This window comes from Triturus cristatus, chromosome 10 (assembly GCF_964204655.1).
Source record: "Triturus cristatus chromosome 10, aTriCri1.1, whole genome shotgun sequence".
NCBI classification, from domain to species: Eukaryota; Metazoa; Chordata; class Amphibia; order Caudata; family Salamandridae; genus Triturus; species Triturus cristatus.
In genome coordinates, this window is record NC_140593.1 from 78,690,881 (window position 1) to 78,835,059 (window position 144,179).

Here is a 144,179-nt window from a genome sequence, read left to right on the forward strand (position 1 = left end):
GACGGTTGGGCACACATGTCTACTCTTCCTCCCTGTGCCCCTTCTTCACCCCTTGGGCTACCTGGCGCACTTTGCCTTGTTGTGCGTGGGGGACTCTGTTGCCCCTCTGCTCCACCTCCTTGTCTATGCCCTACTTGCTCCGCCAGGGCCTTCGGCTGTCCGTCTGCTTTTGTCGAACAGGGGCACAGGCCTCAGCGCAACCCTGTCGCTGTCTTGGCCTCCTGTTTTACTTTATTTGGGCTTTGTCCTTCTAGCGCTGTGGCTCTGTCCGTTATCCCTAGCTTGGGCTGAGGGTGTGTGTCCACTGTACTTCCGCCCTGGTCAGTGCGTTAGCTGTTGTATACTTTGTTCCTTGTGCACTGTGCTTTGTGCCTTTTGTATTCCTGCCTTCCCCTCTGCCGCGCTCTCCTTACTGTATGTGCCTGCTTGGTGGTTAGTGCTTCTTCGGTTACTGGTTTGCTGCCCACGTGGGTACTTGTTTCGGCCTGGTAGTCGATCTGTGCTCCAGGTCCCAGTCTCGTCGCCAGTTGTAATGTACTTAATCCCCACCAGGGGTAATGACTCCAGCACAGGCGATTGCGTATATATACTGTATTTATTTACTTATATTAAAATACATTGAGGAGAGCGCCGGGAGACGTCCGATCCGCACCGCGGCTCCGCGCTCTCTGCCGGAATCTAAGATGGCCGCCGCGTCCTACGTCATCGCGCACACGCGAAGACTAGAACGCTACACTACAATACCCCTCCGTGGGATTTTCCGTTTTTATCAAGCATATTTCAAAAAGGGACCCATTTCATTGTCTGTTTTAAATTACAACAGGTTCTGAGACCAGGAGGGTCCCCATCCGCTTAAAGCCCTGAAGACAACTAATTTTCTTCTTGCACTGGTATTATTAACATCAAAGGAAGGGCAGGAATGTTCAATTCAGCGATATCATTTGATGTACTAAGGTGAACTGTTCCAATTGTTAAAGAAAAATGTAATACACCTTATTATATTCTAATTTGTTCTAGGATTTAAATGCCAAATATTTTCAAGTCTCAGCTCCGAGCCCTTGGCGCAGCTCTCCCTGTTAATAAGTTGACTCGCCCGCTTCTACGGTCGACGGATTTTCCTCACCCAACATGGCGTCACGTCAACACAATGCGAAACGAGCGGTCTAGTGACTAAGGCCGCTGTAAGCTCCCGCGGGATGGGCAAGACTGGTAGGGGAGGTGACGTGGCGCGCGCCGGGCGGAAGCGGTCGCGCCGGACCGGAAGTGGCTGTGTTTGTTGTTTTTCGGGGAGGGGGGCAGGAGGAGGAGGAAGTTGTCCGTGTTTCCCGGGTACTGTGCAGGGCCGAAAAAGAGAAGGCCCGACCCGGAGAGCCGAGCAGGTTGAAATCCTGTCAATCAGAGCGGGAGATACCACAAGGAGCACTGAGGTAGGAGGCTGAAGGAATCCGCGAGGGTACGTGAAGGGACTGGTGTAGGAGGATAGACAACAGATGAACACAGCTGTACCTGACAGGGAGAAGGGGGCCTTGTATACTTGCCAAGAACGCATCAGCACGGGTATCTAACGGTGGTAACGGTTGGGCGTACGGGCCAAGCTGTCTTCTGACAGGTGGGGGTCTGGCATCTGAGCAGAGAGGAATGTGGCTTGTTGCCGGACAGACGGAAGCTGTTGTTACCTGAGAGCTAATGGGTATTGAGTCGCACGAAGGGTAAGCGGGTGACATAACGATGGCTGGTGGAGCAAGGCAAGCTGCCGACAGTCAAATTCATGACTACTGACTGACGTATGTGACTTGTCGGACATTAAAAATATGGACGACAGGTGTCCTGAAGGGATATGCGAACAGGTACACAAGAGGGTCGGGTACATGATAGCCGCATCCAGGGGCGGGGGCATTGGCGCATTGGACAAGCACACAAATATCTTGCAGATGAGTTGGGGCTCAGGAAGGTAACCGGCAGGCCGGTTTAGGTGAGGGCGGAGGTACATGACTGGGATGGGGTCTGGTATTATAAATTCAAGGCAGGTAGGTGCACATTCCTACGTGTGGGACATATGAGGTGCCCGACGTAGGCGAGGGGTGTGAGGTATCTGAACGGTTGCTCGAAAGGACAGACGAGGAGCCTGTAATGGGGAAGCACTATTGTGTATGACAGAACAGGGCGTCCCGTACTGCAGGGAAATTCCTGCCAGCACTGAGAGACATATGGCACCTGTCCAGACAGGAAAGGGTTGTGGATGGTTGCAGGCGGCGTGGTGGAGAAGGGAAACTGTCCTTGGCAATGGATGGAAATTGTACTGTAACGCAATTGGTCTACCACACGTTTCAAGCCACAGACTTCATGTGATTGGTGTAAGAAATTCAGTTATTATTTGCTATTGGTGAAATAATCACAGCCCTTGTCACAGTGAACCCCAAAGTCACAAAATTAGCTGAGCTCAATCCGCTGTAGGTATGGCATAGAGCAGACAGGCTTATTAATTTAGGGCAATGTGTCAGGAAATTATGCAGTACCAAAACAGTAAGGGAGTCAAAATGCAAAACAGTAAAAAGAAATCCTGAACTAATTTAAGAAAAGGGAGTTAAATGTAAAAAAAAATTGCACCAGAATTATAACAATCCAGTAAGGGGAACTGTTGCAAGTGCAGATGATGATCAGTGTTTGCACTAAACCAGGACCTAGGCACAATTTTATGCTGACCACAATGCAGCACGAGTCGAGTATACCAAAACCAGGTTCTTCTGGTCAAAGATTTTACCTGCTGACTTTGAAACCCACTGACAGTCAGTCAGAGGCCAACAGCCGAGTCCAGTCCAGGTGCCACCGGTCAGCTGAGTACTTTCATGAAAAGGCCACTTGCAGCTTATTATTGCCCTGTAGCTTACACAGAAGGTCAGCCAACTGAACTTTAAAGTCTACTTCTGTCTCCTGAGTGCAATGGGCAATTGGTCCAGTTCTTCAGTGCTCCTCTCGGGTCACAGGCGGCAGGGCCAAACCTCTTCTATCCTTCTGCAGACTCTGAAAGTGTTCTGACTGGGGATGCCACATTTATGCCTGACACAAGCTAGTGGGTGGGGTGACTCCTGACCCCTCCGTAACCAATAAGGTAAAAGTTCTCGGGGCTAACCCTACCCCTTTTTAGGTCTCGCCTGACCCAGCGCATGCGCTGGTCTAGCGAGACTTATTGAGAGGGCTCCAAAAAGTGCTACCAGGCCAGCCTAGAGCCACAGTGCATGTGTGCGGGGGCGCGCGCCGCGCTGTACCGCGATTACTTTTACGGCCGCTTTGATGTTTGATCGTGATTACGATCACTTTCACGGCCGCTTTGCATAGCCAATAGGTCTCGCTTTTGGGACCTTATAAGTATTTAGTTATGCAACTGTTGCATGGCTAAACACTTATAAGGTCCCAAAGGCGAGACCTATTGGCTATGCCAATGCTTGTTTTCATTAGTTTCTATTTGCCTTACTGCAAGTAGGCTTTGAACGGAATGTGGCAGGGCATTTTCAGGATGGGAAGATTCTTTGGTCAAACTAAACTTGGACTGCGTGTGTCGTGTACTATTGCAATCCTAGTTACCTCCCTCCTCTATCACTAAAATCCAGTTGCCCACAACAAACCCAAAGAGAGACGTCTGGTTGGGCAACATCAGAGTCCTTCAGCTACAAGGGAATAGATGCACAAGAATTGTTGTTATATTCCGTTCTCTCCCCTTTAAAGCATGCCATTGTGTAAGACCTATCTCACCAGAATTGGAAATGTGGAGTAGGCTTTCTTCAGCGCAAGCTTAGCCTCTCTGGACTCTGACTCCGTGCCTTCCTCCATCTAGTAGCATCTGGGTTTCAATACACCGCCACAAGCTACCTGATCTGTGTCTTCTTGATGAGGTTTCCCTCTGCTGTATCATCTCCATTCCACTCTGTGGACTGTCTTCCCATCTGGAATTTTTCCAACTGTTAATTTTTAAGGCTAGCACTTATTGCTTTGGCACATTCTGTTCGTATTTCCATGTGTTGTGCGAAAGTAAGGGAACAGAGTTTGTGTCATTCGTCTGAAAATGTGTGGGATGCTTACACTGCTGTGCACATGCTATGCATTTTTTACTCTCTGTGGACGTATGGTCTTTTGCTACTTTTGTTGCACCTGCTTTGTGTGTGGGGGAGCAATACTGCTGCCATCATCACCTGCTCTACACTTTCTTTGTTGGCGAAACATGCACTATTGCTGCCCACCGTACCTTTTTGTTATTTTACCAGTTATTTATAAAAATGCGCTAGTGACGCTTTGTAGAAATGATTTCACTACGTGGAAAGCAAGCGTTTGGCATTGTCAAGGCTCCTAGGCTCCTTTATTTTCCATGGCTTGGAAACCCTACCGGGTGATAAGCCACACTATACAAATCCTCATAGTATGGTTTATTCTTTGGCAGCTTACCTGTTATGTGAATCATGGAATGTAGTTAATCCATTCCACCAGTATGCTAGGGGACACAGATCCAGTTCTTCTCCTTCCATGCATACTTTCCCTTCATTTTGGAGTAGTTGCTCCATGGTGCTGAGATGTACTATGCCTGGGTTTGATTGGATAGTGATTATGTTCATGTAGCACAAGTATTATTTGAAAACGTATGTCATTGGTACTGTCTTTTTTGCCAGCAGGATGAGTCAACAAATTAAATGATCATTGAAGGCAATGCACAATTCAGGTCACACCTACCTTAACAGTCTTATGTCTTTCCTCTAACCACCCAGATACCCCTGCTCCATAGGACTCCTACTCTTGCACACATCCCACGCATACACAGAACCAGATCAGGAGGATGGGCGTTCTCTTGCATTACTACTGAAGCGTGGAACATCTTCCCACTCTCTTCTTGAGTTCTACAAGAAGCTGAATACTTGACTTTTCAATTAACCAACCTACCATACGCAGGTCTAGGAACTCACCAGCTCAGCACCAGGATACCCTCGTGGGAGATAGTAGGCTTTTGAAATACACATAACATAGCCTTTAAGGGTAGTGTTTTGCAGGCCTCGAGTTCCCATCCGGTTATGGTTGACTCAGCCTTCCACCCTTTGACGGTCAGCAAATTGAGTAATACTAACTCTTGTTATTTACAGTACCTAAAAACAGCACAAATACTTATGTAGTGGCGTATAAAAAACATTATTTCTTAATTGTCTAGTTGTGTGATACAGTTAATTAATTCCACACACATGTGGCCAGTGTGAAAAAGAACTGGGCACTAGAAATTGTCTTTCTTACCCACAATAATGGATATACTGTGCTAGGACAACCAGTGGAATGATTGCAGGACAGATGTGACATGCTCATATTCTCATTAGCATGCAGACTGCATAACACTGCAAGTCTCTAATCATGGAATTCGATGCAAAGGCAGGCCAGGTAAAACATGAAACATCATTGTCTGATTGATCCCAAAGGTAGGGTTCTGTTCTATATAGAAGAAAGGGAAAGAGGGTAACAATAAAGGTAACCAGTGGCTGTCTATAAGCCCAGGTAACCTCACGGTAAGCCCACAACAGGTCTTTTTTAACTAGACTGCTATACTATCTGGTAAGTATGAACATGTTGTAGTCAGCTGCCATTGAATTAAAAGTTTGACTCCCAGTTTTGGGCTACTTATCCCATAATCTTCTTAGTGAAGGACTCAAACGGCAGGCATGCTTTAATGTTGGTTAGTCAACATCCTGTAATCAATTTGTCATAGTATTGGATTCTCTCAGTTTGGCTTGTTTGTTTCACTTTTTATTATGAGTGTTATTGCTCTGTACTACCCTACTCATTTATTTATTTATTTGGGGTTTTGTCTTCAGACATCTTTTAGCTGTCTGTCGAAAGATCTCTTGGGGTACCTCGTCAAAAATTACAATGATCAGTGTGCCAGCCCATTGCTTGCAGTTGGTTGGCTTTTTTGTCACTCATAGGTGCTTGCTTCTTATTCAATAGCTTCCTTTTCCCTTCTCATGTTTGTTCTTTCCCTGAAGCATAGCTTCTTTACAATCTTTTTGATTGGTTGATTTATGTCCTTCTGTGACTCACATCAGTCAGCTACTTTTATTTTATTTTTCTTGAACACTCTATGGAAACACGTTTCTTGTTCCCTTCTCCTGTTCTCTTTGCACTCCACCTATAAAGTAAAAAGCGGAAGAACCAGGTTGAATGTTCTGACACTACATTGTGGTTTCCCTAGTGGCACACAAGCATGATCTTACATTAGTTAGATTGCGGTTCGCGTGTGATTTAAGGTATTGGGGCATATAATATACTGTACTTGCGTGGGGTAATTCTTGACCTCCTCTGATTCTATCCTAGATTGATGGAAGGACATATCAACGACTTGGTTGTGAATCTATGATTAGTGTGATTGCCTCCACCCTCCAGGTTGTGCAGTTTAGAAATTACTACTTGGCTGTGGATTGTGCTTGAACTTGGTTTCTTCTGCTCTTTACTTTATAGGTGTGGTAGTTGGATGACTGTACTGAGTAGACCTCTCAAAGAGATTGTGGTAGAAACAGCGACAAAACCCCTGATTAGTTGACACCTGCAATGAACAGAGAGGGCTTGCTAACTCTATTCCCTAGATTTTTGAGAACTCAAGTGTATACAACCATTATGGAATATACATTGTTTTTGTGATGTAATTGTTGTCCATTTAAATTCCTTTGCGAGCAGTGTGTTGCCTGCACTGCTGATTTACTTTTCCATACTATACCTAATATTTGTTTATATATGTATGAATATAATACGTGTATGACAGAAATTCTGTTTGTCCAGCACATTTATTGATTATCCATGATCAAAATTGATTATTCAATATATCTAGGCTTCATTACAGTTCCCCTATTTAATTAAGTTTGCACTGAATGAGATTAAATAGAATACAGAGTCTTCATACCTCTACGTGAATACTCTGGATTTGAATAAGTACAGTTGACCTCTTTGTTTTACAGCTGACAGTCCTGCGCTTTGTTTTGCCTGATAGCCATTGATTCTAGTGCACACCAGTTTTAACACCCCTCATCCAGATGCCTTTTTCTACGGCCTCTGATGCCTGGCACTCTAAGTACTTAGCCTATGGTAATGGGCATCTGCTCTTCCCTTGGCTTACCCTAGAGATGTCTGCCATTTCCAGTTTTTATGGCTTCGTTAGTCTTGACTAAGAAACAAATAGCCCACTGTGAACTCTGCCTCCCATGTCTTACCTTCTTACTTGGGAATGCATGTACAGGAGCAAGTTAAAGTTATCATTTTGACCTTGGATGTTAGGAGTTTAGAAGCTAATTTGTCGGTTTTCTCGACAGCTAGCTACTTATCCACTTTTCAATTTTAATTCTTGCTCACTTTCCTTAAATTTTAAATTAAAATACAATGAATGTGCTTTAAAACATTTAATTCCCTGAGTTCCCAGTCAAATAAATACTTTTGTTTAATAAGGTTTGTCATACGTGTTGCTTGATGTACTGAAGTACTTCTCAAATAGAGTTTGTGAATGGTCTCTATTGCAGAAAGACTAGCTGGCCTTTTGTTCTCATTACTTTGCACATTTCATTTCTTCATGGTGAAAGTCACTTGTCTGCATTCTGCACTTTATTTAATTGGGGACGATGAGGTTAAATAATATGAGAACTAGATCTGAACTAGCTTTTTAGATGCAGCTCTCGTAGGAATAAATGCAAGACATAAAAGGAGATTTTATTAGGAGCAGTGTCAGTCTCAATTCACCATAACAATCCTTAGTTTGCATTGCATGTTTCATGACAAATTATTTGGTATTGAGTTTTTACACCTACAGGTCTTGATTCATAGCACAAGCAGAAAATGCAGAATGTAATTTACCGTAAGGAAGACTGCATCACGGAAGCAACATGACCATCTAGCCATGCATCCAATCAGTGCATATTTTATTTCAGTGAACTGGAGATAGAAGAACCAAGGAGAACGATAGTGGTTAAACGTGATCTTGCCATTACACTAAATATTTGTGATCAAGTGACCATAGCTCTATTTTACTTCCACTGTAGACCACTTCTAACCAGTTGTTCTTGGGAAACCTATTGTTCGTCTACTTTCTAATTCCCTGCTAATATGAACTGTAGGGAACCACCAAAGATTCTCTTTGGACACTCGCATGACCTGTAACAAAATAGGCATGGTTAATTACTTAGGGTTGCTCACTCAGCCCCCACACTCTTCAACATCTACATGGCCCCTCTCACAGCCACCATCAGCAAACACGGACTCAGCATAGTATCCTACGCCGACGACACCCAGCTCATCCTCTCCCTCACCAAGGAGCCCAACATCACCAGACACAGCTTCCAGGAAGGAATGAAGGACGTTGCACCCTGGATGAGTTGTCTGAAGCTCAACTCTGAGAAGACAGAAGTCCTCGTCCTCGGAACCACCCTCTCCATGTGGGACAACACCTGGTGGCCCCGCGCCCACGGCAACCCTTCCACACCCGCAACCTCGGCATCATAATCTACTCCTCCCTCACCATGAAACGAAAATCAACGCTGCATCTTCCACATGCTTCAACACCCTGCACATACTCTGCAAGACCTTCAAGTGGATCCTCTCTGACGCCAGGAAGACTGTCACCCACGCTCTCATAACAAGCAGACTAGACTACGGGAATGCCCTCTATGCCAGAATCAACAATTCTGTACTCCACAAACTCCAAACCGTCCAGAACGCCACAGCCAGACTCGTCCTCTGCATTCTACGGCAAGATCACATCACCCAGCACCTTTAAGCTGCTCACTCATGCCTACAAATCCCTCCACAACACTGGACACCAATACTTCAATGAAAGAATCGCCTTCCACGCCCCCAAGAGAAACCTCTGCTCCGCCGACCTCGCCCTTGCCTAAATCCCTCGCACCCGGAGAGACAGAACAGGAGGAAGAGCCTTTTCCTACACCAAGGCGAAGACCTGGACCAAACTACCCCTCAGCATCAGATGAACCCAACACTGCAAGCATTTAGGAAGAACCTCAAAACCCGGCTCTTAGGGTGACTCTGAGCTGCCCGATATCCCCCACGCCTTGAGACCCTCACGGGTGAGTAATGCGCTTCACAAATCCCTGTTTGAATTAGCAACATCTGGGTTTTTAATTTTGTACCGGTGCTGTCTTTGTCCTGTAAACAAGACCGAAAACAGTCAAGTAGATCGTGCAACTGTTACTAAGCTCTATCACAACCATTTTCACCAATTCTTTTAGATCCGCTGAAGATTTGTGAGTGCTAGATAAATTGTAAATTCCAGGGAATCCAATCTATGCCGTGTTGAGAATCTTGGTCAGTATGTTACTGAAAACAGACGTTAGTGTGTGCAGTGGGAATCTAGCCCTTCAAATTGAGTGTTCGTGTTCACTGTTGACACCCGTGTGTCGCACACCGTCGAAGCAATCTTTTCTCTCTCTGGTTGTTAAAACAAATACCACGTTTGGCTGTGTAATAATAGTTGTATATGAAAATATCACATGTAAAGCGCTTTTTGTTTAAAACAATTTTATTAATTTTCATTTACTTTAAAAACACTGTTACAATGCCGCAGGTAAACATTATTATATTTTTGTGATCAATCTAGCTCAATTAGTATCATGTTACAAGGCGACTGGTACATATTACCAGGTTTACATAAATAAATTTGTGGCAGGTTGCCACCTGCTTCCACTGCATCATCTAAAATGTAATACTTCTCTGTCCACAATGTACATTTTTCAGCCACTTTATCACCAGGGCATACTCTTTTCATGCATAGTTCTTCGCTGCTAGCCATTCATGCAAAATCTTTATCCAGACCCTGAATGATGGCCACTTGTCTTTTAGCTAATGAATCTCAATACTACTCTTTGCAAGCAGTAGAAATGATGCCATTATTTTATCTCTCACTTTACTCTTCTTGGGCCTTAGGTGGAGATACAGTGTTTCAATGTAGGCACAGTCAATTTTCCACGAGAGTCACACTGTCTTGTCACTACTATACTCCGCAAAATTTGCGCTGAGCTATTTTTGACTACATCTAGGGCAATTATCCTGTTATTTTGAACAGATCTCGCTGAGTATAACAGCCATAGTGTGTGTTATGTTTTGTGTTAGGTGGCATCTAGCTTTATTTGTTACTGCCTTTCCTTACAAGAGTGACATTTTACTTTTCCCCATTCTTGTCTGATATTCAACCTCAAGCTAGGCTGGTCCTGCAAACTGCTCCAGATATTACTTGGACTGCTCTGCTACCACTCTGACGCAAAAAGATCTCCTCATCCACTGAAGTTTCAGGTTATCGAATAGGAAACTCCTCCCAAGTTCCTCTGACAGCCCCAGCCAATTGTGCATAAATCAGAAATTGGAATAGGCTGACCCCGACCGAGACAAAATCACCTTGTATGTTAAATATGTAACATCCTTTTTATTGATGCTCCATCCTATTGCAACTATTCTCTTTCTACTTCGCAGTGCATTTCAACTCACTCAGGACCGTAAACAGCTTGAGACCCCAAATCTTTACCATCAGAGGCACCTGGTACTAATATTCTAGCAGACATGGGTTTTCAGCATTTGCCCAGATTAGTGACCGATTACATTTGCCTACAGAGCGTATGCAAAAGCAGTGAGCCAAAAAGCAGTTCTTCCTGTTTGGCTATAAATCCAGCTATCTAGATGAATGTTGCAACTGTGAACCAGATAATAACCCTCCAAATCCGCGAGCATCCTCTCCTCCCAAATCATATGGAAGTTTAAATAGAGCCTTGTGAGAAACCTGGTTTAGTTGAATATTTTAGAGCACTAGGCTGCCTTTCCATGCCAATGTTGTTGAGGTCTCTTTTGTCCACGACCACCTGCTCTCTCAGAGGAAAGAGGCAACACTTAGACTAGACAGTACTCCATCCCAATATGTTGGCTAACAAAGCCAGTATTTACAACAACTTCGGGGCAGACCTTTTGGTCCAGGTCAAGCACATCAATGTGTCACCTGAATAGAGAGACTGAGTGTTTCATCTTCAGTAGCAATGTCACACTCGAACACATCCTTCCTAAGCACACAGTCAGATCACGCAAGAGGGTAACAACGGACACGCCTCTTAAGGGCCAGAGCAGAGTTCCCATCTCTCAGAGATAATTATATTTGTCTTAACCACTGCCCTTTCATTAAATGAGGACTGAGATTAGATCTCTTAAGTGCATCAACAAGGAAATCTCAAACTATCGAGTCAAATGACTGATGTCTAGTAAAGTGAAGGTCAATGACCCTCATCTTGTTCTAAAGAACGTATGACTTCCTACAACCTACTCATCTTGGCAGTTGTGCTGTAGCCCGACACAAAACCCGAATGGTCTTTGGCCACCTTCATGAGTCTTCCCGCTATTGTTTTGCTAACTATCTTAATATCCGAGTTGGTCTTTGACAGCAGCCTGTATAGCCTGTATAGCCTGTAGTCCGTTGTATCTTTACCCAATTTATGCATAATTACTATTAAAAGCTCCTTCAGGGGAGCCTGACGTTAGTTAGGCCAAGCCTCTGGCCTGTTTCCAGGCCTCTAGTAATCTGTCCATTTAATAGGTCCAGTGCACATTGGTAAAACTGAACTGGCAATCATTATGTCCAACCCCAGTGTTTTTTCCATGTTGCAAAGATTCCAGTGCCATTCATAACTTTGCCTTAGTGAGCGGCTCATCATATGCAGGTGGAGTCTCTGGTACCCGTGTCAACAGTCCTGCCCAACTTAAGTATGTTGTGTAGTGCTCAGAATATACTGTTTATCTACGTACATAAATCGTCTGTTGGTATCTACTAAGACTCTATTAATGGCCAATTTCATCCGTCACATTTAATATCTGTTGTCTGGGAGTTTCACTGCAGAGCAATCAGTGAGCATTGTATCAGACTTGTATGCTCCCTGTGAAGCCTGTTCCCATAAAATGCTTATCTAGTCTTTTAGAGAGTGCCCCCAAGGCTTGTTTCTTGTCTATCAAATCTAGAGAGGTGTCAAATGAGGACCTCAGTTGGGTCTGTAGTCAATCAAGATTGCTATAAAAAAAAATCTTTTTGCATGATCATTCCAAAGGTTTTTCTCATGCAAAGCTTTCTCAACCCAATTTTAATATTTTCCCACGGGTATGCCATAGTAGTTGTTGAATTCCAATAACATTGAACTTTAAATGTATCTACTCATATATACACACATGGAACTCCTCATCCTGTAAAATTTCCACTTGTAGTCCCCATGTCAGCACAAAGCGTCAATTCCTCGTTTGCAGATACATCTTGCAGATCGGAAAATGATCTGAGAATATTCACCCCTCGCACAGCACATGACTAAAAAAGAAATGATCACGCTTACTGTCGGAGCCATTGGGGGTGGGGGGTAGAAGGAATAAGCCCTTTCAGTGCAATGCAGTTCTCTCCAGTCATCCACCATATCTACGCTATCCATTAAATCAGCCAACTGCATTGAAAGTCTGTGCTCTGTCCCTGTTCATTGAGGTTGTCCATCTCACTCGGCATGACAGTTACCATTGCCTGTCCGTATCATAGGGCTCTTGCTTATGAGACATCTATCAGATAGTGATCTTCCTGGTCCATATTTATCACTATTAGACCAAACAGATGGCCACCCCTCTATTGAAGGTAGAAGACACCGAATAATATCACTGTCCAGCCCATTTCTCTGCTAGCTTGGAATACTCCAGTGCATTTTAATGTGTTTCCTGCAGGAACTCGATTCCTACCCTGTTCTGTTTAAGGAAAGCAAAACAAGTGATGGGTCGACTTCATGAAATAATGTCAGCCACCAGTAATTGCCCGGGGTCTCAATCACTCCCATTTTATTTTTTTGCACACCAGGCCACCTTATATAGCAACCAGCAATAAGCACATCAGCCTTGCTCCTGCTACAAGACTGGCAGTCAGTCCTGACTGCCGGGCCAAGTCCCCTCAGAACAGGAACACAAGCAACCCCAGACTGGTTTTGGCCTCGTCATTATGATGCAGCTTGAATCCTGTGATACAGTGACCATATCGCCCACATCTGGGCTTACCCATCGCAATTGGGGCGTCACACTCAGGAAAATAAGTGATGGGTTGATTTCTTGTATTAATCTTAGCCACTGGTAATTACTGTGGGCTGGAATCGAGTACATGCTGTTTTTTGCTCACCATTCCATCTCAGGAACCAGCCATAAGAAAATTGGCCTGGGTCTTGCTCCATTAGGAACATTCCAGCCAGAACTACCAGGTCATGTCCCATCTGAACAGAAACTTGCATATTCCCCTGACCAGTTGCAGCCTATTTGGTGCTCATCTGCAGGGTGCAGCTTAAGCTCTGGTACTTTGGGCTGGACTATTCCTAGCGGAGCAGGATCAAGGCTTATTTGCACATGGCTGGTTCCTCTTGCAGAGGATATCTCTACTTTTCTCTACACATACATTCCTATTTGTGTCATTTGCGCTGTTGGCTAACAGGGTAGGCATTAAAACGTATGCCAGGCTGTTGTTTCAATGCAAACTCTTTTAAGCTGCATAACTTATATATTTCCTGAATTGTTTAGTAGAGCTGTGATTTTGAAGGGTATAGAAATCGCGTCTGTATTGGACCCCAACTATAACTTTCAGTGTATAGTTGTTAGGCTTTAGAATTTCTCAGTAATCCTTCTTCAGTAAAGTCCAACTAAATGACTTGATGGCAAGGAGATGCTAGGATAATGATCTGAATGTGTCCCTTCAAATGGCTGCCATCAGCCTCTTGGTGTGGAATTAATTGGCGTCGTAAACCGGTATGCCACCCCTCCTATTAGGCCACTTTAGAGGTCTGGCTCTTTATTTATCACGTTTGATTGTGCAGACAAGTCCGAAGTTGGCTTTTAATAGATGTTTTGATGAATATGTTGTTCAGGCTTTTGTGCGTTGAAAACAAAACGAGTTGCGTTTGACAAATGATCTTTAAGATCACAACTCTGGCGTTTGAATACATAGTTTCTCCCTTGGACAGTGAAATATACTGTCCCCCAAGAAAGTACGACATTGCCGTGCCAATTAACAACAGCAATAGCACGTCTTGTTACAGTAGCCTACGATGTTTATGTCCTTAGTGTTAAAAGCAGCCTGGCTGCTACAGCAGCTCACAGATGTTGTGGACACACTGGATAAGGGTATCATTCAGTTACAGTGGTTCGCTGGAATCATACAATGCAGCTTTATTTGAGATTGTGCCAATCTGTAGGGACTTGTGCGAGGCACATGTACATAGTCCACCACAGCATTGTGAGCTCTTGACCTTCTAAGTATTTAAACCTATTTAGGAGGTCCAACAAGAGCTCTTTAGGCAAAGGCACTTGATACGCTCTTTGGTCGTTGCTTGCATGGAGGAGCCCACCTAACCGGGAAATAGTGTTGTCCGTAAGGCACAATGTTTGTCATTGTAAATTGTTTGGACTTTTTCTTTTTTTCCAGGAGTTTGTAGACGTCTTTGGCTGATGATGAATTACAGCACTTCAGAGAAAGCTTATATTACAAAAGAAGCGCTTCTGATGGGAATTATGGGAATGTCTGAATGAAAAGCAGGGCTTTGTTTTTTCAGAGCTTTACTGTTTTTGGTGACTACAAATGAAGTATGCGTAGATCTAGGTTGATGTAAAATCATCGTCAACCCTAATCTAGCACGCTGAACCTGAACAGACAAAATGTAAGACCCCGCTTTTCACCCCCATGTTTTTTTTTTTCTTTTCTAATCTATTTTTTTTCCATTCCGTGTTAGTCAGTGAATGTCTTTGTTGGAAAACCACACTCCCACTCTGAAAGGGTGGTGGTGGTCTTCCGGACACACTGTGGTAGCTTGGCTCGAGTGGTCAGGAATCAGGCTCCGTGCTAAGCATACGACATACCCATACAATAACCATGCGTGCATCCGTTCCAAAAACGACTCTACACCGTAAAAATTATGAAAATATCTTTCTTTATCTTCTTTTTCTCTTAGTTGCTGATTGGAGAAAATAAATAACAATCACAATATACAAACTTTTAGAAAGTGCAGGTCAAATAAATACTGGCTTAATGATTCAATAAATAGGGGTGATCATAAATAATGAAGACATAAATATAAGTGCAATACATACAGGCAAATAAATATTCTGAGGCAATAAATACTGTAAACCAATAAATATTGTGCATCAATAAATACTGTGGACCAATAAATACAGTGAAACAATAAATAGGTTAAATACAATAAATACAGTGCCCCTAATAAATACTTAAAAGCTGACAGTGACACTCATGGAATCAGATCACTTTTGAATTCCTAAGGGCTGATTTGGCCCAGGCACAGCTTGTGGGGATGTGGAAGGCTTGAGGGGGTCTACTCCCTGGCTTTGACAAGGCTGAGGCCTAAACTGAGGTAGATAAAGGGGGGGAAATACCAGAGACCTGGCTCTCTCCCTCCACACAACTTCTCTAGATTAGTCCCAGCTCACCCCTGGCACAGTCAGGTTGGTTCCAGCACCTCCCTAGCCCCTTAGAGCAGTCTCTCAGGTCTCCACAGGGCCTTAGGCGCCCTCTACTCCACTTACTGCCCTTTTTCTGATGCTCCGACGCCGCTGGAGTCGTGTCGATGCCGTGAGGCGGTTCCGGTTCGACGTCGGCGGCCTCGGCACAATGTCAGTTCTTGACGACGCCGATAGGCGGCTCCGGTTCGGTGTCGGCGGCCTCGGCTCGATCTCGACTTCCGATTCGATGGCGTCGGGCAGTCTCTACTCGGTGTCGACTTCGGGCGGCTCCGGTCCGATGGCTACCTCGGATTCGATGACGTCGGCCGGCCTTGCCTCGATGTCGATTTCCGGCGGCTCCGGAGTGCGATCCTCACTCCCGACCTCCGGTGCTCCTCTCCTTAGGTTTCCGGCGACTCCGGAGTGCGACCTCCACTCCCGACCTCCGGCACGATTCTCACAGGTTCCGGCGACTCCGGAGTGCGATCCTCACTCCCGACCTCCGTTACACTTCACCTCGGTCTCCGACGACTCCGGAGGGCGGACTTCACTCCTCCGATGACACCGCTCACTCGACCTCGGGTGACTTCCTCCTCGACCTCTGGTATTCCTCACGACCTCTGACGGCGCCCTCTCTCGACCTCTGGCGGCTCCGGGTACGACGTCTGCTTTCCAGTCGGCGCCGCTTCTCCACCTCGGGCTCCGGGTCTCAGGCTACTCGACGTCGGACTCCAGGGAAACCAGTTTCCAGGTCAGGATCTTGCTGTTCTCTTGTTTCCAAGGCCTGTTCCTGCTGTCCAGGTCCTTAGGATGGTTTTTCTGACTTCTTCCCACACAGGGCTCCAGGCTGGGCTCAGTCAGTAGGGACTAGTATCAAGGGTGGGTTTATGGACCCCACTCCAGGCACAAGTTTCCACCCCTGCTGCTTCACTCCTTCCTCCTTCAGGTTTTTGCTGCTCACTCTTCACCAGTCAGGTGCCAACTGCCAGCTCCAACTGCCAACTCTCTCTCTTAGCTTCCCAACATTCTAAACCGCCTCCAACTGTCACAGGGTTCTGGAATGTTCTGGAATGTGCTAGCAGGTTCCAGTGGATGCTGGTGATGTCACAGGTGGCCACCATTTTGTGCTCCAGGCCCTCAGACAGAAGTTTCAGGGGCAGCTAAAATGGCTCCCTGAATCTGCAGCAACACGAAAAAGTCTGGTGGTTCCCAAAAAGGAAAAATTCAAACAGGGTTTGAGGCAAAAGTGGGACAAAATAAATAATGATGAGGAGGGACCACCCAAAGGGCTGACAGGTCTAACACGCGTCCCCCCCAGCTGAAAGTGGGGAGAGCTACCCAACCCCTTGGGAGTTCTCATCACTAAGGCGGAAATACCTTGAGAGACCGTCTGCATTGGCGTGGTCCACTCCAGGCCGATGTTCCACCTGAAAGTCCATTCCCTGTAGGGAAATAGACCCCCTCAACAACTTGGGATTTTCCCCCTTCATTTGCATCAGCCAACGAAGGGGTCTGTGGTCGGTCTGAACCAGGAAGTGCGAGCCAAACAGGTATGGCCGCAACTTCTTCAGAGCCCATACCACTGCAAAGGCTTCACGCTCTATTGCACTCCACTTCTGTTCCCTGGGAAGTAGTCTCCGGGATAGGAAGACCACGGGTTGATCCAGACCCTCTTCGTTGAGTTGCGATAACACTGCCCCAATGCCATGTTCTGATGCATCTGTCTGGACAATGAACTCCTTGGAAAAGTCTGGGGCCCTTAAGACCGGGGCCTCGCACATGGCTTTCTTCAATCTCTCAAAGGCTTGCTGACAAGCCTCGGTCCAGACTACCCGTCGAGGTTGTTTCTTGGACGTGAGCTCCGTGAGGGGGGCTACGATGGTACCGTACCCCTTCACGAAGCGGCGGTAGTATCCCGTGAGGCCCAAAAATGCTCGGACCTCAGTCTGTGTCTTGGGGGGGGTTCCCAGGCCATGATGGCCTCGATCTTCGCCTGGAGGGGTTGCACCGCTCCCCTACCCACCAAGTGTCCAAGGTACACTACCGACCCCTGCCCGATCTGGCACTTGCTGGCCTTGATCGTCAATCCAGCTTGTCTCAGGGCCTGGAGAACAGCTTGCAGGTGACGCAAGTGATCCTCCCAGCTGTTACTGAAGACGGCTATGTCATCCAGATAAGCAGCAGAGAAACTCTCCATTCCGGTGAGGATCTGGTTTACCAGGCGCTGAAACGTGGCAGGTGCGTTCTTGAGCCCAAAGGGCATCACACAGAACTGGTAGTGGCCATTGGGCGTGGAGAAGGCTGACCTTTCCCTTGCTCCATCAGTCAAAGAGATCTGCCAGTACCCAGAAGTAAGGTCAAAGGTACTTAGATATTGGGCAGCTCCCAGCCGGTCAATCAATTCATCCGCCCTAGGGATCGGATGAGCATCAGTTTAGGACACTGAATTCAGTCCCCGATAGTCCACACAGAACCTCAGTTCTGGTTGGGCACCCGGTGGTGCAGCTTTTGGTACTAACACCACCGGACTGGACCAGGGGCTGCTAGAAGGTTCGATCACTCCTAGCTCCAGCATCTTAGTGACTTCACTATGAATGCTGGCCTTCACCTTGTCTGACATCCGGTAGATCTTGGACTTCACAGGTGGGCTGTCTCCTGTGTCCACGTCATGGACGCACAGGTGAGTCCTACCCGGGACAAGGGAGAACAACGAGGAGTACTGCCCCAGGACCTGGCGACAGTCCTCCTGCTGTTCAGGAGTTAGAGATGGGGAGAGAATCACTCCCTCCACCGACCCATCCTTCTCTTGAGACGCCAACAGATCAGGGAGAGGCTCGCTTTCCACGTCCTCTCCTCCGTCAGTCACCATCATCAAGATGACTTCGGGCCTCTCGTGGTGGGGTTTGAGGCGGTTGGCATGCAGCACCCGCAGGGGTTGACGAGGGGTCTTCAGGTCCACCAAGTAGGTAGCCTTACCCTTCTTCTCCAACACCTCAAAGGGTCCTGACCAGCGATCCTGGAGGGCACTAAGCTCTCCCGGTTCGATCACCCACACCTTCTGGCCAGGCTCCAACTCCACCGGGTGAGCGTTGTGGTCATACCACGCCTTCATCACTGCTTGGCTGGCTTCCAAGTTGTCAGAAGCTTGCTTCCACAACTTAGCCATTTGGCTCCGGAAGGCCAGCATGTAGCTCACCACATCCTGGGGAAGCTTTCTGGGAGTTCTTTCCCATCCGTCTCTCACCAGGTTGAGAGGTCCACGTACAGGGTGCCCATACAGAAGCTCGAAGGGGCTGAAGCCCACTCCCTTCTGTGGCACTTCCCTGTAGGAAAAAAGTAAACAGGGTAGGAGGACGTCCCATTTCCTCCGCAGGCTTTCAGGCAGACTTCGGATCATGCCCTTCAAGGTTTTGTTAAACCTCTCCACCAGACCATTGGTCTGGGGGTGGTAAGGAGTGGTGAACCGGTATGTCACTCCACACTCCTTCCACATCGCCCGCATATACGCTGACATGAAGTTGGTCCCCCTGTCGGACACAACTTCCTTGGGAAAACCCACTCGGGTAAAGATTCCCATCAGGGCCCTAGCCACAACAGGTGCTGTTATGGTCCTCAGAGGTATTGCCTCTGGGTACCGTGTGGCATGATCCACCAGAACCAGGATAAACCTGTGACCAGCTGTAGTTGGCGGATCTAATGGACCCACAATGTCGATGCCCACCCTTTCAAAGGGGGTGCTAACGACAGGAAGTGGTTCCAGGGGAGCTTTCAGCTTCACCCCTGTTTTCCCACTGGCTTGGCAAGACACACATGTCCGGCAGTAGGTATCGGACGACACTTTCATCTGAGGCCAATAAAAGTGTGGGACAAGACGGGCGAAGGTCTTGTCTTGCCCCAGGTGTCCTGCCAATGGTATCTCGTGAGCCAACTCCAGAAGGAAGGCTCGATAACGTTGAGGGACTACCAAGGCTCGTGACGATCCATGTAGGGGTGCCTTGGGTTCACTGTAGAGGAGGCCATCCTCCCAGTAAACACTGTAGTTCCCTTCAACGTTCCCTGCTGCCTGGGCTTCGGCCTGTCGCCTCAGCCCCTCAAGGGTAGGGCACTCCCTCTGGCCCTGGCAGAATTCCTCCCTGGACGGGCCTCCCTCCACGTGCCACTCGGCCGGGATGGGTAGGTCCTCCAGGTTGGTAACGTCCCCCACCGCAGACTCCTGGTCCACCACCTCCGGTGGCCTATCCGTCCTACGGGGTGGGGACGCCGAGGCAGGCTCCTCCTGTCCTCGGTTCTTCCCTTGACTGGCAGCTGACTGGGCCTTTGTTCCAGGCTCCAGCCGAAATGAACTCCCTCTTCGGGTAGTCGCGGACCTTGTGCTAACACAGGCCCAATCAGGTGTACCCAGCATCTCGGTGTGAGTCCGGTATTCCACCTCCTTCCAAGCGTTGTGCTCCATGTCATTCCCCAGCAGACAATCGACTGGCACGGCAGGGCTTACGGCAACTCGAAGTGAACCTGCAACCCCCCCCCATTCAAAGGGAACCTCGGCCACTGGATAGTGGCCTGTTCTGCCGTCAGCCATCGCGGCTGGGTGGAGTACATCGGGAATTACCTGCTCTGGAGACACCAGTTGACTACGTACCATAGTCATACTGGCTCCTGTGTCTCTCAGAGCCTCCCCTCTTTGGCCGTTGATGGTGACCCACTGCCCATACTTTGCGGTATTTGCGGGCACCTGGATCTTAGGAACCATCTCCCGTTCTCCCAGGGACACTAAAGTGACACCCGCCCACTCCCTTCCCTTAGTTAAGGGCATCTCCTCCCCGAGCACTACACCTGCTACTCCGGGGGTCTTTCCTCCAGTGGGAGGGGGTGGTCGTTTCAAGCACTTCGGATCTCCTTTATAGTGTCCAACGCCACCGCACTCATAGCAATGGACAACCCTTGGCTGCTGACTCTGGCCAGGATTAGGGTTTCTGGGTGGGTTAGCCCTAGGGGTGAATCCTGTTCCCTTCCCTTGGAAGTTATTTTGGGGGCCTTTGGAGAACTCCTTTTTCTTTTCCCCTCCCTCTTTCTTCTGGGGGGCGCCCTGTCCGGCCTTTTGAGTATCCCCTCCAGTCCCCCTTGTGGACACCCGGGTACTAGCCCAAATGTCCGCCTCCTCAGCAAGCTTCCGGGGACTGGTCAGCTTGCTATCCACCAGGTGTTGCCGCAGTTCAGGGAAACATTTCTCGAGCAGGTGTTCCTTCAGTACTAGGTCAAACAACCCCTCGTAGTTCCTCACTTCACTGCCCTGAATCCAACCTTCCAGTGCCTTCTTTGCATAGTCCAGGAAGTCCACCCAATTCTGTGTGCCCAGTTTGTGACTACCCCTGAACTTCTGTCTGTACTTTTCGGGTGTTAGTCCAAACTTTCTGATGAGCGCCAGTTTCATGGTGGGGTAGTGGGTCTGCTCATCCTCCTCGAGGGCCAATAATGCATCCCTACCAGCTGGAGGCATGTACTTGTACAATCCCCCTCCCCAGTACTTCTCTGGAACCCCATGGGCCCTCAACGAGACCTCATAGGCCGCTAGCCACTTGGCGATATCGTCGCCCACTCCATAGCTAGCTACTATGTCCTTTGGCAGGTATGGTTTAGGTTCCCTGGTGATCTCTTGGGTTTGGCTGCCACCATTAGGAACAGGTTGTGCCCCGATTCTCAAGATCTGAAGATCTATTTCTTTCAGTCGTAATTCATAGGCCATCCTCTGCTCCTCCTTCTCCTTTTCCAGCCTTGCTAAGTCCCATGTGAGCTGTCTTTTCTCCCTCCGGTCTGTTAGCTCCACTTCAGACAAGCCACCGCTAGAGGCACTGCTGCCCTTCCTAGAAATGGTTCTGGGCCCCGCTGACAGGTTCCCCACCTCAGGTTGGTACATCTCAGCCCCCTCGGTGTCAGGCTCTCTATCCCTGTCCTCCTCCTCAGCCTTGCTTTCTCGGCGTGCCTCCCCCCAAGCCCTTAAGCTGGTTTGGAGTGCACCCTTCTTTGCTCCTGGGGGACAGTACACCCCCTCCCGCTGGCAAAACTCCCTGAGTTGGGCCACAGTGTACGTTTCTAGATTTTCTAGTACAAATTCCATCTCGCCCACTCAGATTAGAGGACAGGTTTTGTGCAGTAACTATGCAGGGGGGTACCTTTAATAATACCTCCTCCCACCACCAGAGTAAATTTGGGAAAAAAACAAAAACCCACAATTAGGAAGGCCGCTTTGAGAAAACTCCCGGTGTAGGCCTATGGACTACCCACAGTTATTGTTGAGTATACGTAGGCACAGCTCAATCCCACCACTGAACACCAAGTTATGTTGGAAAACCACACTCCCACTCTGAAAGGGTGGTGGTGGTCTTCCGGACACACTGTGGTAGCTTGGCTCGAGTGGTCAGGAATCAGGCTCCGTGCTAAGCATACGACATACCCATACAATAACCATGCGTGCATCCGTTCCAAAAACGACTCTACACCGTAAAAATTATGAAAATATCTTTCTTTATCTTCTTTTTCTCTTAGTTGCTGATTGAAGAAAATAAATAACAATCACAATATACAAACTTTTAGAAAGTGCAGGTCAAATAAATACTGGCTTAATGATTCAATAAATAGGGGTGATCATAAATAATGAAGACATAAATATAAGTGCAATACATACAGGCAAATAAATATTCTGAGGCAATAAATACTGTAAACCAATAAATATTGTGCATCAATAAATACTGTGGACCAATAAATACAGTGAAACAATAAATAGGTTAAATACAATAAATACAGTGCCCCTAATAAATACTTAAAAGCTGACAGTGACACTCATGGAATCAGATCACTTTTGAATTCCTAAGGGCTGATTTGGCCCAGGCACAGCTTGTGGGGATGTGGAAGGCTTGAGGGGGTCTACTCCCTGGCTTTGACAAGGCTGAGGCCTAAACTGAGGTGGATAAAGGGGGGGAAATACCAGAGACCTGGCTCTCTCCCTCCACACAACTTCTCTAGATTAGTCCCAGCTCACCCCTGGCACAGTCAGGTTGGTTCCAGCACCTCCCTAGCCCCTTAGAGCAGTCTCTCAGGTCTCCACAGGGCCTTAGGTGCCCTCTACTCCACTTACTGCCCTTTTTCTGATGCTCCGACGCCGCTGGAGTCGTGTCGATGCCGTGAGGCGGTTCCGGTTCGACGTCGGCGGCCTCGGCACAATGTCAGTTCTTGACCACGCCGATAGGTGGCTCCGGTTCGGTGTCGGCGGCCTCGGCTCGATCTCGACTTCCGATTCGATGGCGTCGGGCAGTCTCTACTCGGTGTCGACTTCGGGCGGCTCCGGTCCGATGGCGACCTCGGATTCGATGACGTCGGCCGGCCTTGCCTCGATGTCGATTTCCGGCGGCTCCGGAGTGCGACCTCCACTCCCGACCTCCGGCACGATTCTCACAGGTTCCGGCGACTCCGGAGTGCGATCCTCACTCCCGACCTCCGTTACACTTCACCTCGGTCTCCGACGACTCCGGAGGGCGGACTTCACTCCTCCGATGACGCCGCTCACTCGACCTCGGGTGACTTCCTCCTCGACCTCTGGTATTCCTCACGACCTCTGACGGCGCCCTCTCTCGACCTCTGGCGGCTCCGGGTACGACGTCTGCTTTCCAGTCGGCGCCGCTTCTCCACCTCGGGCTCCGGGTCTCAGGCTACTCGACGTCGGACTCCAGGGAAACCAGTTTCCAGGTCAGGATCTTGCTGTTCTCTTGTTTCCAAGGCCTGTTCCTGCTGTCCAGGTCCTTAGGATGGTTTTTCTGACTTCTTCCCACACAGGGCTCCAGGCTGGGCTCAGTCAGTAGGGACTAGTATCAAGGGTGGGTTTATGGACCCCACTCCAGGCACAAGTTTCCACCCCTGCTGCTTCACTCCTTCCTCCTTCAGGTTTTTGCTGCTCACTCTTCACCAGTCAGGTGCCAACTGCCAGCTCCAACTGCCAACTCTCTCTCTTAGCTTCCCAACATTCTAAACCGCCTCCAACTGTCACAGGGTTCTGGAATGTTCTGGAAGGTGCTAGCAGGTTCCAGTGGATGCTGGTGATGTCACAGGTGGCCACCATTTTGTGCTCCAGGCCCTCAGACAGAAGTTTCAGGGGCAGCTAAAATGGCTCCCTGAATCTGCAGCAACACGAAAAAGTCTGGTGGTTCCCAAAAAGGAAAAATTCAAACAGGGTTTGAGGCAAAAGTGGGACAAAATAAATAATGATGAGGAGGGACCACCCAAAGGGCTGACAGGTCTAACAGTCTTGAATTGGAGAAAGCAGAACTTTTAACAGGAAAATAGTAGTCGTGAAAAATCAGAGGAGTGCTAAAGTGCCACATGCCAAGATGGCTGTTTCTATGGAATCTCTACGGCGCTATCATAAATGATTGGCCATCCTGCTCGAAAATGCTTTTTACTGGGCACCTGAAGTGCCCAGTTATCTGCTGATGCTGTTCTCTTCCATGGATGCGCCTCAGCTTCTCCGTTTTAAACTGTGGTGGCAAGAGACCACCACTGAAGTACTCTGGCTAGCATTGATCCTGCCACCACAGAGCCTGCTGGTCATCTTATGCTGGAAGGCTGGGCACCTTTGTCCTAGTCTCTACAGAAAGGTGACCAACTTCACGGACTGGTGTGGAGATGCATAAGCGAGCATGCCTGGACGGATGAGACTTTCTGCTTTGTTTCACTGTGTATAATTGTTCTGTCTGGAATCACTATACTTCTGAAGCTGGTCGTCTGCAGGTGGGGAGATGCCTAGGATCTGCCTCGGTGACATTGTCTCTCACCTGCAATCTGTGCTCAGCTGTGGAGTATCTGGGCTATAGATTGGTGAGCCTGGGAATCTGCATTGTGGGAGCTCTGCAATGCAGAGGCACCTAAGGATTCAGCCAACACGCGGCTCTGAAAGCAGGCATGGCCAACTTTAAGTTTTGTGAGTCTTAAAGGGACAGAGGTGTGAGACTGGCTGCCAGGCTGCATCCTGTAGATAAAACTGTTTAATGTAAGTGCAGCACTTCAAACTATGATGCACATTTTACAGGAGATCATCGCAGTGCACACGTATAGAACTGTACATACATGACCCAATCTGAGTGTGAATTGTATGTACAGTTCTTGATAGAAATGGGAAATGTGGAGAAGCAGAAATTGAAGTAGTACTTCCGTGGTTGGAAAGATACAAATAAGGTAACAAAACCCTCTATCCATAATGTAATTGAGACTGCTAGATGCGTTCTGGCTAGAAAACAGAGATGAGTACCAAATTTAGCAAAAAAAAGAAAATCAGATTGGCGTTAACACCAAGCTGAATTTGCTATTCAGAAAGGTGGAACATATCTAAATGAGGTAAGATAAAGTCAGCAAAAGAATAGACCAAACTGAACTAACAATTCCGTACTTGGAAGGCACTGATACAGCAACATTAGTAATTGTTCTCAAACTACTGAAGCAGACATTGGAAGCTTAGGCCAAGCTGGAAGATCTGAAGTGCCAGGAGGAACACTATCTGCTTCTGTGAACGGAAGAGAACAAACAAATCACCAGCATGTATGGTTTTGTTTCAGTCCCTCTGCAATTACTTTTCCGGGTTCAAGGTATTTTGAGGTCATGCACAGATCATTACCTGAGTGCCCTACTTCTGTCAGGCCACCAAGGTCCATCGTAGTGCATGTGCCAAATTATCATATTGGGGATAAAGTGATTTTTCTTTCTGGATGGAAAAGGAAATCTAAGCCACCAGGGTTCTAAAGTAATCGTATTCTTCTGCTTCACCACTGTTGCGCAGTCAGTGATCAAATCCTTTCTGAAAATAAAGGTTCTGGGTGTGCATTGTGTTAAATGTGAGCAAACCTGCATGCAGAACTAGCAGGCAAGACACTTGTCTTAGTGCGGGTTAATATGCTGGTGCCATTGTTGATTGTAACCTGGTTTCTTGAGATAGTCAGACATTGTGAGTGATGAAAAAAATTGATGATGGATCCAAAGAGGGCATGTAAACGTACAGGAGGATATTGTGCCGGGCAAGGCCTTACTGTTGAGATACTCTCTATCAACCTTTATCACTCTACCAGGATGCACGGCATGGAATAATGGTGGACAGGAAGGGGATGTAGTAGCCTACAGTAGTTCATTGTGGAACACTGGATGGTAAGGCGGTGGGGTCGATGACCAGGGCAGTTTTTAGGCGTGTAAATATGCCAGAACGTGAGAGCTCTGTAAGCCTTGATGTAACGGCTGTTGTGGACGATTAACTGTAAATCCACAATGTAATCATGGTATTCTTGGTTGCATGACATACTGTGCAGTACCTGAGTCTTAAACATGGGCGGGTCTGTTGTGTACACACGGTATGCGCTAACAGTGGGTGAGTTAACAGTGTGGGTGAGTTAATAGTAGGAGCGGAAACCTGAGGCTAATATTGCAACGCCTTGCCTCACTACATACTGCACTTTATCATTTATTTGGAACAATAGAGGAGGGGGTTCCCAATGCTATTTATATATTCTTTTTAAAGAATAAAGCTTGCTGTTTCCACCTTGTTAATGGGATTCATGGGCATGCATCTACCAAAACCCCTTTTCTCAGCATGTTTCCCAATATCACAGAAATAAAACGTTACTGTGTGCGTGTTTACACATTTTTTGAAAATGGGGCACTTAACCCCTTTTATGCTAGCCCCCCTCCCCCTCCCCGTGCTAAGCTTTTATTTGGCGATTTGAGGTAGTTCGCTCATGGGCCCCTGTAACTTTTTGACCACATATGGTACCCACACCAAATTTGTGTCCTATTCTTCCAACATCATGGGGATTCTAAAGGTACCCAGGGGTAGTGGATTCTGCTGGAGGGGACCCAGAAATTAGCCAAAATACAGCTACATTTTTTATTTTATTTTTTAAATGGGGGGAAAAAGTGCTGTAAATGAAAGCGTCTGTGTTTTTTTCCTGCAAATGGTATCCACAAAGAGTTTGTTGGGCTCAAATCACTATTTTCCCAGCTTTCAGGAACTCGCCGACTTTTGTCAGAAAACCAACATTTTTTACACAGTTTTGGCATTTTACTGGGACATAGCCTATTTTTGCTGCTTTCATCCTTCTTCCAGTTAATTGTAGAAATGGGTATGAAAGGAACAATGGATCTAACTACATTTTAGAAAAGTAGACAAAATTCTGCAATACAGCAAGGGGTCATTTATGTAAATCCTTCAAGGATTCTTTATAGAAACAGTTGAAAATAGGAAAAATTGAAAATGAGTTGAATAAAACAGCCTTTTGTGCCGACGTTTTCACCTGTGATGTCTTCTAATTATGACAGATGTTTGAAAGCAATATACCTTTACATCCGCTGGACCTTTCTGGTTGTGGGGATATATAGGACTTGTAGGTTCACCAAGAACCCGACGAACACAGAGCCAATAACTGATCAGCGTCTTGCAATGGTTCTTTATTATGTACCGGGTATATATCAATTAATTTGGGAATATATATATCTATCTATATATATATATATATATATATATATATATATATATATATATATATATATATATATATATATATATAGTATGTATATAGTGAAACATTAAGATGAAAGACACCTATGTATTTCTGAAATTGGAACAAAATATAGAGTTTAGAAACAGTAGCTATTTGCAGATTTCCAAAATTGTGAGTACCCATACAAGCATGAGAATTATAGGACATTTTTCAAAGTGACTTCTTCTTTTACACATTGTCTTTCATTTGGCAGGCAGAAATGCATCGAAAGTCAATAGGTAATAACAGTTTCTCTACAATTCTGTGTTACCCTAGGTCTCCCGATACAAATGGTACCTCACTTGTGTGGGTAGGCCTAGTGCCCTCGACAGGAAACGGCTCAGAACGCAACGTGGACACGCTTCATTTTTTACAGTGAAAACTGACCTTTTTTTTTTTTTAACCCTAGCTCTGCTGGCACCTAGGGAAACCTAGCAAAGCTATACATATTTTGATAACTAGACACCCAGGGGACTCCTGATGGGGTGACCTGTCTGGCTCTCACCAGGTTCTGTTACCCAGAATCCCTTGCAAACTTCAAAGTTAGTAAAAAATTAAAAAAACATTTTCCACACATTGCTGTGATGGAAAGTTCTGGAATCTGCGTGGATCCAGTCGCATTCCCCAAAGTCTTCTAATAAAAATAGTTCCTCACTTGTGTGGGTAGGCCTAGTGCCCGCAACAGGAAACGGCCCAAAACGCAACATGGACACCACATTTTTACAGTGAAAACAGACACTTTTTTTGTGCCTAGCTGTAGATTTGGAACCCTAACTCTGCCAGTACCGAGGGAAACCTAGCAAACCTATACATTTTTGATAACTAGACACCCAGGGGACTCCTGATGGGATGACCTGTCTGGCTCTCACCAGGTTCTGTTACCCAGAATCCCTTGCAAACCTCAAACTTTGCACACACAAAAAACATTTTCCTCACATTTCTATGATGGAAAGTTCTGGATTCTGCGTGGATCCACAAAATTCCACACAACCTGCTTTCCCCACAGTTCCTCAGAGAAAAATAGTACATCACTCACGTGGGTAGGTCAAGTACTTGCGACAGGCAAGGGCCCAAAACATATTGAGGAGGCATCAACATTACCTATCCCAAAACAACCTGGTTTTGCAAGGGGGGGGCCCTCGCCTGGATTTTTGGCCCCATGCTCGGTGGCCATCTTGAGAAACTACCAAACCCACACATTTCTGAAAACTAGACACCCGGGGAAGTCCAGCGAGGTATGGCTTGTGTGGATCCCATAACGCTTTCCTACCCTGTATCCCCTGCAAACCTCAAATTGAGCCGAAATAAACAAATTTTCCACATATTTGTGCATGTAATAACGTGCTGGCACAAATGTCCTACCACACAGCATTCTCCTCAGTCACCCGAGTAAAATGATACCTCACTTGTGTAAGTGTCCAATGCAGAATTGGCTAAAAACGTTTTTTGTAAGTAGCGCTTGGAATTCTCTGTGCTTCACTCTTAATCCATATGTTTTTGGCTCCTCCCAGTCAGACCCTTGCCCCACCCACAGAAGTGAGGTATCTGCCTCACCGGGGGGGGGGGGGTTTGGGGGGCAGCAGAAAGACTGGCAAATTTTTGGGGGATGGGGGCATTGGCATACCCATTCTGGGCAGACCCCACCCCTAAGTATATTTAAAAAAAAAAATCCCTGGTGGGGTGATCCCCAAGCAGGGATCCACTAGGGAATGGTAACATTGGAAAGGAGATATTCTCACTTTTCCAACAATACCTCTTCCATGTGTTTCGGTGCTCAGGGGGCTGAGATAGCTCCACAAGCACTGAAACTGTGAAACTGAAACTAAGTTTGGTTTTCGTTGCAATGACAATAGCGCGCCACGCGCTCAAGCGTCATTGCAAGGAAAACCAAAAATTGGCCTCTGGAGGTGGGGAAAACTCTTCCCCCACCTCCCAAGGCAAAAAAAAAGGGAAATCCCTCTGCTGTCTGCCGCAGAGGAATTTTATGAGCCTGTACTCATGACTGAATGGTTCCGTCATGAGTACAGGAGTACTGGGGCTCATGACGGAACCATTCCGTCATGAGCACCCAAAGGGTCAAGTACTAAAATTCAAAATAGATGATACCTTTTTCTGGATACCTTTTTAAATTACAGCAAATGTGTGCTTTAACCGTTAATGCGTTCACTAGGCGTTGTTTGCTCTTTTTGGAGGGCATTGCTTGTAATGATTAAAATTGGATCTCATCTGTTGTGTAAAGGGGTACTTGCAGCATTTGAAATTCAAATTCCTTGATTCAATGTAGAAAATGTACTAAAGTGTTCAAAATAGTAATGTTTTTCCTTTGCCAGCTGGTCTAAAGTTTAGGCTCCAAAGTATCGAAGTTGGAACGTTCAAGAATCGTAATTTGCAGGACAGATGCTTTCTGAAGTAATTGGATACCTTCGAAATAATGAATTATGGCATCTTTATTTTTTTTTAACACATTTATGAGAGTTTTTCAACAAACATACAACATATCACAAGTACATGTGTGCATTACTAAATCGTTCACGCAATTTAGAAACATCCACTGAGCTCAATTGTCCAAATGGGCTTCAAGTGCGTAAATCTATGATCCTCTTGTGCGGAAGGGTGGGAAGAACATGGGAAGATGGGTGTCGGGGATAGGGTAGGGGTAGAGAAAATAAAGTAGTCATTATCGCCAGGAGGAAATGTGCGCAATATAGTGTGGAGTGGGGCTAAGTCAAAGGTGGAGTGGGCTCTCATGGTGCATGGTAGAATTCAAGAACTTGTGTTAGGAAATTCTGGGGATGATTCCAGAGGCAGATCAGTTAATTTAGAGAGTAATGCCAACGATCCTGGGACCATCGATCACCAGCACAGTCCCCTAGTTTCATCGCTGTATAACGCAACCTCCACTGCTTTTGCCCAGTGGGTAAACAAGGTCCTCCACTGATTGGAGATCGGAGGAGCGGGTAATTTTCTTGGCCACTATAAGGGCCAAGTCCAGAAAGAGTGTCGAAATAGGAAGCCTGCCTGATTTATATAAGCCCAGAGGTGCTACCTCACAACTTGAGATGTTAGTCATTCCTGTGAGTTGATCCAACAGGGAATGAATCTCTATCCAATATGGCCCTAACTATGGTCAGTCCTATAGGACGTAGCAAAACCAAAGGGGATGATGGGCGGAGTGTTGAACATTGCAGGCACTCACCCCCAGTCAACTGATCTGGGTTTAATCCATCATCATTCTTTAGCTCACTCCGCCACCCCAGTTCAGATATGGCCATATGCAAATCAGTCTGACCCTGTGCCTCATGGGAACAGTCCAGCCCGAACTGCCAAACCATGTTTTCCCTGGACCGGAAACAAGCATCCTGGGACTGGTTTCTGGCTAATCAGCCATCATCAGCCAGGCTAGCTTGAATCCAGTAGCAAAATGAGCAAGTGACCCACGACTGGGCATACCCTGCCAACTTAGGGCGAACAAAGCAAAACCAAAGGGGATGATGGACGGAGTGTTGAACATTGTAAGCACTCACCTCCAGTCAACTGATCTGGGTTTAATCTATCATCATTCTTTAGCTCACTCCGCCACCCCAGTTCAGACATGGCCATATGCAAATCAGTCTGATCCTGTGCCTCATGGGAACCGTCCAGGCCGAACTGCCAAGCCATGTCTTCCCTGGACCGGAAACAAGCATCCTGGGACCGGTTTCTGGCTAATCGGCCGTCATCAGCCAGGCTAGCTTGAATCCATTGGCAAAGTGAGCAAGGGGCCCACGTCTGGGCATACCCTGCCAACTTAGGGCGAACAAAGCAAAGCCAAAGGGGATGAGTCATCCCAATTCTCGTTGCATCTGGCGCAAGGGATGGGGGCACCTGGAAAGGTGTGGGCCCACTGCTTTGGAGACAGGTATGCCCTGTGAAGTATGTAGAATTGAATGAGTTTTAGGCGGGCGTTACGTGAAACACTTCTCAGATATGCCACGGCCCTCCAAAACATCTTGCAGAGGTTGTAAAGACAACTGCATATGTGTAATTAGAACTTTAGTGAGCCGTGTGAATAGCTACGACCAGAGCCCATCGTGTGCAGTGTTTGGATGAATTGATGCATGACAGGTTCCGAAGCCTGTGTGATCCAGGCATCGCCTCCACCTCAAGGAGGCATATAGAAGGAACTGACCCTGGTGTGTGGGGGGGGGGGGGGGGGGAGCACATATGGGTCATTCAGAGCCTCCAACGCAATTTGATGCCCATCTGCATAAAGGTCCCTCATGCAAGAAAGGTCGGCCTCTTCCCACAACTGCAGCTATCCCTCAATAAGGTGACCCCTCTGGGTCGGTAGTCCAAGTAATAGAATCACCGGACATAAGGGGGGGACATATCAGGTAAGATGAATTCCCAGCTTTAGGCATGAAAGAGCCACCCTTAGAAGTAGCGGCAAACCCGGGGGTGGACGAGCACTAAAATGTATGAGGCAAAGTAATGCCATCTTTATTTAACTATAGAAATATGGCGGCATCCAACCAAAACAGCAGTGCAATTGTGCACCTCTCCTCCTAGGGGCATTTCCTCTCCTGCTCCCTTACTTTCCTTCTTACCTATTTAAACATTTCTGTAATTCTTTCCACTTGGATTGTACATTTGCCATTAAAAAATATATATATATTTTATCAATATATTTATTTTTTATTTTCATAATATATATTTGTTTACTTCTCCCAAATTTGATGTTACAAATGCCGGTTAGGCATACGCTTGGGCTTCCTGCCTGCATCTTTTAACTTTGTCTGCACTGACCCTAGTGCATCATTGGGACTGGCTATCATTCTCAAATGCTGCTACCTTATCTATTGGCTTCTAAGAAAGTCAATTTTCCTCCATTCTGATATGAGAACCCTCATTTTCTGCTGACGAGGCTTGTTATTTTAACTGTGTCCTGCTGAAAAAGCCCATTTACTTCGCTATTTTTTCTTTGAAACTTTACACCAGATTTGTAGGATGACCAAACTTAAAAGTGGGCTACTGTGGCCCTTTCTTCCAAGTTTGCTCAGTTCTAGTGTAACGGTGACTTCCCCTCCACCTCATTTCAACACACACTTCTCTGTCCCCTTCTTCCAATATAATATAGGATTGTAGGCTTGGGCACCTAGCCTGCCACTTTGTGTGGCATCCAGTTCCTGCTTGTTCCAGCCTGATCCAAAGATACAGCAGCTGCCTGGGTTTTCCCAATCACCATTATTACCGCCAACAGAAACCCGGTCCACCCCAGGACATACTTAATGCAGGCCGTGGTACAACCGCATCAATAGGCCCCTGGGCACACAGCCTGCCACTTGCCTGTGCCCTCCAGTTCTTGTTTGTTCCAGTCTGCTCCAGTGACACCACCACTGCCCGGGTTTTCCTGATAACCGTTTTCCTACCAACAGAATCCCTGCCCGCAACATGACCTACTTAATGCAGGCCGCAGCGTGACTGCACAGTAGACGTGTGCCGAAGGCAAGCCTGTCTGCGCTCGTCCACACCTTGACCGCGCCCAGCACCTTGATCCCTAACCCTTCCGCACCCCGAAGATGCACCATCACAGAGCTCCACACCCTCGACCACCGAAACAAACACGCCCACTGCGTCGACCCACCTCCACGGTAGGGTCTTTCATCTGCACCCACTTCCACAGCACACAAACCAGCCAACTGAACAGCCCCACCCTGCGCCCTTCTCAACACAAGCTCACTGTGCAAACACCACCGAGATTTGGGATCTCATCTCCACCCTCACACCGGTGTCCTCTTCCTCACTGAGACCTCCCTCAATCCCACTTCCGCGCCCGACATCGCCACCACATTACCCGAATGATACAAGAACACCGACCGCATCAACCAACCTGGGGGAGGGATTGCCATCATACACAACAAATGCATCCAATGCACCACCATATGACGACATAACCTCCGCCATGAAACACACCTACTTCTAACAGCAAAACTACCATAAGGGGCACCCTCGCCTATCGTCCTCCAGGACCGCGTCCAGCTTTCTGTAACTTCGTCTCCCTCGCCATAAATTCAAACAGCTACATTTTCCTCCGCATCCTCAGCTTCCATGTCAGTTACCGCTACAAACTGCTTCGACAGCATGAAAAACCTTGAACTCACCCAACTTGTCCACAACCCCACGTACACCGAAGGCCACACACTAGACCCTCATCTTCAGCTACCAAATTAGGTACAGCCACTCCATGGAACTCACCTTGAGAGATCACTCCTTCATCCACTTCAACATTACTAGCTCATGGACTTCTTCCTCCAGTGTGGTCAACACCCATCCCACGTCAGCTGAAACAAAGTCTCAAAGGGCACATGGATCAATGCCCTCCGCACCACCCATCCCATCCCATCTCCTCCCAACACCCTAGACCAGAGCGTCACTTGGATCAATACTGCTCCAACAGCATTTCTTCCATGAGCAATAAAATACAGGCAGCAGCACGGCAGGACTGCTTGGTAGGCGCATGTACAGGCAAATGCATTCTCCAGAGAGAGATCCGACAGGTGCTCGTAGCACAGTTGCGGCCTCTGGGCTTCACATAAGGGTTATGCTTCTTCGAACAGTTGCAGGCGCCAGGCTGTATTCACTTGGGGGTTGTGCTTCTTTGGGCTGTTGCTTTCACCTAGCTGAGATCGGCTCCTGCTTCCAAGACATCAGCTTCTCTGTGGGATGCTTTGGGGAATCAAGCCTTGCAGGAAGGTGTTGAACAGCGCCAGATTGTTTAATGTCTGGATTGATGTACTTAGTCCACTGCAGGGGCCGCACAATAGGAGATCTCTCACAACTTGGGTAATCCCTGGCTTCCCTCCAGAGAGCAGTAAGCAACTTCTAGGTGCACCACACACCAAGAACACAGCTGACTTCTCCTCATGGACAGTGTGTGCTCCTGCATCAGCGGGCACTGCCCTTCCTTCTCTGAGCAGGCAGGTGTGCTTCCATGAGGCTCTCCAGTTAGTGGCGCATACTTCAAGTAATGTCCCCTCACTGGTGGGGACTCTGGCTGGCATGCAAACCTAGCCCTGGCTACAAAGCAGTACTTCGAGAACTCTGTGAAGCACTCCCTTCCTTAGTCATGATGATCTTGGAGCAAGAAGAAGGTGGGGTGGTGTGGATTACACTTTTATACACATTTTCCGGACAGGACATGTGAATCTATCTTAGGTTCCACAACCAGTTTAGGTTGGTTCTCTTTTAAATGTCATTTTCTGGCTATTCGAAGACACAACCTTTGTGGAAAATTATGTCTCTCACAGCTGGAAGAGTTGGACTAGCTGCAAGCATGAGCATTCAAAACATGGGCTCAATGAAGTGTGAGTTCTATGTATCTGGCTGTCATCGGTCTTCCTCAAGCAGTTATCAGTGGAAGCAAAAGGGAAGGCGCTCCCTAGAAACATCCTCACCTTGAACAACAGTAATTTTAGTTGTGCCCCTAACACCCACCAAATGGCTGTCAGGAAGAATTAACCAGCAGCCCTCTGCTAGGAGGGGCATCATTGAATCTCTAAGGGAAGCCATATCTCTGTCCTCTTTCACTTCCTTGTCTGGATCTCCACCCTCCAGTTGCAGGAATGCGAGCAGAAACTTCCAATGCTGGGAAAAGCTGTTCTCATCATCCATCCTGTTCCATATTAAGACTAGGGACACCTGCAATGGATCATACTGCCCCAACAGCCAGGCTCACACAATACACAGACGTCTTACTATTTATATGTTTATCTTGCACTTTAAGTGGATGCACATTCACTCGACACTCACAAGGTTGTGATCTTAACATAACTGCAGAACGAGAGGTTCCATTAGGCTCACCTCTCCTGGTCACAAAGAGATGGGTCTGGTCACACCAAAAATTCATAAAGAACTGTCTTATGTTGCCACCATTGATGCATCCAGGACACTGACAGGCTTTAAGTACCCACTAATAGAGCATGCTTGATGCGCCCATGCAGGTCACAGAACAGGTTGTGACCCTCACATTCACTGGGACAGGTCTAGGCGTCTGCGTATATGCTAGATTAACATGACACCGGGGTGAAAGCAAAATTCAGGATACCAGTTTCACAGTCATTGGGGTACTCTGGGCAGGTAAACATGCCTGTTTACGATGTGAAGGGCGTTCTCAATCCAGCACAAGGCCACAACGCAAGACAAAATACACATTTATTTTGTAACTAGCGAGTGTGCCATAGTGGAACTGGTAATTGATTCTGTGCCTCTAAGGCATTGATAAATGGGCATTAGGAAGGCTTTAAAAAATGCTATTAGAGATTGGATAGGGATTTTAGAGAAGTTGAGCTTGGCTGACACTGGAACAATTGGTCTTTGTGTTGTGCACTTTGCGTGATTGATCTTTGTTTGGGCAACAGGGTTCATTTCCTTACTGTGGTAAGAGTTCATGACTCTGTAATGAGGATACCTTTCTATCTTGTTAACTCACTGTGTGAATGAGACCCATCAGCTCCTGAACATGCAGAATGGACCACAAGGAGAAGAAAAGGTAGGGAAGGAACTACACAGTAAAGGAAGATGTTAATACCATTCTAAGCAATTTCGAAATTTTGTGGGGACTACAATAAAATAGAATGCACTGTTAGTGGAGATATCGAAGTGCCAAAGTGGTTGTTTTTGTGAAAGTGGTAAATTACTTGAGAAAATATGGTCCGGTTGTAGTATTGAAAAGAAGGAGCATTCTCACAGGGCAAGCCCAGTGGTGGAAGGTGTCTGAGTAGGTTTGAGTGTACTTTCTCAGGTTTGATCAACATTTAACTTAACTATGTGGACAGTGGCCATCCTTTCTCGCTCGAGGACTTGAAGGTTCTTTTCTTTTGACCTTCTTTTCCTGGTTATGGACGAATGGTGGGTGTACTGCAGTTGGAGGTGAATGAGGCACAAAAAAAAACATTTGACTTACCTAGCTTTACAGTACACCAACTTATTGGCCAAGGATGAAGTGCAGCCCTAGTTCGGGTTTACAAGGCAAGACCGCCCGGACAGTGCCAGATGAAATGGGGGTAAGTGGTCCTACAACACCAGAAGTGCAATATTAAAGAGGAATGAAACAAGCTGGAGACCAACGTCTCCTCCCAGTACCACTTTACTTATCCCTGTCTGTCCATGCTTCCCAGCTGAAAGCTTGCTGGAAAATCTGAAGAAGTTATCTATTTGACGTATAGTGCAAAAAAAAAAGATCGGTGATCTAACCCATTTCACGATTACGCAAAAATTATTTTCATGACCCTTTCATTTTCTATAGGCCAATGTGATCTATTCACCATCCCCATTACTGCATATTAAAAATGTAATTATTTTATGATTGTGATAACATTTGTTCCTAAATCTCAGTTTTTTCTTTTCTTACCACAATTTTTGTATATGTTGTTGTTTCTGTGTCATTTTGTCATGCTCAAATAATGTTGTTTTTTGTTTTGATTTTGTAGGTACACAACAACAGAAGAAAGGATCCAGATAAAATTGGAATACTGGTTAAATCTTTATTCCTTTTTCTGGAAGAGGCAAGCTGACACCTTACGACATGGCTAATCGAGGAGCGTCAAGACCTAACGGGCCAAACACAGGGAATAAAATTTGCCAGTTTAAACTAGTGCTCCTGGGAGAGTCCGCAGTTGGCAAGTCAAGTCTAGTGTTGCGATTTGTGAAGGGACAGTTTCATGAATATCAAGAAAGTACTATTGGAGGTGAGCAAACACTGTGACCGTGGTGTGATACTGCAGTTGATGAAAAGCTGCTTAGCAGCGTAATAAAACCCTAGCGGACAATATAAAGGATTATTTGCTGGTCCTGTTCATCCCCAGTCAAATACTTTCAAACACGTTGAACCCGTGTTGTAATTGTAGTAAGTTCTGTGTGTAACAAAGCAGTTTTTTTTGTTTCTGTGGCCTTGGTGCATTTTTTCACCATTGCTGTATTAAACTTTGTATTGTAATATATATTTGATGTTTGTGTGAGTGGGAGTCTTCTGGTACTCCTTTTCTCATCCTAGCCTCGAAACGTTTGGCTGACGTAATCTCTTAAAAAGTGGAACTTTGAACAAGGGGGACAGATGGGTGTCACAGGGGTTTTTTTTCAAGATCATTTACTTTTATTAACGCTTTTGTTAATTGGTAAAGTACATGTTGCCCACATTTTCTATATTGAAACTAGCTATTCTGTATGTATGACTGACCCCGCTCTCCTATGCTAACTGGTCAACATTAAATGTACAACATGCAACTACTATCTCACACAACTGTACAAGGAGTTTCCTGGGCTGGTCAGTCCTGTATGAATGCTTCCATAGATGTTCTATCACTTACTCCAATGTCTGCATCTCTTCACTAATAACTTTCATGCTCTGATGGTAATCCAGTCTGAATGTTGATAACCTCACAACAGCAGCTTGGGATTAAAGTGTAAAGATGTAAAAGCCACTATGCTGCAAAATGTATACTGGATATACAACTGATATTTGTAATATCCTGCGAGTATTAAAACAAGGGTAGCTAGACTTTTTTGTCTTAGAAACTAGGTTCCTTTCTGTCACTGCAAGTATGTAAAAACAAAACTCAACTTAGAGACACTGAGTCTTTTGTGCAAGTTACTTAATTGCCACTTCATTTTCTTTCTCTTGCAGCTCTAGATTGTGTGCTAGTACTGCAGGAATTTAACAATGACACAATGTACACTATGTAAATAGATCTCACATTAAGGTCTGGTCTGTGATGAACCATAACCTGATGTATGCCTTTTGTTAAGTTGGAGAAGCCTAGGTCGGTGTTCAAGAACGCACATAGGAAATGTGAGTGGCTCTGTTTGTTCCCTGGTAAGCCCATGCTGAACGCTCCTCTTGCAAATCCTAACAAGCATTGGCATAGCCAATAGGTCTCGCCTTTGGGACCTTATAAGTGCTTAGCCATGCAACAGTTGATGTTGTTGCACCAAGGATATTGTGCTGGATAACCAAACACTTATAAGGTCCCAAAGGCGAGACCTATTGGCTATGCCAATGCTTGTTTTACTTTTGCAGTTTTATAACGTAAACTCTGCCCGAAGGTATTGGAGTGCTTTACATGAGCACCATTTACTTTACACAAGAGCATATTCCTTTTTTCATTTTTAGGCACGATGAGTTTGTCATTGGCCCAGAATCACAGGATTTTGAGCCGACACAAAGACTATAACCTGGTTCCGCAGGCACCAGTTCTGACCGTAACGCCATATCTGTGCACAAACTGTGCAACATGAATTAAAGTAAACAAACAAAAGCGCTATGACTCTGTCAACACTCCATACCACTTAATTTTTATTTCTTTTGAGTCATGTTGCACTGCAGTTGCACTGCTGTGCAACTCTTTAAAAAAAACATTAACAAAGCCAAATAAGTCCAGCAGAGTTATTTGGCTTTGTTAATATGTTTTTTAAGATGTTTCACAGCAGTAAGTGATGCAGTGTAACATTGCTTAAAGTAAACCAAAAAAAAAAAGAGCTATGTTGCGGTACACCCTGGCCGTGCCACAGCGCTTTGTTTTTATTTGGTTTGAGCCATGCGGTATAGCAGCGTGCGCTGCTGTCAATTATTTTTAAATATGTTGCACAGCGCCGGTATTTTCTCATATGCAAAACCTATTTGTTTTGCCAATGCTTTTTAACGTTTAACTCTTTGCTTTGTTTAGCGCTGTCCTTTCTATGCCTTCAAACCATGTCCTCAAGAAGTGTGCACAGAAAATATTAGTGGAAACAGTGGTGTAATTCATGGGGTGAAGTCCTCTTATCCCTTGCCTTGGGCTGTTGTGAAACTAGCTGCTTGTTTAATAGCTTTTAGGCATAGGTTGTAGCATGGTTCCAGAGCGAGCATACAGTGAGCCAGTTACAGGAAATGGTCTGCCTCCGGCGGGTGCTCCATGGCTCCTAGTTTCCTTGAATAATGGTGTTCAGTGGTCTGAGAAATGGTTTCATTCTCGTAGTACATATGTAAAAGACTTGGCTGAAGCAATTAAAATTGTGAAGATTGACCAGCCATAGTATAAACTATTGAAGTTATTTGGTCAGTAATTTGGCTTGGTCTGCTGCAACGACCACACCTGAACAGGGACCGGATTTTAGTTTAATCTATGCCCCGCCTGTGGCATCCATTCTTGAGTAGCGACCCGCCACATAGCACCACTTGTTATCAGGAGTCCATTGAATCTGCATTCCATTTGACGCAGTGAGGACGGAGGGAAGGATGCTTCTGGAGTACAGGGACTCTGAAGCGGCGAGGGCTTGTGTGAGGGAGGGAGTGAGGGATCAGACCTTGGCCGTGAGAGACTGGTGAGGAAGGGGCAAGCTTCGGGAATGGAGGGGAGAGGAGGTCCGAATCCTTCCTCTCTTACGGACGGAGTTCCCTAGAGTAAGGAGGACATCGGGGAAGAGGGGAGCTGCAGGGATGGCTGAGAGGGGAAACGGAGCCCTGGAGGCGAGAGTTCCACAGTGAGAGAGAGGATGTGGGAGACAGGAGAGAGGCGTGGCCGAGAGGAGTTTAGAGCTGTGTGTGAGGAAGCAGAGGGTCCCGAAGAGCATTGAACGGCTTAGAGGCTCTTTGACCAGACATTTCCGTAATCCTAACGGTGATGCTTTCTCGGAGTGAGGGATTAGCGGGTTTCAGGCAGAGGTTATCAACAGTGGCTAGCTAGAAGGAAGGAACATGGGATGTGCTGCCCTCCGTTAACAACAATCCCGGGAGCCGTGCGCGCGCGCGCAGTCTGTTCTTTTTCGAAACACATACTCGTGTTTGTGGCTCGCTCCCGCAAGGTGGATGCTGCCACAAGCACGAATATGGGCTTCGAAAAAGAGCAGAACAGCGAAAGGTCTTCCTATGCAGCGCATGCGCGGCGCGTAGGCGGCACCTAAAAAGTGGATCCCTCATATTGGTGTTGATGACAAAACTAGAGATGATAATGTGAAAATAAGGCTGCAAACTGGTTCATGATGGGTGTTAACTCACTGAACTAAGACCGCAGGAATCATCCTCTGGGTGTTTACCCTTCAAGATTGTATCTACTTCATCAGACCAGAACCTACCCACTTACCACCTCACCCTCTTCCTTTGGTTAGGGGTTCTACCAATTGAAATGGCTTTTGCAAAGGTAAATCCTCTTTCAAGACTTTACTTTGTAGCTCATGGTGGCTCCTCTCAAAACAACCTCTCTTCAAACATTCTTATCAGACCATACTTGGCATTTCAGCTCCCCAAACTGCTCCTTCCAGTACACGGCGTGCATCTGTCAAGTCCATTACATTAGTGCTACAGTGCACACCTGTTTTTTCATGCTTGATTAAATGTATTCAAAGCTGGAAACTGTTTAATGTGCAGCCCGGAATGCATGATCTACCCTGGTATCACGCTTTGGTTAAACATCATCCAAGTAGGGGCATAGTCTTCTTCCTTTCACAGACGCACAGCGATTCTTTCACAGGACAGTTTTTTCCTTTCCAAATTCAAAAATAATTAATCCATGTACTCCAGGACATTAAAATAACTTCATTTATTTTTGATGGTAAATCACACGTAAGACGTTGTGTTCAACCGCTTCTCATGCCACAGATATGCTAATCCAAGCCTGTATTGCAACTGGCCCTCAAGCAGCGTTTTCCCTCTAAATACATAACTATATATTACCAGGGAAGGTTAAAAGTGGTAGGGGGATGGATTTGGACAGTGGGTTCTCCAGGCAATTTTGTGGTAATATATAGCTACGTATTTAGAGGGAAAACGCTGCTTGAGGGCCAGTTGCAATACATGGCATGACTAGGGGAGGTAGTATGCGATTGGCCAGATCTTTGGCTAAAATCGTATTGTCAGCATTTATTAACAACAAGGGTCGATGTCATCTGTCTTGTCTGGGGTTTGCTGAGTTGGTTATTTTCATATCCCCTCTGAGGGATGGGGCAGGCTTTGTCATTTGAAAGGCTTTGTCATTTGAAAGGCTTTGTCATTTTGGAAGGCTTTGCCATTTGAAAGGCTTTGTCGTGAACGTCTCAATCTAGGGCTAACTGGGATGCGTGATCTTTATAGGATTGTATCAGTACCCATAGGTGTGGCAGCTTTGTCATTAGGCAAGCTTTGTATTACATTTCATTTCTTCAGCAGTGATGAGCTCATCTAGCTACCTCCTGTGTACCAGTTCTAGCAATGTGAGTGCTTTGGTGTCTTTGACACTGTCCGATCTGTCATGTCTAGTGTAGCTTTAGCACGGTATAGATCTGTGTAATAGTTGTGGAACACTGTTATTTGGCTTGGTTATTGCACCTGTGGTCCCTTTGCTGCCTTAGTTTCTTAGATCCCCGAGAGTTTCTTAGATCCCTGAGCTCACTCTGTGCTGACGTTGGAGAGCAGCTAATGTTTTGCTTGGCTTATCATCCTCTCCACAAAGCCTGGCTTTTGTTTCTTTGTTGGTTTAGCTGTTTGTCACTTCTTGATATTTATCAAGTTAGGAGGGCACCTTTGCTAGTGTTTCTTTAGTGCCTTCTGTTTCATATTTCATGTAAGGGCTTTTTACTTCTGTCTTCAGCTTTGCCAGTCGGGCCTTAATGGGTTTCAAGTCCCGGACTTCTTTGGCAATACACGCTCCCCTGATGACCAACTTGATTGCCTCCCATAGCATTGTGGGACTGTCTATTGCATGCCTGTTTAATGAGCAATATATGTCTATATTGTTGCGGATTACATATTTAAATATCCTATTTTTCTGTGTTCCACTTGAGTCTCCAGGATAATGCCCTGTGTGTCTGACCTGGGACATTCAATTCAAGGACCAACGGTGAATGATCTGATAAGGTCCTGAGTAGGTGTTTGACTCGTGCCGTCCATGGGCTGGCATCAGCTGATATAAGCCAGTAGTCCAGTCTGGACTAGGAACCTCAGGCTACGGACATAAGTGGTACAAAAGGGGGTGGTGATGGACGGGGCATCAGAACCAATCAAACACTCACACCCAGTCAACAGATCTGGGTTTGATCCATCACCGTTCTTTAGCCCACTCTGCCACCCCAGTTCAGACAGGCCATATGCAAATCAGTCTGACCCTGTGCCTCATGGGAACAGTCCAGCCCGAACTGGCAAGCCATGCCTTCCCTGGACCGGAAACAAGCTTCCTAGGACCGGTTTCTGGCATTTCAGCCGTCTTCAGCCAGGCTTGCTTGAATCCAGTGGCAAAGTGAGCAAGGGACTCACGTCTGAGCATACCCTGCCAACTTATGGCGAACAAAGCGGTACAAAAGGGGGTGGTGATGGACATAAAAGTGCCTTGAAGGAATGAATGTTGTACTTATAAAGGGCGCTGCCACTCTCAAAGGAGCATCCTGACTCTAAGCGGTAGTTGAATTTGGCTGCATACACTTAGTCAATCTTGTGGGAGAATGCATCGGAGAATTAGTGAATAGCATAAAGTTTCAGAGATGCCAAACAGTAATGTCTTGAGCTGCAGTTTGAAAATCCTTTCTCAATCAATAGATCTTAACTCCCTAGGGAGCTAATTCCGAGCCCTAGTGCCCAGAAATGTAAAAGATTTTCCTGCTTGAGTTTAAGTCTGTACGTAGGGGTTTTGAGTGGTTGGCTTGTGAGGACCTAAGAGGCCGTGTTGTCATGTAATGAATGACTCTTGAAATTAAGTATTTTGGTCCGGCCCTCAAAAAGCTCTGAAGATGAATAAAATAGTTTTTAAAAAGAAGCCTTTTATTTACTGACATCAATTGTTGTACTTTCAGGGCTGCTGAGGCGCAACAAGAGAGTTTGAGTACCAGTCTGGCCGCAGAGTGTTGCACTACCTGGAGTTTCTGCAGGATTTGTTTTGAAGATCCTGTTTTCAGACTATTGAAGTAGTCCATTCTAGATGTTATCAAGGCAAAAGTTAGTTAGTGGAAGGTATTACCATTCTATTCTTTTATGAGGCTGAAGCAGGTTCCAGCTACTGCCATAGCTTGTGGGCGAAAAGACATTAGGGCATAAAAATTTACACCAAGGTTCTTCAAGACCTGGACCGAAGGAGGTGGTGAAGGGGTATCATTGGGCCACCAAAGGGCCGGGGCAAAGGAGTTGGAAGCAAAATCTCGGTTTTATCGATATTGCACTTGAGATGGTTAGTGTGCATCCACAGGATAACTTCTGTTAAACTGTTTTTTTAGTTGATCTTGGAACCAATGGAGTCTTTATCCAACAACGGGATTAACTGAGTGTCGTCGGCATTAGGTGTAAATTCAATACCAAAAGAGGTGGTCAACAAGATCAAAGGGGCCGTGTAGATGTTTGATAATGCGGGGCTAAGCGCAGAGCCCTGAGGTACTCCTGATGTGACTAGCTTTTCTGAAGATAAAGATTTCTAGCATAACCGTCTGTCTGCGATCTGAGAGGAAGGTTTAGGTTTTATCCAGGCCAGCCCCTGATGGGAGATCCCACAGTCCTCGAGTCGTTGCAGCAGAATGTCGTGGGACATGGTATCAAATGCAGCTGATAGATCTAATAAGTTCAGCACTGCATTTTTCCCTGCATCAAGTGTTAATTTGAGCGTATCTGCATCTTCCAACAGTGCTGAGAGTCTTTGATGGTAACCAGCCCGCCATGGGTGTAGGGTGTTTGCCTCCTCCAGAAACCCCGTTAGCTGGTCATTGACCAACTTTTCAGTGATTTTGCTTAGAACAGGAAGTAATGAGATTGGTCAATGGTTTGAGAGGGTTGTGGGGTCAACAAGTTGTTTTTTCTGTAGAGGTTTAACCGCTGCTAATTTCCAATCGGATGGGCCTATAGCCTTGGCCATTGAGGAATTCACAATTTTATTGATGACCGGATTTGCACACCCTATAACTAACTATATGAAGCAGACTGGGAGAGCAAGGATCATGGGGGGAATCCTGATTGTTGGGTGTAGGAGGCGCCACATTTCCACTAGAGTATCTGTCAAAATGTCCTGTATTTGTTTTGCTGCCACTGCATGTAGCCCGCTGCTTTCACATGACCTGTCGTTGTCTAGGTGTAGTATGACATTACTCACCATCCCAAAGAAGCGTCCCTGTATTGTATCTCAGTGTGCTAGCCTATAGTTTGCTAAAGAAGGTTGGTGTTTCTGTATTGGGGCCATATGTACACTATTGTAATGGGTTGTGCATAGATGAGCTCATGGAATATGACGTAGAGAGGGACTATGCCTGCTGTGTCCTTCTCAAGAAGAAGTTGCCTCCAAGAACCAAGTCAAGCAAAGAGTACTCCAGTGCCCACCTGACTGGCCTCCTGTTCGCAGCTGAGAGACGCAACCGTTAAAGAAGCCTGCTGGGGTAAGTTGGTAGCCAAAGTTTTCATGTTGGTACCACCCCTGCCGTGCAGTACCGACGACCAAGGCCCAAAATACAGAGTTGCACCCAAGTTCGCTGAGCCTCGGAGTGCCCTTGGAGAGTTGCTGGAACCCTCCGAAGGGAAGGTAGCAAACTAGGAATGATTGGCCTGTGACGGTGACAACGGACGACTGGTAATCCAGAGGCAACTGGACTACGGCCAGACCGGAGAGGACCTTGTGGGACGGTGACCCTGCGACTAGGACCCCATCACAATCTTCATGGACCAAGGAGCCCCTGCAGCAAGACCCATCCTTAGAGCATCTTCAGCATCCTTTAGCCCTTGCATCAGGACCACTCCAGAGGAATCCTTTGCATCGCAGCTAAAGTGTCTGGAACTACTGAAGGACTGCTTATGTGAAGGTAACTGTTCTTGAGGAATTTGCTGGTCCCCCTGCCGAAGTTGGTCCCCCCAAGTCCTCCTGCATTGACACTTGCCTAAGTTTTCTTTGAAAAAGTTTCTAAATGTCTAATTCATTGACTTTGCTAAGGCTTGTTCACGATTGAGTAAAATTGCTTTGATTTATTATTGCTTGTAAAATGTATATGTCCGGAACCCTAGGGTAGATCTTTTTCATTCTAGTGTCTAAATTCTTTTAAAAATGCAGTCTATTTTTATAAATTGTTGTTGGATTTCTTGAGTACGTGTTATTTTCTTCTTCAGTTATTTTTGGTGCTGTTTAAATGCTTAACACTTGTTCCTCTGTGTAAGCCTCGCTGCTAAGTGCCACAGCTACCCTATCACACTTTGCAAGGTGTGCTTCAGCAATTATGAAGTGTGACCTTGCCACAAGCTGCATAGCAGATAATCATTTGTTCCAACTGTTTCAGTGGCTTAAGGTAGCTGCCATTCTATAGAAGTCACACTGAGCATGTATCAATCAGCACCTCCACTCCTGTGTGCTCTTCTAGCACGGATGGGCTTCACATGCCATAAATTGGGAGCTGCATACCTGAGGGCACTGCACTGGATTCATACCTGGTGTTTAAGGCAGTCTTACTTTACAAATGATGTCCTTTTTTTGCTACCACTATCCCAGCTGGAAGTGGCACTGTTGCTCTTCTTTCACATCTAGCTGTACCATTTTGAATTCCAAACTCAGCTGACAATTAGATGGAGGATGGTGTGCTATATCTGTGGTAGTCTCTACCTCTTGTCATGCATATTCGGTCATTCGTATGTCCAACGTTTTTCTAAATTACTACCAACTATTTGACTTGTCCTTTAAAAAATATTTCTTCATCCTAGAGACTCTGAAGTGTAGAAACACAATAACTATTGGTGGGGTGAGGCTTGGAGTATGCCATTGGCACCTGGAATGTGGCTAATTTGCATTGTGCTGTTATGGTTTGATGGGTTGGTGTCCTATCCTCACCTTCGGGCTCTCTTATAGACACAAACCAATTCCACGCCAAGGCTTAAAAAGATGGTTTCCATTGTTCATTCTGATTTTTGAATGTGTAATGTTTTTATTTAGCACTAGTACAGAGTTTAAATGTAATGCTTCCTTGTTATTTTCAGCGGCCTTTCTTACCCAGACGGTTTGTCTCGATGACACCACAGTAAAGTTTGAGATTTGGGACACAGCTGGTCAGGAGCGCTACCACAGCCTTGCACCTATGTACTACAGAGGAGCCCAGGCGGCGATAGTTGTGTATGACATTACCAATGAGGTGAGTGAGTGTGTTTGTGTACCAAGGTGCTTGTTCTGTTGGATCCATGGACATGGAATGAATTGATTTGAGGCACAGCCGGCCAGGATCGCTCCCATAGCCGTACGTCAAGGTACAAAGGAGCCCAGGTGGCAATAGTTGTGTATGGCCTTACCAATGTGGTAAGCTGGGTGAGTTTGTGTAGCAGGCTGCTTGTTCTGGTGGGAGTCATGGATATGTGGATGAATTGTTCTCCATAGAACAAGCCACTCACCCTTTCTTTCACTAAAAACCTGGGCTTCTGTGTGTGCTTATGTTCTAGTTTTGTCAGAAAAAGGAGTAGCTGTTAATCCATAAGATATGTATTGATAAACCTAAGGGAACATCCCGTCACTGTTGCATCTCAGCGTTGACTGTTCAAATTCTACCTCCTTAATACTCTGTGGCATGAACATGTAAACTCATCTACTTTGTGCCCAGATCCACCTGTCCTGTTTCTCTCCATTACTCTGCTTCTGGTTCCCTTATTGCTGCAGAAAGGTCCAGATCATCCTGGTGGTATTTTTAAAACTCACTTGGAGTCCCCTCGCTGGGGTGTTAGGCCCTTAGAACTTGGGACGTGGGTGTCAGGTGCACAGTGGTGAGGACTCACGGATGCGGCTAGATCTGGAGCCCTGACTTAGGTTGGTGTTGGATAAATCCGGTGTCTACAGGAGGTAGGAGTTCTTAGTGAAGACAGGGCAGGTCTCTGGCATCCTTGGAGGCTGCTGTCTGCAGGACATACCGGGTTCAGCTTGCAGGGGTTCAGAGCAGGAGACAGGCCAGTAGGGCTGGGCCCAAAGCAGTTGTCCTCCTCCTCTTCTGAAGCACGGCTCTTCGGTCCTCCTTCTTGTCACGTCTAATTTATAAAGGTACATTTCAGGGGTGCCCCTAAATACTAGATTTAGGGGGCGTTACAGAGGTGTGCAGGTTGGGACCAATAGGTACCTTCCCTTCGGTGTCTACACACCCTAGAATGCTGGCCGCCAGTGGGAGTGGGTAAAAGCCTCTTCCTGATTGGAGGGGTCCCCCCATCTCCAAGATGGCGGCGACTGAGATGTGTGCTCCACCTCGCCTTCCCCACCTGAGGGGTGCGTCTGGCAAAGGTGAGCACACCTCCCTTCCCGGCTAGGTTTTCGCGTTAGTTCTAGTGCCCAAAATGAGGGACAGAACCTGTGGGAGCCAGTTGCTGATAACAGCAAAAGCCTGGGGGTAGCTAACGAAGGCAGGAGGCCTTTGAGGCTCCCTCTTTAAGCACCCTGCCCATCCTCGAGGAGGAGGCATGACACCTCTGCCCAGTATGTGCTTTGTTCCTGGGCCCAGAGAGCAGAGGGCTCTCTACCCATGGGTCCAGGAACCTGTATGGTGGTGGCAGATGGCTGGGAGCTTGTCAGGAACTACACCAGAGTCTGCGTGCATTTTTCATTAAATCCAATACTGGCATCAGTGTGGGTTTAATGTGCTGGGACGTTTGATAACAAACTTCCCAGACTTTAGTAAAGCCATTATGGAGCTGTGAAGTTGGTGTTGACAAACTCCCAGTTCATGTACTCAAAATGGCCTCACTGCACTTAGTGTCTGTGAATGGCACAGGCACTGTAGGGGCATAGTGCTCATGCAGCTATGCCCTCACCTGGACATGGTGCACCCTGCCTTTAGGGCTGGAAGGCCTGCTAGAGGGGTGACTTACCCATGCCTCAGGTAGTGTTATGTAGGCATGGTACACAGGGGACACTAAATACAACTTTATTGACCTATTCTCTGGTAATCAACCAGCACAGCAACCGCTTGTCAAAGGGGCAACATCTCCAGCCAGTTAATTAGATCATTATAAGCATGGAACATTTTTCCATGTGTAGGACCTTTCATGTTGGTCAATTTATTGGAAGTGTGTCAGTTGCTACAGTCATTTTACAGGTGGACTCATTTGTGACCTGTGATCTCTAACTTTTGACCCAACATTTGTTGCCTAAAATTCCAGGTGCCGCAACAAATCAGGTTGAAATATAATCGAGAATTCCTTGAGAATTGTTTGTCTGCCTTTGGAGTGGAATGGCTAATACTCTGCTGAAGTGATCATGTCACACACCTTGGGTTGATATACTGACTTGATAATGGCAGTTGCCATTGTGTATTTGGGAACAAACAGGAAAATAGTTGTGGCATGACGAACTGGAGTCAGTGGTACTGTGGAATCCACAGGCAGATGTATCCATCAGAAACTTTCCGTTACGATAGCTAGGAAATGTTTCATTCTATGTAATACACCACAGGAAAAAACCATGGTTCAAAGTATTGTGGCCTGCTCTAAAGCAGTCTTGCCCTGGTGGAAGAGGCATTGTCACATCCATTAAACATCAAATTTAGGATTTAACAGCGTTTTTTTTTTTATTTAGTTATTTTTAACTAGTCAGTCATATACTTTTATTTGATAAAATTAATATCACAAAAAGAGACAAATACAGAAAATTACATCAAAAAACAGGTTAAAAGTGGAAACGGATATAACACCAAAAATTCAGTTAATTGACATTATATAAGGCAAAAAACAGGGACCTAAGACACATTCCCCACAAATTCATACTGGGGTATACACTAAAAATTCCATACAGTTAAAATCATTAATAAATATTAGACTAAAAATCAGATTAAAAGTCATAACCATCTAATAAAATCGGAATAAAAACCACAGCGTCATACCAGATCAGAGTACAACATGTCCTGGGCCAGCTTTTTTTTTATATCTTGTTATTAATACGAATAGCAGCAACTAAGAAATTAGCAACATGGAAAATTGTCCGGACATTACTCAGTAATTGTAAATATACAAGTGCTGGTCTAACCTGAGCAAACCCTAGTTCCTTAAGCAACGGTACTAAATACCTTTTCCTAAAGTCTGAGTAAAATCTGCAAAACATAACAAAATGTAAAGTATCTTGTGACGATAAATTATCACACTTGCAGGGCTCAGCTTTATCCGGAACACCCCATTTAGGGAAATCTCCCAAAGAAAAATGAATTAAGTTAAATCGAAATCTGATTAACAGAAAACGATGAAAGGGGCGTGTTACCAGCTTCAGGTAGGGTTCCAGACCAGGTAAACTCACTAACCCAAAGTGTAGTCTAACTAAAGGTTTTTTCAACTCTAATTCTTCTCTTTCTGCAAGTTGAAAGTTTACCATGGCAGTTTTTATCAAATCCAGGTCTGCTTTCTTAATTGTATCTGGGGCCGAAAAAATCTCTGGCCGGCCAAGTTTTTTAAGAGTTAATTCAATGTATGCTAGCCACGGGATTTTACTGGCCATATCTAGAGCCAGACAATCTTTTAAAATCATATGGTTCAAAGATATCTCATCATTGAGCCAGGTCTTGAGCCAACATATTATCGGGGCCATTTTCACTTTGTCTAAAACATAATCCAGCCCGTCTCCACGTGTATTGAAAAAGTAGGGGTTGACTGTGGCACGGATAATAGGGTTCTTAGAAATGCATTTTCCACCACTTGGATCTGCTGGTTTTCAGTAACATACCCCCAGATCTCAGAACCATAAGTGGCTATTGCAAGTCATTTTGCCTTGTAAACTTTTAAGATAGCTTCCATGGGTCTGGCACCTAGGCGTTTTGAAAAACCCATAAGGGCTAAAGTGGATCTTGCGAATACATTTCTTTTAAGTTTCATTTGTGGGCCCCAGGACCCCTTCTCATCAAATAAGAGACCTAAATATGTAAAAACAGGGACCCTACTAACCTCATCTTTGCCACAAAAAAAAGTCATTGTATTTTTCTTTTTTCTTTGTTCCCCTACTATCATTACGTGGGATTTCTTGGCGTTTATCTTTAGATCAAGTGAATCCATAAATGTATCAAACTTCATTAATAATTTATTTAGCCCAATTCCTGTGCCTGCCAGTAGAACCGCGTCGTCTGCATAAAGGAGAACTGGAATGGTAGTGTCTCCTACTCTCGGGACATCTAACGAGGCTCCCTTCAAGGCAGGTTCTAAGGCATTAATATATAATGTAAAAAGCAGGGTTGCCAAAATGCACCCCTGCCTAACTCCTCTTTCTGATTTAAAGTACCTTGTGCATCTTCCATCTTGGGTAACTCGTATAGAGGCGATCAAACCACAGTGGAGGTCGGCGAGAAATTTAACTAAAACACGGTCGATCCCCATATCAATTAAAATTTGCCACAGCTTAGTCCTATTGACTAGATCAAAAGCTGTTGATAGGTCCATGAATCCCAGGTAGAGGGAACCCTTTTTAGCAACAGTATACTTACTGATAAGGAGCTGTAAATTAAGACATTGATTTAATGTGCTCCTTTTTGCTCTAAATCCATATTGTACATTAGAAAGGATCCCCCTTCCCTCAAAATGATCTGTCAGTCTGGCTAATATTACTCTGCCTAAGATCTTCACAGCAGAGTCTATCAAGGAGATGGGCCTATAACAGGCTGGATCATCTCTTTGGCCTTTTTTAAATACCGGGATGATAATGGATTTTGACTAAGATACGGGCAATATATTTGAACCTGAGGCATTAAAAATGTTAGTCAGTATTTTTGCCCAGAATCTAGGATAACTTTTATAGAGGTCCGCCGGGACCCCATCTGGGCCTGGCGCCTTATTAATCATGGTCTCCGTTATTGCTTTAAATACTTCACTCTCCTGGAAGACCACTACTGACGGTAATTCCAAGTTAGAGATATATTCTTGTGGACTCTCAGCCCCCTGACTGCCATATATTTTCTCAAAATGGGCAGTCCATTGCTCATCTTGGATATTACAATCAAGACATGAATTATCCTCACTGGAGAAGTAAGGATCATTAATAGTTTGCCTACATTTTCCACTATCCCTCAGGACCTCCGGGGACAAAAGTTTGTCCCATGCCTCGTCTTTGATCTGATTTTTTTATTATCTGAATGGCTTGTTTGTAAGATTTCCTTAGCCCCCTAATTTGCTCCCTTTTTCTGGGGCTCTGCTTTAATGCTTTTAGGAGGGCAGACTGTGCCCTAGTACATTCTTTGTTAAACCATCTTTTCCCTCTGATAGTTGATTCGGGGTGTATTTGCCTCGTCAACTTACTTCTGATTTGCTTACAGATAGTTTCAAAAGCTTCTATGATCAGTGTGTTTGACGCGTCAGGGTCCAAACAGATATTAACTTCCTTCTCTGTGTTGGACAAAACTTCCCCTCCAAAAGTTTCTGGGATCACTTTAGACCATTTCAATCTCCTTCCTTGGTCCGTTGATGTCACCTCTCGACTGATGGCCTTATGCTCAGACACTGTGAGTGTTAGTTGTGCCCCCTGGGCCAATTCTAAAATTACAGGGTTATGATCACTAAAAGCAGAGAACCCCACCTTATAAGAAATGACACTACTTAGGACTACAGCGGTCATAAAAATATAGTCTATAATTGTACCGATGGCCGAACCCTTAAAGGTAGCTTTCCTCTGGCCTCTCTTAATACAACCCGATTCATAAAGATTTGTAGTGGCCAGAAGTTTCTCGAGGGTCTCCCCTTGCTCTGTATGTTCGAAGTGTACCGGAGCAGAGTATGGGGGACCATCTAGGTGGTCAAAGATACAATTTTGTCCGCAAGGGTGAATGTTAAAGTCGCCCATGACAATAACCTCAGCCCACGGATTATGTGCTTGATAGGCAATTAAAAAGTCCTCTAGGCGGAATAAAAATTGATTGGCGCAGTGACTATTGGGAGAATTATAAAAGTTAACCAGTAATAATTTCCCGAAATGTGGACGAGAACTCCACAGCCAAACAATTGTGGCAACTCGCTTCAATCTGTTTTAATGAACCATTCACATTTAGGGAAAAAAACATTAACAACCCACCCTGTGCTCTGCCGTAGTGTGCCTGTTTGGCAGGAATAAAAAAATGTGTATACCCATCTATATAAAAATTATGATCTGTGCCCCATGTTTCCTGAAATGCAAAAATGTCCTAAGACTTTATCTCTTCCAGCCAAATCTTGTCCTTACATTTGCTTCTCAACCCCGCAATATTCCAACTCAGAATTTTACAGGTAGATGTCTGGGGAACAATATTGACCACTGAATTGTCTATAGCAATAGCAGTGTGTACTGTGGCCACCTCTGCCACACTAGGGGCTGTTAGCTTCCCCCTGACCAAGATTACCCCCTTGAAGTCAGTCGCAGTCTTCCAGACCAGAGAGCGCTTCAAACCTATTGTACAACTCTAAGTTATCCCCCGACCTCCGCTCCTTTTGTCCTCCATAATACTGGATACTACCCCTATCAGGAGGCACTACTGCATAAAAATAGGATCGGGGGAGGGGATGAATAGTTGAGACTAGATCGTTTTGGAACCAGTCACAAATATATTCCACCGTCCTCCGGTCCCTAAAATTGACAATTATGCAATCCCCCCCCCCTACTGTCTTTGGTTTATTCCCCACCCAGCCCACTCTTCTGGTGTGGAGAAGTTCAGCAGAAACATGTAATGGAAGGGTGCGATTCTTGTTGAGCCAGTGGATACACTTGTTCTTCAGCTCCTGGTATGATTCCCTCTTGCCCTGACCTAATGAGGGCACCCCTGCCAGGACCACTACATAGGGTACTGACTCCGGGGGAAGCTGAATGGTGGGTAACAGAGCTTCGCTATAGTCCCTAGTCTTTGTGGGTGGAGCCGCTTTGTGTTTAACGGCCATTCCGGACTCTTTGTGGCAGCAAACCCCCTTCACCCGAGTGCGCTACCATTAATGGATTATTAGAAACAGATTCCAATAGATTTACCAGGGGTGCTACCAAGTTACCACTTGGAGCTATCTTACGGGGGGCAGAGGGTGGTAATTCAACCCCCTGAGTTATATTAGACCCCACTCCCCCCCTCCCAGCGTGATTGTTACCTGACTCTATAACTTGTTTCCCTTCCCTGCCTCAAGTAGAAACTAGCAATAGTTCGAGACATAGAGTCAATTGAGTCCAACCGTTCACTAAAAGGTGCCCAGGACTTCTTAATCAAGTGTTCCATTTTTATCCAAAAAGATGGGCCCATTTCATTTGAAATGCTCTGATCATCAAAGGGGGCATTGGATATATCTTCACTGGCATGGCAAGTACTTCCGGGTTGGATTATAGGCTTGTTGGCGGGGTGAGCTCTACTAGTTTTTTTGTTCTTTCCAGGGGACTGAACTTTATTATTAATACGGCTCCGTTTTGATGGGAGACCCTGATCACCTTTAGAGGGCACCGCCCTGGAACCAGTGGTGGACCGAGTTTTAATTTTATCATGACGTGTGCCTCCTGTCACAGCAGGGGTAAGTATATCTATGGACTTTGCCGGTCCTGGAGGCTCACTGGACATAGGTCTTACTGATTCAGGGCGCCCTGGTGATCCCTGCTCCCCCGCCTCCTCAGCGGGTGACAATAAAACCAAAGAGTCTTGAGTCTTATTCCGGGGTAAATCCGGGGATCGAGCTTCGGCTAACCTGCCCATGGAAGATCTTTTCTCAAAGGCAATGTCAAGGGATAGTCTCTTTTCTGTGAGTTCAATATCCTTGGCAAGAGCAGAGGACACTCTAACTAAAAAACTATCCAGGGTGCCCATTAATGCTCCTCCTGTACGCTTTCTCATATCTTTTACAGGGCAGATTGGTGGTGACGCAGACATAGTATATGTAAGTAGTGGCCAACCTAGCATCAACAGATGGTGTACAAACGGGAAATTGTTAGATCCACAAACTGACCTTTATCTTGATTGAAGCGTGAAAGAGACCGGGCCCGTCCCGGCCTTGTCCGGTCTAGAACGGGCTAAAACGGGCCCGCCCGGCGCGTCCCGCGAAGCGGGCCTCAGCGTAACTTATAGGCGCCTCCTGGCGCTGGCGCTGCGTCTGAATAGCGCGCCGCCGGGAATTGGAGGCCCGGGGCGGCGACGCGAAGGATTGGACTCGATGGCGCTTGCACGTTACTGTTACCCCTTGACTCTTGGCGGTGGCGGCGTGGACCGTGATTCAGGTAGGTAAGTTTCAATTCCCCCCCGCTCCGCCGGCCTCAGCGTAACTTATAGGCGCCTCCCGGCGCTGCGTCTGAATAGCGCGCCGCCGCTGGGGCAGCCGGGAATTGGAGTCCCGGGGCGGTGACGCGAAGGATTGGACTCGATGGCGCTTGCTGGCGCTTGCAGGTTACTGGTACCCCTTGACTCTTGGCGGTGGTGGCGTGGACCGTGATTCAGGTAGGTAAGTTTACATTTTTAACTAGATGGGATCCTTACCATGAGTTGGTAATGATTTCACTCTGTACCACCAAAATGAATAGGGGGAAAATATTATGAAGATACCAAGGTAGATTTTTGTTAGTCAAAATATCCTGTATATTATCATGGACTGGCTTGTTGAAAATTTGTCAATTATCAGGTAGAGGCTGTTAAAAGTTCCAACAATCCAAGACAGCAACATACTCAGGTTTGTGTAAAGTATTATAAGTCAATTTATACTTTTCCCAGAAGGAGAGAAACTTTTCCCTTTTCTGCGTTATAAGGAACTTCTACTCCATTATTTTTACTTTATTTTGCTCAAATTGTATTGAGCTTTCAGTCTTAAAATAAACCAGCCTTATAGAGATTTCTTTTGTGTCTTAGAATAATTATTAAACCAATGTGAGTCAACTGCACTCCCCATTAAAATAGGTTGTGAACACCTATCATTTGTATTTAGTATTTGCCTAGTGTTCACACCCAGCTTAAACGGCATGTTTTGACCATTTAAAGGTGAACGGCCGACATGTTTCATTGCCTTAGAATTTTGCGGCAATTTCATCAGGGCACGGGGACACATCTCCACCTCAATAATACTGGACCGGGTGGCTGCCAGGTGAACGCCTACCCAGCATCTCACCAGGGAGGGCCTTCCCCTCACAACTTTAAGTGGCAGGAAAACGCCTACACCTCCGGGACCATGCGTTCGCTGTAGCGAAACGCAAACACCCGGTCCTGGCGGTGTAGGTGTTTTCCTGCCACTTAAGGTTGTGAGGGGAAGGCCCTCCCTGGTGAGTTGATGGAGGCAATGAAACATGTCGGCCGTTCAACTTAAAATGGTCTAAACATGCCGTTTTTGTATTTGGGTGTGAACACTATGCAAATACTAAATACATTATTGGCCTCTGCATTCTTTCGATGCCAGAGACGGGCTGCGTTGGACGTTGACCGCAGCAGAGCTCTAGAGTAAAAGGAAATTTGATTTCAGCAGAAAGGTCTCATGGGAATTGCGGAAATGGACGTCTGCTTATGCATACAGCGCAAGAAACATTCACCACGCAACTCACAAAAACTGAACAGTCGCAAGTGACAGCCCTGACGAAGTTCCTGCATGGAACGAAACGCGTTGGCTGTGCACTGTTCGTGTTGAAACCATCAGAATAAAAAGAAAGAAATATTACATTCTTTGGACTACTTGATTTAATGTGTTCAATCTCAATGAGTGCACCTTCCACCTTTAGATTTATACATATGATAGGTGTTCACAACCTATTTTAATGGGGAGTGCAGTCGACTCTTTGTTAGATGTTAAGGGGTTGAGATGGTAGATAGTTTACACCATTATTTGTTACACCTTTCTCATTTATGGGTTAAATATTCAAATATTTTTGAGCTAGGTCACATTTATTAGTTTTTTGTCACGAAAGTGCCAGTGATGACAAAGTGAGCAAACTGGTGAGTACCTACCAGCATCTCTGTGGACGTTGCTTACGTGAGGCACTTTCTGACCCACCTCACATTTTTTTCATTTTTTTTTATGACCAATGTACCAGTATCATCCTCAATTCTTGGGATTATTGGAATGCGTTTGTGGTTGAATCTTTTTTCTAAATAATTGTACACACATGGGAGGTATGACTAAATAATATAAGCATAGCCGCACCCAGAAGGTATATTTGATACCCAGTGGATTAAGAATGCATAAGTTTATTGTGTGTCAGGTGCAACCAGGCCTTTTTGTTGAGTAATTTTGAGAGTGGAGGGCGGCCTGGTTACTCATCCCTCTGATGCTCCTTGTTTAAGAGTTGAAAATAAGTAAAACCCTGTTAAAGATGGGAAATCGTCAGGTGTTGTAGTACCCGATAATGGATGGGGCCTGGGAAAAAGGCCTATGTGGAGGATGAGAGAAGTCCCACTATTCGTGCTAACTGACGTAGTGATATCTGCGGTCTGAACAGCATTTTCCTGAGCTCGTGTTTTATCTTGGTCAGTTTGCAAGATGGGAGATTTGAGGGTAGCTTTGACTGAGTCTATTACAAACCCCAGGCACTGCAGATTTTGGGATCGGGAGAGTGAGGATTTCCCCTTGTTGACCACAAAACCGAGATTCCAGTAGGTTGATGGTCTTCTGCAAGTGTGCGGTCAAGCATACTGGGCATTGGTTCGCGATCAGGATATCGTCCAGATAGGCGATCAACCGCACTTCCTGAGCTCGCAAGTGTGACACCACCGGTTTCAATACCTTAGTGGAGCACCATCAAGCGGAAGACAGACCAGAAGGGAGGCAACTTGAATATTTGTGACTTGCATTGGAATTGGAAAAAGCGTCTGTGAGTTTGAAAGATGGATAACGCCATGTAGGCATCCTTCAGATCCAGGACTACCATCCAGTAGGCCAATTGTAAAAGATCTCTGAGAAGATGGATGCCCCCCATCTTGAAGTGGCAGTAAACGAGGCACTCATTGAATTATTTTAGATTGATAAGCGGCCTTTGGCCTCCGTCCCTCTTTACTGAGGATACCTTGGGATGTTAGGCGGTCGGAACAATCGCCCTTCTCCAAGAGCGGCTTAATTTACAGTTTCAGCGATTCTGACTGGGGGTGTGGTTTGTGTGTTTGAGAGGGAACACTACAGAATTCTATCTGAAATATGGTTTGCAGGACCCACTCATCTGAAGAAAGAGCCTTCCAATTCTGCAAAAAATGCACCAACTGGCCCCCAAGCTTTAATCCTTCAAAGTAGTCTCACCTTGGTCATTGTAGCTGCAGTTGCCGCTGGAACCACCACTGGGATCTCTGCAAAGGGGGTAGGACCTTGTTGGGTAGAAGTTTCCAAATGTTGAGGAATCTTGCCATTGGCCGCGACTGGAGTCTGCACCTTTAGCAGAGGCTTGATGAAAAGCACAGCTGGTCGAGGGCCCCCTACCATGACCTGCTCTGCCAAAAACACCGGTGGTAAATATGTGCTTGATTAATATTTGGGTTTGAAAGTGTTGACAAACTTGCCCAGCTCCCAAATAAATGGGTCTCCAAAGAGATTGCCTTGGCCCGCAGGGCCCACCTCCAAAGTAGACCGCTCCCCCAGCTTTGGATTGATTTTAATCAGGAGCGATCTTCGCTGCTCTGTCGAGATTGCATAATTGGTGTTCTTGGTTAAAATTATGGCACTTTGGGCCCGGCTGGACAGTGCCTCATGGAAGACAAGGGATCCAGATGCCTTAGCATCTTTTCGCCGTGCCCATTATTTTGGCCAGAGGTCATGCCACGTCCAGAAGTTTGTACTGACAGGAGCTGCAGGACCGATCCATGCCCTTCTTGGGGTCACTGACAAATTGTGCAAAAAAAAAACGGTTATCTTGATATTTATCTCAGACATGAGGTCCACTTTACCCTCCAAAGATGGCCCAGGGCATTCAGCCAGAAGGCAGCTCCTTACCTCCTTGTCTAGGGGTTTTCGTAATCTTCCTGCTATGTAAGAGGCCACCTCGGGCGCTAGGCGCCATTCAAAAAAATGTGTATGTAAAAGATCGTCCGGGTCTAGCAAGTCAGTGTTAGTGTCAGGAAGCAGTGTCTGCCTTGAGATCACTGGACAGGAAGGGATTGGCCTCCGGATGCCATGGCCTGCTAGGGTCCCCATCCCAGTTGAAGGTAATGGGAGTGTAGTCTCCATCCCCAGTGTCATTGGGAGGAAGGGGAAAGATGGGGTCCCCTGAGGTACTAGGAACCTCAGAAGCAGGATGGAGGAGTTTAGAGTCCATAAACACTTTATCTGAAAGAAACACGTTAGTTAGATTCCTCACCTTAGAATATCCCCAGGCATCAGACTGGATCCGGAAGATTTTTGTAGCAATACCCCTTGCGCGTCGCTAGGCGTCGTCTGCGACTCCGCGTCCGTCATTGGCGTTGTGCGCCTGAATGACGTCGTCGGAGTACTTAGACGCCGCCCTTGCGCGCTGACGTCAGTTCTTCTTTTTTCCGCGCCAGTAAGCGCCGATCCGGGAGAGCTACCCCTTTAGTCAATTTTTGACTAACTTTTTCGACTCTTTTGGTCACTTTCTCGACTCTGGTGCCGGTAGGATGCCTGGTTTCAAGGCCTGCGACGACTGTCACCGACTGATGTCGGTGACCGATCATCACCGCCGGTGCCTGTACTGCTTGGGCCTCGACCACGACGCGGAGTCGTGCTCTGATTGTATTGCCCTGACCACGAAAGCTAGGCGGGAGTTGTCCCACAAGCTTCTCGAGCTTCGCCACTCGGCTCCGCGCCCCTCTCGATCCCGGTCCAGGAGGAGGTCCAAGGATCGGTCGCGGAGCCGCACTCTACATCGTCGCTCGTCTGGCTCGAAGTCTTCGGGTAAGTCGAAGCCCTCCAAGAAGTCCAAGAGGCGACCCCGCTCTTAGGACTCCCCTCGCCGGTCGCGCGACTCGGCCGAGGGTCCGGGTGGTTCCACCCCCGCGGCTCCGCAGGAGCTGCGCAAGTCCCCATACCCGCCGGTCCCTGGGACTGACGCGACGCCGGCGGAGGTCAGTGCCTTCCTCTCGGCCATGAGGAGCCTGGCCCCGCGGACTCGACTGGGCGACCTTGCGTGCCGGCGGCTCCGGCGCCGTTGGAGGCTCGGGCCCCGACGCCGCAGGTCCCCGAGGGGCCCGAGCCTGGGCCCCCGTCGACGCCGGTCGACCTCGTGACGCCTCCTCCGCCGGCGTCGACACCAGTGCCACCTCCGACTCCTGTCGACGTCGATCCCCGGTTCAGCCCCTGTCCGGTCCCGACGCCGATGCGGCGCCGCTAGAGACACATTATGTCTATCGACCGGCTCCGATCATTCCTCCTGTTTACCAGGAATCGGATGATGGGGGACGACTGGGAGGGGTCTGAGGACCCTAGGGCCCTTCAAGGGCAACTTTCGCAGGACTGGGCAGATGAACTGGGGGAGGCCAGTGGTTTGGATACCTCACCGGACACTGGATTCATCTCTCCTCCGACTGTGGCTTCGGAGGAGGGTGCAGCTTTTTCTGTGGTGCTGCGCAAGGCGGCCGCGGCCACTCCGGCTTGGGCTGCCTGCCGTGGCTGTGAGGACTAACATCCTCACTGAGGTGCTTCAGTCTGCCGCATGCTCCACTGAGCCTCTGCTGCAATTCAATGAGGCCCTCACTGACGTTCTACAGGGCACCTGGTCCAAGCCCTCCACAGTCCCTCCTGTGGATAGGAACGTTGCCAGGCGCCACCGCCCTGCTCCGGGTGACCCCAGTTTTCTGTCCCAAAACCCCACCCCCGAGAGTCTGTTTATCCAGGCCTCTACCTCCCAATCCTCCTATCCCGTCCGCTCCTCCGGACCGGGATTCCAAGAGACTGGAACAGTTCGGTAAGAAGCTGTTCTCCTCGCTCAGTTTGGGTCTGCGGTCTTTAAACACCGCCTGTCTCTTGGACCGTTATTCCCACTCTCTGTGGGATACGGTGGAGGACGTGCTGCCACTGTGCCCGGAGGAGGCCCGGGCGCGGCTTTCCTCGGCTCTGGCCGATGGGAGAGATGCAGCGCGCCATGCAATCCGATGTGGACTCGACACTACGGACTCGCTGGGTAGGGCGATTTCTACCACGGTGGCGCTTCGACGTCACGCCTGGCTGCGGTCCACGTCCTTTTCAGGGGATGTCCAGAGCACACTCCTGGACATGCCTTTTTCATGGCGCTCGCCTTTTTGGTGAGAAAGCGACAGTGCGCTGACTCGCTTCAAGGACTCCCGGGCTACGGCCACGTCCTTGGGCCTATTGGCCCCGCGGCCACAAACTTCCGCTTTTTTGCTCCTTTCGTGGCCAAGGAAGGGGCACCTCCTCACGTCCGCCTAGCCACCGGCCGCAGAACCAGCCTGCACGCGGTCGCGGACGTGGTTTCCGCCGAGGCGGTACTGGAGGACGACGCGGTCAGTCCACATCCACCCCGGCAGCATCCGCCTCAAAGCCTTCCTAGTCCGTGCTTTCAGGCCCATTCCTCGCCAGTGGGAGGCCGGGTTCGCCATCACCTGCTCCACTGGCGTACCATTACTTCGGACAGGTGGGTGCTGCAAATCGTCCGAAGGTGCTGCTCCCTCCCCTTCGAGACGACCCCCCCCAGCCATGCCACCGCAGCACCACCGTATCTCAGAGGATCATTTGAATCTTCTGCAAAAGGAAGTTTCGGCCCTCTTGGCCAAAGAGGCCGTCGAGCGCGTTCCGAGCCCAGAAGTAGGTCATGGTTGTTATTCCCACTACTTTCTGGTTCCCAAGAAGGGCAAAGGAGGCCTACGCCCTATCTTGGACCTCAGGAACGTCAATGCCTTCCTCCGAAAGGAACGGTTCAAAATGTTGACTTTGGCTCAGGTTCTAGCTGCCCTAGACCCTGGAGACTGGATGGTAGCGTTGGACTTGCAGGACACATATTTCCATATCCCCGTCCTGCCGGCCCACCGGCGTTACCTGCGGTTCACGGTGGGTCAGGAGCATTTTCAGTTCACCGTGCTCCCCTTCGGCCTTACCAGTGCCCCTCGGGTGTTCACGAAAGTGATGGCGGTGGTCGCAGCTCATCTGCGCAGATCAGGGGTTCCAGTCTTCCCCTATCTCGACGACTGGTTGTTGAAGGCGGGCTCGCCCCAGACAGTCGTCTCCCACCTCCAGACTACGGCGGATCTCCTGCATTTGCTGGGATTTTCCATCAGTGTGCCGAAGTCACACCTGAGCCCCTCTCAGAAGCTCCTCTTCATCGGAGCGGTTCTCGATTCGGCGCAGTTCCGGGTTCATCCACCGGAACAGCGGGTCCTGGATATACAGGCCCTGATTCCCATCTTTCGGCCTCTATCCTGGGTTTCGGTCAGGCTAGTGTTGCGGCTTCTGGGGCTGATGGCCTCCTTATCCTACTAGTGCATCACGCCAGGCGGCGCATGCGGGCTCTGCAGTGGGACCTGAAGTTTCAGTGGGCCCAGCATCACGGCAATCTGTCCGACCATGTCTTGATCTCGGAGGGCACTGCACAGCAGTTGCAGTGGTGGCTCACGGACCGCGATTGGGTCATGAGCAAGAGCCTCTCCCTACCCCTACCGGAGCATGTCGTAGTGACGGATGCGTCCCTCCTGGGATGGGGTGGCCATATGGGAGAGGCGGAGATCAGAGGCCTCTGGTCTCCGGCGGAGTCTCGCCTCCACATCAACTTGTTGGAGCTGAGAGCGATTCGACTTGCACTGAAAGCCTTCCTTCCCTCTGTCCGGGGAAGTGTCGTGCAGGTGTTCACGGACAACACCACCGCCATGTGGTATTGCTACAAACAGGGCGGGGTGGTGTCGTGGACCCTTTGTCAGGAGGCTCTGCGCCGCTGGACATGGCTGGAACACCAGGGCATCACCCTGGTGGTTCAACATCTGGCGGGCTCTCTGAACGCCAGAGCAGACGAACTCAGCCGGTGCATGATGGATCACGAATGGCGTCTGAACTCCGAGGTGGCGCAAGGTCTCTTTCAGCAGTGGGGAGAGCCTTGGTTAGATCTATTCGCCACCGACGAGAACGCGCAATGTTAGCAGTCCTGCGCGTTGGAATTTCCAAGGCGGCACTCGCTCGGCGACCCTTTTCGTCGCGAGTGGAGTTGCGGTCTGTTGTACGCCTTTCCGCCTATAACACTTCTGCCCAGAGTGCTGAAGAAGATCAGGCGCGACCGGGCCCAAGTCATCTTGGTGGCTCCGGATTGGGCACGAAGGTACTGATATCCCGAGCTACTCAGTATGTTGACCGATCCTCCGATACGTCTGCCCCTTCGGGAGGATCTTCTGTCGCAGCAGCAGGGGACGCTCCTCCACCCGAACCTGTCCAGCCTCCACCTCCATCTGTGGAGATTGAGCGGCGGCAGTTGATGCCATTTGACTTGCCTCCTGAAGTCTGTGATGTCATTCTGGCAGCCAGGAGTTCCTCCACAAAGACGGTATACGCCTGCCGGTGGAACAAGTTTGTGGCATGGTGCACAGCAAAGGCTGTGGATCCCCTTTCCGCCCCTCTTTCTGAGGTTCTCCTCTTTCTTCTTTCTTTGGCCTGGCAGGGCTCTGCCCTGGGCACCTTGAAAGGTTATCTTGCTGCCATCTCTGCCTTCTTACGGCTTCCTGATCAGCCCTCTCTTTTCAAGTCCCCTGTAGTGTCACGCTTTCTTAAAGACATTACTCACACGTTCCCTCCTGTCCCTTTCGTAATGCCTCAGTGGGACTTGAATCTTTTCTTAACATTCCTGATGTGCGCTCCCTTTGAGCCTCTTCACAATTGTCCTCTTCGTCTTCTAACTCTTAAGACTGCTTTCCTGGTAGCCATCACCTCGGCTAGACGGGTGAGTGAGCTCCAGGCTCTATCGTCAAAGCCTCCTTTTCTATCAGTTCATCCGGACAAGGTTGTCCTTCGGCCTCGTCCTTCCTTTCTACCGAAAGTGGTGACCCCCTTTCATCTTGGGCAATCTGTCACCTTGCCCATCTTCTTTCCGCCTCCGCATCCTTCCAAAGAGGAAGACCGGCTCCACAGTCTGGACCCAAAACGTGCGCGCTCCTTTTATTTGGACCGCACAAAACAGTTCCGAGTGGACGACCAGCTTTTCGTTGGCTACATGGGTGCAAAGAAGGGAAAAGCTGTGCACAAACGGACCATCTCCCGGTGGGTCGTTTTGTGTATAAAAATCTGTTATTCCTTGGCGAAAAAGGACCCTCCTGTTGGGCTGCGAGCCCATTCTACTCGGGCCACGGCGGCTACTACTGCTTTGGGACGAGGAGTCCCTTTGCAGGACATCTGTCAGACGGCGACGTGGGCTTCGCTGCATACGTTTGCCAGGCATTATTGCCTAGACAGCCAAGTCTGTAGGGATGGCTTCTTTGGCCGTTCTGTCCTCCAGGACTTTCTGGTGTGATCTTGGTTCGCAGACCCCCCACCGGGGTTGGTATTGCTTGGGTATCTATTCTAAGGTGAGGAATCTAACTAACGTGTTTCTTTCAGATGAACAAGTTACTTACCTTCGGTAACGATGTATCTGTAAGAAACATTAGTTAGTTAGATTCCTCACCGACCCACCCATCCTCCCCGTTCTGCGAACTGACATCTAGGGTTAAGGCTATCCCTTTCAGGGCCCTAGATTTTTTGGCACCAGTGTCGGTCTCTTGCATGGCTCTGCGTTCCTGGCGCGGAAAGCTATGTACAAGAACTGACGTCAGCGCGCGAGGGCGGCGTCTAAGTACTCCGACGTCATTCCGGCGCACGATGCCAACGACGGACGCGGAGCCGCAGACGACGCCTAGCAACGCGCAAGGGGTATTGCTACAAAAATCTTCCGGATCCAGTCTGACGCCTGGGGATATTCTAAGGTGAGGAATCTAACTAACTAATGTTTCTTACAGATACATCGTTACCGAAGGTAAGTAACTTGTTCATCTGAAAGAAACACGTTAGTTAGATTCCTCACCTTAGAATAGATACCCAAGCAATACCAACCCCGGTGGGGGGTCTGCGAACCAAGATCACACCAGAAAGTCCTGGAGGACAGAACAGGCAATTGCATGATTTTTCTCTCCGTGGGCGCTACCACCCGCGAAATGGCTGTAAAGATTGAGGCATCCATAACTTGGCAAATAGTAGTTAGGGCAAGCCCTGTGGCAGTTTTATTGAAATTCCCCTAGGGGAATGGAAACTATAGGCAGCCTAAAAGCTGTGGGACCACTTAATTCCTCTAGCAAGGCTAGTCTTACCCGCACCGCAAGTGTTTTTCTTCAGGCGATGACTCTGTAACTGGCTGCAAACAACAGTAAAAGTTTGAAAACTGCCTCTGGAATAGATTGCGGCGAGACGCACTTCACTCTGATGAGTCAAATGGACACGTGCTGGCCGCTGGGAGGTTGGGAGTCGCTGGACACGTTGAGAGAGTGTTTCGCGGCCCCCCAGCTGCCGGCTGTCTGCACCGTGCACCAGAGCCTGGCAGTCTGAAGTGGCTGAGTAGGAGCGAGAACGTTCCAGCGGCTGCGATCTGGAGGGAAACTAATTAATTTACATGAAGGCAAACATAAACAGAGCGGTATGAAAACCCCAGCAGGTTGCTATGTTTCCCGCTCAATATCGCTGCAAGACAAGGCACATATAAGAACATTTCAAAGGCACTTAGTTTTAAGCTGCCGGAGCAGTTAAGAAAGAGGGGGATTGAGAGTCTTCAGGGATTATTAGATGGAAGTGCAGGGCCCTGATTGGATGAACTGTTTTTTTCTTTCCCCAAAAAAACGTCTAGGAAATGTAGGGTACTGATAAAAATCTTATAATGTTAAAGGCTGCTGGTGAATAAAAGTGAAGAAAGTTAAGCCTAATCCTTGCCTCCGGTTTGTGCCATAGAATTCAACCGTGGACACTGGTAAGATAAATTTGTGAATTTGTCCAGGGCCAGCCCAACATGGGGTACAGGATCGATTTTTCTTGTCCAAACCCATCCTCATCCCACTCAATTGATGATGAACCCCAAATAGTCTCTGATGATCGTGAGATGATGCATAATTTGTTGCATTGTCTCAATCGGTTTTGCCATGTTAGTAGCACTTCGTTCGCATATAATGAGAATCGCTCATCCAATATTTGTCCCACCTCAGACCCCTTACCAGAGCATCTTCCCTTACCCAACTACCAGAGGCACCAGTGCCAAGGCGAATATCAATGGGGACATCTGGAAACTCTTCTTGTCCCTCTATATAGAATAAAAGTATCCAACAGCGCCCCATTCACTTTAACCTTTGCTAAGGGGGTTCCCTATAGAGGAGCCTTAACCAGATCATGTAATTGGGTCCAAAACTTATACTTTCTAGCCTCATAAACATATATTTCCATTCCAGGGTATCGAAAGACTTAATGCCATTCAGTTAGAACACTGCAGTTGGTGTCCCCCACGTCTCTGATTTTGTCCAGACACCCAAATTGCTGCCGCAACTTGAGGAACATACTTCTGTTAGGCATAAAGTACGACTGATAGGGTTGTATGATTGTGGATATAGCCTTTCTGAGTCGTGTAGCCAATACGTTTGCCAATACGTTTGCCAATATTTTATCTCAATATTTAATAATGAAATGGGCCTCTAGGACTCGTATTTGTTAGCAGGCTTCTCAGGTTTGGGTGTCACCACAATTGTTGCCGAGCAGAGTCTCCTGGTGGGATGCGGTATACACTGCCTTCTAGGAAAATATCTTTTTCACCGACTGTTGTTGAGCAATGGCCAATAAAGGGGTTGCAGTAAAATGGGTATTTAATCCAAAACAAAATAAATCTCATTTGTGACAGACCTGTTATTCTGAAAATGTTATATCAAACTTTGGTATGCGGTAAAGGTCGCATTTGATCTTGTATTCTGATTTGTAGCTATTTTTGCACAAAGTTTTTGTTTGTTATGATGGTATTCGTACATTCGATGCAATTGTGATTTTGATTGTGTTTAACAATCAAATAGGCTAAAGAAACCTTTCGTAATGACTGTGAGTAAAATAGATTTTATTCCAAACTGTATGGTCCAAACAGAGGACTTCTCTTTTTGCTGTGAGTGTTCATGTCATTCGTACAATCAACAGGAGTCTTTTGCAAGAGGGAAAAACTGGGTGAAGGAACTTCAGCGACAAGCAAGCCCGAACATTGTAATAGCTTTGTCAGGGAACAAGGCAGACCTCGCCAACAAGAGAGCTGTTGATTTCCAGGTATGTTAAAACCTGATCCATCACTGTGTGTAAAGTGTTACGTGATTGTGATGAATTTTTTTTTTTAGAAAACATTTCGCCATAAAATTGTAAATAGTTTCTAGAATAGCAACACTACCCACAAGTGAGTAAATACATTTTAAGTAAACGCTACAGTTGCTTTCAGTGTCTCGAATCGCAGATGCAAACATGGTCGATTATTAATGTTCTTAAAAATTCTAAAATGTATGATCGCAGTGTTTAAGGGAGGTCATCGTTCCTTCTGGAACATTCTAATGATACCCAGCAGGACAGGGAATGGTCACATGAAAATGCTGCTTTTATAAGATTCCCTTTGCAGCACCAGTCTCAGTGTTTTACATTACTTTTTAAATTATATAGAATATCATTACCTATTCGAAATTGGTGCTCATTTTACCTATGTCAGGAGGATGAACGCTCAGTCAGCCTTGCTGTTATATAGTCCTGAAAATCTGCAGACCAGACTGTACATTGCAGCAAGCGCTGAGCTCTGTGAGGTAACTTACCAATAGCAGTTCAGTGCCTCTGGCTTGAACTCCAGTCCAACTGAAGCCATATGGGTGCTCACTCCCAGATGCTCCCAGGTCATTTAACACTTAAGTTTTGCTAGTAAATATGCATTCCTGGTGTGATCTTTTGGTTTCTGCAGTGCAGAATAAGGGTTCTAGCTCAAGGTTGAAAGGAGCCAGACTACTATTTGTCACTATTGGCTATCATGGCAAGTTGGAGATGTGGTTGGATTGCTTCTAGAGAAGGGGATAATGAAGTTGTTCCTTTTTGGTAGCACTCTAAGGTGATGGTGAGAGGCTGACTGGGTCTCCCACAGAAAAACACTTTAGGACTTCCCCTTCAGATGAAGGGGGGTATAAGCACCCTTGGTAACTGGCTTCTTTGAAGGCTCTTTGAAGACAAATCCCCAGAATAGATACCACACACAAATCAAACAAGCATTGGCATAGCCAATAGATCTCGCCTTTAGGACCTCATAAGTGTTTAGCCATGCAACACTTGATGTTGTTGCACCAAGGATATTGTACTGGATAACTAAACACTTATAAGGTCCCAATGCCACAACGATGAGGGTCCAAAACCTGTGCGCACAGGGAGTAACAATATCGTTCTAAATTCTCTCTCTGTTGCTCAACTGTTGGTGCTCACTTTAAAATGGTCATCGTCAAACCATTCCCATAATGTAACTTATTCACACATGCAAGGAGCACCCATGTTAAACATATCTCAAAACAAATATTTTTGATTTGAACAATAAGAATATTTATTCTCAATTCTCATATTCTTTCCAACATGAAGAATGTCTCTCAGTTCTCATATTCTTTCCAAAATGAAGAAAATCAAGTTGATTCCACGCAAATGTCCTCTTAATTTTATGCCTCAATTAGTTCCATGTACATTTCTCTTTAATCCTTGTTCCATATAAATGTCTATTTTTCATTCCACAATTATTTCCTTTTGATCCATCAATCGTTCATTCCATCCATTTATGATCCAATAATCTTATCAAGGACGAGAATTCCAATTCCTTATTTCAAATAATCTCAACAGCCGACGCGTTTCGTCCCCTCCTGGGACATCATCAGGGCTGTGAAATAAACACATCAAATCATAATTTGAGCCCTCATGTATACATATTCGCACCCTAATATAATTTTAAACCATTACCTGCCTATTTAACAAGCTCCATGATTGGTCAGGATGTAATTATACAGATCATTCTTATTTTTACCATCACATTCTCTCAATATTAGTCAAATCAAATCAAATCAAAATAAGCTTTATTCGGAAAGTTAATTTCAATCCATAAAAGCATGTACAATGTAACAAAACATTTTTGAATACAAAAAACATAAGAGAAAATTTATAAAAACCTGTATATACGTACTATAGTTCCAGAAAGCTCATTTCCATGGTTCCGGTTTATATATATATAAAAAATGGTAACAAATGAGCCCAAAAAGATAATACTTCAAGAAAGAGATAGACGTTTCAAGGTACTGAAAAGCGGTAACAACAATACAGCTAATAAATATGCAGGTCATTATTTCGAATTAGTCTACCAGATTATTTGGTTATTAAAATTAGGTGAGACTGTGGATCAAGAACGATGAAACGTATGCCCCCTACTGCATTATTAGGATGCATTGGGGGATGAATCCAAAACAACGTTTGGAACTATGTCTTTGTGTCAGTGGTACTATTTGTTCCTCTGTTCACCTCATGCCTAACTAAAAGCTATAACTTTGTTTGATCATATACGTGCATAAACAGAGTGCGTGTATGCATAGTAAAAAGGAACATTTCATTTTCTATGAAAAACAATTGGATGTAATGTATAGACGATAAAGGTAATCCACCCAATAGGTATACAAAACAGTGTAACCAAGTTTAAATATCCATATGTAAAAAATGATAAAATAGGTTTGCAGCTTTAGAGCAAAAAAAGAAGAAACATTTGACCCCAACTGCGTTATTAAGATGCGTTGGGGAATGGATCCAAAACAATGTTTGGTAACAGATATCTATCGTTCTTCTAAAAGTTTGCTTTGTTCACAATAAGCATAAATCAATGCTATTTCTACATTTAATCAAATTTTTAAAAAAAAGCGATAACGTTATAATTTGTGCAATCATTATCGAGACATTGAAGAGCCAAGAATGCTGGTCGACGTTGACGGATTCCCCATAATTTAAAAATTGGTTTTAACCATTTCTTTCTCAGTTCTTCATAAAATTTACAAAATAAAATAACGTGAATTGTTTGCTCAGAAACGGAGTCACATGGGCAATGTGATAGTTCGTTTGACCAATTGTTAACGGTTGGAAAAGTCACCAGTCTATGAAAAACATTCAGTCGAAAGCGGGTGAGCACAAATCTATCGTATCTTTTGTCTGTTTTTTGTAGATACGGTTGCATGCCAAATGAAGTTGATATCAATAGATTATGACTCACTGACAATTTTGTGACTTCACTAGTTAGTCTCAGACTCTCCATGTGGTTCATGCAGCGTTTCTTAAAATCTTTCCTTGCGATTGCTAACATGGAAGAAGGATTATTAAAATATTCAGGATTACCAATATCTGTCAGAAAGTCTTTCACATACTTGATCCATTTTATTTCGAGGCAGTAGTCCAGTTTGAGAACATCTTGGAGCACTAACTGATTAAAGTGGTTTATTTCTGACTTCCAAATGCGGTGCCAACAAAGTTATAGGTTGAATTTTTATAATGTCCGTGATGTAAGGGACTCCCAACTCAGCGTGGCAAACAAAAGTCGATGTGGAAGCCGGAACCGCCAATAAATATCTAAAAAATGCATTTTCCACTTTCTGCAGTTCGGAAACATTCCGGTGTCCCCAGATCCCTGCCCCGTATGTTGCTACACTCATACATTTTGCGTTATATATTTTGATCATTTCCGATGGTGGTCTTTTTCCTAATTTTTGGTAAAAATTGACAAGGGCGGTAGTGGCTCTCATAAAAAGAAGTTTTCTTATTGTAATTGCTTGATTCCATGAGCCCTTATCGTCTACAAGTATTCCCAAGTATGAGTAGGTAGATGTAGTAGCCAATTTATTCCCATTTAGGTAGATATCTTTACTCTTTTTGCTACCTTTACCACAGTTCATCACAAAAGTTTTTGAAATATTAATGTTTAAATCAATGCCTTGCATATATTTATTATACAGTTCCAGTGCCTTCTGGAGAGCTATGGGCGTCCTAGCTAGAATCACAGCATCATCCGCATACAATAATGCTGGTATGCGTCTGGGGGTCAGAATATGTTGTACCTGGGGAACGTCCTGGGTTCCATCCAATAAGGCCTTCTCAAGTCCATTTGTGTACAGAGTAAAAAGGAATGGAGCCAGGACGCACCCCTGTCTTACCCCTCTAAGTACTTTAAATGGTGAAGTACATTCTCCCGCTTTTCCGAATCGGACTCTCGCTGAGGCATTGCTGTAAAGGGCTTTCAAAAAATCTATTAGGGGTTCCTCTACTTTCATTTCCTTTAAAATATGCCACAATTTACCATGAGCAACGCAATCGAAGGCCGAAGAGAGGTCAACAAACGCAAGGTAAAGTTTTCCTCTCTTCGCCCTCGTATATTTGCCCAACAGAATGGCAAGGTTTAGTCCCTGGTCTATTGTCCCCAGGCCTTCTCTAAAACCAAACTGTAGATCGGACAGTATGTTCTTGTCTGTGGCCCAAGTTTGCAACCTCGTAAGAAGGATCCTTCCTGCTACTTTTCCTAGTGAATCTAGGAGTGAAATTGGTCTGTAGCAGGAAGGATCCTGTCTATTGCCCTTTTTGTAGATAGGGACCATGATGGATTCCGTCCAGGTGTTAATGAGGCCCTGCGAGGAGGTTGCATTGAGAACGCGAGTCAAAATTGGGGCCCAGAGATCTGTGTTGTGTTTATAGATATCTACCGGGACCCCGTCGGGTCCAGGGACCTTAGAGCCTTTACTTTCATTAAGTGCTACCAGGACTTCCTCGAGTGAAAAAAATAACTCGATAGTGTGAGGAATGGAGTATGCATGTAGAGATGGCGGTAATGCGGCTATGCTATTTATCGGCTCTGAGGAGCCAAAAATTCTTGTAAAATGATTCACCCATTAGTCATAACACAGCTGGTTCGGAAAACCATCAACATCTCCTTCAAGACAGCGACCTTCCCAGAGAGCTGGAAGCACGCAGAGATCAACACCTTACTAAAGAAACCCAAGGCAGACCTCAAGAACTTACGACCCATCTCCCTGCTCCCGTCGAAGGTCATCAAAAAAGGCCGTCAACAAACAACTGACCAGCTTCCTCGAAGAGGACAACATCCTGGACCCATCCCAGTCAGGGTTCCGCAGCAACCACAGCACCGAAACTGCCCTCATCGCCGCCACCGACGACATCAGGATCATGCTTGACAACGGAGAAACCGCGGCCCTGATCCTCCTGGACCTGTCAGCCGCCTTCGACACAGTCTGCCACCGCACACTAAGAGCACGCCTCCACGACGCCGGAATCCAAGAGAAGGCCCTGGACTGGACCGGACCATCTCCTTCCTCTCCGGAAGAACCCAGAGCGTCCGCCTGCCCCCCTTCCGCTCCAAAGCCACCGAGATCATCTGCGGCGTAGCCCAAGGCTCATCTCTCAGCCCAACGTTATTCAACATCTACATGGCACCACTCGCCCACGTTGCCCGACTGCACGACCTAAACATCATCTCCTACGCTGACGACACCCAGCTGATCCTCTCTCTCACCAAGGATCCCCACACCGCCAAAACCAACCTCCACGAAGGAATGAAAGCTGTCGCCGACTGGATGAGGAACAGTCGACTGAAGCTGAACTCGGACAAGACGGAGGTCCTCATCCTCTGCTCTACCCCCTCGGCCTGGGACTCCTCCTGGTGGCTGAAGGCACCAGGAGTACCCCCTACACCCTCCAACCACGCACGAAACCTAGGGGTCATCCTCGACTCCACACTCTCCAAGACAAAGCAGATCAACGCCGTCTCCTCCTCCTGCTTCAACACCCTCCGCATGCTTCGCAGGATCTTCAAGTGGATCCCCACCGAAACTAGAAGGACGGTCACCCAGGCCCTCGTCAGCAGCAGACTGGACTACGGCAACTCACTCTACACAGGAGCCCCGGCCAAACTCCTGAAACGACTCCAACGCATCCAGAATGCCTCCGCTCACCTGATCCTGGACATCCCCCACCGTAGCCACATCACACCCCACCTGAAAGACCTGCACTTGCTCCCGATCAACAAGAGGATAACCTTCAAGCTCCTCACCCACGCACACAAGGCACTCCTCGACACCGGACCAGCATACCTCAACATCCGACTCAGCCTCTACACCCCGCCCGCTAGCTCCGCAGACCATGCCCTCGCCACCATCCCTCGCATCCGAAGAGTGACCGCCGGCGGCAGATCATTCTCCCACCTCGCCGCCAAGACGTGGAACACCCTCCCATCCGCCTACAGCAGACCAAGACCTTCTATCTACCCCCCCCCCCCCCCCCCCCCCCCAGCGCCTTGAGACCCTCACGGGTATGTAGTGCGCTTTACAAATGCTTTGATTCTGCGCGTGTGTATATATAAGCTGGCATCGCCACTAAATATTCCTACGTTACACTCTCCAAACTCCAGCATGCCATTAGAATGCGATTGTCATCATCGTGCTTGTTTAAATCCATTTTGAGTCCCTTTTCAGTGTTGATGAACTTAACATTTAAAAAGAGAGCAGCCAACTGGAGATTGTTTCTCCTTGGGAATATATATGCCCCTGCGTTTGATTTATGAAGGTGTGTGGAGTCGGGCACTGCTGAGGGCTAACGGCTGAGCAGTGAATCCAAAGGAACTGGATACTGATTGGCGCACATGCTGAAGGTTCAAGCAGAGTGAAATAAAATGAGGTCAGCGCTGTTCTGAGGCAATGCATTACTATTTCTTTAGGAACATAAGAATGGTTGGCAGCAGTTGCAGTAAAAGACAGGGATGGAAGCTACTGTGATGACTTGTAATTTCGTGAAGGCACTAAGGCAGGCTGCCAGCCTCAGAATGCAGCTTTGTATGAAGAGTTAAACCGATCGTGATAAGCTAGTGACTTTTAATATGTGTGGGGCTCACGTTACGAGTTAATTGGCAATAAGAAACCTTCCACGGTGGATGTATAAACGGCAAGGACTGCTTATGACGCTGCTGATTGCAGGCATTGTGCAGCGCTCATGTTACAAATGAACTAAAAACAATCTTTTAATTGTAAATACATGAGCCGCAAAAACTTTCCATCGCGCTGAATTTTATTCATTTTATATCACTAAATGATGGCATAATAGAAACATGACGAATCAAGTAACGCCGCGCAGCCGTGAAAGCGAAAGTCATCGCGATCGCGGTAAAAGCAAAAGTGATCGCGATGACGCGCTCTGTGCTAAGCACTCAAAGGATGCGCGCGCAACAGTGATTAGAGAGGTGGAACGAGGATTCACGCGCTGCCATAAAGCTTACGAGGAGGGAGGGGGTAGTGAGAGCAGAGAGAGAGAGGGGGATGGAGGAGCATTGTAAGGCTTAATGAGCCATTACAAAAGCCAGATGGCAGCTTTGCATGCACGTTCACGCGCGCTTAACCGAAAGCTGGTGCCCAGCAACAGCCTTTGGAAGCACTTCGAAAAGCCACTGACTAAATGTCTCGCAGAGCAGCGCATGCGCTGACTCAGCGAGACCTAAAAAGGTCTGACCTGATACTTAAAAGAATGTGACTGCCTTATCAAGCCTGTAAAATGTATAAATATTATTTATGCTAAGATGTGGAAGAATATATAATGAATGTTTACACTGACTTTTTTGCAGGAAGCACAGTCCTATGCAGATGACAATAGTTTACTGTTTATGGAGACTTCCGCTAAAACATCGATGAATGTAAATGAAATATTTATGGCAATAGGTAAGCAATTTTTTTTTTTTTTAAATGTATGTCTTTTGTTGTAAGATGTTAGTACCCACTAGAAAGTATCCTTCACTTCTCCTACATCATGCACTCTTCTAATGTTCCCCCTTATCGTATTCTACTCCTAGAGCTCCCAGTTCAGGGGCTGGTGCACTGTCTTTGGTTCTTTTAGAGTTTTATATAGCGCAAACTCTACCAGAGTACATTGGAGCGCTTTCCATGAGAAACAGGTTACGTTACACATGTTTAGTTTCATTTTTTTTTTTTATTATCAAGCACCAGGAGATGTAGCGATTTGATCAGAATCACAGGATGTTGAGCTGCTGCCAGGACTCTAAACTGGTTCCCCAGTTCCAAAGTCTACAGCTCTGGCCATTAGGCCACAGTTCCTTCTGAATAGACCTGCCGTGTTTATGGTAGCTTTCAATTCTGTAGTGTACCTGTCCATCAAAAAAAGGACATATTCTTTAAAAGTAGGAATAAATCACTGATTGGCCCTCAATTGGATGATTTTTCCTGAGATCATTAAATTGTTTGTTCTAGAATGCGTTAAACTTCGATAAACTGTGCCTTAGTTGTTTTGAAAAGGTCCAAAGCTGAAAAAAGCTTGCATGTTGGACTTTGTCCTGCCTACATTACCTATGCTGACCCTTGGTTTGTGCTTTTCCTCTAAAAGAGCCTGGAAAGGACCCACAAGTAAATTTACAGTTTGTTTTTGTCCCGCTAGATTCTGACTTAGTTGTCCTCATTTTGATGGATACAGCTAACCTCAACTTTAGAATTTTTCCCTGTGCCGCTTTGCGTTGGCCTTGTTATCCAGTATTGGGGTTTCAATCGTAAATTAGAAAAGGGAGTCCCACTGTACCATAGTAAGCAGTAAGCCTTGTACCATAGGGCGTACGGGCGGAATAGGTATTATTTATTTAATTATGCCGTCCTTTGGCTCCCGCCCCCGTGCCCCCCCGAGCTTACCTGAGCCAGCTACTGCTGATTAGAACTACCAGCAACCCGGGAGAGATGAGGCACTCATGCCCACCTCCTTATTACAAGATTTACAGGCTATGCTGCTAGACTATAAAAGATGCTTCTGGGACACCCTAAAGAAGCAGCCACTTATTCAGCTGGTTCTGCCGGCTATACAAGTAAATATACCACCACCTATCGCATCCATGATATCACCAACACATAATGTATCCCCCCTAAAACAAGACCATACGTCCTCTGAAGAGCCACATGAGGAGGGCGAGATTCAGGAGCCCCAACAACCACCTGCAGAATGGAGGGATTATTTGATCCCTACTCCATCTCCTGCCCTTCTCCCCCCCAACCCCTCCCCCCCCCCTGCCCCCCCACAACCCCCACAACACCCCCACCCCCTCTCCCCCTCTCCCCACCCGGCGGATTATCCCTGGAAGCCATTGGGGGTTTCCATAATCTGATGGACAGAGCAAGGTTTCACCTCCCCTCTTCAGTCAAACAGACTGTTTCCTGCATGATTTCAAGGAGCAGGCTAGGAAGTCCGTAAGAGCAATTCCAGTCATTGATTTGGGAGGAAGGTATAAAAAAATTCGGAAAAATCTGACAACGGTTGTACAAGTTCCACCATGTCTTGATTAAAAAAAAAAAAACACAAGGCCACAGACGATTCTTCACCCTGCCTTATTAGCCATCCCAAGCCAGATTCTGTCCTCTCACAGTCTGTGCAGAGGCGTTCTAAAAATCCGCCCACTTCCATTTCAGCAGCTCCGGATAAAGAGGGTAGGTACCTTGATAATATAGGGTTGTGGTTCTCCCTTATGTCAGCAATCAGTCTGAGCAGCAAATCCACTGGCTATCTCAGCTAACTTTGACCGACATATGTGGTCAGATGTTAGCAGCATTCTTGACCTCATTTCTGAAGATAAGCAGAGGCACAGAAGATCATACATGAAGGCGAGCGCACATCCTCAGAAATTATTGATTGTGCTCTCGACATCGCCTCAACAGGGTTTCGACAGATATCAGGGGCGGCTGTCCTAAGACTACAGGAGTGGCTCAAGGCTATAACATTTAGACCGGAGGTTCAGACAAGCATTCTTTATATGGCCTATGATGGCGTGTCCCTATTCAGGAAACATGTCGACAAGGCTCTTCTAGCAATAAAAGCAGATCCTGACTGTAGGAATGTGGAATCTGACTATATGGTTGCCCCCACTTTTTTCCTGGTGTTTTGCTGGTTTATGACTTAGTTGGACTGGGATCCTGCTATTCAGGGCCCCTGTCTATCTGCTTTCTCTGTAAAATGGTTTCCATGTACATTAGGTACATATCTAATTGGATTCTGGAGTGCCTTATAAGCCCCTAGTATATGGTATACTATGTACCTAGGGCATAGGTACCTCAGAGGCCTACCAGGGGCTGCAGCATGTATTATGCCACCCCTGGGAAGCACTCCAAAATGACACCACAGGTCTGCTACTGCAACTTGGGTAAGGGTGTGCTTGCACCCCTTACTGTGATATAGGCTACCTATATCACTACCTTATACAGACACACATAAACCTATAAGCCAATCCTATGGCAGGCCTTGACAATCCTGAAGGCAGAGTGCTTGGTTTTATGTGAGAGGGTGCCCAAGCATGAGCTGAGCCCCTCTGCAGCATTCGGAAATACTTCCTTATGGCTGTTCCGTGATACAGCCATACCATATACTCTTGCATTGTAACCTCGCGGTAAATGCTAACTTTGGGATGGCTGCATCAAAACATGTCGTGTTTGGTGTCAAACGCTTTGGAATACTACCCCCCCAGAGAATGCTTTTGAGACACTGCCTGGGGCACACAAGGTGTCCCTGTGCATAGCCCAGTTCAAACCGGTTGCAGGGCGTGAAACTGGACAAAGGGGAAGGGGTGTAACCACCCCCACCCCAGGCCCACTCATAGGTGGAGCCTTAGAGTTAGTCCATCCCCTAAACTTAGTATAAGTATAGGAATCGAGTCCCTAAGACTTTAGATTACCCTGGACGAACCTCTGAAACATATATCCTGGACCTTCGATTTTCTATCACGAATAGAAGACGGAAGAAATCTCCCTTGGGGTCAAGGAGTGACTCCCTGCTTGGCAGGCACCAAAGAAGCAACTGACCGGTCTGCATTGCTTAAGCTCCCGCCGGATGCCGAAGTCTTTGCATCACCAGAGGTGGATTTCCAGACTTCCCCGGGGCTACCCTGAGTCCACAGCAAAGCTGAGGCCCGTGGCTATCGTGGGTAATGTGGAACCGTGACCCGTGGACACCGTGAACTTTTGCAGCAACAACACCTTCCTGGTCATCCTCGAAGTTGTGCTTTGGGCTCCGAGTAGCCCCAGCCTTGAGCACCTCCTGCACCGAAGAATGTTGGCCTCCATTCCACGAGTGACCCGTGGGCCAGCTTCCAGTGCGACCGCTCGAGGCTCCTTCGCGATCACTAGCCCGTTGGCTAGCAGGTCCCCACGAAGGCATCTCCACTTCTGTTGGGGCTTTTCTGGTTGCTCCAGACTTGCTCTTACTTACCCTCGCTAGATGAGTCCATCAGACCTTGCTGGTCTGCACCGCAGTCCTTTCTCTGATTTCCTGAGACTTGCCGTTGCCAAGGCTTGTTGGGTCCTTTCTGGTCGCCGACACCGCAGCACTCGACAGACTTTGTTGGACAGCTCGAATCCGGCTCGTGGACTTCGTTGACGCCTCCTGGACCTCGTGGCTGAAGAGTCAAGACACCCATCAACTCACCTGAAGCACCCGACATCTGTGTGCATTGGTCCATCCTGTCCTAGGTCACTGGCAAGTGACCCAGACTCTGTCCCCACTGCTTTCAGGTTGCTTACATCCTAGATCCAGGCTTGGATCTCTCCGGACACTTCTCCTCTTCACGGCAGCAGCAGTTCTTTGCAGGCTTCCATTGAAATCGACGACGCGACCCGACACCAAAAGACACCTATGCACCTGGCTTCCCTGGGTGAGGTAACTCGAGTACTCCTGTACTCTCGTGGGTGCTAGCCCTAGAACTTCCTAAGTCCAAGAGGGTTTGGTCCTGACTCGATTAGAAGTGTCCCTAATCTTTAAAATTCCAACCGCGACATTCCCCATAGAAAGTAATAGGAACCCGCGGTTGTGTTTCCACACTGCATACAGTTCCCATGGGTCCCCTGTGTTCCTACCTTGGGTGGTTCCTTGGGGTCCCAGCGATTCTAGAGGCAATAGGCCTAGTGCCTATTACAGTCGTGGTTCTTATACCACTTTTTTAGTATATGGTTTGGTACGCCCCTAGGGCTCAAACGTGTATTTGTGCATTTACTGATGCTTAATCACTTGTAACTTTAGTACTTCGAACTCCAGTCTCATAAAGAGACTAGAGGGGTGTGTTTAACCTTAAATACATATATTTTGAATATATACCTGGTGTGGTTGTCTTTTCATTTGATCTTTCAAAAGATTATAGACTGGTAAAACAAGCTGCTTTACATTCCTTCAAGACTTAGCCTGAAGGCTACCCTCCATAGCTACCACTAGGAAAGCTTTCACATAAGGTTGTCTTTAACCATTCACCATAAGGGGTTGTTTGGACTGATACAAGGTGCCCACTAGAACTAGTGGACAGCATATATCAGGCCACCTTCTCACACTGACACTATCAGATCCCATGGCACTTTACAATACTGCAAGTTTCCCTTTCGTGGTACCAAAGGCCAAGGTTTCGCTACCTATAGAGGGGGATACCAACGACCCAAGCAGTATCGACCACAGTTTCAACATAGAACAGGTTACCAACAATCCTACTGCAAACCACCTCCCACGGTCTACAACAAGCAAGGCACAAAGCATAAGCAGATTTCCCAAGGTCGTGACACCGGGTTCAAGCAGTGACCAGGATCAGGTACCAGCTACACCACCTTCCAGTCCGGTGGGAACATCTCCAACTATCTTCCACAATGGCAGGAGATAACATCGGACAGATGGGTGTTGGATTTATTAACATACGGATACACAATTTGTGCAGAGACCTCCAACCAATCCTCCGAAAGGAGCGCATTCACCTTGTCTTCACTTATTAGGAAAAGCAGCTCATATCATGTTGGCAAAAGGAGCAATCGATTGAATCCCTGCTTCCAAGAAGAGCAAAGGTTTCTACTCCACTTTCTTCCTTATTCGAAAGAAGTCAGGGCAGTGGCGGCCCATCCTAGACCTCAAAGCATTAAACAAATTTCTGCGCAAACATTCTTTCCGTATGATTCCTCTTTCTGACATTCTCCACCTTTTGAAAAGCAGAGATTTCATGACTTCCCTAGATTCGCAAGATGCTTATTTCCATATTTCCATACATCTAAAGCATTGCAAGTATCACGGTTTCACCGTAGGCGATGTCCATTTTCAGTTAAAGATCCTCCCGTCTGGGCTTAAATCCGCCCTGAAAATCTTCACTAAATGTCTTGCTCCGGTGGCAGCCACACTTCGCAAGCAAGGTCATCAGGTTTTTCCCTACATAGAAACTGGCTCCTTAAATCTTCCACACAGCAGCAGACCTCCAAAACTTCTGTGGCGTTCATGCCCTTATTTCACAGGTTGAGGCTCGCAGTCAACTACCAGAAGTCCTTAATCATCCCGAGTCAGACAAGGATTTTCTTAGAAGCCAACCTTAATACCAACAACAACAAAGCCGATCAATCGCTGGACAGGCAACAGCGATCGTCAAACCTGGCATAAAAAATCTCACAAATAAAGTTCCTTTCAGTGCGGATTTTCAAGTCACTTCTTGGCATGATGTCCTCCATCATAAACCTAGTCCTACTGGGTCGACTAAAGATGAGACCCCTTCAGGAAGAGCTTCAGTTGCAATGGGTCCAGTCGACTGGCTCATTCGATGACTTGATAAATGTCACCTCTAGAATGGAAGAAACGCTTACTTGGTGGTCTCAACTGCCTCGTTTTTCTCAAGGTCTCACATTTCTGACTGCAGCACCAGATTACATCATCACCACCAACTCCTTTCAGGGGAGATGGTTGCAATCCCAGAAATCACTCCACATCAACCACCTAGAACTAAAGGCAATTTTTCTCACTCTCCAAGCCTTCCTACCATACATTGCAGGAGCGTCCGTGCTGGTTCAGACAGACAACACAACCAGCATGTTCTATATCAACAAACTGGGTAGCACAAGATCTTTCTCAAGAGGCTCAAGACCTCTGGGGGTGGTTAGAAAGGCACCAGATCACCCTGAAGGCAATACATGTTCCAGGGTTCAACAACGCATTAGCAGACACGCTCAGCAGAACCATGGACAATTGCCCCGAGTGGGAACTGGATCAACAGGTGTTGAATGGGATTTTCGAACGATGGTGCAAACCAGCACTCAATATTTTTGCAACCAACAAGAACACAAAATGAAAACTTTGCGCCAGTCTATACCCATTCCCAGGGTCATGCAGAAATGCCCTTTCAATGACATGATCAGGGATTAATGCTTACGGTTTTTCTCCGTTCCCTCTCATTCCGAGGATTCTCACCAAATTGAAGATGGAGGGATGTCGCCTCATTCTCATAGCTCCCCGGTGGCCCAGACAACATTGGTTCACCGAGCTTCTCCTACTCTCTGAAGCCCAACCCATCCGCCTTCCAAGGAAGCACAACCTCACGCAGAACTAAGGCCAGATCCTCCATCACGAGCCAGCATCTCTTCAAGTGCATGCCTGGCTCCTGATTTCCACGAGTTTTACAATGTAAATATCTCTCGAGACTGTATAGACAGCGGTGTCCGCTCTGGCTTTGACCGCGATAACCAGATATACAAGCTAAAGTGGAAAAAGTTCTGTTTTTTGTGCGAAGTTTCCAATATCCATCCCTTGGAATCACCAGAACAAGTTTCTCCATACCTAATACCTCTAGCTCGTTCAGGTTTGGTGCATTCATCAATAAACGTCCACCTCGCAGCTATGTCTAGGTTCATGTTTACCTCTGATTCGCTTTCTCTCTGTTCATCCAGAATAATCAAATCATTCATGAAGGGTTTAATTTAGAACCTTCCCTCCAGTTAAGGCTCCTCCAACAGAATGGCACATCAGTGTGGTTCTCTCGCAACTCATAAAAAATCGCCCTTTGAATCCATTCACAGGGTGGCTCTCTAGTTCCTCTTTTGGAAAGTTGCTCTGTTGCTCACCCTCACGTCAACCAGAAGAGTTGGTGAACTTCTGGCCTTTACTATTCAAGAGCCTTTCCTCCATTTTACTGATGAGTATGTGATGCTACGTACAAACCCTAAATTTATCCCGCAGGTGCAATCACTGTTTCATCTCAAGAACCTACAATGTTGCGTACCTTTTTTCCTCATCCGAAATCGCAAGCTGAACAGTCTCTTTACGCCTTAGACATCAAGAGGTGTCTTAAATTCTACTAGTAAAGAACTAAACAAGTCAGAAAATCTGACCAGCAGTTCATCTCTTATGGTCTCCCTCAAAAAGAATCAGCAGTCACCAAAGCTACAATTGCCAGATGGATAGCTGCCACGATTCAATTCTGTCACTGTAAGGTAGGAAAACCCCCTCGGCTAAACCAAGAGCGCACTCCATAAGGGCAGTTTCTACTTTAGCTGCCCTGTTAGCCGGGGTTCCACTGGGCAAAATTTGAAGAGCGCCATCGTGGAAGAGTGTTCGCACATTTACTCCACACTAGTGCATGGACTCTGCCCACAAAAGTGAACGTGCCATGGAACAAGCAGTTTTACGCTATTTATTCCACTGAGGTGAGATTCCAGAACTGGAAGTTATTTTGCATTGTTGCATTCATATTTACACAGATTGATGCATAAAATGTTACATTGTTACCCACCATCCAATGGGTCCTCTCTACACAGGTAGACTGCTTGCTATTCTGATTCAAGCATATGAATGTATGAAAGATACCTCAAAACGAGATAAGGAATTATAGTTACTTACTTGTAACTACAGGTTCGAGGCATATGAGCTGTAGATCATATACTTTTGCATAGATCGCCATCTGGTGTTGGGCTTGGATGTTTTCACTTTATTGTAGAAGTCTTTGTAGTCACGAGATAGGTGACTCCTCCTTTGGTTAGTGGTGCGCATAGGCATCGACTCCATCTCCAGATTGTTTATTTTTCCGCCATCTGGTTCAGATGTGATTTGCTGCGCTCCGGTTCAGTGTCGTATTCGATCCCCCTTCGGCACGCACAACTCTCACCGTTCAACGTTATTGTTTCAATCGCGATCTCCTTAGACGCGTTTCCTAAGAACCAACAAAATCTTAGAGTCCGGTCATCGACGCGGGCCGTTGGGCCGATCGACGCCATCAGAACCAGCATGTGGAAAGGACTTCATTCAAAAAAATGCAAGTGTGGTGCTAAATTCCCCCACACAGATTTTCACGAGGTCTGGAACCTTTGCCTCTCTCCAGAACATGAGTCAACACTGCCAGGCTTGTGATTCCTTCAGGTCCAAGAAAACCATACGTGATCGCCGGACTCGATGGCACAGAAAACACCTCTTCCACCTATAAAAGCCCCACTCAAGCTTCCCCTAACAAAGGATATTTTAGAGGGGCTTACAGAGGCAATAACAGAGGGAGAGGACGTGGTTCTAACACCTGCAACTCCCCTACCACAAAACAGTGACTTCTCTCCACTCCCCCCAGACCATTCCACTCTGGTCAGGGGAAGACTATCACCGTTCCTACCTGTCTGGAATTCCATCACCACAGATAAGTGGGTGAGACAAATTATCCAGTATGGTTACTGCCTGGAACTCACTTCTACCCCCTCCCGCCCCCCACATACCTCCCAGACAACGTCCAATGTCCACAGAACACCTTGCGCTTCTAAAGCAGGAGGTTCTCTCTCTATTGCAAAAACATGCAATAGAACCATTTCCCCTACATCAACAAGGTACAGGGGTTTACTCCCTTTATTTCCTCATTCCAAAAAAGGATGGCACTCAGGCCAATATTAGACCTCAGACCGTTAAACCTGCACATACAATCCGACCACTTCCACATGGTCACTCTCCAACAGGTTCCCCCACTGCTCCAACAAGGCGATTTCCTTGCCACTCTAGATCTCAAGGACGCCTACTTCCACATTTCTATTCACCCTGCTCACAGGAAATACCTACGGTTCGTAGTGGACGATCAACATTACCAGTTCAAAGTCCTTCCATTCGGAGTGGCAACAGCACCCAGAGTCTTCACAAAATGTCTTGCAGTGGCAGTAGCCCACTTGAGAAGACAACACATTCATGTGTTTCCTTACCTGGACGACTGGCTCATAAAAGCCAGGTCACGCAGCGAATGTGTACAACACACATACAACACAATTCAGCTGCTACACAACTTGGGATTCACAATAAACCTCACCAAGTCACAATTCCAACTGTCCCAACAGTATCTAGGTGCAACAATAGATACTTCCAAATCCCATGCATACCCCAATCAGACCAGGATAGCCAGTATGCAAGCTCTCATAGCAAAATTTCAACCACAACACTCACTACCAGCTCGAGTGTTCATGCAGCTAGTAGGGATGATGACCTCTTGCATCTAGTTCCTTATGCAAGACTCCAGATGTGTCCATTACAGGAATGCCTAGCACATAAGTGGAACCAAGCTCAAGGTCAACTTACAGATCTGGTGTTGGTGGACAGCTGCACACATCGCTCTCTGCAATGGTGGAACACACAAAATCTTTACAAAGGGCAGCCGCTCTTAGACCCAGTTCCACAAATCGTGCTAACAGCAGACGCATCGCTCACCGGCTGGGGAGCTTATCTCTTAAACCATACCATTCAGGGTATGTGGACCCCTCAACTGCAACTCCTTTACATCAATCACCTGGAGTTACTGGCCATATTTTTCGCTCCAAAATCATTTCAGATACACCTCGTAGGCAAAGCTGTCCTCGTCCGGACAGACAACATGACAGCAATGTACTATGTACAAAAACTGGGAGGGACGGGAGACACTGCAGCTTTCACACCTAGCACAAAGCATAGGGAGATGGGCAATTCCTCAAAAAATATACCTCTTAGCAGAACATCTACCCAGGATACATAATCACATTGCGGATCTGCTCAGTCGTCAACAACAGCAGATTCACGAATGGGAACTTCATCCGCAAGTTCTTCATCCGTTTTTTCAAATGTGGGGCCACCCACACATAGATCTGTTTGCCACACATTTAAACACACCATGCCTAAGCTTCTCCTCCAGGTATCCACACCCACTGTCCAAAGGCAATGCGATATGGATGAACTAGTCAAGCACATTAGCGTACTCTTTTTCCCCTCTCCCACTCATTCGGTTACTGGTGCGCAAGCTCATTCTCTCAATGATCCTGGTTGCTCCAACATGTGCCTGCAAACCATGGTTCACAACACTGCTGGAACTCTCAGTAGTTCCACACCAAAAGTTCCACCTTTCCTCAAAACTTCTCACACAGAACCATGGAGAGATAAGACATCCAGATCCAGCTCAATTGAACCTAGCGATCTGGCTCCTGAAGTCTTAGTTTGGTTACCTCAAACTCCTACCAGACTGCATGAACGTCATTAAAGAGGCTAGACGTCCTACCACTAGAGCCTGCTATGCAGCTAAATGGAAAAGATTCATGATTTACTGCCATAACCACACAATAAGTCCACTAAATGCTTCAATTCAAAACATTATTTGTCATCTCATGCATCTACAAAGATGGAATCTGGCATGTACATCCATACGATTACCTCTTGCTGCCATAGCAGCTTACCTACAAAACAGACAACACTTGTCATTGTTTAGGGTACCTGCCATCAAAGCATTTGCGGAAGGCCTTAAAAAGATAATTCCTCCCAGAGTTCCACCCTCTCCAGTATGGCATCTAAACATTGTCCTTACTAGGCTCATGGGTCTCCCATTTGAACATTTACATAAATGTGAGTTACAGTTCCTCACATGGAAAGTAGCTTTCCTTGTGGCGATCACATCTCTTAGAAGAGTGGGTGAACTCCAGGCATTAACCATACAAGAACCATTTTTGCAAATACATCACAACAAAGTTGTTCTTAGGACAAACCCTAAATTCTTACCTTAAGTAGTTTTAGGTTTTCACCTTAACCAGTCTGTTGAGCTCCCAGTCTTTTATCCTCAACCAGACTCAGTAGCAGAACAAGCTCTTCATACGCTTGATGTAAAAAAAGAGCTATTTTTTACTACTTTGAAAGGACAAAAACTTTCAGGAGAACTAAACAACTTTTTGTAGCTTTCTCACCACCACTTAAGGGCAATCCTATATCAAAAGCTGGAATTGCCAGGGGATCGTTAAATGCATCCAAATATGCTAGAGCAAAGCGTACATTATCCGTTCCCCCTAGAGCGCATTCCACACGCAACCTAGGGGCATCCATGGCATTCTTAGGAAACATCCCCATGGATGACATTTGCAAAGCCGCAACATGGTCTACACCGCACCCTTTCACAAAACACAACTGTGTAGATGTGCAGGCAAAACAACAAGCTAGTGTGGGCCAGGCTGTACTAAGAACAGTTTTTCAAACTACTGCAGCACATACAGGTAGCAACCGCTAAAACAGGATTGCTATATAGTCTATGCAAAAGTATACGATCTACAACTCATATGCCTCGAACGGAAAATGCTACTTACCAGTATGCATCTGTTCTTGGCATGTGGAGCTGTAGATTCATATACGCCCACCCACCTCCCTGGATACCTAAATGTGTTGCAGTACTATCTTACTTGGATACATTACACATGAACATCTTTTTCTATTTCTTACTAACTCCATCATCACCCTTTATGGAGAAAACAATCTGGAGATGGAGTTGATGCCCATACGCACAACTAACCAAAGGAGGAGTCACTTATCTCGTGACTACAAAAACTTCTACAATAACAAAGTGCAAACATCCGAGCCCAACACCAGATGGCGATCTATGCAAAAGTATACGAATCTACAGCTCCACATGCCAAGAACAGTTGCATACTGGTAAGTAGCATTTTCCTTATCCAGTATTGGTATCTTTCATAGATTCATGTGCGACCCACCCTCCTAACCGGAGAGGCTCGCCTCATAGCTTGAGATGTTTTTTTCCCACTTGTGCTTGGAAATCTGACAGTTTCAGCCTCTGTCTGTTGTTTTCTAGAGGGTGCTGTCGCCTGATTGGTTATGTGTCAATTTTGATTCTTTAAAAAAAAAAAAGAAGGGACTTGGAGAGGCTATTAGGTTGACTTCCATTGCCATTATGGCCTATGGTACAAGGCTTACTGCGGTACTGTGGGGCTCCCACTTTGACGACAGGGAATGATTCAAGCATGTGAATATATGAAAGATACCAATACTTGATAACAGTAGTTACAGGTAAGTAACTTAATTTCTTCTGCTCTGGTAGTGACTGAGCAGTGCCTTTATAGGTGCCACCCTTGCAAGCCAACATCAGTTCTTTCTTTTTGCGCCTTTGAAAGGTTATCCAGAGCTTGCTTCCTTTTTTGTTGGTTGACAATCCTTTCACATTCTCATTGTCCAGTGTGCAAGGGAATGATGTCCCAACCAAAGACTAGAAGGTTCAAACCGTGCTGTGACTGTCGGGAATGGCTGTCAGTGACGGACCTACACGCCTCTCCCTTTGGTGTTTGGGCTCTGGGCACGACTCCCAGACATGTGAAAAATGTGCCTTTATGTACCCGAAGGTGATGCAGGACTGTGAAGCAGAGCTGTATGCCGAAAGAAGTTGCGGACTTTACACAAGTACCGCTTCTGCTTCTCTCCTGAGGCGGAAGCCGGGAGATCACGCTGCACCTTTTAAAATTGTTGTGTCATTTGTTTATCTGTGTTTTTAAAATTGCTCACCTCCTGAAGCACTTTTGGGGCAGATGCCCGATCTCCACTGAGAAGCACAGCCGATTTTAACGCTATTGCTAAATCCGAAGGCAAACCAACCCGAGCTGCAGCCATCGCAGGCGTGCACCCTGGCCACGCCTCCTCGAGGCCACGCCCCCTACCTTCCTCAATAAAATGTGCATTTGCCGGAAGCGCAGCGGACGAGCGCAGCGGGAGCGCCGTTTGCGCGCCAAAGGCGCGCCTAAGGCAAGCCCGTCTGCGCCCGGCCCGCGCCCAGTGCCAGTCCCCCTGCCCCTCGCTCTCAAACCATCACCTGGACCAGGAACCAACTTCTTACTTTTAGACTAGGCACTTGCTCTCCCACGGTCTGCTGTTGCACGTTGGATTTGGAAAAATCCTCCTTTAACTGCGCTCAATGTAACTACTCTATTCCCTTGATGCGGAAACGGATTCCTCAAGCTCGGTTACCTGCTAAACCGTTGCTTTCGCCCAGTCTAAAGGCAGCTCTAGTAAACTGCCGCTCCCTGCCCGCGCACTCAGCAGACATATGGCTCTTGCTGGATACTCATAAATGGGACGTACTTTTCCTTACAGAAACGTGGCTTAAAGATTCCTCTAAACCAGACATATATTTGGCCATTCCCACTGGCTATCGCCTGTTGGGAGTTAATCGTGCCAACTCCAAATCTGGAGGAGGCCTTGCTGTTATTGCTAAGTCCCACTTTATTATTAACATAAATAAAATACCCAACCTGGGGCTCATTGAAGCTATGTATTTCACAATAATGGACTCCGCCTCTATAATCTTTGCTGGCATCCTGGTTTATAACCCTCCCTCCGCTTCTGCCGCATCCCTCAGCACCCTGCTACACTCAATTGCAGATTTTTCCCTTAAACACTCGTATTTTACAGTGTTGGGAGACTTCAATCTCCACGTTGACAATCCTGCCTGCACCCAAGCCTCATCGCTGCTCGAAACTTTACAGGGCTTGACCCTGTCTCAGCTTATAGAGGGTCCGACCCATAAAGCAGGTCATACACTTGATCTTATTTTTTCGAACCACCCTGGCATCTCCTCTCTCCCCTCCGTACCCCGACCACTTACTCCTCCCTTTTGAATTCAACTTCCCCTCCCTGCCCCCCCCCCCCTACTCCATGAATAGAGAAATAGGACGCAAATGGTCCAAAGTTACCAGTGAGGCCATTAAGACCTGTTTGGACTATCATTTTAATCCATTGGAAGACCTGGACAAGGAAACAGCGAGATTTAACTCTGCCCTCTCTTCTGCATTAGACAGTATCTCCCCCCTGGTCCCTATGACTTCCTTCAGATCTCGCCCATCTGCCCCCTGGTTCTCCTCCACACTGAGAGAGGAAAAGAGCAGATGCAAACAGTTGGAACGAAAATGGCGCAAGTCCTACGACCCTATCAGCAAATCAGCTTCTAAAACGGCATTAAATAAATTTCAAAAACTTAAGAGGTCCACAATGAGAGCTTACTTTTCTAAAATTATCCAACAGGCGGAGAATTCCTCAAAAACCCTCTTCACTATCGTTAAGGATTTTGTGAATCCGCCTGCCTTGAAAGCCCAATCTTCTCCCACACAGGGTCTCTGCAACGGATTATCTGATTTTTTTCCAGGAAAAAATCATCAAACTTTCAGCTTCCTTTGAGCCCGTACCTTCCAGCCCCCAGCTGGGTCCATCAGACACCCAGCTCTGCTCTTTTAATTCCTTTGCTGAGCTGACCTCAGATTCAACCCTGTCACTTTTAAACCTGGTGAAGACAGGATCTCCTTTGGACCCAGTTCCGGCGAAAGTGATGGTCAATCTAGCCCCTGTTTTAATCAACCCTCTCCTCGCTATATGGAACTCTTCTTTGAATCATGGCCATTTCCCTTCAGTTTGGAAACAAGCCAGGCTGCTCCCTATTCTAAAGAAACCAGATGCAGATCCTTCCCAATTTAGCAATTACCGTCCTATCTCCCTTCTACCTAAACCTGCTAAAATTCTGGAGAAAGTGGTCCAGAAACAACTGGCCCTTTATCTAGAAACTAACCAACTGCTGCATGATTCACAGTCCGGTTGTAGAACGGGATACAGTACTGAGACTGCTTTGCTAGAGGTATCGGAGACGATTAGGGAATCGGTGGACAGAGGCGAGGAGGCCATGCTAGTCCTCCTGGACCTGTCCGCCGCATTCGATACCGTGTCTCATGATATTCTGGTGACTAGGTTGCAGCAGTTGGGGATCGGAGGCACAGCCCTGGCCTGGATCAAATCATTTCTCACAGGGAGATCTCAAAGGGTACTTCTCCGTCCTTTTGAGTCAGAAGACAAACCCCTTCTTTGCGGGGTGCCTCAGGGCTCTGCCTTGAGCCCTCTTTTGTTTAACGCGTATTTGGGCCCTCTTGCCAGGGTAGTCGAATCGTGGGGAGTCAGGGTGGTCTCTTATGCTGATGATACCCAGCTTATTTTTTCTTTCAGAGACCATTCTGACTCGCATTTTTCCAACTTTCGAAACTGCCTTGGCAACATCTGCACCTGGATGGCTTCCAATCATCTGGCCCTTAATACAGACAAAACCGAGGTGCTTTTCTTTAGTCAGAAACCAGCCCCCCCAGCCAACCTGTGGTGGCCTACGGTGCTGAACCCCCCCCCCCCCCAATCCAGTAGAGTCAGCCCGTAATCTCGGCTTCCTTTTCGATAACACCTTGTCCTGCAAAGCCCAGGTTAACAAAGTCACCGCAGCTTGCTTTGGCAAACTGCGCATGATTAGGAAGATCTTCCCTTACCTTCCCCAGACTTCCCGTAAAACCATTGTCCATGCTCTCATTACGGCACATTTGGACTACGCCAACAGCCTATATGCTGGAGCCCCCCTCTATCTCATTGACCGACTACAAATCGTTCAAAATGCGGCTGCCAGGCTTATTGGAAACATCCCTGCCCGCAACTCAGTCGAAGCTTATCGGAAAGATTTACACTGGCTCCCTATCGCTCGTAGAGTTCAGTTTAAAATCCTTACCCTTGCCTTTCGAGCCATTCACGGAACTGGCCCATCCTACTTGAGCCAAAGACTCAAACTATCGAAATCTGATAGAAACCTAAGGTCCAATAATCTACGTTTACTGGTTGTTCCCAGATTCAGGCTAGCCCGGAGCGGTGGCAGAACGTTCGGTGTGACGGTGGCTAAATTCTGGAACGACCTCCCTCTGGACCTTAGGTTTATCGAGTCTGAGCAGATCTTCAGACGCAAATTAAAAACTTGGCTGTTCACCCAACCCTGAGTAGGAGAGCTTCTGCTACACTGGGCTGGAGGGTAGGACCCGGGATGCCTCCTCTGGTGATATTCTTGCTCTCTCAGCGCCGGGACACCCCCGACGGGGGTAGCTGCGCGCTTTATAAGCTTCTTAAATAAATAAATAAATAAGTCGAGGACGTCGACCAGTTCCTGCTCTTAAGGCGGATTCCGCCACAGGTCTAGTTTCTTGTCAATGTTCTAAGAAGAAGCATGCAAAGTGAAAGAGGAACGCTACCCAGTTGGGAGAGCGCCAAGATACCAGTCGAACTCTGTTGATTGAGTAGCAGATTTAACAAATTGGCCTACAGCGCCACAAATTTCCCTGGCCATCGGCGACCCCTCAGCAGATCGAGGTCTTTAAGGGGGCCATGCTATATATTTTTGACACTTTTGAGGCTCCCTCTCGCACTCTTTTCAGGTCCCACAGATCAGCAGGGGCCTCCACTGGGGTTACTACTGGCGGGTTCACCCTCAGCGCTGTCTGAGCCATTTGAAACCCACCTTGGGTTCTGCTCTGATTCCAGTGCCTAGTTCCAAACTGTCTGAACCCAAACCGAATCTATCTCGATCCTAGCTGAGGTTGTGCTAGGACTTCACTCCAACGCACCCGCTTTCTGTATGTTCCTACTCTGACAAAATACTTCCTGTACCACAGAGGCTTCTTCAGAGGCTCCATCAAATCTTTGACTTTGATCATGACCAATGTGTGCCACCACATGACAATGGAGGCAATTTACCCTAACATTACTATGACAACAGTATACACCTGGATTTGCAGGCAGCCAGTGGGCTTGATACTTACCCTTGTTACCGTGTTTATTTTGCCCTTTAGACCCCCAACAGAGCAGTGTGTCTCACTGGACATAGTGATTAGATGTGCAGCTGAGGCCCTAGACCTGCAGCTGCATTCTATTGAAGTCATACAAATGTCCTTACTGATCTTTTGCACCCTGAGCTAGCCTCAAATGAGCCCTTGCTTCCATTTAATGAAGTCCTAACTGTCACCCTTATGGGCACTTGGGCTAAGCTTTGCTCTTACTGCCAGTGAATACGCAAGAGATTTGGGAGAGGATGTAGCCTTACGGCTAGAGCGGTCAACCTCTAAGCTGGGGAACCCGGTTCGAGTCTCTGCAACGACGCTCAACATCTGTGATTCTGAGCAAATCACATAATCTCCGCGTGACTGACAAAAATGAATGTGTCCATCTGTAATGAAACTGGTGCTCATGTAAAGCGCTCTGATACCCGGTCTAGTTCGCGCTAAATAAAACAAAAAAAAAAAAGAGGCCAGACTCTTCAGACCAGTGCCTGAAAACTCAAACTTGGTGGTCTAGGCTTCTACCAGCAAAGTAATTCCTAATGTGTTCCCCACAACTCCTCTAGACAGGCAGTTAAACAGGATGGAGGCTTTCTTTTGGGAAACAAATTCACTGTTTGGCTAGCTTAGCATTGAGGTTGGTCAGTGCTGTCTGCCTTTAGGTTATTGTACACATGCCTCCTGGGACATGGTCCGCAAGCTCTTGCTGGCGGTCCTGGAAGAGTTTTGGCCCTCATTGGCTCAAATCAATCTGGATGGTCCGAATGCACCCCACTAAGTAATTTGGACTCACATTGATACCTCTATTTATTGCTTAGGGTAATTAGTAGCACTAGTGCAGGCCTCCTTTATGGATATGCCTTTAGATGGGTCCTGCCTTTTTAGTGCGAAGGCTGAAGCTTTAAGGAAAGGTGATACACAGAACATTCCTTGGGCCTTTCCTCCCTTGCTAGCCCATTTCTCCATCAGTTACGCTCCTTCCAGAGTTGGCCAATTCACATCAGGCCCTTCCCAACCCCCCCCCCACTCCCCCGCAACAGCCAGCCCAGCCATTTTGTGGCTGGAAATGAAGCAAACATCATGCAGGTCAGCAGAGACCAAGCATTTTTGGCTTGAGATGCTCCCCTTCGCCATTACCAGTGCCCCTTGGGTGTTCATGAAAGTGATGGCGGTGGTCACGGCCGTCTTCAGAGGTTGGGGATAACAGTTTTCCCCTACCTCAACGACTGGCTGTTGAAAGCGAGCTTGCCGAAGTCAGCCGTAGACCACCTTCAGTAGAGGGGTTCTTGCTCAACAAGCCAAAGTCACAGAGGCATCATTTTGGAAGAACTCTTCTGGATACTGTGCAGTTCCTAGCCATTCCTCCCTCAAAATGAGTCCAGGACATTTGGCATATGCTAAGAGCAGCTTTGAGGATTCTTGTTCTGCTGGCTTCATGCATCCTGCTTTGCCACATTGCCAGGTGATGTATGCGGGCTCTTCAGTGGGATCTGAAATCACATTGGGCCAAGTACCAACGAAACCTGTTGGATGTCATTCAGGTTTTAGAGAACAGCGTTGGTTGCTTGACCTCAACTTGATCAGCAGCAGACTCCACTCCCCTACCCACTCAGAGATGTCAGATGCATTCTTTATCGGTTGGGGAGCTCATCTGGGAGAGTTGGAAATTTGAGGACACAACGCTGCTATCTGATCAAAACCTCAGTCCACATAAATCTGTGAAATAATTTTAAGAGGCCAAGCACCTCCTATTTGTTTGGCCTGTCCCATCTGAAGCACCTTTCGGTCCCACTGGCTCGGGATTGGATCCCCACTGGTAGGGTTCACCCTCATTACCAGTCTAGCTAAATGGATCTTGTATTGGATCCAGAGCGGAGTAGCCTGCGATACCGAGAGCTTCTTCGGTGCCCGCTGCAGTGCAGACTCCCCACAGCAGCACCATTTCCATTGTTATTCCTGACTTCAAATCTGATGCGAACTGGCGTCAAACTTTGCCGGATCTAGCTCTGAGATGGACCATTCGCTCTGGATCGGAGCCAGTGCCTTTTTTCTTTGGCAAACCTGGAGAGATAGATGAATGGTAGGGGTTTTAGGACCCTAATGGATACCAGTATCCCCTAGATGATACTGAGGACAACTGGTATGAGGAACTGACGGAGACCATGGGTTAGACACATCAGTGAACACTGGTTTGGTTTCTCTTGCTACCGTGGCTACAGATGAGAGCTTCATTCACTATGGTGGTGCGTAGGGAGACTGATGTCTTGGACCTTCAGCCACCCTTAGTGGCAGTCAAGATGAACCTGTTGACAGAGGTGCTTCAGTTGGGAATCTCCCCTTCCGAGCCCTAACTCCGTTTTTAAAAAAGCTGTTACCGACGTCCTACTGTGGGACTGGACCAAGCCCTGCACAGGGGCACTTGTGCGTAGGACAATTGCCCGCCACCATCGCCTTGCTCCTGGGGACCCCGGTTTACTTACCCAGAACCTCACTCCAGAGAGCTTGGCGGTTCATGCCTTCACCTCTACGGTCAAACCTGGATCGTTCCCTGCTGCTACACCAGATAGGAATCAAGGAGCCTGGATACTTTTGGCAAGAGTATGTTCTTTTTCGACAGTCTTGCACTGCAGTTGGTGAACACCTCATGCCTTTTGGGCCGATATTCCCATACGATCTGGGATTTGGTTGTGCAAGTGATTCTCATGGTCTCGTAGGAGGCCCAAGCCACACTCTCCCAAGCTAATGCAGGCAGGAGAAACTCAGCACAGTTCCCCATTCGATGTGTACTGGACAAGATCAACTTGCTGGGCAGAGCGATTTCATTGTCGGTGGCCCTTTGGCACTGCGCCTGGCTGAGAACCACTGGCTTTCAGGGGATGTCAAAACCTCACTTATAGACATGCCCTCTGATGGCTGTCGTCTTTTTGGAGAGAAGGAAGACTTAGCACTGTATCGCCTTAGACAGCAGAGCTACTACCAGACCCTTGGGCTTCCCAAGGGCCCCTCGTCAACCCCAGCCCACCTTCCATCCTTTTTGTGGCCAAGGAAGGCTTCCAGTCTCATTCATACTCCCAGCCACCCTGGCCAAGGACGCGTGTCCCATAGACCACGTGGGTCAGTTAGCAAGAGGTCAGGCCAGTCTACCACGCCCAGGCAGCCGCAGCCTCCAAACACCTTTAGTTTGCCCTCTGACCATTATGGGCATCCAGTGGGAGGGCAGGATACACCATCACCTGCACCACTAGAGGTCAGTAACATCAGACCGTGCAGAGGGGTTACTCCATCCCCTTTGTGACCACTCCTCCACCTATACCACCCGCATACGACCGGCGGATGGAGGACTATCTCTCCTCTTTCTGTCAGGAAGTGCTGGCTCTCTTGGCCAAGGGAGTCATTGAGAGGGTGACTGCATCAGAAGTAGGTCATGGTTGCTATTCCTGCTACTTTCTGCTGCCCAGAGAGGACGGAGGCCTTTGTCTGATCCTCGACCTGTGCATTCTCATACTCTGTCTGAAAGAGGAGAAATTCAAAATGTTCACGCTTGCCCAAGTTCTCTCTACCATGGATCCAGGGGACTTGATGGTAGCGTTGGACTTGCAGGACATATGTTTCCACATCCCCATCCTGCTTGCCCACAGACTTTACCTGGGGTTCATGGTGGAACAAGAGTGCTTTCACTTTTCCGTGAACCACTTCGATCTTATCAGTGCCCCTCGCATGTTCACCAAGGTGTTGGCTGCAGTTGTAGCCCACCTGAGGAGGTCGGGGGTTCCAGTCTTTCCTTGACATAACGATTGGCTGTTGAAGGTGGGCTTGCCACAGGGAGTCGTCTCCCATCTCCAGACTACAGTGAACCTCCTGCATTCGCTAGGGATTCACTATCAAAGTGCAGAAGTCACACGTGGCTCCCTCTCAGATGCTCCCTTTCATCTGAGCTGTTCTGGTCACAGTGTAGTTTTGGTACATCCTCCCAAGCTATGAGCCCAGGAAATTCAGGCTATGATACCGATATTTCAGCCACTATACTGAATTTTGGTGAGTGTGGCCCTGAGGTTAATGAGCCTCATGGCCTCCTGCATCCTGCTTATAACCCATGCCCGTTGGTATATGCAGGCCCTTTAGTGGGACCTTAAGTCCCAGTGGACACAGCAGCAGGGGAATCTCGCCAGTGTGTTTCAGATCTCGGAGGGAACTTCGAAAAATCTGCAGTGGTGGTTGACAAATTATGACTGAGTCACTGGCAGGCCTGTCTCTTTTTCCCAACCAAACTTACTGTTGTTACAGATGTGTCACTTCTGGTCTGGGGCGGCTGTCTGGGAGAGGTGGAGATCAGAGGACTCTAATCTCCGGCAGAGTCCGGGCTCCACTTCAACCTGTTAGAGCTTCGGGCGATTCGCTTGACATTGAAGACTTTTACTCCTTTGGTCAAAGGAAGGCGTTCAGACAACACCACTGCCATGTGATAGTACTGCAGCAAACAGGGCGGGATGGGGGGGAGATTTCGAGTGACGACCACGAGGGAATATTAAATGAATAATTTTCCCTCGTGGTTGTCTCTTGAAATACCCTGCCACCAGGCCCCACCGCTCTTGCCTGCAGCGGCCACGGCTAGATAAGAGGCTCTAAGTCTCTCTGGTCATGGCTGGAATGCCAGGGTATTTCCTTGGTGGTTCAACACCTGGCTGGCTCTTTCAACGCTACAGCAGTCAAACTCAGGTGTCTATGCCTAGCAGATCATGTATGGTGTCTCCATCCAGAGGTGGTGAAAGGTCTCTTTCAAGAGTGGGAGAGCCTTGGTTAGATTTGTTCACCACCGCCGAGAACACGCAATGTCAGCAGTTTTGCATGCTGGAGTTTCCAATGCTACTGTTGCTTGAATATGCTTTCCACTTCTACAACAAAGTAATTTTATGTCCACATTAGACTTAAAAGATGCATATTTTCACATTCCGGTTCATCCAGCTCATCGCAAATATCTCAGATTTGTGGTGATAGGCAAACACTATCAGTTAAACGTACTCCCATTCGTAGTAACTACTGCTCCCAGGGTGTTTACCAAGTGTCTAGCAGTAGTGACCGCTCATCTCAGAAGACCACAAATTCACGTTTTCCCGCATTTAGACGACTGGCTCATCAAAGCAAGCACATTTCAAAAGTGTCTAGAGCACACTCAAACCACGCTACACCCACTCCACCAATTGGGTTTCAAGGTCAAAATGCAAAAGACTCACCTACAGTCTTCACAGATACATTCTTATCTAGGATCCACTCTCAATACTCACTGCTCTAGCCTCTCTCAATGCAGCCAGAATTCGCAATATCCTACCTCTATTGCTACAATTCCAGGCCGACCAAACCGTACCAGCCAAGACTTTCATGCCACTACTAGGAATGATGGCGTCATGCATCGCAGTAGTGCCTCATACAAGAGTACACATGCGCCCTCTACAAGAATGTTTAGCACGTCGGTGGAATCAATCACGGGGTCAATTAAGAGATCTAGTGTTGGTAAACCGCCGCACCCGTCACTCTCTGCAGTGGTGGAACCCACAAAATTTATCAAAAGGGCGGTCCTTCGACTCTGTTCCACAAATTGTACTAACAGCAGAGGCATCTCTCACAGGTTGGGGTGCACATCTCCATTAAACAATCCAGGGTCTCTGGAGCAACAGGCACAAGCGTCTCCACATATACTATCTAGAGCTTCTAGCAGTATTTCTAGCGCTGAAAGCTTTCAGTCTCATCTCAAAGACAAAGTTGTCCTAGTCCGCTCAGACAATATAACAGCAATGTACAAAAGCAAGGGGGCACACACACTCTCCAACTGTCGCGCCTCTCCCAGACCATTTGGAACTGGACAATCCATCACAGGATTATAATCTTCGAGCAGAACACCTTCCAGGAGTGAACAATCAAATTGCCGACCTCCTCAGCAAAAAGAGGCAGCAAATACATGAGTGGGAACTTCATCCCCAAGTTCTCCTACCATACATTCAACAATGGGGATATCCGCAAATAGATCTGTTTGCCACAATAGACAATGCCCAAACTTCGCCTCCAGGTTCCCACACCCTCTTCAAAGGCAATGCCCTATCGATGAATTGGTCAGGGATATCTGCCTACGCTTTTCCTCCCCCCACTCCTTCCGTATCTGGTTTGCAAACTCAGGCAAACATCACTCGCACTAATTTAAGTAGCTTCCACATCGGCCCGTCAACCATGGTACACCACCCTGTTAGAGCTATCAGTAGTTCCACATCAAAAACTACATCTCACCTCCAGTCTTCTCACTCAGAACAATGGAGAAATCAAGCATCCAAACCCAAGGAGCTAAACTTAGCGTTTTGTCTCATGAAGTTATAGAGTTTGGATATTTAAATTTGCGACCAAACTATATGACTATTCTAAAAGAAGCAAGAAAGCTTACTACCAGAGGTTGTTATGCAGCAAAGTGGAAACTATGTGTTGTCTACTGTAACAACAACAAATTTATTCCTCTAGATGTTTCTGTTCAAAACAATATCTGCTACCTTTTGCACCTACAGCAATCTGGACTAGCTTACACATCTATTCAATTGCACCTTGCAGCAGTAGCTGTGTATTTGCAGAACAGACAGCATTTATCTTCATTCAAAGTTCCTATCATTAAAGCCTTTATGGAGGGCTTAAAGAGAGTAATACCATCAAGAATCCCTCCAGCCCCATTGTGGAATCTTAACATTGTACTTACAAGACTTATGAGTCCACCCTTTGAACTATTACATAATTGTCCTTTAAAGTTCCATTCATGGAAGGTTGTTTTCCTCATTGCAATTACTTCATTAAGGAGAGTTGTTGAGCTACAGGCATTAACCTTAGCAGAACCCTTCTTTCAGCTTCATAAAGATAGGGTAGTTCTTCGCACCGATCCAAAATCCCTCGCTAAAGTAGTTTCTGCTTTCCACCTTAACCAATTAGTTGAGTTATCTGTGTTCTTCCTTCAACCTAATTCTGTAGCAGAACGAGCTCCTCACACACTTGATGTCAGAAGAGCGTTATTGTATTATATATAAAGGACAAAAGATTTTCGTAAAACACAGCAACAGTTGGTTGCGTTTGCTCCACCACCCAAAGGCAATTTTATCTCAATCTGTCATTTTAAGATGGATTGTTCAATGCATTCAAACTTGCTATGCTAAAATAACTTTATCCATACCCCCTGGAGCGCATTCCACTCGCAAAATAGGGCCTTCTATGACCTTTTTAAGTAACATTCCTATAGCTGACCTCTGTAAAGCAGCAACCTGGTCTACACCACACACAATTACCAAATACTATTGTGTGGATGTGTTAGCATGCCAATGTAGGGCAAGCAGAGCTAAAGACACTTTTTCAAACAACTGCAACATCTAGTGGTTAGTCAACGCTTTGGGGGAATACCACTATATAGTCTATGCAAAGCATGTGTTTCTACAGCACACATGCCTCAAACAGATTGTTTCCTTCCCAATAAGCATCTGTTCATGGCATGCAGAGCTGTAGATTCACATGCGCTCTCCCACCTCCCCGGACACCTGTAGTTGTTGCAGTTCTCATTATTTACATTACATCAGCATGGACATCTCTGTACTACACTCACTCCTTTCTCACCCTCTTGCGGGAAAACATTTTTACTAATGGAGTCAATGCCCATGCACATTATCACCGAAAGGAGGAGTCCTCTTACCTCGTGACTGGAAAGACTTCTTCGAAGAAAAATAACTTGCAAACATCCGGACCCAACACTAGATGGCAGGAGTATAGAAAGCATGTGAATCTACAGCTCTACATGCCAAGAACAGATGCTTACTGGGCAAGTAACATAATCCTTGCTGCTGCTGGTCCACGAACATATTCGCAGTTGATAACTTCTCCATGATTTGTGCCTCACAATTAATTTCCAGAAGTCTCCCTCACTCTCACACATAGGCTGACTCTTATTGCAGCAGTGCTCAACTCACTCCTATAATAGCTTCAGTTCTCAGAGAACATCCAAGGACATTCAGGTAATGATTCTGATGGGTCTGATTTAAATCCCAATCCTGCAGTTTTTCGCACCTAATGAGCCTGATGGCATTGTGCCTCCATTTGGTGCCTAATACTAGGTGACAGATGGTAGTCCCCCAGGAGTGTCCAGGGAGGCACGGACTTCAACACCAAGAAAGTCTCTCGGCTCAGGTGTGGAGCTTCAGTTTCCGCATCAGAATCTGCACTGGTGGATGGACCCCTCCAAACGTCTGAAACACCATTCAGCCTTCAACAGGCAAGGTCTTCTGTGGTCACGGATGCCTCCTTGCTGGGTTTCTTTGCCTGTCTGGGCGACCTCACTTGTGCAGGTCTCTGATCTGTCTGAGCAGCACCTGCACATAAATGTGTTTGAGCTGCTTGTGGTCTGTCTTTTCCTGAAGGCCTTTTTCCCTTCCATATCGAGCAACAATATCCACATTCTGTCGACACAACACCTCTTCTGTGGTTTATATAAACCTGCAGGGTAGCATGGGGTTTAAGCACCCAATGTGGGGGGTGATTCACCTTTAGACACGGCCACAGCAACATGCAGTCATCCCTGTAATGGCCCACGTCACTCACTGCTTCAGTGTGAGAGTGGATGCTCTAATTCAGTGTTTTTTTGGGGGGAGGACCATGAGTGGGAGCTGCATCAAAGGCTAGGGGTTTCCCCCTTCATGGATCTCTTAGCTAAAGCCCAGGACAGAAAGTGTACTGAATTTTGTGCCATAACCTTTCTGCTGGATGCTTCCCAGGAATGCCTTCACGTTAAGCTGGTCTGGTCCTGCTGTACTTTTTTGCAGTTTCCACTTCTGACTAAAGTAATGCTGAAACTGCTAAAACTGCTGAAGGATTAGGTGCAGTTGATTCTGATCGCTTCTGACTTGGCAAAGAGGATCTGGTACATCAGTCTGCTGGCACTTATCATTCTGCCACCTCATTGTAGCCTGCTCAGAGCAGACCTGATCTCGCAACAAGATAGGTGCTCCACCCAATCCCAGGTGATGTAGTTGCACACATGGAGATTGAACGATGCCAGCTAGAACTCTTGTCTTCCTGATGAGGTTGCAGACATCTTCATGTCTAGGAATCCTGCCATTAAATATATCTACACTGTGGCCACTAGAACAAGTTTTTTTCCATGGTGTGAGCCTGAAGGCATGAATCCTTTATTTCACACCTGTCTGATCTCTAGAGGTTTGCATTTTCACTTGAACACTAGTGTCTGGCAGTGGCTATTCCTGCCAGCTTTGTCTGCATTTGTGTCTCCCTTAACAACCTTCCCTGTTAAAATTGCCACAAGTGCTGCTTTTTCCGAAAGGTTTGATGTACTTGTTTCCTCCACACCCATTTATTGTGCAGCCGAAAGATTTGACCCTAATTTTGACTTTCTTGATGATACCCCTATTCAAGTCAATGTACAGTGGCCCTGTTTGACTTTTTACTCTAAAAACATTTCTATTGGGTGGCGGTTACTTCTGCTCGTAAGGTTCAGGTCCTTTCTGTTCATCTACCCTTCAGTGTCCTACCCGGATAAGTTGGTTTCTTCGTACCTACCCATCCTTCTTACCCAAGGTGATGCCTGCATTTCGTATGTGCCAGTCAATTATTCCTCCTGTCCGGTTTGCCATCTTTCCTGCCACGATGGTTCAGTTATGAAAGTTGAATTGTAATTGTATATTTCTTTGTAATTCTTTCATATTTAACTCGCTCAGGAGGTTTTTCTGAGCTTTGCTTTTTAATTGAGATAGGTTAACTTTAATAGCAACTTTAAGTGTCAGAAGCCAAACTATAATTAAACCATTCCTACAAGATGACTGATTTATGCCTGAGACCCTGGCTAGCTTTTCTTCAGTCAAGGGTATGTGGGACTGAGCTCATGAGAGGTTCAGACAAGAGCGACTAATGCTTTGTGGGGCAACTGCATGTAGGATCACGCAAGTGACTGAGCCAAGCCAACAAAGCTGCAGGCACGGGCAGTCCTCAATTAGGGATGAACCAGTGTGGGACAGAGTAGTAAGCATGTTCTGTGACAGGAAGCAGTGGTGATGAATCAAAGGAGGGCAGTAGTCCAGAGGTATTTGCCTAATTAGCCTGGATTAGCTAGCAGAAATAAGGGAAGTGTTAGACTTGGCATCTTTTGGCGTGTTTCCCCTGAGTTTTTGCTTTCTGACCTCCCGGTTTTGACTCAGTTTTTGCTGGTGTAATGATTCTGCGCACTTTCCTCACTGCTGTTCAGTGGTAAAGTGCAAGTGCTCCTCTTGTAAAATGTGTTATGGATTGGTGTTTCCATGATTGGCCTATTTGATTTATGTGTCAGCCCCTAGTAAAGTGCACTGCGAGTGCCAGGGCCTATAAATCAAATGCTGTTGGTGGGCTGCAGCACTGGATTGTGCCACCCACTCAACCAGCCCGTAAAGTGTAACGCTGGCCTGCCATTGCAGAGCCTGTGCGCAGCCTGGGGCTGCCATGTCGACTTGGCACACACCTGCCAGTCCCCAAACCTTCCTTTTCCTACATGTTAGTCACCCCTAAGGTAGGCCCAAGGTACCCCTGTGGGCAGGGTGCATTGTATGTGAAATGTAGGACATGCCCTGGTGTGTGTGACATGTCCTGATAGTGAATTACAGCCTACTTGGTTTTTCACTATTGCAGGGCTACCTGTGCCCCATAGGCCAGAATGGGCAGTTTGTTTATAACATCCTATAATCCTAACTGACCCAGGGAACATGGTAGAAATTCGAGTTTAGTTTGCCTGAACTCAGAATGATAAAATACATATTTTAGTGAAGTTGGTTTTAACATTGTGTGTTTAAAAATACCACTTTTAGAAAGTAGGTATTTTCTTGCCTAACCATCCAGCCTGCCTCTGTTAGGTTGTGTATTGTCTGTCTGGTTTGTGAGTGACAGGGGCTGGGGGAGACTCCAGGAGACAGGGTAAGTCAGCACCGGGCTGAATAGACCTATCTGCATGTAGATGGGTGGGAGGTGTAGCACCTGGGCCTGAATAGGGCTGCGCCTGCCTTCCACAATGCTGGCTCCACCTCCTGTGGTGTGTCTGAGGACCCTGGCCCACACTGACAAAGGAAGAAGGTGCACACTGGCAGAATGCACCCAGAACTGGTTTGAACTAGGTACAGGACCCTCTGCCTGCAGCGGTCAAAGGATTTGCTAGTATAAATATTGGGGCTCAGACCCCAAGATTTCAGTACTCTTTTGGATCAAGAAAACTGCCAAGAAGAAGAGCTGGAGAAGCTGTGAGGAGGAACTACCACTTTGCTGTGTGCTTTGCTGTGTTGGCCTGCAGTGGCTGCTTCTGTCTTGGGCAGTGAAAGGACTGGACTGAACTTTCTGCAATCCACTTTTGTGAGTTTCTCCAAGGGCTTGAGGTTGAGCTTGCCCCCTGTTTAAGAAGTCTCAGAATAGCAAAGACTTCAAGCTTGACGCCGACTCCGTGTCCGGAAGGCACCGCAGAAGTGCAACGCCGCACTGCGACCCTGGTCTCACCGACGACGCCTGCTGACGCCACCACCATGACCTGTGGGCACCGCTCTCCGCACCAACTTGCTTCACGACGACACCTTGGTATCCCCGACGATGTCGCTCCATGCTGGACTCTACGCCGCTGCTTGCACCATGGTTCGAGGGCACCGCTCGTAAAGTTACTCGACGCACCACCCTCATCCCGCACCGCAGCTTTGGCCTACCAACGTCGGTGCCATCGACTCCAGTTCGTCAGCCGACGACAGCGCTTCAGCAACGACGACGCCGCTGCTTGCACCGTGACCTGCCAGCACCACGAGGAGCACCGCCTTCATCTCACACCGCAACCCTGGTCTCACCGATGACGCCATCTGACGCCGCCACAGAGCCACTGCTCGCACCGTGACCTGAGGGCACCGCACCGCTGCACTTCGCACCGCAGCACCAGACGCCGGTCTACGCCAACGCTCCTGACTTCAACAAAGAGGAGTTCGATCTGCAACGCGTGTGACTTAGAGGGCCCCGACGACTCCTGCACCGACCTCCGGAACCAACGCCGTGTTCAGAATCTCAACGAGTGGTCATCGACGCCCTGCATTTCTGAAAGGTACTGTTTGCGGGTCTTCCCCACGCCGTAGCTGGCCCGCGACGCCGCGGTCAGCCAGAACTGTTTGGATTTGTTTGCTCACGACGTCGTGATAGCCCCAATTTTTTGTTTTGCTTATAAAGTGGGGAAGAAACCGACAGGAGCTATGCTACAAGTGTATCAAGCAAAAAGTTTGGTCATAGCAACTTAAGGTAGTGAGATCTGGGGATACGCGGTTACAGAACCCCTCCAGGTAGTGGAAAATGGGTTTCTAAAACAATTATTATGTGTCCCGCAAGGAACTTCGAATCTAGCGGTACACGAGGAACCTGGGGGCTTCGTATTCCCTGGTTTAAATATATTAAAAGAGGGTTTGAATGGATCGGGCGGGGTGTTTTATTCTCCAATCCAGATTTTATTGTAAGAAAGGATGTGGAATTAAATAAGATAGCTTTTCTGAGCCGAAGGCGTGCAGACCGGGAAGCAGAAGAGATACGTAAACCTAGTGTCCGCTCATACCTATTGCTTAAATCAACGCCACTGTCGGAACCATATCTTATGGGGTCTTTGACAACACACGAAAAATTTATTTTAACCAAGTTTCGGATGAATCTCTTCCATCTTCTGTTAGCTAGACCCAAGGGGGCTACCAGAGGCCAAGTGCTAGCTTCCTGTGGCTGCGACGGAAAGTCTCCTCAGGATTTGCTGCACTTTGTGTTCTTCTGTAAACTGTATGAAGTCCCCAGGAGGCATTTTCTAGTTCCTAGTTTTAAAAAAACGAATTTTAATCAAGTAAGACCAGCCCTCGTGTATCTTCAACTGCTGAAGGATGATTGTATCATTTTTATAGTAGGGTTTTTTAAAGCATCTATGAAATCTAGGCACTGTATGGACTTGTAACGTCTGCTTATTTAGACATGTTTTTAGATTGTGTGGTAACGGAGTTTGTGTTTTCTTTTAATATCCTGTCAATAACTTACTGTTTTATGTATAGTATCTGTGTAACATTTATGGTTTTACAAACAAAACCGAATAAAGTTTATTGACTGACTGATAGCTCCGGACGGAGCTATCGACATCAAGGAACTGTTTTACAAGGTTATATTGATAACTGAAGATTTTTAAGTACTGTATTGTGGATTTTTATCGTCTTTGGTCTTGTCTTAAGTATATAAAAATATTGGATATTTTTCTAAACTGGTTTGGTGTCCGTTTGTAGTGCTTACACTGTATTAATTTTGGTTATGTGCAAATGCTTTACACACTGCCTCTAAGATAAGCCTGATTGCTCGTGCCAAGCTACCAAAGGGGAGAGCAGGGGTTATTTTAGGAGTGTAACTCCCTTACCCTGACTAGGAAGAAGGGTCCCTACTTGGACAAAGGTGCAAGTCCTTGCCAACTAGAGAGCCCCATTTCTAACAGGAAGCATAATACCTTTGGATTTACCAGAGAACAAAAGGTAGAAACAAGAATTGGAAGCAATGAAAGTTGACTGTTTAGTCTTATTCTACAAAATCCATTATCCAAAAATGAATTATTGGCTCTAAATAGTGATCGTGGTATTCCATGACCTCAGAGCATTTGTCAGCGTCTGACTTTATACATCCTTCAGCCTTTGTTTGTTTTAACGGGGTTTAAGACATCATTATCATGACTTGTAGCCTACTTTCACACGTGATCGAACAAGTACGATACTTAATTTATGTGAACTTATTCCTATGTTTCAGCTAAAAAGTTGCCTAAGACCGAACCACAGACTACTGGAGCAAGTGCCACACGAGGTCGAGGAGTAGACCTGACGGAACCGACACAAACTCCCAAGACTCAGTGTTGTAGTACCTAAACCTGCGGATGGCTTCGAACCGTGGCGTGAAAATTCTTCTGCTTCCGAATTGCTCTTAACATTGGAAATGAAGTGTTTAACCTGGCCCATTATAACTTCCAAAACTATTGAGAGACTTCTGGTGTTACTCGCATAACCAAATTATTTTAGGTGTTATGAACGTCATTTTTTTAATAACATGCATGTATAACAACCTGGCTGAAGTATCTCATCAGTCTACACAACATGGACATTTGAAAGAATTGTCTTGTTCGGAAGATTTTAAAATTGTAACGCTTATCTCTTGACATTTAGGGGTATGTAGCGGTTATTTTGTAGACCTTTGGGGAGTCTATTTTGCACATTGGCGCTTTCATTACCACTGTAGTAACGAGTTAGGAATTAACCCAAGCCAGTTACCTCCAAGTGTGCTTATTTTAACAATTCTTTCCAAAATCCCTTGTTGGCGTACAATGTTTTCCTGGAAATTTCTTCATCTTAATGTAGGTGAAATGTACATTCCACATTTTAATAATTTTTCAACGACGAAAGTGCACAAAGCATTTGTGGAAAACAAAAGAACATTTAATCCGTATGCTTTTCAGAAAAATATATTCTTTAGTTACTATGCTTGGTAAGAACTATTCTGGTTAAATGGGATTTCGAACAGACCTCATCCTCAACTGTAATCTTGTCACTGAAGTAGAAGCAAATAAATTGATATGTTCAGCAGTCTTTTCTTCGCACTCCGAGGTCCAGTAGCAGGACAGCACTTTTTTGTGTTTTGTTTTCAGTCATGGCCATTGCTCAGGCTTTCTTATGTAGTTCTTTTTTAGGTGAGACCCATTGATTCCTCCACCCTTGGACAGAAAAGTTCTCATCATAAGCTAGTTTTGAGCAGCCATGTGCTTATCAACATTTATCTTGATCAGCGGAGAAGTGCTCTCCCGCCATGGTAGGTGCTCCAAAGTACACTTTTCAAAGAGCGATGTTACCTTAATATCTTTTAAAAACCTACCTTATTCTCCTGCTTGGTGCTTAAAAGGTTAGACCATTTTTTGTTCTAAATCATATCCCCATAATTTAAGAACAATTGAATGTTTGTAACCAATGTTGATATGTCCTGGCCTACTGCAACCAGGCTGGGGCAAGCACAACCTTCCCAGATCAAAGTATTCACCACCCTGATATTTCAATTTAATTATCAACGCTAAGAAAAGCCTAAATAAAAGAATAACAAATTAAATTTCTTATTTCTCCTTCAAATGCAAGCGTAAAACGCTGTAACATTGCAACATGTATGCACTTATGTGCTGCATCTAACAAACCTTTAGAAATATGAGGGGAGGGGGTACCGATTCTTTTTTTTTTTTTCTTTCTTCTTCAAGCACCTGCCTTTGATATTCAAAGAATGATTACTCAGTCATGCCTTGCAAGGTGTACAGGTAGCCAGTACCCCATACGTGGCACTGCAAAGCAGTTTGTGCTTTTATGGGGGAGCAGCCAAGTTCCTCTTTAGGGCGCTATCCCCTGCACTAACAATTATGTATACTCAAATCAATTATCTTGCATTTGGAATTTAAAACAATATTGTATATAGGGTACTATTTAGAAGTCTACATTTATGTTTAACATGTTCTGTATTATGATTAGTAAGAGATTTGCCTAAATGTGTACAGTTACTAAAAACACAAACAGGAAAAACCTAACGTTATTTTCATTTCCAGCCCCACCTGGGGGTCTTTCTCCAGGTTTATAACTGTAACATCATGATTTCTCATTAACACACTGCTCTGTGAATAATGAACTCTGCATTCTTTTCCTCTTAAAGTCTGTATTTTGGTCTGTCCAGATAATTGCACTAATTCTTTTTATTTTCATTATATGAAATTTGCCAAGTGTGTTGGAAAAGAGATGATTTAAGTCTATTTAAATACCGAACTGCTAGCAGAAACATAGCTGTGCAGATTGTACATTTGCAGTAATCGGGGCTTGACAAGGAAATAACAGCTCAGCAGTGTTTAGTTTTATATTGAGGTGCTCAGGTTTGAATAAAGTGGTATAAAATCAAAACGGGACCCTGTTGAGTCTTTTTTTGTGACTGGAGTTGCACGTTAGCAAAAATGGTAAAACTTGTGACACCTGGAGGATGGAATACATCAGTATGTACACTGTCTTTATGAATTTCTGTTTGCCCATCAGGAACGTATTTTCTAAACAATGGATATAGAATTTAATAAATAACTCCACACCATAGATTTTTGTAGTGCAAGTTAGGTGACCTTCCTGGGGTGCATCATTTTCTATACAGGTTTACAGTTTATCACTAAACAGTACTCAAGAGTCTGAAAAGAAGACAAGGAGAATTCCTGATGGGGAATTCGAACTGCAGATTCCTCACCATATGAATAACCCCAGGCGTCCGATTTAATCCGGAAACTTTATCCAGTATATATATGTCGCATACTCACGCTGGTGCAGTTTCCTTTATTTTTTCTGTAACAACTGACGCAGATCTGGAGCTTCAGCTCTTCTTTTTTTTATTTTTTTTTTATTTTTTTACATTTTTAGCTGTCATTCAACAGTTTTGGCAATTTCTTGAAGTTTGTGCTCTTGGTGTGCAAAATATCACCTAAACCATAAGGGTATAAACCGTATTTGACACGTAACATACAATGTCTGCTTGTTGTGTCTCAATACTACATAAACAAATTAAGGGGAGTGTAGAGGTGCTGTAGAGCATGGGCTATCCCTCCTCTTACACAGAACTTTACTTAAGTTATAGAGCCCAACTTGATTGGATCAATCTAAGAACCTTCCTGTCGACCTAAAGAGCAAAAAAATATTTTGCTTTAAAGAACTCTTACCCACCAGGGGGACCCCTTGGTGGCATGCTTCATCATAGAATTCCTTCCTGTTCCGTTGCGGAACGGGCATTGCACAACCTGAGAGATGCACAGGAGCAATTTGTTGCAAAAAGAATAGGGTAGTGAGTGGGGGATAGGGTTACTCTTTTAAAATACCTTCCTGGTTGCACTAATGTTTTCATCTGTGCACCAGCCAGTTTGGGTAAAAACGGGAAACGTTAGGAAGTCCTAGGGCTATACATAGCCCTACTTCCTCTTAGGCTCAACATGTTTCTGCCACTTATGTTCACAAATGAACGTAGCTTTTGTCAGGACCAATTATACTACCACAGTCCACATCTTTTTCCATAATGCTGACGTACCTGGTGAATTTATCATACATACATCAAGTACACTTGAACCACCTACTTGATGTCTCTAAATTGGTGTCTAAAAAGAGAGGGAAAAAACAGTATTGTTCAAGGATTATGCACAGATGTTGAAAGACCGTTCTCTCAACTCATTGTTCATGCCGTTGGCAGTATCATGAGCCGTATCATTGTTTCTCATCTAAAACGATGAGGCTGTCAAAAAAATTAGATTCGTCCCTGTGTGGATAAATAAATGCAAATGTGGGCACATCTAGGACTCTTACAGGATGAAACTAAGTGTCATGCACTCGGAACACCACACTCCAACACATGTAGAGGATACATATATGTTCGAGGCATATGAGCTGCAGATTACACACTTGTGCATAGATCGCCATCTGGTGTTGGGCCCGGATGTTTGCAGTTTGTTTTTCCTCTTGGAAAGTCTTTGGAAGTCACGAGGTAGGTGACTCCTCCCTTGGATCGTATTGCGCATGGGCTTCGGCTCCATCCTCAGATTGATTTTTTTCCGCCATTGGGCTCGGATGTAATCTTCGCGATCCGGTTCTGAACAGCTTCCAGTTCGGCGATCGACGCGCAATCCTCACCCCAATTCGCGGTATTGTTTCGATCGCGCTCTCCCCACTCGACGCGCCTCTCATCGCCAAGACCTTCGGTTCCAGTCGTCGACGGCGGCCTTCGGGCCTACCCAAGCTCCGGTCCTGGCTAATGGAAAGGACTCCATTTAAAAAGTGTCCTCGATGTGGGTCCAAATTGCCCCACACCGATCCCCACGAGGTATGCAATCTCTGCCTCTCCCCTGAACACGAGGCTCGAGACTGTCCGGCATGTAAATCCTTCCGGTCCAAGAAAACTATTCGGGACCGAAGAGCCAGAAGAACCATGGCACGCTCCTCGACGGCGATCCCGGACGACATCTTCGGGGAAGGCGTCGATGCTCCAGAACAACACACCGACGAGGGACTAGTCAGCGCCTCCGAAGCAGACGATTCAGATGTGGAGGACATCACTCCGGCACAGAGGGTCGTGAGTACTAATACACCCACACCCTCACCGGCACCAAAAAAGGCTTCGGTCACGCCTTCGGGCCTAAGCAAGGCCAAAGACACTGCTTCCCACACCGCACCTTCGGGGCCGGTAAAGAAGCCAATTAAGTCTTTGGGCAGCTCGGGCTCGAGCCAGCCCGCCGTCGGAGCCGATAAACACTCTTCGGCACCGAAAAAGAAACCGGCCTCCATCTCGACACCGAGCCCCACACCGAAACACTCTGGGTCGAGACCCAGCTCCTCGGCACCGACCCCATCTACGGTACCGACAAACTCACACAAGGCCACCGACACTTCGAAGCCGAAATCCATCTCGGCGCCTACTAAACAATCGGAGCTTTCCAAGCATGGTTCCAAACAACAAACCAACACCGATTAAACCTAAGAAACCAACGGCTCGACGCCTTCGGCGCAGACGGACCAACCAACCTCTCCAGAACTATTCGCAGCGGATCCCTTACAAAAAACACTAACTAAGGATCCCAAAACTGGACATTTGATGCTCTCTATCAAAAAGAGACAGTTAGAGAAACCTGCTCCGCCTCCACCTCCAAAAAGGAAGGACTCTGCTACCTCCCCTTTCAGACTACCTTCCCCACCTCCTTCCCCTCCTCCACCTCCTCCACCTTCTCCACCCCCACCTCATCATTCCCCGACCCCATCCCCGGATGATGATGATCAAGGGGATCCATATGATGACATAGGGGATGTGCCCCAAGATATACCTACAGGGGACGCCACTCCCACAGGATCCCCAGACCCATGGGACGATTATAATGTCCCTGATATCCCTAACGTCCTACAAGATGATCTTTACCCTTCCAGACCTTCTCCACCAGAAGAATCCTTGGGGTTCAACCATTTACTGCAAAGGGCAGCACACTACCACGGGGTAGGTTTACATACCGACCCAGTGGAGGAGGATTTCCTCCTAGATACATTTGACACCACATATAGGACCACCTCCATATTGCCTATGCTTAAAGGTGTTATAAAACATGCGCCAGAGATCTTTAAGGACCCAGTCAGGGCCAGGGTCGTTAACACGCGCATTTTAAAGAAATATAAAGCCGCCCCAACAGATCCCTCCTACATCAGAGGGCCAGCGCCACTAGATTCCCTGGTAGTATCCACAGCATGGAAAAGGGCCAACTCCCAGGCGTCAGGCGACGCACCACCACCACCTCACAAGGAGTCTAAACTCTTGGACGCATCAGGCAAGCGTACTGCATCTTAAGCAGCCAATATATGGTGTATCGCCAATGCACAAGCACTACTAGCGAGGTATGACAGGGCCCATTATGATGAGTTAGAAGCCATAATGCACCATCTCCCTGATAAATACAAACCTAGGGCCAATGAGCTAATTCAGGAGGGCAAAACAATTACTAATACCTCCATACGTTGTGCCTTAGATGCAGCAGACACAGCCTCTAGGGCCATCAATACTAGTGTCCTCCTCCATCGCCATGCCTGGCTAAGGATATCCGGTTTTAAACCGGAGGTACAAGCCTCCATCCTCAACGATCCCTTTGACCAGAAACATTTGTTTGGCCCAAAAGTGGATGACACTCTAGAGAAAATGAAAAAGGACACTGACACGGCAAAATCCATGGGAGCCTTACAATCTCACCCTCCCAGACGCTCCTTTCGCCGCTCTTCCTTTCGGAGCACATCCAGAGGCTACTCCTCAGACACCGCTTCCACTTCATACAAATCCCCTACTCAGTCCACCTTTACAAGGGGTTACCAAAGAGGCGGCTACAGGGGCAACAATAACCAAGGCAGAGGCAAAACAAACACCGCCCGCTCTGCGACCGTGCCTACCCAATGACTTCCCCCAGACCATCCCACTCCGGTCGGGGGCAGACTCAAACATTTCCTTCTGGTCTGGACTACCGTCACCTCAGACAAATGGGTAACACAAATAATTCGGTCAGGCTACTTCCTAGAACTAATATCTACCCCCCAAAACATTCCACCCAGACAACGCCCAATGTCACCAGAACATCTACTGCTACTCAAGCAGGAGGTAATCTCCCTCCTAGACAAAAAGGCAATAGAACACGTTCCTAACAACCAACAAAATATGGGGGTCTACTCCCTATATTTTCTCATACCAAAAAGGGACGAGACTCTACGGCCCATCCTAGACCTTCGGCCCCTAAACAAATACATACACTCAGACCATTTTCATACGGTGACGCTTCAGCAGGTACTTCCGCTGCTTTCCCAAAACGACTTCCTCACGACTTTGGACCTAAAAGACGCTTATTTCCACATTCCAGTGCACAACGCTCAAAGGAAGTACCTCAGATTTGTAGTGGACGGCCAACACTACCAATTCAAAGTGCTCCCGTTCGGAGTCACAACCGCACCACGAGTATTCACCAAGTGCCTAGCAGTGGTGGCAGCACATCTGCGAAGACAACACATTCATGTCTTCCCATACCTAGACGACTGGTTGATAAAAGCCAGTTCAAACAATCAGTGTGTACAACACACACCCACCACGATCCAGCTACTTCACCAGCTAGGCTTCACGGTAAACCACGAAAAGTCCCATCTACAACCATCCCACATAAAACAATATCTAGGTGCCACTATAGACACCTCAAAAGCACTCGCCTACCCCAATCCTGACAGGATTGCAAGCATTCAGGCTCTACGCGCAAAATTCATAGCACAACACTCCCTTCCAGCTCGGGTGTTTATGCAACGAATAGGGATGATGGCCTCTTTCATCTTCATAGTACCTCACGCAAGACTCCAGATGCGTCCTCTCCAAGAGTGCTTAGCGTGCCAATGGAACCAGGCCCAAGGTCAATTAACAGATCTGGTGTTGGTAGACGGTCGTACCCATCGCTCTCTGCAGTGGTGGACCACCACAAACCTTTCCAAAGGTCGACCGTTCCTGGACCCGGTTCCCCAGATAGTACTAACAACAGACGCATCGCTCTCCGGCTGGGGAGCTCATCTATTACATCTCACCATGCAAGGCAAATGAACACCTCAACAGAAGCTACTCCATATCAACCGTCTGGAATTACTAGCAATCTTCCTAGCCCTAAAATCTTTTCAAACCCAGATTTCAGGCAAGGCAGTCCTAATCCGCACAGACAACATGACAGCCATGTACTATATTCAAAAACAAGGCGGCACACACTCTCCACAGCTCTCTCAATTAGCACAGAGCATATGGAGATGGGCCATACCCCAGAAAATCTTTCTCCTAGCCCAACATGTCCCAGGAGTCCAAAACACTATGGCAGATCTACTCAGCAGACAAACACAACAACTCCACGAGTGGGAACTTCACCCGCAAGTTCTTCACCTGTACTTTCAAATGTGGGGGCATCCACAGATAGACCTCTTCGCCACCCACGAAAACACAAAATGCCCAAGCTTCGACGCCAGATGCCCACAACCATTTTCCAAAGGCAATGCGATATGGATGAACTGGTCAGGCAGATTTGCGTACGCTTTTCCGCCTCTCCTACTTATTTCACTAGTGGTGCGCAAACTACAACAGCACTCCCTCATACTAATATTAGTAGCGCCAACTTGGGCCAGACAACCGTGGTACACCACACTGCTGGAACTATCGGTAGTACCGCATCAAAAATTACACCTCTCTCCACACCTCTTAACCCAGAACCATGGAGAGATCAGACACCCGGACCCAGCTCAGCTCAACCTTGCGATCTGGCTCCTGAAATCCTAGAATTCGGGTACCTAAATCTTCCCCCTGACTGTATGAACGTCATCAAAGAAGCTAGGCGCCCTACCACTAGAGCGTGCTACGCCGCCAAGTGGAAACGTTTTGTTGTCTATTGTCATAACAACACCATAGAGCCCCTAGATGTGTCCATTCAACACATCATAGGCTACTTACTCCACCTACAAAGGTGCAATCTAGCCTATACATCCATTCGACTACACCTCGCAGCCATAGCAGCTTACCTACAAAAGAGGCAACATCTCTCACTCTTTAGAGTACCTGCCATTAAAGCTTTCATGGAAGGCCTTAAAAGAATAATTCCCCCCAGAGTGCCACCCTCACCTGTGTGGAACCTAAATATTGTTCTCACCAGACTAATGGGACCTCCTTTTGAACCACTACACAAATGTGAACTTCAATTCTTAACATGGAAAACCGCTTTTCTTGTAGCCATCACTTCCCTCAGAACGGGTCAGTGAGATACAAGCACTTACTATTCAAGAACCTTTTCTACAAATGCACCATAATAAAGTGGTTCTCCGTACCAACCCAAAATTCCTCCCCAAAGTCATTTCTTCATTTCACCTAAACCAATCTGTAGAACTACCAGTATTTTTCTCGCAACCACAGACGGTTGCAGAAAGAGCTCTTCACACACTAGATGTCAAACGAGCCTTACTCTACTACATCGAGAGAACACCGCCTTTCCGTAAGACCAATGTTGGAGCCGGCCTCGTGGCGTGGTCCTGTTCCCCCTCGCTAAGCCGCACGAGGTCCCATGCACCTCGGGGCTCCTCCATCTTGGATTATACGTCACTCCACGTGACCACCTACGTGACCCTGCTCTACCCGGCCTCGGTCCCAGCGAGGCCCGACATCGAAGCGCCAACCCCTGGCCCGGGGGATACCACGTGAGCCCTTCCCACTCCCGGCGGAGGGCAGTATCGATGGGACCCCCAACCGTCCTTCCACACCTAGGTGCGATCGCCCCACAGCTCTCTGGGGCCTGGTGCCTCTCCTGCTGGGCGTCTGGCCGCGCCCTACCCGGCCTCTCCGCCCTCCGGGGCGCAAGGGTCCGGACATCAAAGGGCTCCAGACCTATATCTGGGGCGACCCGGCAACAAGACGACAGTTGTATCCCGGAGTCAAGAGCCCTGCTGATCGGATCGTGGCTGACCCTACGGAGAAAGACTCTTCCTGAAACTACACTCTGAGCCCTGCTGACGACGTCGCGGCTCCATCGTGCTTACAAGACCTTCACGAACCTTTGGGGCCCTGCTGACGCTGTCGCGGCCCGACCTTGCTGAAACCTACCATCAGAGCCCAGCTGACCTCGTTGCGGCTCGACCGAAGCGGACCTACCACCGGAGCCCTGCTGACTGTGTCGCGGCTCGACCCTAGCGGAACTACCACCCGAGCCCTGCTGATGCCGTCGCGGCTCTCCCCGTCCGAGCCGCTCTGAGACCAGCACCCAAGGTCTGGCGCAGAGCCTTCCCGTACCTTGCCGGTACTAAGACTGTCCCGCTACCCTATCCCTCCAAAGACATTGAGACTCTTATTGGACCACTCGATCCCACTGTAAATATTGAACGTGCTCCTTGTTATATAAAGAACCAAGATAAGCAACTGATACGGAGTCCTGTGTGGTGGTGTTACTGGGCCTAGTACGATCATAGGAGAAGGACCTCTCCTAGGAGGCTTCTCAGCGGCGCTCGGCTATAACTTTGCGGTAGGAAGGTGCCCCGGAGTAGTGTCCCCCTTCCCCCCCCCCCCCCCCCCCCCCCCCGACTCCCCGGTGGTCCTCCCTCCAACATTTGGTGGCCAGCGACGGGATCCGAGCCAGACGCAATCGTACAGGCAAGTAACGCACCCACGACCTAACCAGACGGAAAAAGAAAAAGGGAACCATGGACGGCCAAGAAGCAACCATGGCCGCAACCTTCCAGCTGGAAAAACTGGAAGAATACACCCACAAAGAACTAAAACAATTCTGCAAAGACAAAGGGATCCCAACCACAGGATTGGGCACCAAGGAAGAAATGCAGAAAGCCCTGAAAGCCTGGGCAGAAGCCGAGGCCACCCCGCACCGAAGGGACCTCGGCCCGGGATGAAAACCTGCCGACCACAACCCCGACAGATGTGGGGCGAGGCATCCCCGAAACCAGCCTATCCCACGAGGAAATGCGAGAACGGGAGAGGGTCCGGACACACGAAATGGACCTCGCACGACTCCGGCTGGACGGTGAGCTCCTACTGGCGGAGAAGAAAATAGCCTTGGAGCAACTACGGCTGCAAGAGGAGATCGAAGAAAAGAAACGGCATCGGGAACTCGAGGAGAGACGGCTAACCCTAGAGCACGAGAGGAGCCTCAAAGAACTGGAGCTGAAATCCAAAACGGGGGAGACCGGCACCCCCGGGGCCCGGGACGCTCTGCCACTGACCGAGCCAAAGGTTCATATCCCCAAGGATGTCGTCAAGGAATACTACAAGAACGACGACATCCAGCAGTGGTTCCGAGCCTACGAGGTAGCCATGACCTCCCATCGGGTACCCCTGAAGGATTGGGGTGCCGGCCTATGGGGGAGGTTCCTCAGCGAGGGCCGTGATACCCTGCTGCAACTCCCCGATGCAGTGATGACCTCCTACGACCACATGAAAGAAGCCCTACTCACCCGCTACGGACTATCGGCCGAGATGTACCGGCAGCGCTTCCGGGACTGCAAGAAGCTCCCCGGTACCACATGGGTAGAGTACGTGGACTTCTTCAGCCGGGCCTTTGAAGGGTGGATAAAAGGGAGCAAGGTCACCTCATACAATGAACTGTTCGACCTCATTGTCTGGGAGCACCTCGCCAACAACTGTTTTGTGGAACTAAGGCAACACCTCCTGGACAGTAAGCTGACGAGCCCCGGAAGCTCGCCGCCGAAGCAGACCGATGGGTCAACACCCGGGTCCCCCGGAACCGCGTGGGGGACTACCAACGGAGTACCACGGGACCTCCTCGCCAGCGGGGCGGAGGAGGGGGGTCCCACCGCAGTCGAGAATTCCCGGCCGGACCGCCCAGAAGCCCGCCACGAGGCCAAACCGCCAACGCCACGTCCCCGACCATGGGCCGAAGGGGGACCCCCATCGCCCGGCCTGGACCCCGACCACCAGTGACCTGCTTCGGCTGCCAGCAGACCGGCCACTATGCGAGCGACCCGGCCTGCCCCGTGAACCGACGGAACGGGACCGCTGGGCCCCCTCCCCGACAAATAGCCGCCGCAGCCCTGGGGGAAGGAGAGGACGGGGAGGAAAACCGCGACGACGGATCCCCCGAGTGGGAACCGGCTGCCATGTCGCTCGTATGCCTGGGCTCCCGAGAAATGGTACCCCGAGCGGCCATCCCAAGCAACACCCAGAAGTACCAGCAGTGGGTCACCATCAATGGACGACGGGCCGAAGCCCTCCGGGACACTGGGGCCAGCGTGACCGCTGTCCGCTGCCACCTAGTGACCCCCGAGCAAATCCTGCCGCATGTCCTATGCCCTGTCCGGACCGCGGACAACACCGAAAGCATGTGCCGGATGGCCAGGATCCCCTTCGAGTGGGTAGGAGTGTCCGGCACCCTAAAAGTGACTGTCCGCGACGACGCCCCCGTGGACTGCCTCCTGGGGAATGACCTAGAGAGCTCCCCCTGGGCCCAGGTGGAGCGCCGAGAGCATCTGGGGATGCTAGGGCTGCCCGAGTGGGCCTGCGCCACCACCCGGTCCATGACCGCCCAACCACCCGCTGCCGCGGCCACCGACAAGCCTACGGGCCCAGAACTATCACCCTCCTCCGGCACGGAGGAACCCGTTGATGAGGCCGGGCCATCCGAACTTTCTCCCGACGAGGCCGCCTCCCTCAGCGAGATCCCCGAGCCGGCCCAGTGGCGCCACGATGGGGGCCCCACCCACGAACAATTCCAGCAGGAACAGAAGGCCTGCCCATCCCTCGAGGGGGCCCGACAGCAAGCAGCCGCCCAGGCCTCGGGGGACCCCACGGGAACCCACTGGGTCTATTGGGACAATGACCTACTATATAGCGAACAGAAGGTCGCCGAACTGGGAGCCGGCCGGGTGTTGGTGGTTCCCCTCCGATTCCGGGAGTTCCTCCTGAACCTGACGCATGACGTGCCCCTCGCCGGACACCTCGGGCGGGACAAGACTTACAGCCGCCTGGTGACCCATTTCTATTGGCCCCGAATGCGGAGAGACGTGGACCACCACTGCCGGTCCTGCCAGACCTGCCAGGCTAGCGGGAAGACTGGGGGTCGAGTTAAAGCCCCCCTCCAACCATTTCCAGCCGTCCACACCCCGTTCGAACGAGTGGGGATCGACATCGTGGGACCCCTCGACCCCCGAACCGCCCTGGGACACCGCTTCATCCTGGTACTGGTCGACCACGCCACCCGATACCCCGAGGCCATCCCACTCCGCACTGTGACAACTCCAGTGGTGGGCCGGGCCCTGATGGGCATCTTCTCCAGGGTGGGGTTCCCCCGAGAAGTGGTGAGCGACAGGGGTACGAACTTTATTTCAAGGTACATGAGATCACTCTGGCAACAATGTGGGGTCACCTACAGATTTACCACCCCCAGGGGAACGGACTGGTCGAGCGGTTCAACAGAACCCTAAAAGGGATGATCAAGGGCCTGGAAGAGCCCCTGAGGAGGAGGTGGGATGTCCTGCTGCCCTGCCTCCTGTTCGCCTATCGAGAGGTGCCACAGAAATCCCTGGGCTTCAGCCCCTTCGAACTATTGTATGGGCACCCCGTCCGAGGGCCCCTCAGCCTGGTCAAGGAGGGCTGGGAGGCGAACGTCCAAGATGCCCCCCCCGACGTCTACCGGTACCTCCTGACCCTGCAGAACCAGACTCTGAAGTTCCGGGCCCTGGCAGAAGCCAACCTCGAAGCCAGCCAAGAAGACATGAAGCGCTGGTATGACGCAAATGCCTCGACCATCGAGTTCGAGCCGGGCCAGCAAGTCTGGGTCATGTCCCCCGTGGACCCCTGCGCCCTGCAGGACAAGTGGACCGGGCCCTTCAAGGTGGTTGAGAGGAAGAGCCCCGTCACCTACCTGGTCGACATGGAGTCCCCGAGGAACCCCCTCCGGGTCCTACACGCCAACCGGCTCAAGCCCCACTTTGCCCGAACTGAACTAAGCCTGCTGCTGGCTACTGACGATGGGGGCGAAAGCGACTCCGAGCCCCTACCAGACCTCCTGGGGTCCTCGGGCCAAGACGGCTCCTTGGAAGTCGTCCACCTCTCCGCCACGCTGACCCCAGAACAGCGCCAGGACTGCCGGAAGCTGCTGCAACCCTTCGCTGCCCTCTTCTCTCTCACACCCGGGGTGACCCCCTGGTGCGTCCACGACGTGGATACCGGGGACAGCCCCCCTGTGCGACACCGCGCCTACAGAGTACCTGACCGAGTCCGAGCCTGCATACAGACCGAGGTCGCCAAGATGCTCGCCCTCGGAGTCATCGAGCCCTCAGACAGCCCGTGGGCCAGCCCGGTGGTCTTGGTGCCGAAGGCTGCCGCCCCCGGCACTTCTCCGGAACTCAGATTTTGTGTAGACTACCGGTGCCTGAACGCAGTCACCAAGACCGATGCCCACCCCCTGCCACGGGAAGACGAACTGATCGATCGCTTGGGGGCCGCCCGCTACCTAAGCACCTTTGATCTCACCGCTGGGTACTGGCAGATCAAGCTCACTCCCGGCGCCCAGGAACGATCCGCCTTTTCCACCCCCGATGGGCACTACCACTTTCGGTCGATGCCCTTCGGTATGAAGAACGCCCCAGCGACCTTTCAGAGGCTGGTGAACAAGGTCCTGGCCGGGCTAGAAGCCTTCAGCGCGGCCTACCTCGACGACATTGCAGTCTTCAGCGACCATTGGGCCGCGCACCTAGGACACCTCGGAGAAGTCCTGGCCGCTCTCCAAAGGGCCGGGCTCACAATTAAGGCTAGCAAGTGCCAGATCGGTCAAGGATCTGTGACCTATCTGGGCCACCAGGTGGGGAGTGGCCAGGTAGCGCCCCTCCAGTTAAAGGTCGATGCCATCCAGGCGTGGGAACCCCCCGCAACCCAAACCGCTGTCCGGGCCTTCTTAGGCCTCACAGGCTACTACCGGCGATTTATTAAAGATTATGGCAGCATTGTGGGCCCCCTTATGGAGCTCACTTCCAAGAAACAGCCCAAGGTGGTGCACTGGATGCCCCGCTGTCAGGCCGCTTTTGAAGCCCTCAAGGCGGCCATGTGTGCTGCCCCTGTGCTACAGGCCCCTGACTACAGCAAGGAGTTTGTGGTGCAGACCGACGCATCAGAGTACGGGGTCGGGGCGGTCCTCTCCCAGATGGACGCCGAGGGCCTCGACCGACCTGTGGCCTTTATCAGCCGCCGACTGCTGCCACGAGAACAGAGGTGGAGCACCATCGAGCGGGAGGCCTTCGCTGTGGTATGGGCTCTCAAGAAGCTCCGGCCCTACCTTTTCGGCACCCACTTCAGGGTCCAGACTGACCCCCGGCCCTTGCGGTGGCACATGCAAATGCGGGGCGAGAACCCCAAGTTGTTGCGATGGTCTATCTCGCTGCAAGGGATGGACTTCACCGTGGAACATCGGCCCGGCAACGACCACGCCAATGCCGACGGCCTGTCCAGATTCTTCCGTCTCGGCGAGGAGAACCCTCAAGGAGATGGGTGACTCTCCCTGCCTTCAGCTGGGGGGGACGCGTGTTGGAGCCGGCCTCGTGGCGTGGTCCTGTTCCCCCTCGCTAAGCCGCACGAGGTCCCATGCACCTCGGGGCTCCTCCATCTTGGATTATACGTCACTCCACGTGACCACCTACGTGACCCTGCTCTACCCGGCCTCGGTCCCAGCGAGGCCCGACATCGAAGCGCCAACCCCTGGCCCGGGGGATACCACGTGAGCCCTTCCCACTCCCGGCGGAGGGCAGTATCGATGGGACCCCCAACCGTCCTTCCACACCTAGGTGCGATCGCCCCACAGCTCTCTGGGGCCTGGCGCCTCTCCTGCTGGGCGTCTGGCCGCGCCCTACCCAGCCTCTCCGCCCTCCTGGGCACAAGGGTCCGGACATCAAAGGGCTCCAGACCTATATCTGGGGCGACCCGGCAACAAGACGACAGTTGTATCCCGGAGTCAAGAGCCCTGCTGATCGGATCGCGGCTGACCCTACGGAGAAAGACTCTTCCTGAAACTACACTCTGAGCCCTGCTGACGACGTCGCGGCTCCATCGTGCTTACAAGACCTTCACGAACCTTTGGGGCCCTGCTGACGCTGTCACGGCCCGACCTTGCTGAAACGTACCATCAGAGCCCAGCTGACCTCGTCGCGGCTCGACCGAAGCGGACCTACCACCGGAGCCCTGCTGACTGTGTCGCGGCTCCACCCTAGCGGAACTACCACCCGAGCCCTGCTGACGCCGTCGCGGCTCACCTCGTCCGAGCCGCTCTGAGACCAGCACCCAAGGTCTGGCGCAGAGCCTTCCCGTACCTTGCCGGTACTAAGACTGTCCCGCTACCCTATCCCTCCAAAGACATTGAGACTCTTATTGGACCACTTGATCCCACTGTAAATATTGAACGTGCTCCTTTTTATATAAAGAACCAAGATAAGCAACTGATACGGAGTCCTGTGTGGTGGGGTTACTGGGCCTAGTACGATCATAGGAGAAGGACCTCTCCTAGGAGGCTTCTCAGCGGCGCTCGGCTATAACTTTGCGGTAGGAAGGTGCCCCGGAGTAGTCCCCCCGACTCCCCGGTGGTCCTCCCTCCAACAACCAAACTACTGTTTCTCTTTCTCTCCACACAAAAGCAACCCCATCTCCAAATCAGGGATAGCTAGGTGGATTGTCAAATGCATTCAAATTTGCTACCACAAAGCAAAATGAACGCTATCCGTTCCCCCTAAAGCCCATTCCTCACGTAAAATAGGGGCTTCAATGGCTTTTTTAGGAAACATCCCATTAGATGATCTCTGCAAAGCAGCTACATGGTCAACACCGCACACTTTCACTAAACACTATTGTGTAGATGTGCAAACTAAGCAACAAGCTAGTGTGGGCCAGGCTGTACTCAAAACATTATTTCAAACCACTGCAACAGATACCGGTGGTCGCCGCTAAGAATGGGTACTGCTATATAATCTATGCACAAGTGTGTAATCTGCAGCTCATATGCCTCGAACGTAATATGCTACTTACCAGTATGCATCTGTTCTTGGCATGTAGAGCTGCAGATCTACACACGCCCACCCGCCTCCCCGGCTACCTGTATCTGTTCCAGTGTATCTTATTTAGATAACACACACATGGGCCTCTTCACTGTTATTACTACGCTCCATCTTTCCCTACTGGCGAAAAATAATCTGAGGATGGAGCCGAAGCCCATGCGCAATACGATCCAAGGGAGGAGTCACCTACCTCGTGACTTCCAAAGACTTTCCAAGAGGAAAAACAAACTGCAAACATCCGGGCCCAACACCAGATGGCGATCTATGCACAAGTGTGTAGATCTGCAGCTCTACATGCCAAGAACAGATGCATACTGGTAAGTAGAATATTCCATTGAGGCACTTAAGACTGCTCCATAGGCACACGAAGGAAAGACGTCCCTGTTGTCACACTGGAATGCGAAAGGAAAAGAGAGGAAAGCTTTAAGCATCAGTGTCCTCTCATGAATTAAAGTCTCCACTTTACATGCCGTATTTTGACTCAAAGGGCCCCACCTGGCTTGCTCACCTACAATATCTTTCTGTGCCTGCATCTTGAGGCAACTGAGCAGCTAGAGCAGTGTAACTACGCTTCCTTCTCACAGCTGCATCTCTTAATTAAAAGCACCTGATTTCTCTTCAATGCTTCAGGGCCTTGAGAGAGGAAGATAAGAGTGTATCCAGTTCTCGGCTCTGGCACTTAATTGTCAATACTGGCGCTTGTGACAGTCTGCCACAAGGTGGAGCTGTCTGGCTAATTTAGAGATGACCACAACAGTTAATTATTAATTCAATGTACATTAAAAATGATTTACTACCTGCCGCCTGAGCCTTTCTTATAGCTTTGGGGGCCTGAACTAGTCTGAATGGTCACACTTGTAGTAGTGTGATGGTTAGTAGTTGTGGTGTTACTATCATTGGCAGTGTGGCAGGGGCAATGCGTGGTGCAAGCTGCAGTGCCCTCCTGATGATAGCCCTGGCACTTATGTTGTTTACAAATTAAGCACTGAGCGTATCTGAAACAAAATGGCTACAGATAGTGGCACTACTTGCGATTCATGCAACTTCCTAATTGTTACATTGAAACAGGTGCTTGGTGCTGAAATTCCTGTGTGGGATAATCTGTTCCAAAATATGTTTATAGACCGAAACACCCACTGTTTCTGAACAGTGGCAAAATACCATATGTTAAAAAATAAGTGATGAAAAATATTAAACGCAGGTATTAAACTGACCATAGATACTAGAACTAAAGAATGGCTGAAAGGCTGTGTTATCACTGAGTGAACTATCTATCCCCTTGGGATATTGTCATTCAGTTCTGAAATATATTGAAAGTCTGAAAACCCATCACTGTTACTTCTCGGGCAGGGTGCTTTCACAGTAACCGGGTTTGGTAGGTATTCTGATACCAACCAGTTGAGGTCAATTTGTGACACTTTACTTTTTTTTTTCTTTTTAAGCCAAAAGTAAGAAACATATATATATAAATGGCATTAGAAGAGTAGACAAAACAAAAATCTTTTGCGACGAATGAGTAGCTAAAAATAAAACCAATGAGATCAATTAAGAGAAGAAGGAGAACCAATCATAACCACATTTTTAGAAAAAAAGAAGAGGAGAAGGATAGGGAGGAACTTGTGTCATAGAGCTATGAGAGAAAACCTCATAGGTAGACCATGCCTTATCACTCCCATAGCTGCTCAGCCCATATTCAGTTCAATTTAAGCCAAGAGCGCGGCCCTCTAGCTTTAGCCAAAGCAAGTTCCATCTCGTAGACCTGTCTAAGTAAAACCCATAATCCATTAACACTAGGACTGAGATTATCTACCCAGACTCTAGCAATACATAAACTGGCACATGCAATAACAATAGTTGCCAGCAGACTCCAGCTGCTAGCAGCCTCACTTCTAATCCCTAGAAACATTTCTTTGTCTGGAAGTTGAAAATTTTGGCCGAGAAGTGAACCAAGAATACTGGAGACCCCACTCCAGAACCCGTCAAACTTTGGACAATCAAAGAACATATGCCTGAGGTCTGCAGCATATAAATGGCATTTTGAGCAGAATGATTTTTCCGAGTTGCAAGAGTCCCACTTGGATATGACCTCATGTGTACAGTACAACATATATTCAGCCCGATGCTGTTGCAGCTTTAAATTGACCGATGTTACCCCTTGGTCTAATACTTCCATACACTCCTGGATGTCCTGTACCACTATTTCAGCCTGCAGGACCCGGCTGAGTTTAGCCGCGATCAGTAAACTATCATCGTTGGCGCGAGCCAGGAATTTCTGATAGATTGAGCCGATTGCCCCTCGGCCAATACGTGTATATATTCCAACCAATATTTCCGACGAGTTTGACATTATTAATAACTTTTTGCCACGTGTAAAAAAAAAATCCCTAACCTGTAAGTATTTAAAAATCGTTTTTTGCGAGAGACCAAACTCGTCCTTAAGTGCGGCAAAAGAACAAAACCCTGGTCCATCGTAAAGTTGACTCAGTCGGGTGATAAACTTACATTGCCAGTCTTTCCCAATGCAATCCTGGAATATGTTGGACAGCGTTGGATTACTCCATAGCATTGTGTATTGATGCAGCGCCGGGAGAGAGTATTGCTTACATATGTCTAGCCAGATCTGAGTTATGTCTTTGATTACCTTAAACTTTACCCATTTAAAGTAGTTAGGGACAGAAGTTTTATACAGCATAAAGCCCACAGATGGACCACAGGCGAGCTGATTCAAAACAATGTTGGGCCAGCATCCAGTCCAAAGAAAAAGCCGCGGAGCCGACCGGAGAAGGAAGCCCAAAAGTAGAGTTGGAAATCTGGGAGCTTGAAACCCCTTGTGCATATGTTAGTCTCATAAACTTGAGAGCCCGCCGGGCACGCCTATATGCCCAAATGAAGCTAACTATGACACTATTTAATTTCTTTAAAAAAGATGAAGGAACCCGCAATAGTATAGAGCGAAATAAGTATAGAAATTTGGGGAGGATATTTATTCTTATAACGTTGCACCTCCCATAGATGCTTAGCGGGAGCCGATGCTAGCTACGCAGTTTAGCCGAAACGATTTTCAAAAGGACATCATAGTTTAATGTTACAATGTCATCGACCTGACTAAAAAGACATACCCGAGATAAGTTGCGGTCTGGGTGATTCCCAGTGTTGGAGGCAAGGCATCAGATTAAACATTTACGATTGTCTGAGTCTTTGGTAGATTCAACTTGTAACCTGAAAAGGAGCCGAAAAAGTCAGCCTCTTACATAATATGTATGATGGCTTCGCCAGGATTGGCAGAGAAGACCGCGATATCGTCGGCGTATATCGTGACCGTAAGTTCCATACCATTGAGTCATACTGGGCAAATCCTTGCATTAAGCAGCAAATGCCTTATAAATGGCTCAAAGTAAAGGGCAAATAGCAAATGTGACTATGGGCATTCCTGCTGTGTCCTTCGTTGTACATCAAGGATAGCCAATGTCAAGCCATTCTGTTTGATTGTGGCAACCCGCTTCTTGTACAGCTTTTGTACAGTAGAGATGAACCTGGAGCCAAAGCCAAATGACATCTTGGTAAGCCATAGGGCCTCCTATGCCACTCTATCGAACGCCTTTTCTGCGTTGAGCATGACCATCTGTATATTAAGTTTGCGCGAGACGTCGAAAGCAGCTATGGCAGTACTTATGTGGGCCGTTGTATCTCTTCCGGAAACAAAGCCATGCTGTTGCACTGATACAAGCTTATGAATAAGAGGGGCTAAACAGGAAGCCCAAGTTTTAGAAAGTTTTTTGGGGTCTGCATTAATTAGTGATATCGGACGATAAGAGCCTCTAGCGTCGATCGACTTCCCCTTTTTAGGGAAAACTACAATATTAGTTACCCCCGTTAATGATATCCGAACTCAGCTGCAAATAGACAGGAGCCAGCAGATCCTGAAATACCTTATAAAATTCGAGCCTGATGTTATTCTCGCCAGCCGCTTTGCCAGAGGGTAAAGACTTGATAGCTTCTTCAACCTTAGTCAATGTATGTCTTTCTTCGTCGTCGAGACAGTCCAAGCGGGGCAGATGACTTGCCTGCAAGTATTCATGACAGGTATGTTGACAAAATGAGGGGGCAGAGTCATATAAATCAGCATAATACTGCCTGGATTGCTCCACTATGTCCTGTGGTTGAGTAAAGGACTGGCAACCCTCCCCTCGAATAGTTTTAACATTAGTCCTTGCCTTTTGGTCGGCGATTTGCAGGACAAGCATCCGCCCCACCCTCTCCCCGTATTCGTATTGTAAAGTTTTGTGTTTTTGATAATTAGAAGCGATCTTATCCACTAACACACTATTGATTTTTTTATCGGATTTTTAACATCTGAAGATAAATTGGCTAAGCCCCGGGATCCCGACAGTAAGTGCCCCAGCATGCTGACGCTCTTAACTCCAAGTGCTCTTGCCGAGCCTTTTCAACCATCTCTGTAGACCGTTGATTTTGAACCAGGATAAAACGCAAGGTCTCCCCCCTAACGTATGCTTTCATACAATCCCATACACTTGAAATGTTAGCTGTGCCAAGATTGTTATGCAAATACTCCTTCAGAGCCCTTCCTATATATGCCACGATTTCTGGGTTGCTGAGTAAGTGTCTAGGGAATGAGAAAGCCCGGGGGGTTTTCTAGCTCAGAGTTGTCTCTGTAGGGTCAGTGTGACAGGGTTGTGATCCAATATAATCTTTGGGCAGACCTCCACCAAGGTATTTTCCAGAAGCGACCTCTTGATAAAGACCATATCTATAAGGGAGTACTGTTTATGTGGGTGTGAGTAAAAAGTAAAACCTGGCAGTGTTGGATACAGCACCCGCCAAGCATTGTCAAGCTGATGAATATGCAAGAGCTCCTGCAGTGCCGCTCTAGTTTTGGACATTCTGGCCCGTGTCTTGCTATTAGTAGTGTCAATTGTACTGTTCATAATGCAGTTAAAGTCGCCCAGGATAATCAAATCCCCATCTCAACCCAGTCGTTCAGCACTTAAATAATCAAGGATCTCGGGGCAGTCCGAGTTGGGACTATATATAGCACAGATCCCTCTATCTGCAGCTGAACAATAGCCCATCTCCCCCTGCTGTCTGACAATGAACGCATTACAGTGGCTGCTAGGATCCTTGATTTCAATATTGCAACCCCCCGAATAGAGACTGTCTGCGATGTACATACTAGTGTATCGTAGCAGAGCTGACCGAACAGCGACAAGTGGTTTCAAGATACAAAGTTCCTCCCTGATTAAGCGCCGTTTGCGAGATTGGTTCAACCCTGCAACGTTCCAACACAAGATTTAAATCTGACATTGCATAGTTTTAATTTCTCGGACTTCTGACATCTTGGTTTTAACATCTACACTTCTAACTGTTAAATGGTTTTTTACCCCCCCCCCCCATGTCACCCAGTGAAAAGCCAATATCCAACACGTGAACCCTCCCCCCTGTCCCTGAGGGACCCCTAACCCCCCCCCCCCCCAAGTGCCTACTGAAGGAATCATCCCACCCAGAGCTGTCGCTGACTGACCGCTTCACTGGATGTCCACCCAGCCCCCCAAAGACCCAGTGGCCCTGCACCCTCCCATCATGTCTCAAACAGAAGAGCGTGGGCTGTTTCAAAGTAAAACCCTTGTTTGACACCCGTTAATAGCCGTCTAGGCACTTGAAACGTCTCAGCCCGTAGTTTCAGCCTGCCATTTCGACAGAGCCTGTCTGACCTGTTCCGTGCTGAAAAAGTGCGTACGTCCATTTCTTATCTTCAGACGTGCTGGCTCCTGTAGATAAACTTGCAAACACACCGATTTGAAGGGGTCGATTAGCTGCTGCATCCTCCATCGTCGGTCCATTGTGGACTTGCATAGATCCGAGCGCACGACAGGGAATGCTTGTTGAAACCGATTAACAATATACGCCCGTGGATCTGAGCCTTCTCTCCCCTCTGGTATGCCGAAAACTCGTAGGTTGTGCCGCCGTTGGCGGTTCTCAGGATCCTTCACCTCCGATTGTAGAAGAGCCACCTGGGTCTCGCATGCTTTAGCAATGCTTGCAGTGTGAGTGTTAACTTCTTCAACTACTGCCACGCGTTCTTGTAGTTCATTGATGTCTGTGGACACAGATGCGACCTTACTAGTGACTTCAGTAAGAGCTAGCTTGATATCTTTGCTGTCTGCCTTTGCTTGAGTGTAGTATTCCTGAGCCTCGTTCCTTTGAAGAGAGCGCGCCTGCAAAATTGTAGATAAAGAGGGTATGTCCGGCTCAGAGAGCTCCGAGTAACCAGTTACAGGCCTTGCTGTGGTGTCCTTTCTTGCTTCTGGCGTTGGATGTTGACCTGTTCTCAGCCTGTTCTTTACCCCTATCCCCCTCGGAGCTACACTGTTGAGCTACAGGCAAAGCCATAGGGACCGTGTCAGAGGGAGAAGATGGATTTAAGTCCCTGCCCACTGCAACTGCGACCCTCGTCAGCGTGTTAGAGACTGTACTGCCAGTATTAGAGAGCCTTGAAACAATGGCTTTGACTTCTCCCTTTGATGCCACCCACTTTCGAAGAGGACTAAAATCCGAGCCTGTCTTCATATCGCTTGAAGCATGATCTTTAAGTCGCCCCACAATAGTAGTAGGGAGAGGTTTAGCCCCACCACAGCCCTTTGCGCTCTTTCCCCCTCTGATGGTTTTAGGACCTTTCCCCTGTGGGCACTTCACCTCCACTGCCCCTGGCATACATGTAACAGATACTTTGGTAACCTCGATTTCGTCCTTGCCCCCATTACCCCCGGCACCACCAGCCACGTTTGCTGACTGTGTTGATGCTCCCAGCAGAACGCCGTCCGGCACATCCTGGGGGGGCCTGATCAAGGTAAACGAGCATGGAGCCATCCAATAACACTGGGCTGCCGTTGCAGCTGGATAAGGATGGTGGCGTTGGACTATCCCAGCTTGCTGGAATACAGTCTTGGGGGTTGGGGTCCGAATTATGAAGTGAGCCAATGTTGGGATTGTTATTGTCATTTTTATAATTAATGATGCTTACTGGAGGGTGAGACGGCTCCTGCGGCAACTGTATTGCTAGAGTAGTTTGAGCGCTAATTACCACATTGGGACAATGATCACCAGTTCCGAAGGTACTCAATGTTGGATGGCTCTCACTTTTGCCATCTCTGCCGCTCTCATCCTGAGCTTCAAAACCATGGAAGTCGTTAGGTGCTATTGCAAGGAGGTCACTCCTCCATGACCCCAGAGACGTTATCGCTGTATTTATTGAAGCACCAGTCAGGGGATAGCCCTTTTTCTCCAGACCGTGCTGCACTGCTATGATCAGGGCATCAGCCATCTCCTGCCCAGAAATGGAGTTTGCTGATCCACAGGACCGGAGCAGCCCACTGGCCCTTCCAGAGTGAAGTAGCCTGAGGATTGGCTGCCCGAGCTGGAATCAGGGTCTGCCATGACATCCTGACCCTCGTTCCTGCCTACCAACATCTTCAGTAAGAGGACTATTGCCCACTGCTCGAGTACCCCCGGTGCACCCCTGCCCCTTGGGGGCCGTAAAGCGAGGGGGGGGGCCATGGCTGTGTGAAATACCACAGGTGCCCACTGATATTCACTGTTCGTTGCCAAAACTCGAGGTATAACTTCAGAAGCAATTGCCGTAGTGTAGTGAAGAAGCAGCTCAGTGTGAGTCCAAAACGCTACTCGGCTCGCATGTACTAGACTGCATGTGATGGCTGAGCCAAGCCGCCACATCGATGATTCAGTGAGTGGCCGGCCGCTTGATGCCTGCTAACAAACCGTCTGCTCTGCCCCGCCCTAAAGTTGTGGAACTGTGAAGTCGTCTGCCAGCTGTCCGAACAGACAGGTAAGCAAATAGGACACCGGGCTGCTACCTGAGGGGGTTTGGAGTGCCCCCCCCATGCACTTGTCATCTCGTGCCGGGACTTTGCCTCTAAGTGCGTGAGCAAGAGGAGCCGCGTAGCTGATGGGTAGCTCACTGAGCATCATCCACCATAGCGGACTCACTCCGCCATCTTCCTTTCCTCCTATTTGTGAAACTTTTCAATTTTGGTCTTGCTGCGGCCACACCTTAAGCTACTTCTGTGCTCACATATTTTGATTTTACGACTTGTCATCCTGAAACAAAAGCTCTATGATATCAGCAACATATCACATTCATTTCTGTTGTTCACCCTTTTGATAAACATTGCTGCCTCTTATTTTGCTGATTTTGTATAACAGTTAAGATTCATATTGTATTCACCATGACAGGATTTTGAATTCAAAATAAATCTTTTCAAAACATCCCTGCTTTCCTAGTTTTCTAGTGTTCCTCTCCATGATGAAAGAAGGTTTGACTTCCAATAATTGTCACTGTGATATCTCCCAGGATTGATTGTTACCCAAAATGCATCTCACTCAAATGGTGCTCAGTTGGTTACACGGTGGTTACAGTTCAACTTTCTGTCTCAGGTTGCCATATTGCAAAACATTTACAACATTGATGTCCACGACTACGGACGGTTTGTCCTGAAGAGAGGGGCCTATCATAGCCTTTACAACCGGCGGGTGTTTTAAAAACACAGCTACCGCTGGAACTGTTCACTCCTTTCACTTTTCAAGACCTGGGCCTATAAGAGTCCATCAGGAGCTGCCCGTACATTTGTATTCTAGCCATTACTGGCCTTCGAGTAAATCTTCACGGGCATATTCTAAACTTTCAGGACTTATTCGAATTGTCAAGCGACCCACATATCACATGTTACCAAACTACGGTCTTTTAGTAGCGCAACTCTTCCATAGAGCCTTGTGGAAGTCACTGAATGTGACGAAACATGTGTCGGCTGTTTTCGTGTTTGCTCACAAGAACTGTTGCACGTCACTACTATCAAAGGAATGTCTTGCCATCTGTACTTGTTCTAAGATTGGAGTGCATTTAGTCATGTTATAAATTTATATAGAGATGCTTTTAGCTTATATGTTAAATTTGTGTATGAAATAAATTAAGGAACTTTTGTATGATTACATCTCTGTTGTTTTTCTCTGATTGAGTGGATCTTTGATACATTGACTTTAACTTACTAAGGTCACACATTTTGTCCTCAAACTTCAGGAGTGCCGGGGTATTTCTTGTTATATATCAGTTCACGGGTACTTCTCTAGGTCCCTGTGTGTTTCTACACCCAAGGTAGTGGGGTGCTACTTAGCCTGATTGGCACCGTCATACATTTCTTTGTTCTTCAGCACGTTTAGATCAGAGTATGTACTTGCCAGCCCAGTCTATATGTACAACCATTGATGTGCGACCCGTCTATACACCACTACCGTCTTCTATTTCGCATATTGAAAAAGTCCTTGGAGCCCGGGGATCTAGAAAACTTATTATTGAAACATGTAATGGAAAGAAAACCCACTAAATGTATCTGTGCAGTCTGGATGTCCTTTTGTTCATCTGACGACCCTATCTCAAGTTGAACACTTGGACAGTTTCAAGCAGATGCCTTCACATATGCATAAAAATTGCAGGTTTAATCCCATATGTACATAATGAGGGCTCTAATCTGGGATATCTACAAACAGTGATGTTACTGTCTGGCAGAACCAGGCGTGGAGCATTTAGTGCTGCTGGTTTTCAAGATGGTGTGTGCAAGCAAGGAGAGACAGTGGAGTTCCATGAGGGCGAAGGCGATGTAGTCCCGTAGGATGTTCTTACACAAGGCCAGTGTTAAGACTAGGTGGCCACAGAGCATGGCTTTGCCACCAACAAGATGTGACAGGACTTTCACTGCTTTTTAGAAGTCACTTCTAGGGAGGGATGTTTCACTCTTCAGTAGAAGGGTGGGTTTATTTTTTCTTAAAGGTGAGGTAGGCACCCAGGGTGAGTCTCAGTAAGCTAAACTTCTTGACAAATAGCGTGATTTCCTTATTCTCAGGAATCTAGGCAGGACAGACGCTCAGAGAGGGTTCAGTGGAATGAGAGACCCACTATGTGAGTAGCAGACTGAATTCCCTAGTCAGAATGCTAAGAAAGGGCAGCTCCAGGAACAGAAAAAAAGAATAGAACTGTCAGATCCATTTGGGGTGCACAGGACAGGCATGGGTCCCGGGCTGCAAACATTGTGGTTATTCACCACTGGTGTCCTCTGGAAAAGATGTGAGTACATGAATAGTTTAGGAACTGCTGGAGATCACATGTAATTGCCCCAAAGATTGGCCCGGTAAGCCAGTTCAGTTGTCTTTTGGCCTAAGAAGGTCTTCTTCCGTAGGTACTTCGGCTGGCAGCTGCAGTATAGGCACGGAGGGGTCTTTGAGAGGGTTGAGCAGAAGGCTGGGGAGGCAGGGCAGCCGAGTGACCCCTTGATAAATGCCTCTTTAGGTGGCTCGTGGTGTGAGCTACAGTCCAAGATCAGGTGACTGCAGATTTTGTCTGAACCAGCTTTATTCCCTCTCAGCTGTCGGCTTTTTCTGGGTGCCGCACAACGCAGAATCATGCTGGGCTCCTCCTGGTCTGTTTCTCCTCTTGCAGAGCCAGCAACTCTTCCTCTTTATCTGAGAAGACAGTAGCCTGGTGGGCTTAGGTGCTGAGGTAGATCCTCAGCTTCTCCAGTAAGTTGTGGCCTTCAGGTGATGGGCCCTAACCTCTGGGGCACTGACTGTCATGTAGATACCAGTCCTGGTCTCACTGCAGTCCTCAGAGTACACTATATCATGAAAGACAAACTGTAGCCAAGAGGGTGGATTAAATCCCACTTTTAAACACATTCTCCAGACAGAGGATATGGATCCACTATCTCAGGCTTCCTAACTGGGTTGTCTTAGTTCTATTTCATTCATAATTTCCAGGCTGCCCTCCAGAAGCGGTCTTTAGGTAACAAGATGGTTCTCACCGCAGGTTGCGGTGGGGATGCCTCAAAGCAGGAGAATCCAAAACATGGGTACAATGAAGTGTGCTTTCTCAGAACCTGGGCGCCATGCCTTTCTGAAACAGTAATAGGAGATAGACAAAAGGGCAGGCCCTGCTTAGAAACTCTCTCACCTTCAAAAACAAACTGCTGTCCCACCCTGCACTGCTACCATCCCCAAATGGTAGTGGTCAGAAAGAACTAATCAGCAACCTTTTGTGAACTAGGTTGTCATTGAATTTCTAAAGGGAATCCCTGATTTCATCCTCCCCACTTCTGTGTCTGTCTGCACCCGCCCACCACTGGAAAGCAGGCAAGACAGTTACTCTCTCTAAAGAAGTAAACCCGGGGCGTGGCCAAGATGGCGGCACGGTAGGACGTGGATTCTCGTCCCTCCGGCCCCGCCGACTCTTAGCTTTGTTGGAGCCCCATTCCCCGGTCACCTGCTCACGGATTCCTGACCGGAATCGACTTCTGCCTTCTCCGACGCCACTTTGAAAGCCTCTGACGGTGGTGGTGGCGCTCCACATCGGATTCCTGCTGGGCCTGCAGCGGAGCTCCCGCAGACAAGATGGCAGCTGCGGCAACATCTGAGTAGCGGCCCGGGCGCCCCTGGCAGTGTTGCTGAGCGGGGGAGCGGTGAGGCGCCAAATCGGCTGGAGGTGCTGCCCGGACTGACTGCTGGAGGATCTTGAGGCCGGGCTGCCCTCCTGCTGCTGGGGTATGAAGGTGGCCCTGCTGCCGGCCTGCCGATACACCAGCCATTTGCTGCCACCTCTGACCTGCCTGAGATCATGCACGGGCGGTGGCTGCGAGAGTCGGGGCTCTTCTCTCAGCATCGGAAGGCGCCCCCGATGTTGTCCTATGGCTGTCCGGTACTTAATTCTGCATTTGGAGCGCTAATAGTGCATTAACATCGTCTGGTGGTGGGTGCGTCCCTGGCCTGCCATTTTGCCTTCTCCTGTGACCTGGCTGGGCTGGCGGACTCTGGATGGCAGCGCTGGGACTTTGGGGGCTCGCTCCACAAGAGGCCTGAAAAGAAGGTGGCCCTGATAGCCCGCCCCACCAGACACGAGGGCTGACGCTCCAGCTAACAGTGGAACTTCAGGAGGACTTCGCATCACCCAGCAATTCACCAGTGAGTGCGGCCCTCCCCCTATGTGCCCCTCTGCTTACGCTTGACTGGCCCCGCTGAGCGCGGCGGTGGAGGCGACGTCCGGGGCCTGGAATCACGCGAAGGTTTGCCTACGTCCCGCTGGAACAGTATTTTCCCCGCGATCACAGACAGGCCTGCTGTTTTGTGTACCCTGCACCCAGATGCCCTGGCGGACCTGGTGGGCCCAGATGGGAGTCACGCCAGAAGATCGGTGAGTCGACCCAGTGGCGCATGAGGGGCCTTGCCCTGGGGATAGGTGAGGAGGAGGTCCCTGGAGTAATGAGGCGGCCAGAGTATGCGCTGCCGTCCACAGGGGAAGGATCAAGATAGCACTAACCAGGCCCTGAGGTCCCTTGAGAGCGGCGAGAGGGAGGTGCCCAGGATCTCCTCTGGGGTGTGCCTGCATCAAAGACGACATAGGGGACGGCTCCCCTCCTGCCCTATCAGGGGCCAGATAATTGGTGTTCAAGCGAGCACCTTCTTGGGACGTGGGGATCTCCCGGTGCTGGGTGTCTGCCCCTGCAGAATTTGTGAGCCTCGGGTAGGAGGTGGTGGGGGATTGGCCCCGAAGCGACGAGAGCGGACTGAACGGGCTGATAGCTGTGCTTCAAGACCAAGTTGGGTTCCTAGAATTGAGCTTGTGCGCCATGGCCTCAGCACGTGTAAAAAAGATAAAATGCTGAAGGAGCTCCTCCAGAAGCAATCCGAATTGACGTAATCGGCTGGTAAGAAGCTCGCCAGAGCGACAGAAGGCGATGAGGCCCCGGCCACCAAAGCTTTTATGTTAGAGCTTTTTGCTTCCATCAAGGAGGACATTCAGGACCTTAAGGGCTAACTCGCAGCGGACCTCCGTGAGGTCTGACGAGATGTGGATGAAATTGGGGAGCGAGTAGCCACGCTTGAAAAGCAAGACGTTGGCCGGGAAGAAGAACTTCACCAGCTCCTGCAGTACATGTTGCGCCTCCAGGAACAGCATATTGATATTCAGGCGCATGCTGAAGACTTAAGAGAACCGCTCCCGGCGGAATAATGCCCGGATTAGAGGCGTGCCATGGCGTGAAGAGGGAGATGATCTCCGGGCCTACGTTGGGGTGCTGTTTTAACAGATACTGGGTGAGGACGAGGCAGTCGACATCCGAATGGACCGCGCGCATAGAGGGGGCCTCCCGCGTGGAAACAAAGCACCGCCACCGGACATTCTCATGTGCATTCACGATTTTCAATTAAAAGAGCGCATCATGCGGAAGGCGAGAGAGGCTCATCCGATACAGTTCAGGGGTCAGACACTGGCCATCTTTCAGGACTTAGCGGCCTCCACTCTCCTCAAGATACGTGAATTTAAGGTGGTCACCTCACACCTGCGTGATCAAGGCATCCCTTACTCTTGGGGACAGACCTTTCAAATCATTTTCAAGCTACAAGGGAAGTTGTACCAGATCCGCTCGCTGACGGAAGCGTTGGAGGTCCTCGGTCTAAATGCTGAGCACACGACTGAGCAAGCAAAAAGGCTTGGAGACTGGGGTGCCAAGCGCCCATCAAGATGGCATCGCATTGGAAAGGCCACATCTGTCCGGAAACCTGATCAGGCCACGATGGATAAGGAGAGGGAGGCAATGATCTCCTCACTTTCACAGCCGTCAGAGCGTTCGGCCTCCCCTTGAGGCCTTCAATGGAGAGCAAGGGGATGGACACTTAGAGGGGGACCAAGGGGGTGGAGAGGGAGGTCCTGAAAAGACTCTCGACAACCTCTCCGCGGGCGGGTAGGCACGACCTGGGCCTGTAATGGGCCAAACAGCCGCTCGAGCCCTGCCTCCTTGGATCCTTTCCTTTTATGTGACTAACTTTGCTCATGTTACTGTTGTTGTATTTGTTCTGAATAAGGTTTTTTTTTTAGGGGTTGCATTTGATGGGGCTTTCTGTTGGGGACTACTGCATCAGTTTACACTTAGAGCTTATCTCCCTAGGATAAAGGGGGGACACGTCTCCCAATGCAGACCTACTAAGCTGTGGGTATCCACACCACTTAGCCCTTCACTACACGTATCAGATGGAAAAGGACCTTAAAGTAGTTAGCCTTAATGTGCGGGGTCTCAACAACCCGGTGAAGAGAGCGGCAGTGCTATCCCTACTTGAGAATGTTGAAGGGGATATCTGTCTCCTTCAAGAGACGCACCTCCATTCCAAAGATACCCTACGTATGCGTACTAGGCGCTTCCGACAACAATTTTGGTCCACAGGCTCGTCTAAAAAGAATGGCGTAGCCATCCTGATAGGGGCGCACTTTCCAGGGAAGGTTATAGCCACTGTGGCAGAGATAAAGGGGCGCCTATTGGCGATTAGAGTGCAGTGGGGAGACGCACGCCTTACTGTAGCGTCACTATATGCTCCAAATACACAACAGGAATCCTTCATCCGCACAGCGGTCACAGAGGTCCTCTCGACTCAGGATGCGGAGATATTGGTAGGCGGTGACCTCAATTTAGTAATGAACACAGAGTTAGATCGGTCAGGCCACCGAACACACCACACAGGAGCATTCTCATCCATGGGCAAGGACCAGTTAGGGGACAATGGGCTACACGATGTTTGGCGTGCGCAGCACCCGGCGGAACAGGATTACACTTATTATTCAGCGGCCTCTAAAACATACGCTAGGCCTCTACATCCCTGCTACCTCACCTGCACACGGCTACGATAGAGCCTCGCTCCCTCTCGGATCACGCCCTTATTACAATTTGCATCCCCGCACAGCGCTCACAGGTGCTTCCCCCGGGTGGCGCCTACGAGAGACTCTCTTACACTTTGAGGACACGGTACAACGCATCAGGCAGACAATAAAAGACTTTCTAGAGCTCAACGATGTGGGTTCCACGATGTTGTCGGCGGTATGGGAAGCCCTGAAATTAGTAACTGGGGGCGAATTTATTGCTATCTCAGCAGCGCATAACACACTCCGTACGGAGAAGCGCAGCGAACTTGAGAAAGAAGTGGGGGAACTCGAGTCGATCCATAAGCGCACGGGAGCTCCAAGCTTGTGGAGGGAGTTGGAGAATTGTAGCCGTCTGCTGAAGCATCTTGACATCGATAGCCCGAATACGCCCTTCTCTGCCTCCGCCACAAATTCTACCTTAGCAGTGATAAGTGCGGTAAACTTTTGGCCCATAGGTTGCGCGCTAAGACGCAAACAACTTTGATACAGTCGATCAGTGGCCAAACTGGGGAGGAGCAGTGCTCAGATGTGCAAATTGTTGAAGCATTTCACACATTTTACAGCACTCTCTACAGGGGGCAAGACCCACCGGCGCAGGCACCGAGTGATTATCTCGATACATGCAAGCTCTCCCCTCTTCCTAAGGCAGAGGCAGACGAGCTTGATTACACTTTCCCTATAGAGTAGGTGATTACAGCCATCTCTAGTTTGAAATTGGCTAAGTTGCCGGGCCCTGATGGGTTTTCGTCCTACAAGGCCTTCTGCAGGGAGCTGGCTCCTTTTTTAACCAAACTGTTCAACTCCTTTTTAGAAGCCGGAGAGGTGACGCCCTCCATGTCTGAGGCAGCAATCTCTGTAATCCTGAAGCCCGGGAAGGATCCCCGAGAGTGTGGTTCCTACCGAACTATTTCTCTCCTTAATGTCGATGCAAAAATATTCGCGGGAATATTGGCGGCGCTATTGAACCCGCTCATGGCCGATCTCATTGATCCTGATCAATCGGGTTTTATACCCACACGGCAGGGGGAGACAACACGAAGCGACTTTTCCATCTTGTCGATAGCATACAACTGTCGGGTAGACAAGCCTTCTTACTCTCTATTGACGCCGAGAAGGCGTTTGATAGTGTGGGATGGGCATATTTATTTGAAACACTGCGGTGTTACGGGTTTGGGTAGAATTTTTGTAAGTGGATCCGCTGCATCTACAGTATGCCCACAGCCTTTGTTAGGGTTATTGGTAGCAGATCACAATCCTTCCCAATCTCTCGTGGGACGTGACAGGGGTGCCCCCTATCCCTGCTTTTATTCGCGCTTTATATGGAACATCTGGCCCAGCGTGTACGAGTGGATGAGTGCATTGTAGGCCTGAAATTTGGTGCTGATGTGCTTAAAATAAGTCTCTATGCAGGCGACGTGATTCTCTCCCTTACGCAGCCACTCTCATCACTACCCACCCTGCTTGCTGAACTAAACGCGTTTGGTGCCGTCTGGGTTCAGGGTTAATCTGAGTAAATCTAATATTCTAAATCTCTCGCTTCCCCCAGACCTGACCGATACCTTGAGACAACAATTCCCATTCCAGTGGTCCCAGAGCGACATACTGTACTTAGGCATTAGACTTGCCCCGTCCATCACCCGGACGGTTACGCTTAATTATACGACCTTGTTAGAACAGACGACTAAGGCACTGGACGCCTGGTCGCGGCTGCGCTTAGCTTGGTTCGGCCAGATTGCAGCGGTGAAAATGACAATTCTCCCGTGCATCCTGTACATTTTCCAAATGCTTCCCATGGCTCCTCCACCGCGGGCGATTAAGCAATTACAAAAACGTATCAATCAGTTTGTATGGGGGGAGACAACCGCATCTCTCAATCACTCAAATGGCGCATCCAAAAGCTCAGGGGTGGGTGAGCTTGCATCTGATCAGTGGCTACTACCAGGCAGCCTGCCTCCGGTATCTAGTAGAATGGAAAAGGCCGCTCTCCAGCAAACACTGGAACTTCATGGACCAGGCTATGGCGGGAATCAATATCTGGAGGGAGTTGTGGTTACCCCATAAGCACAGGGCCTGGGGGCTCTACTACTCCCCTGTTACCTCCCCGACGCTTAAGGTGTGGGATAAGGTGGCCCTTAAAAACGAGTGGACGTCCTTTCCTTCGCCTATGACTCCCATAGTAGACAATCCGGACTTTCCTCCCGGTCAAGACTCGGTTGTGTTCCAGCGCTGGCGCGATGAGGGATGTAAGAGAGTGCGGTCCCTTTTTTTATACGGAAGGGACAATTACGTTTGCTCAGCTTAAGCGGGACTATGGCCTCTTAGCGTCTGATGCTTATCCCTACTGCCAACTGTATCTTTGGATCCCGGCACCCTCCAATTACGTACACATGTCCAGGCCTCTTACCAAATTTGAGCACTGGCTGCTTCGCAAAAACGACGATCGTCATCTCATATCTGACTTATATAGCATGCTCACCGCGCGTCCCGCTGAACAGCGCACAAAGGGGCAGGTTCGCTGGGAAACAGAACTAGGCCGGCCGCTAACCCCTAGGGAAAAGGGAACATATACTTTACAGAACACATCACACTGCACACAACACTGCTGGGGCTGAGTCTGTTTGAAAGTGTTTTCCTATTGGTACTACACTCCTGCACGAATCCACAGCTGAGACAAAAGTAAAACAGACCTTTGCTGGAGAGGATGTGGGATGTCTGGCACACTAGCTCATCTGCTATGGCATTGCCCAAATGTCAAACGCTACTGGGCTGAAGTCCTAGACAACATTGACAAAGCTTTTGGTATTCACTTGCCTCGCTCCCCGGAGTACACCCTCCTTGGCCTCTCGCACCCCAAGACTTTTCCGTCACGATCCCTACGTGTTAGGCAAATAGCGTTAGCACCTCTTGCAGCTAGATAGGTTATCTTGGTGCATTGGGGTACAACTGTAACACCTGAGGTGCTCTCCTGGGTGCATCGCCTCTGGTCCCTTTCAGCCATGGAACGCATGTCTCTTGTGGTGGAGGGCAAGGGGGGTAGTATGCCAAACTTTGGGAGCCTTTCATACAACTGTTGTCCAAAGATATGAGGGAAGTTACCTGTCCTAAGTTTCTACAGATCCTTAAACCTTTCCCTCTGGAGAAGACAACTCCTGTTCTGAAAGCGGCGCAGTGATGGTGATGGGTTAGCACGTCCAAGGTCTAGAGGTACAGAATATAGCTTGAGGTCAATAACTGGTGCGGTGGTGGGTGGGGGTGGGAGGTATGGTGGGGGTGGGATTCTGTTTGGGTATTGTTTCTCTTTTGTTACTATTTGTTTTTGGCTTCCTTTGCTCCTTGCTAAAAAATTAGGAAGTGGCAAATTTATTCTACTGCAATTTGACTTATCACGCGGCCGGCCTCCGGGTTGTGGCATGATCGCTGTGTATGGCTGCTGATGACTTGTTCTGCCTGCCACTGGGTGTAGGCAGTAAGCTGTGTACTTTTAACTTGACTTCCTCTCAATAAACACGATTTAATCATAATAAAGAAGTAACCCCACCCTACATCTTGTGCTATGCTAAACCAGGGACATCCAGAAGGAATCCACTGGCCCCGGTACCAAGACTCATACCACACATTCTACTACCATACATGTGCTACACACGCATGCCCACTCGACATTCATTCAAAATGTTAAGTAAGGTTCTGGGCTTCACATAATAGCAGAACTTTGAATAAGAGGAGTCAGTAGACTGCTCTCACTGACATTAAAAGGTTTGGTCATGTGGAAATGTGGATTTTCCTGATCAGTTATGTCCCCTATCTTGGACCCCAACGGTTCTATGTGCATGTCACAAGTACATGTATGTTCCCTCCAGTTCCAGTTTTGATGACGCAAACACATGTGCGCCCACCATCAACATGTCCTCTGTCAGATCCGCCATCAATGGGCTGGATATTCGATTCCTAAGTATGAAAGGCCACCGACTTTTTATGGCTAAGTGACTCCATTTTTACAGTTCAGGCAGAGTAGGCCCGATTCTGTCCTCAAAGCCTTTCCCTGCTCTCTGCCTCTGACAGCATCAGTTTGAGCCCGCATCTGCATCCATGAACTTTGTCCTACTTCCTGTGCAGCTAACGGTGCCTGCCTCGGCCAGTTTCGCCTGCCTGCCAAGAAGCTGTATTTCACCTTTGAATTTTCTACTTTGCTCCTCAGCCGATGCATTCCTGTCTAGTAGTTTGGGTAAACATTTCCTTTAGCTCCCAAGCAAAGGGCTCGTCCTTTCTGTCCTCATGCAAGTAATTCATAGCCCTGTTGCCATGGAAAGTTTTCTGCCCCTCGCATCTCATATAGACACTTAGACGCTTGTACACGCACTCACAGTCAGTATAGAATAGATTCTGTCCGAGAGTCCTTCCTTGTGGATAACATAGTTCTTTAAACATAGGATGTTAGATATGATTTGGGATTAGGTTGACTTGACCCCCCAGACTTTTTGTCTCCACATGTAGAGTTAAATGTCAAGTCCCCTTCACCCCCTAGTTGCACGTCAATTACACGTCATGCTGCTGCGCGCGCATCTATGCCAAGTATTATCTTATAGATCCACCTATGCACAACATTATGACCAATCATGTTTCTTTTTACTCCTTATTACGCCCATTTTCGGTTACGCACTTATAGTATCGTTTCTCTTATCAATTGTTACGCCTTCTACATTGGTTTCATTGTAATGTATGATCTATAAAAGCAATTTCCTGTCAATAAAATATCGTACTTCACTTCCTGAACCCCCGTGGTGACGGAACCTGAAGGCCGCGACTCGAGTCGGCCATTTTGTAATAAAGCCCATTCAGAAACCTCTTATACCACGGATTCTGCCTCTTATTATTCTGAGCTATTTTATTTTAGATTCCGTATGAAATTCAGTCCAGGTAAAAGAATATTTACCACATAATGGCGCCCGAATAGGGACACTTTCTCATCTCACGCGCCGGCGGTGCGTTGCAGGCCCGGTCTCCTGCCACAGCTGGACGGACCATAACGCGTACCAGCAGGATTTCCTGTAGCTCCCTCCGGTCAAGCGGGGGCGACTGAGGCTGCGATCAACCCAGACGAGGCGGTGAGAAGTGCGAAGTATCCCGACCAGAGCCTAGCTGAGAGAGCAAGATCCGAGGTATACAGAGGCCCACCAGGTTTTTCGAAATCCCGATGTCCAGAGGGTCCGATGTCCACAGTCATCGAGTCCAGTTCATTCTCCGAGGCCTTCCGTTTCAAGGAGCTACCCGGTGAGTACCATCGCCGGGGAGGCGTGTTGACGCGCACATAGGTTGTGCCGGTCAAGACGGATTTGGGTACACAAATCCGGTCTGCACTGTTTAGCAGTGTATATGTACTGTTTAGCAGTATATCAAGTATTCCGAAGTATCTAGTTATTGTCGAGAATTCTGCTTGGTGATTAGTTATGCAGACTGTCATCATTGTTGGTCATTTTTAATAATGTTTTATGTTCAATATTTAATGTGTTAAAATGTCCTGCATATTGTGGTATGAGTGATTGTTCATTATTGTGTTTTTCGTATTAAGTGTGTTCAAGACCAGGTATCAGATCAGTTGTCAATATGCCGCTCTTTTCGAAGTTAAGACAGATTACTACTAGAAAAGGGGTGCTTGAAGAAGCAGTTCCTATTCCTCCTAGGGACACTCCAGGGCACTTTATGTATCACAAGCATGGCTTAGATGCCATATTATTTCTTGATTTATGGGTAGATTATACCAAGGGATTGCCAGAAAGTCAAAGGTGGCCCGCAGCGGGAACCTGGGATGCAGAGTGCATCATGAAAGTCGAGGAAGAATTATGGAAAAGAAAAGTCAGACAGTCACAGAAAGACGCTGTTGAGTTATGGCGTAAAGAATCTCATAGACGTACAGAAAAAGCACGTAGACAAGAAGAGAGGAGTAAAGAAAGTTCAAATAAAGTTCAAGAAAATCTATTAATTGAGGAAGGTATCCGAGTGAAATCAGAACAAGTAGATAGACAAAGAAATGCCCTTATGAATGGTATGTATCCCCTTCTAGCCGAAGGATTACCTAAGGCTGCTCCAGAGATGCCAAAAGACTTGCCACCCCCATTATTTCCAATTAAGGTACATCCTAAAGGACATCCCAGAACCGCAGAAGAAGTTTTTTTTTCCTCATATCTAGATGACGCAGCTCCCGAGTATGCTAACCCCGCACCACATAGACCGTCTGGCGGGGGGGTTCAACGTCAGGATCAGGTATCTGTCCCTGTGCAACAGCAAGTCCCGACACAAGCTTCGGCAAGCACATCTGTTTCCGCATCTGTCTCCGCAATCGATTCTACAGTGGTGTCCACACCTATAGTTGCTGTGTCACGTTCGACGAATCCATTCACACACGACGCCCCAGATGGGGCCACGGGAGGTGCTAGCAATACTTTTACGCCACCTAGAATAAATAAACTTGTTTTTCAAGAGTCAGCGCATTCACGTACACCCAAATTCGTAAGTGAACGTGCGCTTAAGGAACTTCTTATAGATTGTAGATATGACCCGGTGGTCGGTAAAGAGGACGAAATGGTCCTGGCATCATTACGCATCAGACGAGCCGCAGGGTATTTAGCGAAGTTACCAGGAATGACTGCGCATCTAGATAAGATATATCATTTTGTTCAAACAGGGCGAGATCCAGAATGTATTAATAGAGCTATGGAATTCCAGAAAGTAGAGATACAGGGGGAACTGTTACGTTTCCTCATAAACTGTGTGATCAGAAATCAAGACCGACCGGGGGTAGACCCGAATGCGATGCTTATTCTTACAAGATGGAGCCAGAATATATCAGAAGGGAGACACGATAAGCAAAACTGTATAATAGCCATGTGCCGAAAAATCCGTAAAGAAATAGAACGTATTCATGAAGAAAGATTGGAAACAGACGAGTTTGAGCAAGATGAAGTGTCCGAATCAGGGGATTCCGTAAGACAGTCAGAGACCATAGCCTATGTAGGTAGAGGAAGATCCTGTAATAATACTAGATGCTTTTCTGATCCCATACACTCTGTATGTCCAAAAAATAGCAGAACGTATCCGACGCCTATAATAAATCTGAAGTCTCCTGAACATTTGTTTCAAGCCGCAGATAAAATACTCCGAGAACGAAGGGGTTACCACCTCCTCGATTCCATGGATGAGCAAGAATTAGCCAGATCAGCCGTCCACTGGATTGACAGTCCTGGAAAATACGGTGATGAGACCGTAGCACACACGTTTTTTAACCTCAGTCCAGATGAACAACGTTTAGCTGGAATCTATATGATTCAGCAACTCCTTATATTATATAAGAGCCAACATGCTGATCCTGGTCCTTTACCTGATATATTAACGGAACTACTCGCGAACAGATGGAGAGGTTCTAGTAACAAGTTAATTAAAGAAATATTAGTGTCACGTAAACAGTACGTCCTTTTTGTAAGTCCGGATTCTTTCTCGCTGCCCAGCAAGGAAAGAACGCCGTATTATATGGATAGACAAAATCCCTTACGAGAAGTGCACCCAATAAAAGGCGAAGACAATCAGTTTCACCGTGTATTTGTATACACACCCATAACAAAAATTGAATTGTTAGAAATGAAGAAAGTAGTACCCAGTCATGACAAAGACCCAGCGGGTTTTCACCGAGAAATTAAAGACATGTTACTGATGGGAGAGTATACCTATCCTGATATTATGACGATATTAAAGGTACTAATGCCTGCTGGCATTTATGAAAAACTGAAAGAAAAAGAGTGGGAAGTGGGAGACCAAAAGATAGATTGGACAGCATTAGAAGCAGAAGAAAGGGCCCGAACTGCAGGTTCAGGGCTCGGGGATAAAGTTAAAGCATTACCAGGTTTACTAGTACAAGTACTGCCACGTTTATTAACTACGAAAAAGGAAGATTGGGGTGCAATCTCAGCCTGTAAACAAAAGCATGATGAAGACACAAGTGATTATTATGCCCGATTTGAAAAATGTTTTGGTGTAAATAGTGGTATAAAAGCAAGTAGTGAGTCGTACCCACATTTATTTGTGACAAAATTAGTAGAAAATGCATTGCCTCCAGTGAAGAATAGAATATTGAAATTCGAGAGTACCTGGCAAAGTAACACTCCGTCACAAATGCTACAAATGTTACAGTATCATCACAATAGAATTAGAGATGAACAAGAACACGAACAAAGACGTATGAAGGATACAAAAATGAAAATGCTAGTTTCTCAGACAGTACCAGCGGATGGTCACAAAAAGGGTGTGACGCATTCCGGAGAATCAGCAGTTCCTGTAAAAGGAACGTGCAATTACTGTAAACAACTAGGCCATTATGTACACGATTGTCAAGTCCTGAAGCTTAATATAGCTATAGGTATTGCAAAAGAAAGACCACGACCACTCAGACAGGATCAGAATGAACAAGGAGCTACGCAGCATGGACAGTCCATGCCAGCTCAGCAACAGTCTATGCCAGCCTCACAACAACCCATACAGTTTGTGCCAGCTGCACCACCGTTGCCTGCTACTGCCACACAAACCACAACACGACAAATGTATCAGACTGCCCAATATGAATATCCTGAGTATCAGCGTTACGCATGAACTAGCCTAGAGAGGGAAGTTGACTTACCACTT

General features: G+C 47.6%; 1 protein-coding gene across 1 annotated transcript; it reads left to right on the forward strand.

Annotated features, from left to right (window-relative positions):
• The first annotated feature begins 1,172 nt into the window (after positions 1-1,172).
• On the forward strand, positions 1,173-106,543 carry RAB5A (RAB5A, member RAS oncogene family). Its single transcript, XM_085630458.1, has 6 exons — positions 1,173-1,427; positions 36,545-36,802; positions 45,988-46,139; positions 65,977-66,099; positions 73,487-73,580; positions 104,376-106,543. Exons 2-6 carry the CDS (start codon positions 36,640-36,642, stop codon positions 104,489-104,491), a joined length of 648 nt encoding a protein of 215 aa, XP_085486584.1. The 5' UTR covers positions 1,173-1,427; positions 36,545-36,639; the 3' UTR covers positions 104,492-106,543.
• The last annotated feature ends 37,636 nt before the right edge of the window (positions 106,544-144,179 follow it).

Excerpts from the sequence above, each read along its gene's own strand:
- RAB5A (XM_085630458.1), top strand. The coding sequence starts at position 36,640 with ATGGCTAATCGAGGAGCGTCAAGACCTAACGGGCCAAACACAGGGAAT. Across the intron at positions 36,803-45,987 it reads TCAAGAAAGTACTATTGGAG|CGGCCTTTCTTACCCAGACG; the intron begins GTGAGCAAACAC and ends TGTTATTTTCAG. Across the intron at positions 73,581-104,375 it reads TGAAATATTTATGGCAATAG|CTAAAAAGTTGCCTAAGACC; the intron begins GTAAGCAATTTT and ends CCTATGTTTCAG.